Below are 144,179 nucleotides of genomic sequence, written 5' to 3' on the forward strand. Positions count from 1 at the left end.
TGTTACATACAGGTGTCATGTTAGTGTTTTAGTGAAAGTCCTAGATACCAAATTGGCAAAGGTAATTCATTAAATCTGTTAATTCATCAATAGCAAAGTATATTTGAAAAGAGTAAATATTATTATTACTAATAGACTGAATGAAAGCATTTAATATGTGTGAAATAGCTGCAAGATGGGATGCCGTAAATAGAAAAACTTTACACCAGGTTACCAAGTAAACTATTTTACTAAAAATTGGATAATAATGAAATTATTTGAAGAATAACGTGTATTCAAACACCTTTTAACAAAAATGGTCTCTTAAACACTTTTGAACACGACCCTTTTTTTTGTGTTTTTTTCCTCTCCACTTTCAAAAACTCATAACTGTTCTATTTATCCATCAACGTAGCTGTCTGAGGGCTTGTTTTTTTGTGGGACAAATTGTATTTTTTAATGATACTATTTAATAGACCATATAATGTACTAAAATAGACATGATATCTTTATTCTATTAGTCAGTACGACGATACAATATTTATATAGATTTCCTTTTGCTGTACTATATTAAGAATTAAATATTAGAGATGAGCGAGCGTACTCGTCCAAGCTTGATGCTCGTTCGAGCATTAGGGTACTCGAGATGCTCGTTACTCGAGACAAGCACCATGCGGTGTTCGAGTCACTTCCATTTTCTTCCCAGAACAGTTTACGTCGTTTTCTGGCCAATAGAAACACAGGAAAGGCATTACAACTTCCTCCTGTGAAGTTCCAGCCCTATCCCACCCCCCTGCAGTGAGTGGCTGGGGAGATCAGGTGACACCCGAGTATATAAACTGGGGCCGGTCGCGGCTCGCCACAGATGCATGCTGAGAGACATTAGGGAAAATGCCGTCCTGCTGTAGCTGCTATAGGGAGAGTGTTAGGCTGTTATCTTCATCTTCAAGAACCCCAACGGTCCTTCTTAGGGCCACATCTGACCGTGTGCAGTACTGTTGAGGCTGCTTTTAGCAGTTTTGCACATTTTTTTTTTGTATATCGGGCGTGCAGACCATAGCGTCCTCAGTCTGCAGTCATTTTACTGAGTATAGGGGCAGTACTGGTGAGGCAGGGACAGTGGTACAAGGAAAGAGATATACTGGCTATATAGGCAGTGGGCTTTTTCAAAAAAATTGGAAAAAAAATCTTTGGGCTGCCTGTGACCGTGTTCAGCTTACTGCGTGTGTGCTGGGGGTAGTAGTTCCTCATTATTACCCAGCTAAGCCTGTGACCGTCTACAGTTTACTGCGCATCTGCTGGGGGTAGTAGTCGCTCATTATTACCCAGTCTTGCGCATAATTTTTTCTGGCTGCACTGTGCTTTCAATAACCACAGTCATCCTCCAACAGGAAAATCCATATACAGGCTATACAGGCAATCGGCTTTTTCCCAAAAATTGGGGAAAAAAATACTATATTTGGGCTGCCTGTGACCATCTTCAGTTTACTGCGTGTCTGCTGGGGGTAGTAGTCGCTCATTATTACCCAGCTAAGCCTGTGACCGTCTACAGTTTACTGCGTGTCTGCTGAGGGTAGTAGTCGCTCATTATTACCCAGCCTTGCGCATAATTTTTTCTGGCTGCACTGTGCTTTCAATAACCACAGTCATCCTCCAACAGGGAAATCCATATACAGGCTATATAGGCAGTGGGCTTTTTCCCAAAAATTGGGAAAAAATACTATATTTGGGCTGCCTGTGACCGTCTTCAGTTTACTGCGTGTCTGCTGGGGGTAGTAGTCGCTCATTATTACCCAGCTAAGCCTGTGACCGTCTACAGTTTACTGCGTGTCTGCTGGAGGTAGTAGTCGCTCATTATTACCCAGCCTTGCACATAATTTTTTCTGGCTGCACTGTGCTTTCAATAACCACAGTCATCCTCCAACAGGGAAATCCATATACAGGCTATATAGGCAGTGGGCTTTTTCCCAAAAATTGGGAAAAAATACTATATTTGGGCTGCCTGTGACCGTCTTCAGTTTCCTGCGTGTGTGCTGGGGGTAGTAGTCGCTCATTATTACCCAGCTAAGCCTGTGACCGTCTACAGTTTACTGCGTGTCTGCTAGGGGTAGTAGTCGCTCATTAACACCCAGCCTTGCGCATAATTTTTTCTGGCTGCACTGTGCTTTCAATAACCACAGTCATCTTCCAACAGGGAAATCCATATGCAGGCTATATAGGCAGTGGGCTTTTTCCCAAAAATTGGAAAAAAATACTATATTTGGGCTGCCTGTGACCGTCTTCAGTTTACTGTGTGTCTGCTGTGGGTAGTAGTCGCTCATTATTACCTAGCCAAGCCTGTGACCATGTACAGTTTACTGCGTGTCTGCTGGGGGTAGTAGTCACTTATTATTACCCAGCTAAGCGTTACAGCAGGCTTGCGCATAATTGTTTCCTGGCTCTGCTGTGTCCGTTACATGATCGCTGTCATCCCGCCAGAGGGAAAGAGTATATATATATACGCTGCATACGGTGTCTGTCTGGTTTTTCACCTCACCATTTTAAAAAATTGAAGCAAAATACTTAAGGCCTACCACTGGCATTTGGCCACTTGACTGGTTCTTCGCTGTGAATTACAGTAGCTCAGTCATACGCACCTAGGTCTGACTACAGGCTTGCTCATAATTGTTTCCTGGCTCTGCTGTGTCCGTTACATGATCGCCGTCATCCCGCCCGAGGGAAAGAGAATACATATATACGCTGCATACGGTGTCTGTCTGGTTTTTCACCTCACCATTTTAAAAAATTGAAGCAAAATATTTAAGGCCTACCACTGGCCTTTGGCCACTTGACTGGTTCTGCCCTGTGAATTCCAGTAGCTCAGTCATACGCACCTAGGTCTGACTACAGGCTTGCACATAATTGTTTCCTGCCTCTGCTGTGTCCGTTACATGATCGCCGTTATCCCGCCCGAGGGGAAAGAGAATACATATATACGCTGCATACGGTGTCTGTCTGGTTTTTCACCTCACCATTTTAAAAAAGTGAAGCAAAATACTTAAGGCCTACCACTGGCCTTTGGCCACTTGACTGGTTCTGCCCTGTGAATTCCAGTAGCTTAGTCATTCTCACCTAGATCTGACTACAGGCTTGCGCATAATTGTTTCCTGGCTCTGCTTTGCGTTCCGTAAGCGAAGTCAGCCTCCAACCACAGGCCAATAAGTGGCACATTTAATTACAGCGTTCTGTTTCTGCTAATCTCGTAATACACCATGCTGAGGGGTAGGGGTAGGCCTAGAGGACGTGGACGTGGATGCGGGTGAGGACGCGGAGGCCCAAGTCAGGGTGTGGGCACAGGCCTAGCTCCTGGTCCAGGTGTATCGCAGCCGACTGCTGCGGGATTAGGAGAGAGGCAAGTTTCTGGTGTCCCCAGATTCATCTCACAATTAATGGGTCCACGCGGTAGACCTTTATTAGATACTGAGCAGTGTGAGCAGGTCCTGTCGTGGATGGCAGAAAGTGCATCCAGCAAACTATCCACCGTCACCACCCAGTCTTCTACGCCGTCCACTGCTGCATCCCTGAATCCTCTCGCTGCTGCTCCCCCCTTCTCCTAGCCTCCTCCCTCCCAGCAAATGACACATTCAGAAGAGCAGGCAGGCTCCCAGGAACTGTTCTCGGGTCCCGGCCTTGAGTGCGAAAAAATGGATCCTGTATCACCTGAGGAGTTTCTCATGACCAATGCCCAACCTTTGGAAAGTTCCCGGAATCCGGGCGAGGAGACTGGGGACTTCCGGCAACTGTCTCAAGAGCTGTCAGTGGGTGAGGAGGACGATGACGATAAGACACAGTTGTCTATCAGTCAGGTAGTAGTAAGGGCAGTAAGTCCGAGGGAGGAGCGCACAGAGGATTCGGAGGAAGAGCAGCTGGACGATGAGGTGACTGACCCCACCTGGTTTGCTAAGCCTACTGAGGACAGGTCTTCAGAGGGGGAGGCAAGTGCAGCAGCAGGGCAGGTTGGAAGAGGCAGTGCGGTGGCCAGGGGTAGAGGCAGGGCCAGACCGAATAATCCACCAACTGTTTCCCAAAGCGCTCCCTCGCGCCATGCCACCCTGCAGAGGCCAAGGTGCTCAAAGGTGTGGCAGTTTTTCACTGAGAGTGCAGACGACCGACGAACTGTGGTGTGCAAGGTTTGTCGCACCAAGATCAGCCGGGGAGCCACCACCACCAGCCTCACCACCACCAGCATGCGCAGGCATATGATGGCCAAGCACCCCACAAGGTGGGACGAAGGCCGTTCACCGCCTCCGGTTTGCACCACTGCCTCTCCCCCTGTGCCCCAACCTGCCACTGAGATCCAACACCCCTTTCAGGACACAGGCACGGCCGTCTCCTGGCCTGCACCCACACCCTCACCTCCGCTGTCCTCGGCCCCATCCAGCAATGTCTCTCAGCGCAGCGTCCAGCCGTCGCTAGCGCAACTGTTTGAGCGCAAGCGCAAGTACACCGCCATGCACCCGCACGCTCAAGCGTTAAACGTGCACATAGCCAAATTGATCAGCCTGGAGATGCTGCCGTATAGGCTTGTGGAAACGGAGGCTTTCAAAAACATGATGGCGGCGGCCCCGCGCTACTCGGTTCCTAGTCGCCACTACTTTTCCCGATGTGCCGTCCCAGCCCTGCACGACCGTGTCTCCCGCAACATTGTACGCGCCCTCACCAACGCGGTTACTGGCAAGGTCCACTTAACAACGGACACGTGGACAAACACAGGCGGGCAGGGCCACTATATCTCCCTGACGGCACATTGGGTGAATTTAGTGGAGGCTGGGACCGAGTCAGAGCCTGGGACTGCTCACATCCTACCCACCCCCAGAATTGCGGGCCCCAGCTCGCTGCTGGTATCTGCAGCGTTTTGTATGCTTCCTCCACTAAACCACCCTCCTCCTCCTCCTCCTACGCAACCTCTGTCTCGCAATCAAGATGTGTCAGCAGCAGCACGTCGCCAGAAATCGGTGTCGCGCGGCGTGGCAGCACAGCGGTGGGCAAGCGTCAGCAGGCCGTGCTGAAACTACTCAGCTTAGGAGAGAAGAGGCACATGGCCTACGAACTGCTGCAGGGTCTGACAGAGCAGACCGACCGCTGGCTTTCGCCGCTGAGCCTCCAACCGGGCATGGTCGTGTGTGACAACGGTCGTAACCTGGTGGCGGCTCTGCAGCTCGGCAGCCTCACGCACGTGCCATGCCTGGCCCACGTCTTTAATTTGGTGGTTCAGCGGTTTCGGAAAAGCTACCCACGCTTGTCAGACCTGCTCGGAAAGGTGCGCCGGCTCAGCGCACAATTCCGCAAATCCAACACGGACGCTGCCACCCTGCGGACCCTGCAACATCGGTTTAATCTGCCAGTGCACTGACTGCTGTGCGACGTGCCCACACGGTGGAACTCTACGCTCCACATGTTGGCCAGGCTCTATGAGCAGCGTAGAGCTATAGTGGAATACCAACTCCAACATGGGCGGCGTTGTGGGAGTCAGCCTCCTCAATTCTTTACAGAAGAGTGGGCCTGGTTGGCAGACATCTGCCAGGTCCTTGGAAACTTTAAGGAGTCTACCCAGATGGTGAGCGGCGATGCTGCAATCATTAACGTCACCATTCCTCTGCTATGCCTCTTGAGAAGTTCCCTGCAAAGCATAGAGGCAGACGCTTTGCGCTCGGAAACGGAGGCGGGGGAAGACAGTATGTCGCTGGATAGTCAGAGCACCCTCATGTCTATATCTCAGCGCGTTTTGGAGGAGGAAGAGGAGGTGGAGGGGGAGGAGCCTGAGGAGGAGCAGGGGGAAGAGACAGCCGGGCTCACTGCTAAGGGTACCCATGCTGCTTGCCTGTCATCCTTTCAGCGTGTATGGCCTGAGGAGGAGGAGGAGGAGGAGGATCCTGAAAGTGGTCTTCCTAGTGAGGACAGCCATGTGTTGCGTACAGGTACACTGGCACACATGGCTGACTTCATGTTAGGATGCCTTTCTGCGTTAGACGCATTCTGGCCACTACGGATTACTGGGTGTACACACTGCTCGACCCACGGTATTAGGAGAACCTTTCCACTCTCATACCCGAAGAGGAAAGGGATTCGAGAGTGATGCTATACCACAGGACCCTGGCGGACAAACTGATAGTAAAATTCCCATCCGACAGCGCTAGTGGCAGAAGGCGCAGTTCCGAGGGCCAGGTAGCAGGGGAGGCGCGGAGATCAGCCAGCATGTACAGAGCAGGCAGGGGAACACTCTCCAAGGCCTTTGCCAGCTTTATGGCTCCCCAGCAAGACTGTGTCACTGCTCCCCAGTCAAGGCTGAGTCGGCGGGAGCACTGTAAAAGGATGGTGAGGGAGTACGTAGCCGATTGCATGACCGTCCTCCGTGACGCCTCTGCTCCGTAAACTACTGGGTGTCGAAGCTGGACACGTGGCCTGAACTCGCGCTGTATGCCCTGGAGGTGCTTGCTTGCCCTGCGGCTAGCGTCTTGTCAGAGAGGGTGTTTAGTGCGGCTGGGAGAATCATCACGGATAAGCGTACCCGCCTGTCAACTGACAGTGCCGACAGGCTTACACTCATAAAGATGAACAAAGCCTGGATTTCCCCAGACTTCTCTTCTCCACCAGCGGACAGCAGCGATACCTAAACAATACGTAGGCTGCACCCGCGGATGGAAGCATCGTTCTCTATCACCATAAAAAACGGGGACCTTTTAGCTTCATCAATCTGTGTATTATTTTCATCCTCCTCCTCCTGCTCCTCCTCCAGAAACCTCACGTAATCACGTCGAACGGGCAATTTTTCTTAGGCCCACAAGGCTCAGTCATATTACTTTTGTAAACAATGTTTATACGTTTCAATTCTCATTAAAGCGTTGAAACTTGCACCTGAACCAATTTTTATTTTAACTGGGCTGCCTTCAGGCCTAGTTACAAATTAAGCCAGAGTAACCAAAGCGATTAATTGGTTTCACCTGCCCTTTTGGTTGGGCATGGGCAATTTTTCTGAGGTACATTAGTACTGTTGGTACACCAATTTTTTTGGGCCCTTGCCTACAGTGTAATTCTAGTAATTTTTATGGGCTTCGCCTGCACTCATGGTACAGCAAGGTGTATGGGTTTGCCTACACTTTTGCTACATAAATGTAACTGGGGCCTTGTCTATACTGCAACTACTGAAATGTGAAAGAGACTGTTATCTCCCTAAACTGCTGCAACGGGAATGTTACTGTGGCCTGTATTGACTGCTACTACTACTGAAATGGAACTAATACTGTGCTCCCCCTATACTGCTGCTTCGGAATTGTTACTGGGGCCTGTCTTGACTGCTACTATTACTGAAATGGAACTAAGACTGTGCTCCCCCTATACTGCTGCTAGTGATATGTTACTGGGGCCTGTCTAGACTGCTACTACTACTGAAATGGAACTAATACTGTGCTCCCCCTATACTGCTGCTAGTGATATGTTACTGGGGCCTGTCTAGACTGCTACTACTACTGAAATGGAACTAATACTCTGCTCTCCCTATACTGCTGCTTTGGAATTGTTACTGGGGCCTGTCTTGACTGCTACTATTACTGAAATGGGCGGTTGGGCAGCATGTTACCCAGGAGAAGTGGCAGCGGAGTGTCATGCAGGCAGTGATTGTGCTTTGTTGGAGGTAGTGTGGTGCTTAGCTAACGTATGCCTTGCTAATGAGGGTTTTTCAGAAGTAAAAATTGTTGGGGGGGGGGGGGCCCACTCTTGCCGCTATTGTGGCTTAATAGTGGGACCTGGGAACTTGAGATGCAGCCCAACATGTAGCCCCTCGCCTGCCCTATCCGTTTCTGTGTCGTTCCCATCACTTTCTTGAATTTCCCAGATTTTCACAAATGAAAACCTTAGTGGAGCATAGGTCCCATACAAAAATGCTCGGGTCGCCCATTGACTTCAATGGGGTTCGTTACTCGAAATGAACCCTCGAGCATCGCGGGAAGTTCGACTCGAGTAACGAGCACCCGAGCATTTTGGTGCTCGCGCATCTCTATTAAATATCTTTGGAAAAAAATTAAGTTATTTTCTGCCACCATCTTCTGACAGCCACAACTTTTGTTTTTATTTTTTCATTAACATAGCTGTGTGAGGGCTCATTCTTTGCAGGACATCCTGTAGTTTGGTACTATTTTGGAGTATACATAGCTTTTTGATCGCTTTTTGGTAAATGTTTTCTAGGGGACAAGGTGACCAAAAAAAAGTGCAGTTGTAATATTGTGCAATTTTTTAATGACGACGTTCACCATGTGGAATAAATAATGCATTACTTTGATAGATCGGACTTCTATGGATGCAGCAATAACAAATGTGTTTTTGTTTATTTTATTTCGATTTTTTTATTAAAAATATGGGTAAAGAGTGTCTTTTAACTTTTGTTATTATTATTATTATTTTTTTTTTTAATAATTACTAAAACTTTTTAAAATTGATTTGACATTTTTCATTTAGTCACCACAGGGGATTTTAATGTGTGATCATTTGATAGCTGCTGCAGTATGATGTAACAGGTGTGGCTTGATAGGCAATATGCAGTGGCAACCCTGGGGGCTTTCAGAAGTCCCCCTGGCTGTATAGCAATTGAATGGTACCCCAGAAACTCTGATTAGGATATTAAAATGCTGCTTTTACAACTGATGGCAGCATTTAAAGGGTTAACAGCTATGATCGGCACTGGTCACAGCTGTTACTGACGAGTCTTACCTGTGAGAAACATCCAGCATCCGCATTGCATGCACAGGATGGAACTGTTCAAATGTATATCCTGGAGCATTAAGCATTAATCTCCAATACACAGTTTTTCCAATGTGCAGTAAAGTTTTGTACGTACTGTACATTTGTACTTATTGATAGATAGCAACCAGAACATTTAGGAATAGTCTATATCCACAAAGTGGTAGGCCATCTCAGTACCTTTGATTGAAGATGGTCTTTCAAGGGTCACCCACTGGGTGGGCTATTGGGGTGTTTGAGGGTCAAAGTTACTCACCAAGGTTCTTTTTCTGAAGCTTTCTTGGTTAATTTCTTCAGTCTCTCAACTGTTATCACACTCAAATAGGTCCTGGATGCTGATCTCTGAATCTTGAACAATACGTATGCATGGTACATGGAGATGCAGCTTTAAGGCCCATTTAGACACAATGATTATCGCTCAAAATTCGCCCAACAGCCATTGGTGCTGGGCCCCTAGCTGAACAATAGAGCTAATTACAGAGCTCAGACCTCCTGTTGAGTAATGCAACAGCTCCCAGAAGCTCATTTGCATGCAAATGAAGCTAATAAAGTACTAATAGCAATTAGTGCCTATTAGTACTTTTTTTCAAAGGGTCGCTGATCTTTCAATCTTTTGAAAGATATTTGTGTGTGTAAATGGGCCTTTAGTCTGCTCGCAGCACTCCTCTTGGCAGTACCAACTGCTTTTATCAGCTCATGTCTTTCCTGCTCACTCGCGTGTTCACTGCTGCAGCTATCACTGACTGAGTCTCTCTTCTTCCTGCACAGCGGAGGAACTAGGACCTCTTATCTATACCCAGCCCTACTGCCAATCAGCTCCTCAGGTCCTATCAGTCCATAGCAACAAAAATTAGAGTGAAAAAAGTCATGTGACCTCTTTCTTTTACCTATTTAGTGGCTGGGTAAAAACTTGAAAAAAAAAACATTACGTCTCCAAAATGCATGTGATGTGCAAATGTCCTAGATTGCATATCTTTAGGAACAGAATAACTACAAATCACTATAAGAAAAGCTCTTTCATCTGGTAGACATATTATAGTGAATACTTCTTTCTAAACATGGAAAATAACACCTTCCAACTATAAACAGATTTCTTTCACAATGCAATTTCATTACAATGCACTACAGAAAATGGCAATTATGTGTGTGTGGCATTGCAGAGGTGATGGAGGATTTCCAGTAACCTTTGCAAAAGGCATCGTTCTCTATACATCAGTTATGTAGATAGATAGATAGATAGATAGATAGATAGATAGATAGATAGATAGATAGATAGATAGATAGATAGATATGAGATAGATAGATAGAACATTCTATAATGACAAACATGGTTTGATACAGCCATAACCCCCAATAACAGTGAAAAAGATTCAAGATTTTTTTTAAAGAAATACACATGCTTTATCCTTTTCCATCATCGCTGAATTCTTTTGCTGGATGTTTTCTATTCGAAATTGCAACCAATCAATCTCAAATTCTCTCTAAGGCCTTAGTCAGACGGGCGTTTTTCCGCGCGATTTGCGGATCGCATGATGGATGCGCATCCGCAAATCGCGTGACCGATGCCCGAAAATCGCCCGAAAATCTGCTCCTAGCTGCGTTTCATTAGAAACGGGCTGGAGCTGTCCAGCGCATTGCATTCAATGGAGCCGGCAATACAGCCGACTCCACTGAAAGCAATGCGCTGCGGGCGAGTGTGGGATGAATTGTCGGGAAGGGCTTAAATATATAAGCCCTTCCCTGTAATTCATCCAGAAAAGTGTTAAAATAAAAAATATATACATACTCACCTGCTCCCGGCAGCCGGAGTTCCGCGCAGCCGGCCTGCAGTGAGTGTGAAGGGGGTGTGAGTCAGACCTGCCCCCTGATTGGCTCAGCGCTGATACAGCTGTTACAGCTGTGGCAGAGAAGAATGATTTGTCTTCTATATGTTCTCAATGGGGTCGGCGCTGCTGCCGCCGGCCCCATTGAGCGCATATAGAGAAGAGAACAGGAATCGCAGATCGCAGATAGGTGCAATCTGCGATTTCTGTTCTATAATTTATCGGACGAGCGCATAAAAAGCGCTCATGTGTCCGATACCATTGCAAAGCAATGGTTTTAAAAAATCGCCGGACGCATGCGCATGTGCAAATCGCGCGCAAAAAAACGCCCGTCTGACTAAGGCCTAAAGCTGCTAATGCTTGTCATAAGCCTTATAAAAGGTGCTGAGATGGATTCAATGGTCTCCTAAAGTGTACTATTCTGACAATAACAGCAGCACTGCATTAGCAGGTGGCTATTGATGCAATTATCTAATATAATTTTATAGGTTTACAAAGGGTGATGCATACCGTATGAATGAGTTGTAGTTCTTTCTAAACAATGTGCATTACCCAGGAAACATAAAAGGACTGACTTAACTTGTGAGTTGTAGATGTCAAGATTGATTTGCTTAAGCAATGATTCCTTTCCCGTGAAGTCATGCACATAGCTATATGGGTCTTTAAATTACACTGTGCATATTCGCATTATACCTCACTAAGCTCAGATATTTTATCCAGGCTTGAAGGTAAAGTCAAGATGCAAAGGGCATTAGTCCAGGTGCAGACTGCAAGTTGGCCTAAAGCTTTGCAAAAGATAGTATAAATATGATTTACACACATCACGCATAAATATAAATAAGTTTATGTACTGGTACTTTTTATGTTGCTTAAGTGAACCTTTGAAGATACTCTCCTCCTTGATCTATCATCTGGGGTTGAGAGAAATGACTACACCATGGGTTGTAGTGTTGCAGACAAAATCATATGGCTCCCTGTTAGTATGGTGCATGAATTATATTCAAATACAGTCATGAAAAACCCAAGTACACCCTCTTTAAATTCTATGGTTTTACATATCATAGAATTGTAGAGTTGGAAGGGACCTCCAGGGTCATCTGATCCAGCCCCCTGCTCAATGCAGGATTCACTAAATCATCCTAGACAAATGTTTTCCAGCCTCTGTTTGAAGGCTTCCATTGAAGGAGAACGCACCACCTCCTGTGGCAACCTGTTCTACTCATTGATCATCCTCACTGTCCAATATCTAATTTGTGTCTTCCCCCCTTTCACTTTCATCCTATTGCTTCTAGTCTTTCCTTGTACAAATGAGTATAGGGCTGATCCCTCTGCACTGTGACAGCCCTTCAGATATTTGTATATATTTTTTTTTAAGTCTCCTCTCAGCCTTCTTTTTTGCAAGCTAAACATTCACAGGTCCTTTAACAGTTTCTCAAAGGACATAGTTTGCAGACTGCTCACCATCTTGGTAACTCTTATCTAAACTTGCTCCAGTTTGTTGGTGTCTTTTTTAAATTTGGGTGCCCAGAACTTGACACAGTATTCCAGATGAATTCTGACCAAGAAAGAGTTGAGGTGGATAATTACCTCACATGATCTAGACTCTATGCTTCTCTTAATACAGCCCAGAAATGTGTTTGCCTTTTTTGCTGCTGCATCACACTGTTGGCTCATGTTCAGTCTGTTATCTATTATTACACCTAAGTCTTTTTCACATGTGCTGCTCTTTTGCTCAATTCTTCCCATTCTAATACCTAGGGGTGATCACCTCAATCCTGCCTTTGCTGTAGAGTGGCGCATAGACCACACTGCTGATGTGTTGATTTGGGGGGCTATCGAATACGACAGTCGGTCAAACCATCCATAATATTGTCACACTTCCGTGGCTGCCAGGTTGCCATATTTATGTATGGGACCATCTGGGACACCAATTTCAGTACCACATAAGTTTGCACAATCTACGGTTGCAGCACATGTGAACCAATATGCCGCAGGATATCTTACGGAACCTGTATGCCTCTATGCCCATCTGTATCACATCTTACATCCAAGCTAGAGGCAGTACAACAGGGTACTAGAGCCTTTGCTCAAGTGTTCAGTTTTCAGCAATAAATTACCCTTTAGCTCTGATATTGTAATCACTTACTTATACCAACATTACAATCACACATAGAAAGTTTCATTCGATTCCCACAACTCCATCTAGCTGCTTGATTTTTTCCAATGAGTATATATATATATATATATATATATATATATATATATATATAAAAGCACTTTTTGACATGTTTTCTTTATTAATAGAAATTCTGAACATTCTTACATTTTGTGGCAAAAGCACATGTGACGATGTGGCCTAGTTTATTGGAATTTCACCACAAGAGAAATAACACATTTCATGTCATATGTTGGTCTGGGACTGCTAATGAAAAAATGTTGTGTAATACAAACGTAAATTACACCAGTCCCATGTTTTAGAACATGTGCACTTTAAAGGGAATGTATAATTAGAAATTGGCATATTATTTCAATTAATTTTAATTCTAAACATAATTTACAAAAATGTTGGTGGTTGTGGTTTTCATTATTTGTTATGTGAAATAATGAGATACTATATTTTCAGATTATAGGACAGATCCATAAAGGCATAAAAAGGAGAAAAATATTTTACTGCATACATCCTATGGGTAATATTCTGTTAATATGGTACAGTGATGTATGAAAGTGAGAATACCTCATTACCGTGCCTGCCACTGAGTCCCCTCATTGACAGTAGTAGTGTCTCATCATTATCTCGTCCCTCTTTCACCTTACCAGCAGCAGTTAGGGCCTGTTCACAGTTAGGTCCCTGTCCAGGGGTGCCATTTAGATTTGTTTTTAAAATCCTGAAAACAACACTCTTGGATGCAACCGGAATGGAAACAACCTCAGTCTTTAATAATGACTGCTGAAATAGACGCTAAAAGGTATCTATTCCCATTAATTTCTGGCATTTTAAGCATTTTATGCATGGTGGATTATGTTATTCTTTCTGACCCAAAATGCTAGAAATGAATGAACTCCTGCTCAAATAGATCTTTGAGATTCCGGTCACTGCTTTTGATACCCAGACAATCTCAATTATGATGCAGTTCTTTGGCTAGAAGCAACAACCTGCTGAGTCATTAAGAGACTTTACACTTAGTTTACAGAAAGCACATACCATCCAGCAAATACATCAAAATATTGTTTCAAACGCAGACAGAACTCTGAGGAACCAAAGAAAAGTAAGAAATGAAAAAATGAGCAATGCGTGATTGTTCTCAGTGCGAGAAACCAAGTAATCTTGTAGATATGATACCTTTCAATGGCTAACAAAAATACATGATGTTACAGCAAGCTTTTGGGGATATTTCGCCCCCTTCATCAGGCTAATGAATGAAACTAGTTTGGATGGCACATAATTATAACATATAGGTGCACAGGAGAGGGGAACACATTCCTCTTGATCTAAATAAATGTTCACACACAGACATTTGAGACTGTTTTGCACTCAAAAATTAAAAAAAAACAGACAAAATGAGTTGAGACATAAATCATAAATCAGTCCACTGAGCTCAGGACAGTTTTATATATCAAAACATCCTAAGCAAAATGGTGAATCCATTCCTATACTTTATCTTAGCGTAAATATAATAATTTGAAAAATGAGGAACTTTAGATTATTTTTTTCTACTTTTTGTACATATTACCTCTAATAAAACAAAAAAAATGGAGAAAAAAAAATCCAGGGGAAAAGGTATTGTTTTAAAACAGCCCTATATATAACAAACAATGCAGCAAAAAGTATTTTGGCAGTCCAAGAAAAAGAAATAGGGTCATAAAAAACCATCACATGCATAAAATTACTGAACAGTGTTTGGTCCTTTAGGACCAAAACACTATGGTCTTTAAGTTGTTAAACCTTTATGAGCCATAGTTTAAGAAGGGAAGAATCCCTGTTTATGTAGAGCTCCAGGTTCTGGTAGCATTTATTAATCAATGGAGTGCTGAATTGTGGTAGGAGGGCAAAGGGATATTGCACAGATAGAGCAGGAGTAGGCCTGATGATAATGAAACTTGAAAGTGAGTCACAATATTAATTGACAGACCTCATTCCAAACACCGGTCCCTTTTGCACCAACCAAAAAACGTGTAATAGAGTGCCTGTGTCTGCATCAAATCTCCAACAAATTGGGGAGATTTTGAGAAGTTTGGAGGGGACCCTGTACTATACAATCCGCCTCTTAAATCCTTCTAGACAAAGAGGATTTAACCAAGAGAGTAAAAATAGGAGTTCTTTGTTCAGGTGTGAAGGCTATATTAAGGTTCCTTTCCTAGCTGACTAGATAATTTGGTGAAGACATATTGGAAGGGACAATTATTATAATGTATACAGATAAGATTGTGTTGTAGGAAGTGGAGAATACGTATAAGAGTAAGGAGTCTGTACAGTGGCCAAGAGATAGCTGCTGAACTTGCCAGTCTTCCACATAGCAAGGGTCAGACTCTTTGATTAGAAGGAATATGGATTTCCAGCTGTTAATTATTGAGAAATGGAATGCCATAAATTTAGAGGCTTTACCCCATTTCTAAAATTAAATTCTCCTTAGACCTAGAGGGAAAGGTGATTTGCCCAGAATAGAACGGGGTACAAAGAAAAGGCCAATCGGTAAATATCAGGTGGGGAGAATAATGTAGAATCAACTCTAACAGTGGGGCCAATAGTGGAATGTCAGCAAGAAAAAGGGCAAGCTTGCTCTAAGAGGCAGCTAATGGAAAAGAGAATGTTGACTGCTCTATCTGAACCCAAGGCTATAGCTCACAGTGAAGGCCATCATTCTGGCCAAATAAGACACTGTATAGTAAACGAGAAAATCAGGTCACCCCATGCCTTTAAAATCTTTTATACAAGACAATGCGGGGTCTAAGCAATACATGCAGGTTTACTAGTCCAGATAAATTTCAGGAGCAAGGGGGATAAGGAAGAGAAGAATAGCCATGAGGCATGTATAGGGATGACAAAAACAATAAGTGGGTGAAATATTCATCTTGAATATAGCTATATCCCCTAACCAGATGAATCTGATTTTTGTTCAGATATTTATTTAAATATATCTAACCTTATGTATATATCTACATATTTGCATACTTTTTTCAGTTGTCCAGGTCACATTTTATTATACACAGCCAAGTGATAAGTTAGACAACTAGAATCCAAGTACATTTACAATACATTTTGGCCATACATCAAATGCTATCCTAGTAGCGTAGCTCTGTTACTGTTTAATGAGACTGAATGCTAGCTATTTTACTTCTGTCTTTTGGCAAAACACAATTATTTGCTGTTTAAATAGTTTACCAGTGGTTTTCTTAAAAGTCTTTTGGCTCTTTTTGAAGGAATCTTGACTTTAACAGCCACTTTCCCCCGTGTACCTTATGTTTCATGCCTTGTAGACAAGTATTAACAAGTCAGAGTTTCCTCCAGCATACACTTCTACCAAAAAACATTGGCTTTTGGCATATGTAAATGACCAGAAAAATGTACAATACTCATATAGAGTCATAAAAATATTATCCTTTCTGAATTAATATGTAAGTTAGTGTATAAAATTTGCAAGCAAGATACAGTAAGTCTTTCTGGTTTTCTAAGCATTTGAGAACGATGGGTTAAAATAAAAAGACCTTTATGATTTAGCCCAGGCTCACGAGTATAAGTCTACCACGTATTACGTGCGCATTATTCGTGCGTGTGATACATGGTAATTCACAGACAATCAAATACTTTATCTTATGCTGTTTCGCTCACATTTGTGTGTATGTATTACATAATACGCAAGCGCGAAGAGGAACGTATCATGTTTAGAGATGAGCGAGTATATTCGCTAAGGCACATTACTCAAGCGAGTAGTGCCTTAGTCGAGTATCTCCCTGCTCGTCTCTAAAGATTCGGGGGCCAGCGGTGACAGGTGAGTTGCGGTGGGGAGCGGGGAGGGGGGGAGAGAGGGAGAGAGAGATCTCCCCTCCTCCCCTCCATTCCTCCCCGTTCTCACCCGCTGCTCCCCGCCCCCCGCCAGCCCCCGAATCTTTAGAGACGAGCGGGGAGATACTCGGCTAAGGCACTACTCGCTCGAGTAATGTGCCTTAGCGTGTATACTCGCTCATCTCTAATCATGTTCTATTTTGCCAAGTATTACGTGCGAGAGAGCCCATTGTTCTCTATGGGCACAAATTCAACACTGCCCATATGGCTCTTTTGCTGCTAGAACTTTTTAAGATTTGTATTTACTCTTTTTAGATTTTTGCACATACAATCAGAATAGATACTCGGACACAAATTCCTTTTGGAAGAGCAACATATGTTACTATAAAGGCTTCCTTCACATGTTGCATATTTGCTACATTCTGTCCGCAGATGAAAACCCATCACGAATACGCCGCAGATCTCTATTCGCCAAATATGCACCTAAATTGTGAGGATTTTGCTATGGTTTTGCCGTGAATTTGAATCCTTGCATGTTAAAGGTTGAAATCTACATCGTACATCTGCAACATAAAAAAGCATGCTAAGGATTTAGAATTCGATGTGGAAATTCTCTGCTCATTGTGAAAGAGACTTTTTAAATCTCCTCCACTTGGCTTCAATTTCCACAGCAAATGATGCAGCATTTATAGCTTCTGCAAAGGTGGCTATAAAGAGATCTTGTGTTTGTAGAGGTCAGGAGATCTCTGTGTTAATTAGGCCTCTTTAACACTACACTTTCACATGCATTTTTAATGTCAAAGCAAATGCATAAACTGTAGAGATGAGCGAACACCAAAATGTTCGGGTGTTCGTTATTCGTAACGAACTTCCCGTGATGCTCGAGGGTTCGTTTCGAACAACGAACCCCATTGAAGTCAATGGGCGACCAGAACATTTTTGTATTTCGCCGATGCTCGCTAAGGTTTTCATGTGTGAAAATCTGGGCAATTCAGGAAAGTGATGGGAATGACACAGTGACGGATAGGGCAGGCGAGGGGCTACATGTTGGGCTGCATCTCAAGTTCCCAGGTCCCACTATTAAGCCACAATACCGGCAAGAGTGGGCCCCCCCCCTCCCAACAACTTTTACTTCTGAAAAGCCCTCATTAGCATGGCATACCTTTGCTAAGCACCACACTACCTCCAACAAAGCACAATCACTGCCTGCATGACACTCCACTGACACTTCTCCTGGGTTACATGCTGCCCAACCGCCCCCCCTCCCCCCCACAGCGCACACCAAAGTGTCCCTGCGCAGCCTTCAGCTGCCCTCATGCCACACCACGCTCATGTCTATTTAGAATTGCGTCTGCCATGACGAGGGACCGCAGGCACACACTGCAGAGGTTGGCACGGCTAGGCAGCGACCCTCTTTAAAAGTGGCGGAGCGATAGCCCACAATGCTGTACAGAAGCAATGAGAAATAGAATCCTGTGCCACCGCCATCAGGAGCTGCACACGTGGGCATAGCAATGGGGAACCTATGTGCCACACACTATTCATTCTGTCAAGGTGTCTGCATGCCCCAGTCAGACCGGGCTTTTTAATTCATAGACACAGGCAGGTACAACTCCCTATTGTGAAGTCCCTGTCGACCCACAGCATGGGTGGCTCCCTGGAACCCACTGGCGGTACACAGAAATATCCCATTGCATTGCCCAACACAGCTGAGGTAGTAATGTCGTGCTTAATGCAGGTGGGCTTCGGCCCACACTGCATGCCCCAGTCTGACTGGGGTTCTTTATAAGTGTACAGATGTAGTAAAAACTCCGTGTGCACCTACAGCATGGGTGGGTGCCAGGAAGCCACCGGCGGTACATAGAAATATCCCATTGCATTGCCCAACACAGCTGAGGTAGTAATGTTGTGCTTAACCCTTTCCAATCCAATTTGTATATGGTTTTCCTAGGGGGCTTACTCTTTTTCTGCTGTTATACAACGGCGCTATATGCTGGCTAAAGCCAGTACTGCATGAGCTGACACGTAGGATAGGCTCCGACAGCAGAGAGGCTGGCAATATACAGTAAGAGAACCCCGACGGACGTCTACCAACAACGGAGCTGTACAGCCTTAAACCCTAATGTCTTCACAGGTCACACAGTGGACTGGAAAGGGTTAATGCAGGTGGGCTTCGGCCCACACTGCATGCCCCAGTCAGACTGGGGTTCTTTACAAGTGGACACATGTAGGTTTAACTCCCTGTGGACCCACTGCCTGGGTGGGTGCCAGGAAGCCACCGGCGGTACATAGAAATATCCCATTGCATTGCCCAACACAGCTGAGGTAGTAATGTCGTGCGTAATACAGGTGGGCTTCGGCCCACACTGCATGCCCCAGTCAGACGGGTTCTTTAGAAGTGTACAGAAGTATTAAAAACTCAGTGTGCACCTACAGCATGGGTGGCTCCCTGGAACCCACCGGCGGTACACAAAAATATCCCATTGCATTGCCCAACACAGCTGAGGTAGTAATGTCGTGCGTAATGCAGGTGGGCTTCGGCCCACACTGCATGCCCCAGTCAGACTGGGGTTCTTTACAAGTGGACACATGTAGGTTTAACTCCCTGTGGACCCACTGCCTGGGTGGGTGCCAGGAAGCCACCGGCGGTACATAGAAATATCCCATTGCATTGCCCAACACAGCTGAGGTAGTAATGTCGTGCGTAATACAGGTGGGCTTCGGCCCACACTGCATGCCCCAGTCAGACGGGTTCTTTAGAAGTGTACAGAAGTATTAAAAACTCAGTGTGCACCTACAGCATGGGTGGCTCCCTGGAACCCACCGGCGGTACACAAAAATATCCCATTGCATTGCCCAACACAGCTGAGGTAGTAATGTCGTGCGTAATGCAGGTGGGCTTCGGCCCACACTGCATGCCCCAGTCAGACTGGGGTTCTTTACAAGTGGACACATGTAGGTTTAACTCCCTGTGGACCCACTGCCTGGGTGGGTGCCAGGAAGCCACCGGCGGTACATAGAAATATCCCATTGCATTGCCCAACACAGCTGAGGTAGTAATGTCGTGCGTAATACAGGTGGGCTTCGGCCCACACTGCATGCCCCAGTCAGACGGGTTCTTTAGAAGTGTACAGAAGTATTAAAAACTCAGTGTGCACCTACAGCATGGGTGGCTCCCTGGAACCCACCGGCGGTACACAAAAATATCCCATTGCATTGCCCAACACAGCTGAGGTAACGTCAGCTGTAATGCAGGTGGGCTAAAAATTAATTTGATTACACTGTAGGCGAGGGCCCACAAAAATTGCTGTATCAACAGTACTAATGTACATCCCAAAAATTGGCCATGGCCAGCCAAGAGGGCAGGTGAAACCCATTAATCGCTTTGGTTAATGTGGCTTAAGTGGTAACTAGGCCTGGAGGCAGCCCAGTGTAACGAAAAATTGGTTCAAGTTAAAGTTCCAATGCTTTTAAGCGCATTGAAACTTATAAAAATTGTTCAGAAAAATTATTTGAGTGAGCCTTGTGGCCCTAAGAAAAATTGCCCGTTCAGCGTGATTACGTGAGGTTTCAGGAGGAGGAGCAGGAGGAGGAGGAGGAGGAATATTAGACACAGATTGATGAAGCAGAAATGTCCCCGTTTTGGATGGTGAGAGAGAACGTAGCTTCCATCCGCGGGTGCAGCCTACGTATTGCTTACGTATCGCTGCTGTCCGCTGGTGGAGAACAGAAGTCTGGCGAAATCCAGCCTTTGTTCATCTTGATGAGTGTTAGCCTGTCGGCACTGTCGGTTGACAAGCGGCTACGCTTATCTGTGATGATTCCCCCAGCCGCACTAAACACCCTCTCCGACAACACGCTAGCCGCAGGACAAGCAAGCACCTCAAGGGCATACAGGGCTAGTTCAGGCCACGTGTCCAGCTTCGACACCCAGTAGTTGTAGGGGGCAGAGGCGTCACCAAGGATGGTCGTGCGATCCGCTACGTACTCCCTCACCATCCTTTTGCAGTGCTCCCGCCGACTCAGCCGTGACTGGGGAGCGGTGACACAGTCTTGGTGGGGAGCCATAAAGCTGGCCAGGCCCTTAAAGACTGTTGCACTGCCTGGGATGTACATGCTGCTCGATCTACGCACATCCCCTGCAACATGGCCCTCGGAACTGCGCCTTCTGCCACTAGCGCTGTCGGCTGGGAATTTTACCATCAGCTTGTCCGCAAGGGTCCTGTGGTATAGCAACACTCTCGAACCCCTTTCCTCTTCGGGAATGAGAGTGGGCAGGTTCTCCTTATACCGTGGATCGAGCAGTGTGTACACCCAGTAATCCGTAGTGGCCAGAATGCGTGCAACGCGAGGGTCACGAGAAAGGCATCCTAACATGAAGTCAGCCATGTGTGCCAGGGTACCTGTACGCAACACATGGCTGTCTTCACTAGGAAGATCACTTTCAGGATCCTCCTCCTCCTCCTCCTCCTCAGGCCATACACGCTGAAAGGATGACAGGCAATCAGCCGGTGTACCGTCAGCAGCGGGCCAAGCTGTCTCTTCCCCCTCCTCCTCATGCTCCTCCTCCTCCTCCTGTACGCGCTGAGAAATAGACAGGAGGGTGCCCTGACTATCCAGCGGCATACTGTCTTCCCCCGCCCCCGTTTCCGAGCGCAAAGCAGCTGCCTTTATGGTTTGCAGGGAATTTCTCAAGATGCATAGCAGAGGAATGGTGACGCTAATGATTGTAGCATCGCCGCTCACCACCTGGGTAGACTCCTCAAAATTACCAAGGACATGGCAGATGTCTGCCAACCAGGCCCACTCTTCTGAAAGGAATTGAGGAGGCTGACTCCCACTGCGCCGCCCATGTTGGAGTTGGTATTCGACTATAGCTCTCCGTTGTTCATAGAGCCTGGCCAACATGTGGAGCGTAGAGTTCCACCGTGTGGGCACGTCGCACAGCAGTCGGTGCACTGGCAGCTTAAAGTGATGTTGCAGGGTGCGCAGGGTGGCAGCGTCCGTGTGGGACTTGCGGAAATGTGCGCAGAGCCGGCGCGCCTTTACGAGCAGGTCTGACAAGCGTGGGTAGCTTTTCAGAAACCGCTGAACCACCAAATTAAAGACGTGGGCCAGGCATGGCACGTGCGTGAGGCTGCCAAGCTGCAGAGCCGCCACCAGGTTACGGCCGTTGTCACACACGACCATGCCCGGTTGGAGGCTCAGCGGCGCAAGCCAGCGGTCGGTCTGCTGTGTCAGACCCTGCAGCAGTTCGTGGGCCGTGTGCCTCTTATCGCCTAAGCTGAGTAGTTTCAGCACGGCCTGCTGACGCTTGCCCACCGCTGTGCTGCCACACCGCGCGACACCGACTGCTGGCGACATGCTGCTGCTAACACATCTTGATTGTGAGACAGAGGAGGAGGAGGAGGAGGAGGGTGCTTTAGTGGAGGAAGCATACACCTCCGCAGATACCAGCACCGAGCTGGGGCCCGCAATTCTGGGGGTGGGTAGGACGTGAGCGGTCCCAGGCTCTGACTCTGTCCCAGCCTCCACTAAATTCACCCAATGTGCCGTCAGGGAGATGTAGTGGCCCTGCCCGCCTGTGCTTGTCCACGTGTCCGTAGTTAAGTGGACCGTGGCAGTAACCGCGTTGGTGAGGGCGCGCACAATGTTGCGGGAGACGTGGTCGTGCAGGGCTGGGACGGCACATCGGGAAAAGTAGTGGCGACTGGGAACTGAGTAGCGCGGGGCCGCCGCCTCCATGATACTTTTGAAGGACTCCGTTTCCACAACCCTATACGGCAGCATCTCAAGGCTGATGAATTTTGCGATGCGGACGGTTAACGTTTGAGCGTGCGGGTGCGTGGCGGCGTACTTGCGCTTGCGCTCGAACACTTGCGCAAGCGACGGCTGAACGGTGCGCTGAACTACACTGCTGGATGGGGCCGAGGACAGCGGAGATGAGGGTGTGGGTGCAGGCCATGAGGCGGTAGTGCCTGTGTCCTGAGAGGGGGGTTGCATCTCAGTGGCAGGTTGGGGCACAGGGGGAGAGGCAGGGGTGCAAACCGGAGACGGTGAACGGCCTTTGTCCCACCTTGCGGGGTGCTTGGCCATCATATGTCTGCGCATGGTGGTGGTGGTGAGGCTGTTGGTGTTGGCTCCCCGGCTGAGCTTTGCGCGACAAAGGTTGCACACCACTGTTCGTCGGTCGTCAGGCGTCTCTGTGAAAAACTGCCAGACCTTAGAGCACCTCGGCCTACGCAGGGTGGCATGGCGCGAGGGGGCGCTTTGGGAAACACTTGGTGGATTATTCGGTCTGGCCCTGCCTCTACCCCTGGCCACCGCACTGCCTCTTGCAACCTGCCCTGCTGATGCCCTTGACTCCCCCTCTGAAGACCTGTCCTCCTGAGTAAGCGTTGCACACCAGGTGGGGTCAGTCACCTCATCGTCCTGCTGCTCTTCCTCCGAATCCTCTGTGCGCTGCTCCCTGGGACTTACTGCCCTTACTACTACCTCACTGCAAGACAACTGTGTCTGATCGTCATCGTCCTCCTCACCCACAGAAAGTTGTTGAGACAGTTGGCGGAAGTCCCCAGCCTCTTCCCCCGGACCCCGGGAACTTTCGAATGGTTGGGCATCAGTGACGATAAACTCCTCTGGTGGGAGAGGAACCGCTGCTGCCCAATCTAAGCAGGGGCCCGAGAACAGTTCCTGGGAGTGTTCCCGCTCCTGAGCAGGTGTCATTGTAGTGGACTGAGGAGGCTGGGAGGAAGGAGGAGCAGCAGACAGAGGATTCGGATTGGCAGCAGTGGACGGCGCAGAACTGCGGGTAGACGATAGGTTGCTCGAAGCACTTTCTGCCATCCAGGACAGGACCTGCTCACACTGCTCATTTTCTAATAACCGTCTCCCGCGTGGACCCATTAATTGGGCGATGAATGTGGGGACGCCAGAAACGTGCCTCTCTCCTAATCGCGCAGCAGACAGCTGCGACACACCTGGATCAGGAGCTTGGCCTGTGCCCACACCCTCACTTGGCCCTCCGCGTCCTCGGCCACGTCCACGTCCACGTCCTCTAGGCTTACCCCTACCCCTCAGCATGCTGTATTACCAGTGATTAGATTTCCCAGGCAGGAAATAAATTGGCGCAAGACTGCAGGCCAAATATAATTTTTGCCCTTTTTGGAAAACGAAAGGCCCCACTGCCTCTAGTGAATGAATTATCTAAGTTTAATAACTGTGCTGTGTCCCTGCTTATGTGTCACAGAACGTGAGGGTAGCAGAGTTATTATAACTCTTGGAGAGCAGGTATTTTTTTTTCCCAATTAAGGAAAGCAAATGGCGAACCCAGCAGTAAAGCGTAGCTGGCTGCGTATGATTTAGCAATGTTTTTCACGCAGCTCACACGTCTACACAGGCGTAAGGACGGACACAGGCTGGACAAATAGATTTCTTTTCAGTTTTTTCCCACCAACAGGCAGCACTGCGTATATTCAATGAACCTGCGAAGTTTAATAACTGCGCTGTGTCCCTGCTTATGTGTCACAGAACGTGAGGGTAGCAGAGTTATTATAACTCTTGGAGAGCAGGTATTTTTTTTCCCAATTAAGGAAAGCAAATGGCGAACCCAGCAGTAAAGCGTAGCTGGCTGCGTATGATTTAGCAATGTTTTTCACGCAGCTCACACGTCTACACAGGCGTAAGGACGGACACAGGCTGGACAAATAGATTTCTTTTCAGTTTTTTCCCACCAACAGGCAGCACTGCGTATATTCAATGAACCTGCGAAGTTTAATAACTGCGCTGTGTCCCTGCTTATGTGTCACAGAACGTGAGGGTAGCAGAGTTATTATAACTCTTGGAGAGCAGGTATTTTTTTCCCCAATTAAGGAAAGCAAATGGCGAACCCAGCAGTAAAGCGTAGCTGGCTGCGTATGATTTAGCAATGTTTTTCACGCAGCTCACACGTCTCCACAGGCGTAAGGACGGACACAGGCTGGACAAATAGATTTGTTTTCAGTTTTTTCCCACCAACAGGCAGCACTGCGTATATTCAATGAACCTGCGAAGTTTAATAACTGCGCTGTGTCCCTGCTTATGTGTCACAGAACGTGAGGGTAGCAGAGTTATTATAACTCTTGGAGAGCAGGTATTTTTTTCCCCAATTAAGGAAAGCAAATGGCGAACCCAGCAGTAAAGCGTAGCTGGCTGCGTATGATTTAGCAATGTTTTTCACGCAGCTCACACGTCTACACAGGCGTAAGGACGGACACAGGCTGGACAAATAGATTTCTTTTCAGTTTTTTCCCACCAACAGGCAGCACTGCGTATATTCAATGAACCTGCGAAGTTTAATAACTGCGCTGTGTCCCTGCTTATGTGTCACAGAACGTGAGGGTAGCAGAGTTATTATAACTCTTGGAGAGCAGGTATTTTTTTTCCCAATTAAGGAAAGCAAATGGCGAACCCAGCAGTAAAGCGTAGCTGGCTGCGTATGATTTAGCAATGTTTTTCACGCAGCTCACACGTCTACACAGGCGTAAGGACGGACACAGGCTGGACAAATAGATTTGTTTTCAGTTTTTTCCCACCAACAGGCAGCACTGCGTATATTCAATGAACCTGCGAAGTTTAATAACTGCGCTGTGTCCCTGCTTATGTGTCACAGAACGTGAGGGTAGCAGAGTTATTATAACTCTTGGAGAGCAGGTATTTTTTTCCCCAATTAAGGAAAGCAAATGGCGAACCCAGCAGTAAAGCGTAGCTGGCTGCGTATGATTTAGCAATGTTTTTCACGCAGCTCACACGTCTACACAGGCGTAAGGACGGACACAGGCTGGACAAATAGATTTCTTTTCAGTTTTTTCCCACCAACAGGCAGCACTGCGTATATTCAATGAACCTGCGAAGTTTAATAACTGCGCTGTGTCCCTGCTTATGTGTCACAGAACGTGAGGGTAGCAGAGTTATTATAACTCTTGGAGAGCAGGTATTTTTTTTCCCAATTAAGGAAAGCAAATGGCGAACCCAGCAGTAAAGCGTAGCTGGCTGCGTATGATTTAGCAATGTTTTTCACGCAGCTCACACGTCTCCACAGGCGTAAGGACGGACACAGGCTGGACAAATAGATTTGTTTTCAGTTTTTTCCCACCAACAGGCAGCACTGCGTATATTCAATGAACCTGCGAAGTTTAATAACTGCGCTGTGTCCCTGCTTATGTGTCACAGAACGTGAGGGTAGCAGAGTTATTATAACTCTTGGAGAGCAGGTATTTTTTTCCCCAATTAAGGAAAGCAAATGGCGAACCCAGCAGTAAAGCGTAGCTGGCTGCGTATGATTTAGCAATGTTTTTCACGCAGCTCACACGTCTCCACAGGCGTAAGGACGGACACAGGCTGGACAAATAGATTTCTTTTCAGTTTTTTCCCACCAACAGGCAGCACTGCGTATATTCTATGAATAATAACTGTGTTGTGGCCCTGCCTATACAATTCTTTCCCTGCAGTATCAATGGAGGGTGCAATGCTCTGCAGAGGCGATTTTGAGAAGCCCAAAAAAAATGCAGCACAGCCAACAGCAGCCTGGACAGTACTGCACACGGATAAATATGGCCCTAGAAAGGACCGTTGAGGTTCTTGAAGGCTACACTCACTCCTAACACTCTCCCTGCCTATGCAGCACTTCTGTCCCTAATGCCAGGTGCAACGGTCTGCAGAGGCGATTTTGAGAAAGAAAAAAAAATCCCACTGCTAACAGCAGCCAACACACAGCTATCAGTGGCCCTAATAAGGACCTTTGGGGGGTCTTGAAGCCTACACTAACTACCAATTCTTTCCCTACAGCAGCTCCGGTACAAACAGCACTGTCCCTCATCTAACTCACACCGCATCTGAGGCGAGCCGCGGGAGGGGCCGACTTTTATATTAGGCGAACACCTGATCTCGCCAGCCACTCACAGCAGGGGGGTGGTATAGGGCTTAAACGTTGCAGGGGGAAGTTGTAATGCCTTCCCTGTCTTTCAATTGGCCAGAAAAGCGCGCTAACGTCTCAGGGAAGGAAGTGAAAGTAACCAGAACACCGCATGGTGTTCGTCACGAATAACGAACATCCCGAACACCCTAATATTCGCACGAATATCAAGCTCGGACGAACGCGTTCGCTCATCTCTAATAAACTGCAAAAAACATGCAAATATTATTGCATGAATATCTGTAACTGAAAATCTCTTCCATACATCTGAGCAACATTATTTTTATAGTATGAGTCTGGGTTCATTTACAGAGATTTCAGCGACAAATTTGTGTCCCCAATGTGCGCAAATATCCTTAGCTCCCCTCCAAAGCGCCAAACAGGGGAATTGAAGGAGACAGCACTTTCTGGTCTTGTGAAGTCATCTGGGGTAACATATAATCCTTCTCAGATAGTTAGCAGCTCTGAACAGGAGTTATGAGTCATGGAATCATGAGTTACATAAACCTTCTCAGAGTTACTTAGGGTGGTTTCACATCTGTGTCTGTCCCTCGGACTTTGTTTTTCATTTTTTTAAAATAAAAAAACTGAAGCAAACTGGACCCATAGAGAGCAATAACATTTTTTGTTCTCAGTTTGAGTTCAGTTTGACACAGTTCCATTCACTTTTAGTTTTTCTGAATGAAAAAAAGCATAGCTTGCAGCATTATTGTTGCCTCCCCCAAAAAAACAGAAAGCACCTTTCCTTTTTGTTTTTTGCATAAAAGTCAATGACAGATGGAAGCAAACTGAAGGGCTGCTGTCTGCCTTCAGTCTTGAAGGGATCCTTTTATCAGTACACTGCAAAAAAAAAACAATAGGTGACCTCAAAGGGACAGAGGGGGGGGGGGGGGGGGGAGAGAAAAAAGAAGAGAAGCCCAGGGAAGAGGAAAGGGAGGGAGAAGTTCAACAACCACCCACTATCCAGGAGCGTGTATTATGTGCATTATGTAGTGTATTGTGCCTGTTTGGAGAAAGGACTCTGGCAGACCTCCCAGAGTGAAACTTGTAGAGTGTGCAATGACCTGTATATCCAGTAAGCATAAGTTCTGCTTTAGTTTGTAATTAGTCCATATTCAGTTTAGCGCATGAACCTTGGTAATTTTTTGCACTATTCAAACTCCGCGCTATAGCGTGCGAGTTGGAAAAAAAAGGTGGAAGATAGGTACTGCCCTATCTTTCTCGCATGTAGTATAAGCTATGTGCGAGAAAGATAGGGCAAATCCTACCTTTTTTCGCCTGTACTATTAATCCCAATAGTGGAAATGAAACAATCGAAATCCCATTGTGCTGCCATGATTTTCATAGCTGCACAACGGAACAAAATCACGCTCATCTGTTTAAGCCCCTATACACAGTCTTTGTGATTTTTCTTCTCCCTTCAGACCACCATTTGTGTTTTCCTCCAATCTACAGTCTTTGTGATCTGTTTCTTAGGAAAACCTGGATGGATGCCCTCCCACACACTCCGATGCTCTGTATAAATCCTCTTCATCCTTTCTGTTGCTATCTCTTAAAACACTGAGAGAAGGAAATGGGAGAGTTGAGAAAGCCATTACAACCAGGACAAGTGTGCTGTCATATCTGTAGAGAAACACGAAAACATGAAATAGGGGCTAGGTACCATAACATCAACTGTTGGAAAAAGCAATGAAGGAAAATGGAGCAATAACAATGTCTGGGGAAAGAGGAACTGTCCAGTGCCTCTCCACCCCTTACATGCTCATCAGGACTCTAAAGAATAATACCCAGGATAAACTCAAAAATTTATTCCACAAATGCCTGCTCAGTATAGTTTATACTGAGTATAGTGTTGAGTATAGTATGATATTCAGAATTCTCATCACACTATATCTGTAGCTAGTGTAGACCAGATTTTAGCATTGTTAGCATGTAGCACATGGGCTTGAGCTGGCAATGCTGTAAAAAACTTGAATTTATCCCTTGTGTTATCCTCAGTAGTCCTGATTGGCATGTAGGCAGCAGTAGAGAGGTACTGGAGAGTTCTACCTCTCCTTCCATAGATGTAAGTGCTCCATTTTCCTTCTTTTGCGTTTTTCAGCATTTGAGGTTATCGTAATTAGCATCTATTCCTTGCTTTTCTTGTTTCTTTGATGTTTGAATGCTGTGGTAATCCATTTGGAAAGTGGCTGCTCTACCATGCTGCTAGCCCTACTAGGGAGGTTTATGCTTTTGTTTCCAGTCATGTGGAATTATTTGAAGGTTGTTTTGGATTCACTGTGTCATCCACCGAAGCCACAAACCCAGTGGGTCTATTTTTAGATTATTAATCCAATATTTATTTGGCATTGTATTGGATTTTTATACACATATATATATATATCTGTCAGATCTATGTCAAAAGTAGCAGCACAATAAGCTATGTGAAGGAGTTACACAGACTCTACAACATCAAAATGACGATGCTATGCAATTTTGAATGAAGACAATCTAATCAATCAATTAAATATTTGAAGAATAATAACAAAAATCTATGCAAATTTGGCCATGTCCTTTAAAGAAATTTGTTATAGTGATGTCTATTCTTTAAACACAGTTCATGATGTGTGTTCCATTTTTTTTCTCAACATACTGCAATTAGGCTCAATTCCTATGATATATAGTAAATATAATTTTCCTGAAAAAATATATACTGAACTGTATGTACAAAATTTCTACATCTGTATGACAATAAAGTTGTACAGCATACGTCTGTCACTGACTTTCATTGTACCATAGTATTGTCCTATTTGTGAAGGGCGCTGCTACGATGCACTCAACAAATGTCACCAAAACGTCACACCAAGACATTACAATGTCCATAATGGAAAAACTTACACACATATAATATCACCAAAACAAGGGAAACACAAAAGAGAGAATGTTCTTTCTAACCAACTATGGCTTGGTTGACCCTAACTAAATGCAAGCCAATTGTCCAGATAAGGACGGCCTCCTATTTCAAACCTAGGGGATCCAGCCTGGTCCTAGATGTAGAATAGGGAATGATACATAGTAAATGGTGATGCTAACAGGGCTAGGAAAAGGCACATATCTGACAGGAGTTCACACACCAAACACCTCAGACAGGAGAGAACAGGGTCACGATACAGGCATCCTGTAAACCTTCAGACGAAGATGGATTCAGGTTTCCACCAACAGATGGAGTGGATGGAAACATCCATCAACAGACAGAGTGGATTCAGGCGTTCACCAACAGATGGAGCAGATTCAGGCACCCTCCAATGAATGGAGGGGATTCAGGCATCCATCAATGGACAGAGGGGATTCAGACATCCATAAATGGATGGATGTGATTCAGGCATCCACCCACCAACAGACGGAAAGTTGACTGGACTTGACTCAGATGTCCTCCCACCAATGGATGAGTGGAACAAATAAGACTCAGATGTCCAACAACCATTCAGATGGGTGGCACAAATAAATAGGACTTTGGGGAAGACAGGACTCATGTCAAACATGGATAACACCAGACAAACAGACAAAAGGTCTATGCAGCATACATGCACACAGAGGAATAAACAGTACCCATGTGAAAGTTGGACCATAATAAATACACATTGGTTATCACTGATTAGCCAGCTAGGAGAAAAACGTCCCAGTTGACCGATCAGTCCACACACTACATGAGATATTGAAACAGGAAAGAGAAGAAGGGAATATTAAACACTGAGGGATTCCAGACAGATGACTCCCAAGGGAGCCTCTACAGTGACAGGAAAGAGGAATTCAACAGCACACAAGGTACAGTCATGTAGATCAGGCTGATGTAGAGACGTCACCCCAGTTCCATTTCCTGATTGCAGCTTGCATGATGCAACAAGTACATTATTGATAGCCTGACAAGCAAGAAACAGTATCTAGATCATTGTTTCCCAAACTCAGTCCTCAGGGACCCCCAGCAGGTCATGTTTTCAGGATATTCTATAGTAAGTACACCTGTGGCAATGTCTGAGGCACTGACAATAATTACATCACCTGTGCAATACTAAGAAAATCCAGAAAACATGACCTGTTGGTGGTCCCTGAGGACTGGAGTTTGGGAAACACTGATCCAGATGGTAACCTGCCAGATGCATGTCAGGTGCACAGTTATGGCATAGGTATGCCTCATAGAAACTTATGAATACATTACGGCATACATTTGGATGCTTTTTATTTGTCTACAGAAAACAAATATTATTATGCGCTTCAAAATGTGATTTGAATAGAGCCTCAATATGTTAGTAAACTGTATATGTATATTTAAACATTAATAAAACATTACCAAAACAGAGTTACATGTTAGTGCTAATTGTTGACTAGTACAATATGTACACCCTTCTACAATGCAGATTTTATTATATTAAAATATATATTATATTTTGGTATTTTCTGGTGTCCAGATTGATTTTCTTTATGTTCTTTATTAAACAATTAACATTTTCAACATTGCAAAGTACATCATCCAGCAAAATCACAGTATTGCATTGAAAGTAAAATCAAAATGTTCTCAAAGAGAGGATTAACTATATGAGATCCAGATGTTGCATTCATCCTATGGTGTTCCAAAGGCCCTTCTGGTCCATAAGAGGAGACCAGTATTATACATCAATTCTGATAGCTACAGATTTTGCAATGGAGCCAGAGAACTTCGAGTTATGCCTCCGCTGTCACATGCTTTGAATAAAAGGCTTTTGTGAAACATTAACATTGTAAAAAAAAAAGGTTTTATTGCTAACAAATGGAGTAGTCCACACAGCAGATTACTTGCCATTATGCAAGGTTGTTCCTTAACAATTATTATGACATAATGTTCTTGGCAAAGAAGAAATCAGAAATGCATCAGATGGATAAACAAATAACCAGCTATTCATTATTATATCAAATATGGAAATGCACAATATAAAACATGGCATTCAAAGTATTACCAAAGGGACCCTAAAGTCTTTATATAGGCTTAAAATATAGAATGACTTCCTAGCAAGATGATTTTAATTAAAACACAACTTGTGTCAAGTTCTAAAAAGGCTAAAATCGCATGAACTAGTTCAGTATTACTTTTCAATGAGAAGTTCCAATACCTGAGTACATCTGTGGGCTTGACATACAATTATGGTTATGAAAGTAACAGAACAAAGAGGTCTGAGTAGATTAAGATTACATGTAAGAAAAAAAAAGAAAACTAGAATGTGAATTAAAACTATACATATAGTTGGAATTTATAGCCCAGAATATTAGCATTATCTGCTTTTTTTTAAACATGCTACACTACAACATATGTATCCATGCTGAAATGTTACATAAATAATGGTCTAGTGAACATGGTCTATAGTGTCTCATATTTATATAGGAACTGACATTTTTGTACAGAGAAATTCTGTATGAAAACTAATGCAGGCAAGATCTGGAGGCGGTACCCATTACAACCAATCAGGTGTCAGCTTTTATTTTGTCTGTAAATCAAAGCAGATATCCGATTGGTTGCAGTGGGCAATACCTTCACTTTTTGTCTGCACTAGTTTTCTTACATGATGCCCAGTGTGGCTTCCATTTGTGTGCAATCACTTATACCATAGCCTTACATTATTACCAATACTTTGTGTCTTCTCTATACTGCCTTTTTGTGCATCTTACAAAGTGTTATTCTGATGGAATATATGTTTGAAGTGTTTGCAGATGCTGCCTGCTGCATATATTAGACTACTTTCAGTAACTTAAAAAAATGTTTTGTACTCCATACTAGACCACCATTAATATGCTATATATATTTACATTTAATATTCAGCATTATCTCCCATCAAGGGATAGTTTTTAGTATTTTTATCTTTTTTTTTCAAGTTTTGCTATACATTTATTAAAATATTGCTTCAGCTAAAATTATGTTTTTGCCTTATTTCCTAGATCTTTAGACTTGAATCACATGCATTTAACCTGGTACGATTTCTTAGGATTCATGTCTCAGTATTTATACATTTTATTAAAATTTCTTTAACCTGAATGCATTGTAATGAATCATCAGCTTGGCAACCACTGCTTTAACAAAAGCTTCCTTTTTATAGCTCAATATCTGAAGCCATGCGGAGACAGTTGTGGAGCTCCTGAGGGAAGTCAGCTCGGGTGATATTGTTTCCGTCCAAGCGCAGATGTTTAATTCGAGAGTAATCCAGTGGTCCAATAATCTTACAAAAGCTGCTCACATCAAATTCTGCAACATAAGAAATTGCATCAGATGCATCACAGTAATTTATCAATAACTACTGTAGTTGTCTAGCAACATTTCAAGTGAATTCGTCCTTTTGTGCTAAGTGTTTATAGCTTAATCACTATTGGATGCCCCTCAATTCAGAGAACCTGATGAGGTCTAATAAACCGGTTGCTGTTCTATAACAAACATCAAACATTTGTGTCTTTCAGGTATAGACTTTGTTTCCTATTCATACACTTTGGAACCTGTCAGTTGGGGAGGTAGAATGTAAAAGTTTACCGGTATATCTTAGAACTTTCTATTTAGTTTGAACAGTCACACTAATTCTTAATGTACTTTAAGGAACATCTCATATGCAGAATATTTATCTCCAACGTTTCTACTTGTACTTGAGTTTGTAGCATTACTGTTCTGACATATTTAGAACAATAGGGTTGTTAGGGGTAATAGTTCTGCATTTTGTGAACAGGGTGATAAAAACATAAATAGTATTACCCAAAGGCAGAAGGGGTCATAGAATTTGGGGACTAGGTGAAAACGAGGCCACAACAAGCCACTCTGTGTTGGCCAAGGTTGTTAGATACAAGGTGAACAAAATCCTATTTATGCCATTGACGCTACCTTGACTTTTATCTCTTGGATGCAACTTATGTTATTCATTTGTTCACACGTTCAACTAATCATAGCACAGAATTAGGCAATTAAAGTAGAAACTAGAGAAGCCAGTAGGCAAGATAAATACAAAATGAACATTTCAGAAAGTAAGATTTACCTGTTAGAACAGATCATTGCATATGACAATCTAATACTGAAATATTGATTTTCCATTTACGATACCTAAATTATTTTCTGAAATAATTTGGCATTATTCGACCCTATTATATTTTAAAAGGGCTGAATGAAGTTTCCTTCCCTTGACAGCCATCAGAATACAAGACTAGAGTACATGATGTGAGTTTTATTTTGTTATTTTACTTCATTGTTGCATTCTTTTTGCATATGTAAGATACTAATAGTAAAGGTTATTTATACATGATGGACCCTGTGATAAATATATGCAAAATAAAATGTTAATGTATTAGCTAGTGCACAGTACTTTTAGGCATTTTTGGTACTTGTGATAAAAGTGAAAAGGCGCCATACACAACTGCACAAATGTAATTCCTTAAGTCTGAGAAGGGTACCCCATGAATGGTTCAGTCTTGGACTAGAAACAAAAATCATTTGCTTTTCTGTTGACCGCTTGTTCAAACATGCACAATCTACAATCTCAACAGTTTACTGCTATATTTAAAAAGAAATCTTATTTTTACAAATTGGATAGTAAAGTTGGTTTACGAGGGAGAAGGTAGTAGATTTGGGTAATTTTTGGCAAAAAGGGCTAAAATAGCTGAACACATTTAGAGGTTAAATTCTAATATACTTGGTATTAAAATGTAGTCCATGCGCTCCATGTAAGTTGTCCCATACATATAGAAAGGATATGCTCTATAGTAACATAGTAACATAGTATGTAAGGCTGAATAAAGACATTGTCCATCTAGTCCAGCTTGTCTATCCTACTTTGTTGATCCAGAGGAAGGCAAAAAACCCCAAGGCCAGAAACCAATTAGCCCTTTTGGGGAAAAAATTCCTTCCCGACTCCCTAATGGCAATCAGACTGCTACATGCAACCATAGAGATTGCATCCACCCAACTTATATTATCAGGAAGTCTGGGCTCTAGCTATAATATGTTTTAACTTTTTACAAACAAAATGTAAAACATTCAAACCCATTGAATAAACTTGATGTAAAAGCAGAGCATCAGAACATTTATGAACAAGTACTATAAGAAAAAGTCTTCACAAAACTAAATTGAATGTTGTAATATTGACAAACTTTCCAAGGAACATCTACTTCTATATCATAGAAGTCACATGTTTTCAAGTCAAACCTTTGCCTACATTCATCTTAATATGAACTACAAACATCAACTCACTCTGAATCTTGTTGACTTGCAGGTAGAGGTTTTCCAGGCCTTCATTCACAGCTGGAATTTTTTCAAGTAAATTAAAAGAGAGGTCCAGCTCAACAAGGGATGAGACATTAAAGGCACTGCCAGGTACCCCAGAATCTTTCAGATCGTTGTGGGACAGGCGGAGATACTGGAGAGCTTTGAAATTTTGAAAGTATGCCTCTGGGATATTGCCAATCTTATTGTTGTCAAAATAAAGGAAACCTATACTTGGTGGAAGTCCAGTAGGTAGCTTTGTCATCTCATTATAGCTTAGGTCGAGGTACAACAGTGATTTAGCACCTTTAAATGCACCAGAGATGGAATCCTCTTTCAGAGCATTGTGCTCCAAGTGTACAATAGTAAGATTCTCCAAACCTTCTAAAATGTTAGATGCAATCTTGGCGATTTTATTGTTGGTTGCATACAAGTCAGTCATTGTCTTTGGCAGTGGTCCCACAAGCTCAGTAAGGTTGTTATAACTTATGTACAATTTCTGTAGCTCCTTCAACTTGGAAAATGCACCTTTCTTAATGTTAGCATTGCTTAAGTGATTATGGTCTAATACAAGCCATTTCAGATCAGTGACATTTTTGAATGTGTCATCATCTATACCCTCAATCATGTTGTTTTGCAAATACAAGTACTGAATTCCAGTAGGAATTATTGGCATTTGTTTTAATTTAAGGTTATCACAATACATAGCTGAAGGATAATTATATGGACAATTGCATTCCGGTGCACAATTAGGACCAGAGGGTCCAAGTGCTAAATTTGAGGGGTAATCATCTGGTACACCATAGTCATAATCATACTGGGGGTATACACTGCCAATAATTAGCAGTACAAGTAAGGGAATTATTTGCAGATGCATATCTATAATTTACTGTATTGTACCTGAAAGAAGAGAAAGGAAAGAAATGATTAACTGAATTATTCTATTATATTAATCACTTTCACATAAGATGATGACTCAATGTTGTTCTATTCCATTATTTATTTTTTCCTCAATATGCAGAATATTTATTTGCATTCAATTATCTCTTCTACAATTAAATATTTAATGGAATTTCTTTGCAAAAGACATCATAAGTTAGAAAAGACACATTTGGACATTGTTATGTACTTGTACATAGTGTTATGCAGTTGATGTGTCCTAACAATAAAGATCATGCAGATACAGATATGGCATATGTTATTAAACAGCTATTGCCCACTCTATATACAAGACACACATTGAAAAATAAGGGAATCCCTATAGATATCCTAGCAACATCAAACTGGAGGGTCTGATAGCTAAGTACCCATCCCAAGTCTCCATAGGCAGACTATAAGAATGGTGCCATTGAACATGTCAACTGTTCCTTCTCAATCAAATAGGTAAAGTAGGCATTCAGTTTCAAAGAGTATGCTTACTAAAAGGTCATCATTGTAACATGCTTGGCTATATGTAATATACTATTAATAGGGTATCTAACAGGTGTAAATTAAAATGATCTGTCCCATCCCATTTATCTTAAATGTGGTTTAGAATAAACAATCCAATTGATGATTGCTGATCTCACACACAAGAAGAACACATTAAAATCATGTGTCTTAATTGTCTTCCATGCCATTTCAGGCTTGATGTATTTTCCTATATTTGACATATATTGCAGGAATACAGATTCATAACATTAATATTAGAGCACTAGAACAATACTTATTCATTTGTTTCCACATGAACACTAAACGTTGTCTTCCAATGGATAAATATCCAATGGTGTTGATTAAAAAAAGCCAATTCAGGTAGAGGAACTTAATTGAGGCAGCAGGAAGCTAAAACGTCCCACCTTGTAGGCGGGGTATAAATGGATTTAATTACAGATGTTGGTGCTCCAAGCATTTAGGTGACATTTTCTTTAGCCAGGAGAAGAACGAGAGGTGATATACCTCTGTATATTGTATCAGTTTAAAAATGCCAAATTTTTTATTCTCATTGTATTCGTTATTGATGATTTTATATTGCTGCATGGTATTTTCCAGCCGCAATATGCGCATACTTTTGTTACTCATCATATGAAGAAATTTCATAAAAGCTTGCATGAGTGGGCATAGCAATGATCCTAATAGATGTACTAATTGGTGTACTCTTGCAAACTCATGTGATTGCAGTCAGTCAGCATCTCCATGGAGCATTTGGCTGCATTCACACAATACTCTCTGGTGCAGTTTTTGCAAAACAAGGATTGAATCCATAAAAAGAAGAGAACAAGTGTTTCTTTTATACTTATACAGTTTTTCACATCCACACATGGTTTTGCCTAAAGAGAGTATTTAAGATCATCACTGCAGTGTCTGAGCGTTGAAATGGAAAATATTTTCAAATGTTCAGTTCGAAGGCACAATAATATACTATTAGGCTTCTCAAACCTATCATGCTTATAACTGTAGCCCCTTACAAAGCCATTTATTCAGGTCTTTGATGCTGTGCAAACCGAAAATCTGACTTGTGAAAAGTAAAGTCAAATGAAACTTCTTCAGAAATACAATTCAACTTGTATCATTTGCATTTCATTAATGTATTTCTGCTTATTTGAATACATTACTTCCAAAGCTTCTTACCTTACTGTTCACATTCAATGATTGAGTAATTGAAGCAACAGTAACAACCAAAGACTACAGTCAACAATCTCTCAACAATACATTCCAGTAACGTATTCAGCAGGAAATCATTGAGGATGATTGCTAATTTCATACATTATAGATGCATTCCAGATGAAATATAACTTATTCATTTTTTAAGAAAAGAAAGAAAGCTACTGAAATGGGTTCTGCTGTCTGCTTGTGTCCGGTATATTTGACATAAAATGTAAAAGCAAACTGAAAAGAAATGCAAAGTCAATGTCTGAGTTCAATACGATGCTATAACAAGCAGTATAGCAAACACATAAATTGTGATCTGTATCTATTAAACTTACACAGATGTTAACAGAAAGAAATACTTCAGCAAGGGGATAAGATTATAATGTATTTGCATAAAATAGATCCCATTATGCTAAATGTTGTGTAATGTATAGTAGATAGAGTGGTTAAAGTTAAAAGAAAATTGAACTAAGTATTGTACAAATCAGTTTTGGCAGAGTCCTTCTAAACATAATAGTGAACATCACCTACCTCTTTCTTTGATGCTGCTCTCTTTAATTCCCCACGCAGATTAAAAAAGAGACTGAATCAAATATCATGTGCTGTAAACAGTGTCAGGAGAGAACTGCCTGCCAGAACCACTGTAATACAGAGCTGCAAAAAGAAAAGAGGGAAGAAAAAAAAAAAGAAACAGTCACACTGCTCTTATGTCATCATGGTGTGCTTGTGGTGTGGCATGTGAAATTATTGCTTTCTGAGCAAGTACAGGTGGAAGGCTATCAAAGCACAGCCCATAAGTAGTAACTGAGAAAGAAAAAACTCAACACAGACAATTTGTTTTAACTTTTATAATTTATATTTGCTCTTTGGAAGCAGATTAAGCTACAACGGAAAAAAGTCTACAGAACATTACCACAATTTCCAGCTCTGGAACACAAAGTCGGTTTGGTCAAACATTTGTATTTGATTTCATAGATATATTTCAGATTGTTGTCTCACAAGAAATGTTATGCTCTGTACTCATAATTTAAACAATACCGTACTTTAGTGCAGTGGGTGCAGAATAGCTTTACCAATACTAATCTAATGCAGTTTAAACTTAGTCCAATCATGTAGTGTTTGTGTAGTGAGTAATTGATGTCTCTGTAAGTGTGATCCTTACTAAAGGTTTATGAAACAGCAAAATAACCAGTTGGGTTAAATATTCTTGTATTTGCAGTAAGTTGCTCATGTCCAGGGGTAAACCTTGGTAAGTCAAAAGAGCCATTGTTTTCTAAAGAATGCAAAAGAAAGCACTATACCCTGGATCGGTCATATACAAAGCAAGATAATATGTGGCCGTTTATGAAAATGGACTGCTTCCTATAGAAATAACCATTATTGTAGATGTTTTGTGTTCAAATGTTCAGTAAAGAAAGAACAATGGGGAGCATAGTGGCTCAGTGGTGTTCATTGTTGCCTTTTGGTACTGAGGTCTTTTGTTCAAATCCAGGGCAGCCTCTATAGTATATGGACTTTGTATGATTTTCCCTTCTTTGTGTTGAATTTCTCAAGGTACCTTAGTTTTCTTCCACACTTCCAAAGCAGTGTTATGCAGTCCTAAGCTCTCACTCACTCACAACCTGAAAGTTGCAGGTTCAATCCCTGCATGGTTCAGGTAGCCAGCTCAAGGTTGACTCAGCAAAATGGGTACCCAGCTTGCTGGGGGTAAAGATGACTGGGGAAGACAATGGCAAACCACCCTGCCAAAATGTCACAATGTGACGTCACCCTAGGAGTCGGTCACGACTCAGTGCTTGCACCAATGTGACGTCACCCTAGGAGTCAGTCACGACTCGGTGCTTGCACCAGGGGACTTTACCTTATTTTTAGGTTGACAACATATTGTGTTTGTATTGGATCAAGTTATAGCTTCACTTTCTCCTGGTTAACATACAGGGAGTGTACAAAAGTCTAGAAACATCACAACCTTACACAATGATCGTCTGTCTCTGTCACTCAACACACATTTCCATCCACACTGGTGTTTGCCGGATGCATTTTTTTCCAGTCTTACTGTATGTGGTCATAATCTTAGATAGTGTGCCTTGTGATACAAAAAAAAAAAAACTTACGCTACCTTTCTTACAGAAGCACCCACCCTATGGGCCCCAACAATTGTGTCTCATGTTAGAATTCCGTCAGCTCTCCAATGATTCCCCCACAACTGCGCAGAACGACAAATGACATTTACCACATGTTGACGCTGTATTGCATCACACAACAACTACAGCACCGCCTAATAACTCAACTGTAGTACACATGTGTGGATCCCGGATCCTTAGGAGGGATTTTTATCATTAGCACTGAGCTGCCCTTTTGATACAGGTAAAATTTACTAGTAGTCTTGTGAAATAAGATTTATAATCCCATGTAAATTAAGGCTGCTTCGTACAATGTTTCCATATTTTTGTCCACCCCCTGTAGGTGAGACCTTGAGTTGAGTGTGTTATTTACAAGAGTGGGAATAGAAGATAATAACAGAATAAAAGCAGCAGAACAAAAAGCCACTTGGAAAGCCAATTCTGTCTTGCTCATCCTTTTTGTCAGTGACCCTGCTTCATTTCTGAGGGATTGTTCACCTGATCTTCAGAAAGAAACTGTGCTAGTATTTCGCCTGAGTTCCAGAATACTAACGGCGAAATTAATGTTTCTTTTAGATTGTAAGGTCATGTGATGAAGGAATAATAGACCAATTTCCACCATGTTCAATGTTTACAATAAAGAGGCCTTAAAAAGAATCCAATACAATAAATATTGAATAAAAAAGTTAGAATTATTGCCAATTAACTTTACATCTTTAATAGGCGCTAAAAAAAAAAATCACACATTGCGAGTAGAAAAGAATCATGTGACCAGGTGCATTTGCATTCACGTGTCCTATCTTTTACAGATGCAATTTTTTAGCGCTTCTAAAAAACATACATGTGACCATTTTTATTGGAAAGCATTGGTTCTAATAGGAGCGATTTTTTAGCGCGCCTATACAAAAAATTCGCTGGTCTGACCGCGACCACACAGTCAAAGATTTCAAAGTGATCACTTTATAATAAGTAAAGGTTTCTAATGAGAGCTAAAATATTAAGGAGCTTAATTTTTAAGACTAATGAATACACTCTAGTGAATGCACTTTATACGTTTAGTTGTACATGTGTGCCTCATCTTTAAATTGTCTTTTCCAAAAGTCTGACTTCAATCAGTTCTGTGCTGACTGTAGTGCTTTCCATGGAATCTTTTCAAGAATGTACGGCTGTGATGTGGAGATGATTTCCAGCTCAGATAACGCTCCTGACCCCTTCACTCTTTGTTGGATCCAAGTGCTAAACACTAACATGTGAAAAATGATCTGTCACATCACCTACTATATGGGAGTAAAAACTGTCACCTCAGGCGATACGTTTATCTATAACTGTGCAAACTAATTAGTTAAGAGGGCAATTAAATAGTTGACAAAACAATTGAAAATTACTGATACACGCTAAATAACTATGGCTTAATGTTTTACCTTGCAATTAACACTTGCTATTCAGATCAGTGTCCAAACTAAAATGTCCAGGAGAAGGAGGACAAATAGTTTTTGATTTGACTCAGCAAACAGCAGCTGTATGCTATTGTAGGAATTATACTGGAGGGTTTCTGGTAAGCACTGACTTTACAAGCTGATACTTGTCACACCTTCATAGCATATCATGTTATTATTGCATTTTGCAGTACAAATCAAACACTATATATATATATATATATATATATATATATATACATTCCAATTCTATCCGTTCAGTCATGTCTGACTCTTGGATACTCTGTAGGCCAGGCCTCTCCATGCTTCATTATTCTCTGCAGCTGCTTTCAGTTGCTTGATGTCCATTCCTGTGTCCTTCCTGATGGTGTCCAGCCATCGTGTCTTTTGTCTTCCCTGCTCCTTTAACCACTGACCATTCCAAGTAGCATCTCTTTTATTCAAGCAAATTTGCCCTCATTATGAGTCTTAAGCAAGATAGTCTCTGTCTCGTTGCGTCACCCTACCTGTCTAGGGGATTCATAGAAGTTTTCTACAACACCACAGCTTGAAAGCATCATTTTTTCTTGTATCTGCTATCTTCACTGTCCACATCTCACAGCCATGTGGTGCAATCAGGAAGGCTGTGGCTGTAATTAACCTTCATTTGATTGTGACTGAGACATCCTTGCACTTCCATATTGGGTCCATGCTCACCATGGCTGTACACCCCAGTGGTAATCAACTCTTTATCTCACTTGTTGAGCTGCCATTATGATCGACGAGGGAGCCAAGTAATACAAAACTATTAACTACTTCGATTTCCTCATTGTTGACCTGTACGTGGACATTCTTGTTGGCAGTAGTCATGATATATTTATTTATTTTACCATAATATTCTCAAATAAGGTCAACCTAGACAATTTCGGGAGAGAGGTTGAACCAGTTATTCTCACTCTGTAGGAAACGTTGTGAGAAGGAGCGGAGTCACTTTTTGTCATACTTACTGTGTGGCAACAGAGTCTTACCTTTGTGACTTGTGATAAATGATAAGACAAGGAGGCAGATTTACTTAACATTGATTTTATGAGCAAGAGTTAAAATCCACCTCAGGGTCTGGCAGCCTGATGGAGAGTCTAAACCCAAAATGTTGCATATGGCTACGACGTGAGGTGCTAGACCTAGATGCTGTGGGATTGGGCAACACTTGCCTGAGAGAGCGAACTTGAGAAAGGGAGATACTGATGCTAGATACCTGGTGGATATAAGACCATGGTGTAAGACTTTGTGAGGCAGCATAGTCTTGGCTGAGATCTCTGTATTCAGTGTTCTACTTTTTTGGTTATTTTACAATGTTATAGGCGCACTCTGGGTTTTTTTTTATTTTGGGGAAATCTAGTCACAATATCGGTGACCTCTGCTGTGAAGAATCCAGTTTTGCAGCTCTTCCGTACTGTGTATTTTGCACTTTTTCTTTTAAGCTTCAGGTTACATGATCATTACTTGAACTTTTGTTTTGTATCTCGTAGTTAATGGGTCAGCTTTATGCTAACTGTCATAAAGAAAAAACTGTCTTTTTTGTCCATAGTAACCAATCACAGAACAGCTTTCATTTTGAAGACCAAAATATAAAATGAAAGCTGATCTGTGATTAAATATTATGGGCAAGAAAGACAGTTCTTCTTTAAAACAGTTGACATAAAGTAGGTCAATTAACAGCGGCACATGGAGTGCTGGTCATGTGACCTGGAGGCCAGAAGACAAGCATAAAATACACAGCCTGAAGGGGATGAGCTATACAATTGGAGTCTTCACAGCAGAGGTCACTGATATTGTGATGGATTGTTCCAAAATAGAAAATGGAGTGCTACTGTATGATGTTGTTCTACATTATGTTTACTGAAAAGCCAAAATTGTTATACCTCATTTGAGTCTTGAAACCAATATGCATATTTTGTCTCTTAAATGGACAGAAACTAAAAAGCTCTGTGTGCCCTTGTATCTGTACTTGTGTTCATTAATACTGAGCTGCTTGGATTTCATGTGACCTGTGATTGTCTATTTTTAAAGGGGAACCTCATAAGGGAAGATGCCACCAATGTTAGACCCTCAATGCTGGCTCCTCTGCCCAACTGACCAATATGAAATACACTGCAAAGGCAGAGTTACACTGGTGGTCTACCTGTGATTATTTAGAGCAGCGTTTCTGAACTGCAGTCCTCAAGTACCCCAAACAGGTTATTTCAGGATATCTGATAGAGAGAACACCTGATTACTGACCATGATTGTGCAATACTAAGGTTGTATTCCCACGCAGCAAAAATTGCTTGTGGCTGAGACTCCACCTAGCCGCAGCCAATGGGTGCACGATCTTGCCAATAAAGTCAAGCATTTTTCGCTGCGTGGAGATGCAGCCAAATAATTCCTTAAATCATTACAAGCTGTGGTTAGTTGGGGATTAAAGTTAAAACATTGATCTAGTGCAGCAAAAGTAATATACCCTGAAATCATAGTTGTTGCAGCATTTGCAATGTATTTCCACACAGTAAATATTTGAGCAATTTTATGCCTCAGTTGGCTGAACTATATTTTCCAAAGCTTTAGAGCTTAATGGATTACTTGCAATAGTAAGTTTTTGAAAGTGAAATAACTTAGTATTTCGCTAAAACAAAAACTGTACTAGAATTAATCAAAGAAAATCATTTATCAAGAATAAGTTAAAAGCAGATGGAAAAGAAGGAGAATCCCCAATAATGGATGAGTATCATGTAGTTGGGGCTCCCTGGGGATGGAGGGAAAGAAGAATCTCCCCAATGGTGTAAACTAGTCCTTGGTGGGGAAATTCAAATTTAGCTAACCGAGGTGAACACCACACCTGTAAGGGTGGGCATGTTAATAGTGGAAGTGTCAAAGATAAAAATTTACTGGAGGTAGGGCACAAACTGCTAGTATATAAAAAAAATCCAAATCCAAAGGATTATTATTATAGATGAGCGAGTATACTCGCTAAAGGCAATTGCTTGAGCGAGCATTGCCTTTAGCGAGTATCTCCCCCGCTCGAGACTGCAGGTTCGGGTGCCGGCACAGGGGAGTGGTGAGTAGCGGCTGTCAGCAGGAGGGAGCGGGGGGAGAGAGGGAGAGAGAGATCTTCCCTCCGTTCCGCCCCGCTCTCCCCCCGCAGCTCCGTGCCCGCTGACGACACCCGAACCTGCAGTCTCGAGCGGGGGAGATACTCGCTAAAGGCAATGCTCGCTCGAGCCATTGCCTTTAGCAAGTATACTCGCTCATCTCTAATTATTATGTGACTTCTTTGTTAATTGGTAGTACCGGCATAAGACACATATTTCAAGGCATTAATGCCTCTTCTTTATTAGTGATGGGGACACATTTTGCCAGCAGTGGCTGCTGCAAAGGATTGGTGGCCGGTGATGCCCAGCAGGTAGATTGATGGATGCAGAAGTCAGGCTGTCCTGGTGCGTTGGTCATGTGGAGGTTCTTTCGTCAGAGCTCCACAGATTGTGGGTGGAGGGTGGAGGGAGGGTGGCTGTGATCTCCCCTACTCATAATTCACAGTGTTACTATCAAACTGGGAGACTAATTTTAGCTTTCCCCAACTTACGCCATACACATACAGTGAAAGCCAGAAAGTATTGTATGAAGCTGGCTATATTATACAGCTGAGACCTGCCTGCAGAAAGGAATTTAAGAGATAACTCCAATTCAAGCTGTTCAACCAATTAGTTACCATGGTCAATATTGATTGCATCATCTATGTGGTTAGGTAGAAGGAGGTCACTCAACTGAACCTCTGCAATGCGCTCATGGAGTGCCAAGCAGTTGTCATAGCAACCAGAGGCCTAGTGAAATCCTCCAGACCTGTCAAAGTAGTACACCTATTACACCTTTACTCTGGCAGTGTGTAATAGGATAACAGTACAGGCACAATACCATATTACAACATACTGTATATGTGACTAAGCAATTGCATGGTTAATTCTTCTTGTGGGACTAAAAAAAATGCATAACAAACTTTAGGAATACATATGATAGGTGATAAAAGTCTCATTGGTGAGACCCCCACCGAACCCAAAAAAAAAGATCTCATGTCCCATTGTTCTCCTTACTGCAGGCTTCCTGCACCCCATGCAGTGAGGAAGAGACTGAATAGAATGGCATTGTAGAATAAGCAGTGCCTTTCCATTCATTTCAATGCTACTCCCAGAGATAGTAAATACAAACGCCGAACCTTTTCTGGTAATGCCACTGAAGATTAATAGAGTTGCACCATTTATGCTTGACTGCTGCTCCATTCAATTTCCATCTCACTGTGAGGGATGCAGTGAGCCTGCAGTGAGGAGGAGAGGGAGATATGTGACCACTATTTTCAGAAAGGGGGCAATAAATCTGGAATACACTTATATTCTTTACAAAAATGTCATTAAAAATCTTAGGCTGCAGGCAATGTCAAGATAGTTTACGTTCCTTTTGAATGTATGTGTTGTATGTGGGAATCCATACATAATCTAAATATCATTAAACGCGTTGTACATGTTACAACACATAGAATATGCTTTTGAAATCTCATCACTGTTAACCAAGACCTTGCTCACATCAGTGTTGGATATTCTGTTCAGAGCATCTCTGTCTAATTTCTATAAAATAGAGGACAAAACAGATCTGCATGCGGTACTATTTTATCCTGTAAAACGCTGGATGCTCAAATGGAAACCAAATGGATCCCATTAAAATCAATGAGGTGCTTTAAGCACAATTCGGTTCTTGCTCCATAACGGAGCAAGAAAATGGAAACCAAAATACCGATGCAAATCAAGCCTCACTAATGCAGTCTCCAGTTCTGTATCCTCCTGATTTGCTGAAGCCATGTTCTGTTGTCCCCGATGACCATTCCCATCCTGGCTGCTTATCTATAAGACTGCTGACTATAGAGGTGCATGTGACCATAGACGTCACTCCAGCTCCTTAATAGCAATACATGGTGCGCCAGCACAGTGGAGGATGCTATATGTGGATGCAATAAATATTGCATTCACATATAGCTCTTGGTTTTTTTTGCAGTTGCTCTATGCATTGCATGATCTGATCTTTGGTTGAATTTAATAGGACGCTCATTCCTAAGAAGACTGTCAAGTTTCTTGAATGTTTTCCACTTGTGAATAATCTTTCTCACTGTAGAATAATGGACTCCAAAATGTTTGGAAATGGTCTTGTAACCCATTAATGACCAGCAACAGTTGTTTCTTTAAGATCATTTGCTGTTCCAGACCAGCAAATGGACAAAACGTCTGCTTCTATAGAGGTGGTTATCCTTGCTGACAATAATTAGTTAAGGTTATTTGATTAGCAAGACCTGGCTGCTACTAACCGTCTTAATTCCTATGGAAGCAGCAAGGGTGTACTTGATATTTCCCACACTGCTTCTGGATTTTAGACTAATTTTTGTTAAATGATTTGTCATGCAGTGTTCTTCTGAGGTTGTATCTACCTAACTCAAGACCTTCTAAAGGCCAGATATTTTTTTTGCTATGCCCTGATAGATAAAACCATATAATTCAACATAGTAACATGGTATGTTAGGCTGAAGGAAGACAATGTCCATCTAGTTCAGCCCGTTTCAACCCGCCCTTGTTAGTCCAGAGGAAGGCAAAAAACCACCAACAAGGCAGAAGCCAATTTATCTCATTTGGAGGAAAGAATACCTTCCCGACTCCATAACGGCAGTCATAATAATCCCTGTTTCAACGTTTGAGTTCCTACCCTCTCCAAGACCCAGATCAGCAACCCTGCTGGTCACTGGTGTAACTATAGAGGGTGCAGGGGAGGCAGTTGCACCCGGGCCCAGGAGCCTTAGGGGCCCATAAGGCCTCTCTTCTTTTTATAGGGAGCCCAGTACTATGAGTAAAGCATTATAGTTGGGGGCCCTGTTACAGGTTTTGCATTGGGGCCCAGAAGCTTCAAGTTACACTTCTGCCGCTGGTTATCTAGTGCCTATATTCTGCAATATCATAGCGCTCTAATCTAGTGATTTTGCCATCACATGTCCTCAGGCAGAGAGTTCAAAGAGTATAAAACACTCCAATTTTAAAGCAGCGCATATGATATTTTCAATGATAGTGCAAACTGTATGTATTTAGCAAAAAACATGCATTTTTGTGGAAAATAGCATGGCAAATTAACTTTACAAAAATACGGCATCACACAAGTTATAAGATTCAACATGATTCAGCTTTCTGACATTTTAATGCACTTTACAAATAATTCCATATTTAAACCAAACATGTTCTAGTCCAAATATTGTATGTACTGCAGCTCACATATGTCTGACAGATGAGAGTATCTGCAATTTACTGTAACTTCATAAGACATTAATAAACACTTCAAACCAGTAAAACATCCAGGCAGTCCATGGATTTCGTATGCACTTCTTTTTCCGATCCAAGTCTACATGTGGTTCTTCAAAGCAGTGGTCCAGCACATTTTTTATTTTGCATAGTAAAATTATTTCTGACTTAATTTAATACACACTCCTATTGGAGTTTTAGATGAGAAGCCAAATACATGCCTACTAGATTACAGTATTTAAGTGAAACCAAGAGATAGCAAGATTACATGCTTAGTACACTATGGAAAAGTACCTTCCAGGTCTGCTTTGGAAAATAAATTGTTTGGTTTTAATATTACAGATATATAACGGATATATGCATGAGTAGAATATCAGTGGTTTTCTGTTGCATTTTTTTATATTGATTTAAAAAAAAAAATAAGACAATGCAACATCAATAGGACATAAACGGAGGAGAACACGCTAGGAGATGAGTGGCATAAAGACAGTTCATAAGGGTTGTGTTGTCGTTCATCAGTGAACATCTTATCCAGTTAGTATGCTAAGAGATACAGTAACATTCCAGCCTCTTCTAAAAGGAAATTTGTCCCCAGGACAGTTTCTCTGCATTTATTACATTTATGAAATGCTTTAAAAATGACGAATTATTGGGTGCAAATGCATACAATAAGTAGCCTCCCAAAAGCCAAGTGAGCTTGGAAATAGCTTACCTACATGCCCCTCCCACCTCTGAAAGGGGTCACATGGCACATTTCTTTGATGCCCTGATGGGCTTGCACTCCCAACTTCAGGTTTAATAGGACAATGTATTCTAAGGCCGGATTCAAACAAGCGTAAGCAGATTTTTGCAGAATGGGTGTTGCGTATTTGCATGCACACCGGCGTATTTTACTGTACTTTTTGTACGTGCAAGCCATGTGCAATTACTCGTACAAAAAAACATGTACTAATTAGAGATGAGCGAGCATACTCGCTAAGGGCAATTACTCGATCGAGCATTGTCCTTAGCGAGTACCTGCCCGTTCGGAAGAAAAGGTTCGGCTGCCGGCGCGGGTGAGCGGTGAGTTGCGGCAGTGAGCAGGGGGGAGCGGGGGGGAGAGAGGGAGAGAGAGATCTCCCCTCCATCCCCCCCCCCCCCCGTTCTCCCCCGCCGCCGGCAGCCGAACCTTTTCTTCCGAGCGGGCAGGTACTCGCTAAGGGCAATGCTCGATCGAGTAATTGCCCTTAGCGAGTGTGCTCGCTTATCTCTAGTACTAATGCTCTCAACCATCGAAATGGCCAATAGTTTAATGAGTTTTTTAAAATGTGTTCTTTCTTTTCACCAATGTGCAGAAAAATAGAGCATAGAGCAAACACATTCCGGCCTAACAGATTATCATAACACTTTGGTTTTCAGGAAAGAAATATGAAAAAATTCTGTTTAATTTGTTATTTTTAAGCAAAAATGTCATCCATGATTTACCAGCACGTACATATTCCTCAGTTAGCAAAATGCTACTTACATTACAATTAAACAATCCCCGTGTTTCATGGAAAGTAGACTACATTCATGATAATACATGATAGACATCACCAGCAACCCTCTCTTAATTGGAGAAGCCATATTTTCATGAAATACAGGCACAAAATATACTTTGGCAGAGATCCCAGTATTTGCATTTTTTACTAGTTGCTAGGGCTGAAAATTGATTAAAAAAAACAAAGAAACAAAAAAACGAAGACTTTATTTGATAGAATAATAGCCGTCACGTTTACTTGTAGTTTCCGATCTGAATTGCAGAGCGTTCATAAACACATCTGAATGTTGCTGGTTGGATTTCCCAGTACTGGACAGGATTGCTGAAGAGGCTGATTCCAGTATATGAAGCCTTCTTTGTATTGTATCCAACAGGACAAAAGTCATTTGTTGAAACAGCAGCAATTTTGTTATTGTGAAGATAGACAACCTGCAAAATGCCATTATAGCTAATGTTAGTAAAGTTATTAATAGAGATGAGCGAGCGTACTCGTTAAGGCAAAATCCTCGAGTGAGTATTGCCATTTTCAAGTACATGCCCGCTCGTGAGAAAAGATTCGGGGGCCGGCAGGGGTGAGCGGTGAGTTGTGGGAATGAGCATGGGGGAGCGGGGGGAGAGGGAGAGAGAGAGATCTCCCCCCGTTCCTCCCCGCTCTCCCCCGCCACCCCCCGCCGGCCCCCAAATTTTTTGGCACGAGCGGGCATGTACTCAAAAATGGCAATACTCGCTCCAGTATTTTGCCTTATCGAGTACGCTCGCTCATCTCTAGTTATTTAGAATCAGAAGAATTTTTTACTGTACAACATTACAGAAAAAATAAACTAATGAATAATAATAGTGACCACTGAAAAAATGACTACATATAATAAATAAATATAAATATCTAGTATAGTATAATATGCATGTGGGAATAATTTGAGGACATAAAAATGGCCGTTATGGGGCATTGTAATCCCTTGCATTTACCCTAGAGCAATATAGACCAATATATATGATGGACAATAGTTTGCCTATGGGACATAGGCTACAGTCTGTGGTAAAACATAAGCCTTATAACAGGCTGGGGGGAAAGCACCGGGAGTCTGATGACCCTCTATTTTCTTGCCCTAACCCAGGATTGATTGTGCTTGTTGAAATGCTGCTGGTAAAATATATAGCAAAATCAAAGATAATGAAATTCCATAATAGACATAGTGAGGGCCCCTGCAATACAGAGATAAATACAGATGATAGCGGGAAATGTTTTACTTCTATTTCAAACTTTATTTACTATTTTAAGTATCATAATCATAATCAACATACCCACATGGGCATATGTATCAAGCTTGACAAAGGCCCCATGGAGGGGTGTAAAGTTGCTTCTGTTCATATGGGTGAATAGTTTCCCTTTTTTCTAAATCTGCTGGAGTACTGTCTATTTTTTTATTTGGTCTAAAGGATGCTGAATTTGGCTTGGGTTCATTGCAGTGTCCCAGTCTACTTTGATGCTCCCTATCATTGCAGTATCCCAGTCTACTTTGATGCTCCTTATCATTGCAGTGTCCCAGTCTACTTTGATGTTCCTTATCATTGCAGTGTCCCAGTCTACTTTGATGCTCCTTGTCATTGCAGTGTCCCAGTCTACTTTGATGCTCCTTATCATTGCAGTGCCCCAGTCTACTTTGATGCTCCTTATCATTGCAGTGTCCCAGTCTACTTTGATGCTCCTTATCATTGCAGTGTCCCAGTCTACTTTGATGCTCCCTATCATTGCAGTGTCCCAGTCTACTTTGATGCTCCTTATCATTGCAGTATCCCAGTCCACTTTGATGCTCCTTGTCATTGCAGTGTCCCAGTCTACTTTGATGCTCCTTATCATTGCAGTGCCCCAGTCTACTTTGATGCTCCTTATCATTGCAGTGTCCCAGTCTACTTTGATTCTCCCTATCATTGCAGTGTCCCAGTCTACTTCGATGCTCCCTATAATTGCAGTGCCCCAGTCTACTTTGATGCTCCTTATCATTGCAGTGCCCCAGTCTACTTTGATACTCCTTATCATTGCAGTGTCCCAGTCTACTTTGATGCTCCTTATCATTGCAGTGCCCCAGTCTACTTTGATACTCCTTATCATTGCAGTGTCCCAGTCTACTTTGATGCTCCTTATCATTGCAGTGTCCCAGTCTACTTTGATGCTGCTTATCATTACTGTGCTACTGATTACATTATTTATAACTGATATTTTACCTGGATGTACTTATGTTCATTGAGTCCAGCAGGCACTTGAGTAAGGTTGTTATGGTCCAAGTGGAGCTCTCTTAAATGAGGCACATTGGCAATGGATCCATTTTCAACATTAATTATGTTATTATAGCCCAAACCTAATCTGCAGAAATAATTAAAAATGTTTAAATAGACAAAAATAATAAAATAAAAATATTTGTAGTACAGAAATGGATTCACACAGTGTTTCTAGTGGTTGTCATAATTAATTGTCAGCAGGTTTCTCAACTGACACACCTCTAATATGGTACATTAATTTCCGAAACTGTCCCATTTATCTAAATAGGCTTTGGAGAAATCCATATTTATACTGCAGAAACAACTCCATGTTTTGCTACAGAAACGTCTGCAACGCATTTTCCAATTGTGAACAAAACCTTAAAGAGAGCCTGTGAGCTGTCTGGGAATGTCTATCTACATAATTTCATTCTCTATAATATTCTTAAGCAACCTTTCTCATAACCTTGTGTTGTGCAGATCCTCTGTTATTCCTCTTAAAAATTTATAGATAAATTGAAAACTGGGTGTTATCATTCATCTTATCAAAGAAGTGCCACTGTAAGCACTGATTGGACAATGTATGCAGAGAAACACCCACAGCTAGTAACACCCACTTGTCAATTTATTCATAAATTTGGAGAGATAACAGAGGAACAGCACAATGTAGAGCTCTTAGAAAAGATGCTCCAAAATGGTTTATTTTTTTAGGGAATATGATCAAACTACTAATGACGAACTGTCCGTCTGTGCGTGAGTGAGCAGGTTTGTGAGTGACTTACATGTTCCGCCCCTGATCACATGACAGTGATATCATCAAAGCCCCTTTATCACCAGTGAGGGAGTTACTTGCTCCACCCCTGATCCCATGACAGTGATCAGATCATCACCGGTCCTGTACGCAGCGGGCTGCTGTCCGGCTAGGTGTTCGTTAGTATTCCATAGCAACTGAGGCCGCAGGGGCTTTGTAGTCCATCTGTAATCTGCACAAGGATGCAGGACCTTTGATGATGTCATCATCATGTGATAAGGGGCGGAGTATGTAACTCCCTCACTGGTGATGAAGGACCTTTGATGACATCACCATCATGGGATCAGGGGCGGAGCATGACAGTGATGTCATCACAGGTCCTTCATCTCCAGTGCTGTACTGATTCTGATCCCTGTCGTATGGGATGAACAATGTATGTAGCAGAACTGTGTGTGACTGCATGTAGCCGACATAGTTTTTCCTTACTCAGATTATTAGGTAGGGACTACAGTATCACCAGAAGAAAAAAACATGAAGAAACTGTGGACAAACATTTCAACAACAAAGAATGGTGAAAGATTTCAGGTCTGAAGTCTGCAGAAATGTAAATGAAGTTCTTAAGTTTTAGGACCCTTTTATACAGGATGACCTGTTGGATGCAGATGCCTGACAAGTTGTCCAACCAATGATCATTCTGGTGCTTTTACATAGAAATGATCATTTGTAGAAAATGGAGACCGAGTGAGCCAGGGATCCAGCAACATCCACGTTCAGCGGCCATGACAGCGTTCAGTTGTCATGGCAGCCTTGGACTTAACTCTATGACTGGACAACACACTTCATGAATAATCATTAGTGGTCTTTGTTGGTCTGGCATAGTGGGACACTATTGAGTTCAAGCTCCCTAACACATGTCCACTCAGTTCTATAGAATAGGCTGCCCTGTCAACAATACATTCTGCTCCAAAGACGTCTTCCAAATATTTCTTTTTCTACCGTTACATTTCAGCAGCTTGCAATTACATAACTCCCCATATCAGATGCTATGCCTACACACATTTTATGTAAAAGTTTAGAAATACTGCACTGATTGCCCACACTGTAATTTCTCACGGACATGCATAACAAAGCCTTTATTCTTATTACAGGAGAGGTAATTGCTCTCTATTTCATTTTGTTTAATTAAAGACAGGATCTTAAGCTTTTCTGATTACTGTAATCCAATACAATAAAACAAAAGTCAGTGCAATGGATGGCAGTAAAGGGGTCACTCTTAAACACATTTCTTATTGCCGCAATGGCTCCACTTCCCATAGTTCTACTGAATGGATCTTAAATCATCATTGGGTTCTATCAAAATAGAGGTTCAATGCATATGAACTACAGAAAGTTCAAATATTGTGATAGCTGCATCATGGCTTTAAAATCTGGTAAACATCCTGATTACAGATGAGCGAGTACACTCGCTAAAGGCAATTGCTTGAGCAAGCATTGCCTTTAGCGAGTATCTCCCCCGCTCAAGACTGCAGGTTCGGGTGCCGGCGCGGGGGAGCGGTGAGTAGCGGCTGTCAGCAGGAGGGAGCGGGGGGAGAGAGGGAGAGAGAGATCTCCCCTCCGTTCCGCCCCGCTCTCCCCCGCAGCTCCGTGCCCGCTTCCAGCACCCGAACCTGCAGTCTCGAGCGGGGGAGATACTCGCTAAAGGCAATGCGCGCTCGAGCAATTGTCTTTAGCGAGTATACTCGCTCATCTATAATCCTGATATGTTTTCTAATTTGAAAACACAATATAATGCCTTCACCTATATCTCCTTAATATATGATATTTTACATTATAGGTGAAAAAAAACACTTTATTATGTTCTATGACATTTTACTGGCATTTGTATCTTTCTCAAAGTATGCAATATATTTTAAGTGCCTCTTAAGCTTCAAGAAAAGAGCCACTACATATTTATGCAGGTCTGGAATGTGTTATCTGAGAACATATATGTGTTTTGACCGTGCACTGTATGTTAGTACTTGTTATCCAATAACTGCTGCCCCTAGGTTATGCACGTGTTTCAACATAGCTATTTTAATCATTTCAAATTGATGTCAAATGAGTTAATAGACCACCAAAAACACATTTTATGTTTATCATAAGAAATTCAATTCTTAGAAGTATTTTGGCTTAAGCAAGCATTTCTGAAAAGAAAAGTTCTGAATTAGTATGGGACTGCAGTATGCTAATATGTACAGTTGCAATCAAAATTCTTCAACCCCCATTGCAAATTAAGTTTATTTGACAAACTTAAAAACTTTCCGCTCTTTGAAAAAAAGACAAATCAAGCAAGAACAATTTAAATTGCTCAACTAATAGAAGTAGCTTCCCCAAATTCAACACACAATGCCACTTTTATTGACTACTGAAGGTTTAGAATTATTCAACCCCTCATGAATAGAGCTCCTCATAAGAGTGCGCATTGCAAATCAGATGCTGTCTCAAGCACACCTGATGCAACAAATTAAGGGCTTCATTAGTTGTATCAGTTGTGCTTGAGATAAAACACATCATGTATCTGAACTGACTAAGGCTTTATTGACTGTCATGTTTGATGGTATGTTAAGGCCCATTTACACAGGACGAATGTCGAGCATACGGTGCCCGACACTCGTCCCTGTGTCTCCTTGCTCTCGTGTTCCTGCACGGGAGCTAGCAGAGCCAGCTGGGTCACGGAGCGGCCAGCAGGGGGACAGGGCAATGCTGCATATAAAATGAGTGATGAAGCTCATCGTGCAGTTTAAACAGCGGCCGTTCAGTAGCGAAATGGAATGTAGTGACTTTTTTAAAATTCACATATTTTTATTAAATTTTCTTCGTTCGAAGATGTTTAAACAAGCAATACAAAAACACCCAAACATATCCCCATAAGTCTCTCTTGTACTGCATAAATAAGTTCACTGTGGTCTTTTTTCTATTCTTTCGTCGTGTGAGTTCTGAATGTACTGACTTTACCTTATCGAAAAATAATTCTCAGAAACTCTTTCAGAAAAGATCAGGAAGTAGAGATAATAACTAGGCCCTTGCAAGAAATGTCTGTTTTAGCTAGATTTGTAGTAAGAACTAGGATCTGAAAATGGAGGTTTATATTGAGAAGTTAGAGCAAAAACTATAGGTTCGAATCTGAAAATAATGGAGAGTACCTTTACTATCCTTTGTTTTCCTATAAAATGTTTATGTTTATGTTTTAGATCATGGTTGTCAACTCACATTATATTATGCTTTCTTTTATATAACATCCAACAGAGTTCTGCAATTTTCTTCTTGTATTCCTTTTAAAACCAATAAAAGGTATTGGCACAAAAAAGAAAAAATGGTGGAATGTCCAATTAATGTAGAAATCTTTTTCTGAGTTTTAAAATAATTATGTTAAAATGCTTTATGTTTGTAAAGTATATCTTTTGAATGAAAAAAAAATAAAAGTAATTGGCGGATTATGGCCTTGAAAAAATAAATGTGATAAAAATAAGAAAATCTATAAACAGAATTATGTTACAAAAGGCCATACTTGATGAATCACTAAAAAAACACCACTAAACTACATTTGCAAAGCTTTTAATTGCATTACAGAGGTTGTGCCAAGTTATAAAGTTATCCCCTGCCTGCCTGGGATCTTACAGCATGACATCATTAGTCCCCAACATCCCCCATCCCTGCCCCTCTGTTCCTGTACTCAGAGTAGAGTGAGTGCCGGGAGGAGGGGTGATAGCAGCATGCCTTTAGCCTGGTGTAAGATCAAGGGCGGGCAAAACAGCCAATGGCGTTCAGTGTGTGTCTACTGATGAATTTAACCCCTACTATTGTTAGAGTGTCTGATGATGAATTTAACCCCTACTAGTGTGAGAGTGTCTACTGATGAATTTAACCCCTACCATTGTGAGTGTGCCTACTGCTAAATGTAACCCCTATTACTGCCTGGAGTTTTAGGAGCAGGGCCAGGCAGTTATAAGCTGTATATTAAAGTAGATATTTTCTATCACTGGCCAAAAAGGCAATATTTACTATTTGGGAACCCTAAAAAATATTTTAGGCGCCCAAAATACTCGCACCTGACAAAAATAGTACATGCGACTGCAAAGCTCACAGCTAAGGTCTGTGCTGCATGAAAAGATCAGACCACACCTATCTTTGGTGCGAGCTGCGAAGGAGTTTCCACAGACTCCTATGGGAGCTGGATAACGCACAGCTAATTAAGCTCGAGACTTAATAGCTGGAAATCACCCGTTCACACAATTTTTAGTGCAGTATAACCGTGATCTTTCTATGCACCTATATTGCATTAAAACCACGCTTGTCTGAACGAGCCCTAATAGACATTCAGCCATAGGAGGTCTGGAGACCTTTGAAAGGTCTTCGTTTGTCATGGCAGCCCATCAACAATCTGATTGTGTTCATGAGTGCTCAGGGACAGAGGGAGCCCCCTCTCTCTGTCAAATCACCTATATTAGTGCATGCATAAAAGATTCAACCATCTCAATACTACAACATGTACAACGTGCTAAGAACGATAACTGTGACCATTGATACAAATTAACGGAAAAATTAACAGTGTCCAAGCATGCACATATCATGCAAAGCTGAATATAAGAAAAAAAAAGGACTAAAAGAGGTTTGTAACAATACTTACCATCCTATCATAGTGCAAACATCACGAAACCTACACACAAACAGCCACATTCCATACCTTCATGTGAACATGCATATATGGGCAAAAACACATAGGCGCATGCACCAATACGCTTGTCACTACGTAGCATTTCAGCGCATGAACCAAGTTATTTTTAACTATTCAAATTCTTCACTAGTGCATGCGAGTGTAAACAAGAAAAAGCGGGAAGATGGGTCCTGCCATATTTTTCTCGCACGTAGTATTAACTACATGAGAATGCCAATAGTGGAAACTAAACCATCGAAATCAATTATTTCATTTCATCCCATTATGCAGTTATGATTTTCACAGTCACACAACAGCCTAAAACATGCCCATCTGTTTAAGCCCTCATTGAAATAGCCCCTTGTAAATTTAGCATGTTGTAACCTCAACATGGTATACGTCAAACAACAAAAGTGAAAGAAAATCCAACACATACGTGCCGCCGATCGTCAAAAAATATACCACGAAATTACACAAAAAAAATTGAGCTGTACAGAAGATTCAAACCTAAAACCTTTTGTGTGATAGTGCCATCACTTAACCACTATTACATACCAATTTTAATTCAATATTGTGCAAAGGCAATGCAAATCCTACTGCTAAGATTTAGACCTGAGTTCCACTTTCTCACCAAAGGAATGGCAGCATCCAGGGCGTGGTATAATATAATAATTTATTCCTCCAAAGTCCTGCTACGTTGGAACACAGGTACATTGGGGTCTCTGGAGGCTCTGACCCCGAAATTGTGGCGTGCAACCTATGGACTTAATAGTCATCTTTGTACTGGCTTAAAAATCCTGAAGTGTGCTGTGAGTCACATTCAGAGTGAAGTTGCGAGATTTAGACCTGATACATTGTCAAGTCCAAAGCGTTTATTAACAATATTCATAATAGTGAGACCCAGCGGTCATACACCACCATTATCAAGTGACATCCAGCACCTCTACAAAAAAAGGATGTCAAGTAAGTAATATCATATCAAGAGAGCAATATCCAAGTAGTACACAGGCGCAAGCATCACTTGAGCATTCCTATCAATAGTATTTCTCAAAAACATCTCCAAAATCTTTTCTTGCAATGGACACATCAATAGCTCCTATTGCTGCCCTGATCCATTCTCATCTTGATAACTGCAATTCACTACTAATGCTTTCACATGGGAGCAGTCATCACTCAGTAAATGGAGGCAGAACTCCGTATTGCGCCACTTCCCTGTTGGGGCCCATTTAGACACAACGATTATTGCTCAAAAGCCGTCTGACATTGTGCAGTTTTCATTATGCCGTCATTCCTCATTGTCTTTCAGCGTGCTGAAAGATGACGATGACCCTTATCAGGGATTCACAGCGGGATACAGCTGATACTATTGTTTCAGCTGTATCCCGCTCCCTAATAACAGGCTGGGTATAAGAGAACAGAGCGGTCCAGCTCTGAACTCCATACCCGGCATGGAGCGCTCGGCTTTATAACAGCCGGGCGCTCCATGCAGAAAACATCTGGATGCAGAAGACAATGGTGACAACCCGCTTGTCTTCTGCATCCTCTGCACGGAGCGCCTGGCTGTTATACAGCCGAGTGCTCCGTGCAGAAAACAGCTGGATGCAGAAAGCAAGCGGGGACACCCCCCTTGTCTTCTGCATCCTCCGCTCCCAGCGCTCGGCTGTATAACAGCCAGGCGCTCGGAGTGGGGATCAGCTGGATGCAGAAAGCAAGCGGGGACACCCCGCTTGTCTTCTGCATCCTCTGCACGGAGCGCCTGGCTGTTATACAGCCGAGTGCTCCGTGCAGAAAACAGCTGGATGCAGAAAGCAAGCGGGAACACACCGCTTGTCTTCTGCATTCTCTGCTCCAAATGCTCGGCTGTATAACAGCCAGGCGCTCGGAGTGGGGATCAGCTGGATGCAGAAAGCAAGCGGGGACACCCCGCTTGTCTTCTGCATCCTCTGCACGGAGCGCCTGGCTGTTATACAGCCGAGTGCTCCGTGCAGAAAACAGCTGGATGCAGAAAGCAAGCGGGGACACCCCCCTTGTCTTCTGCATCCTCCGCTTCCAGCGCTCGGCTGTAAAACAGCCAGGCGCTCGGAGCGGGGAACAGCTGGATGCAGAAAGCAAGCGGGAACACACCGCTTGTCTTCTGCATTCTCTGCTCCGAATGCTCGGCTGTATAACAGCCAGGCGCTCGGAGTGGGGATCAGCTGGATGCAGAAAGCAAGCGGGGACACCCCGCTTGTCTTCTGCATCCTCTGCTCCGAGTGCTTGGCTGTATAACAGCAAGGCGCTCAGAGTGAGTAACAGCTGGATGCAGAAAGCAGGAGGGGACACCCTGCTTGTCTTCTGCATCCTCCGCTCCAAGCACTCAGCTGTATAACAGCCGGGAGCTCGGAGCGGAGAATAGCTGGATGCAGAAGACAAGGGGGGTCACCCCGCTTGTCTTCTGCATCCTCCGCTGGCAGCGCAAGGGGTTCACTTATCTTGAGCGATTGTCTTGCACTGTAAATAACACAACGATTATCGCTCAAAAGTCGCTTGAGCGACCTCTTTTGAGTGATATTCGTTGTGTCTAAGTGGGCCTTTACTCTTTTTACAAATTTTTGAATAAGTCAACAGCTCTCCCTTTTACAGTAGTGTGTCTCTGCGTAGTCAGATACTGTAAGCAGGGTCAGGGTTTTTTACACCTTGTGTGCTTCCCCTGCTGAGTTGTCTGTAGCAAGCCTCCAGTGTCCACAGTTGCAAGAAAAAGTAAGTGAACTTCGGAATCACCCGATTTCTCCATTGATTAATAAAATAAATGTGGTTTGGTTGTTATGTAAGTCACAAGGTTATATAAACACAATCTAACTAAACTAACAACACACAAACAGCTGTACCACTCATGTCTTTTATTGAGCACATTGAGAAAATATCCACAGTGCAGAGAGAAAAAGTAAGTGAACCCTTGAATTGAATAACCTCTAGGTTCCTATTTAGCAGCAATCATCTCTATGAAATGTAACCTGTAGATGGACAATAAGATTTGCACAATGTTAATGACAAACGTCCGCCATGTTCCCCTGCAAATGTTTGAGTTCATCAATATTTCTGCGATGCTCTGAGAGCACAGTCCTCTTCAGGTCCACCATAGCTTCTCCACAGGGTTTAGGTCAGATCTTTGACTTTCCCATTCCAAAATACAAACCTTTTTAAATCATTCTTTAGTTGATTTACTGGTGTGCTTTGGGTCATTGTCTTCTTGTATCACCCAACATCTTTTCAGCTTGAGGTCAAGGAATGCTGCCCTTACATTCTCCTGTAACATGTTATGAATGGTACAATTGTTTGTGTGCAATTAGTTTAGCTATAATTGTCTACAATTGTGACTTAGACAATAATCAGACACACTTTTCTTATTAATCAATGCAGATATTCAGGTAATGCCAAAGGGTTCACTTACTTTTTCTTGCATCTGTATATCTATGTCTACTGCCACCCCTGTTGGTGATACCAGTCACTGCCATATTTGGCTTCATCTGCAGTTAAGTAAAAGCTCATTACATGTTTGAGGGTATAAAAATGTACAGAATGATGTCAGGGCACTCATGAAACCTTTACACTAAAGGCACTTTTACATGGCACAATTACTGTTCTGGTTGTTCAGGTTCCTGCGCTCCCGCAGGGTTTCGAACGATAGTCATCCTGTGTAAATGCATGCAGAAAATAAACGACTGGACGAGAATCAGCCTGTCATTTAGTTTTAAGCAGCTTAAAATCCCGAACAACCATCATTTAGTGTAAACAGCAGTTGTTCAATACTGAAAGGCCGCAGCTTACAGTGAATAGAGAGGGGCGGGGGAGAGCAGGGGGAGAACTCTCCTCCAGCCGCCCCATCTCCCTGCTGGCCGTGCTGTCAGCGATCCAGCGATACTCGCTCCTGTGTAACAGCACGGGTGCGAGGATATATGGGGACTAGTGTCAGTCATTGTTTGCCCAACATTCCTTTCATGTAAAAGGGCCTTAAAGGGGTTGTCCCGCAACAGCAAGTGGGGTTACACATTTCTGTATGGCCAAATTAATGCACTTTGTAATATACATCATGCATTAAATATTGTCCATACAGAAGTTATATACTTACCCCCTCCGGCGTTGGCGTCCCCGTCTCCATGGCTCCGACTAAAGCCTTCTCCTGCCGCGATTAGACGCGCTTGCGCTGTCTTCCCTCTTCTGTCCGGCTCCGGCGTGCTCGCGCTGCACAGGTCTTCTGCGCATGCGCTGTCTTCCCTCTTCTGTCCGGCTCCGGCGTGCTCGCGCTGCACAGGTCTTCTGCGCATGCGCAGAAGACCTGTGCGGCGCGAGCACGCCAGAGCGAGACAGAAGAGGGAAGACAGCGCATGCGCGTCTAATCGCGGCAGGAGAAGGCTTTAGTCGGAGCCATGGAGACGGGGACGCCAACGTCGGAGGGGGTAAGTATATAACTTCTGTATGGCCAATATTTAATGCACGATGTATATTACAAAGTGCATTAATATGGCCATACAGAAGTGTGTAACCCCACTTGCTGTTGCGGGACAACCCCTTTAAGTCGACCGATGTGATAAAACAGCCTGGGGCAATGCTTTTATAAATTGTGTGGAACTCATGCAACTTGTTAAATTTATGTAACACCTCCTATGAAAGCCAAAAGTAAGAAGACTGCTAAGGACCTTTCACACAGGACTGAATAGGTTGCAAGACACACTGAAAGCCACAGTAAATTCTGCACCACAACCCGCAGACTACCTGCTGATTTTGATGCTTAATTTAAAATGACTTGAAACTTTCCTGCAATTCTGCATCAGAATCCGCAGTTAGACTTGTGAGTCTTGGTGTGGAATTCGTTACTGTGCATTTCCTGTGTCACCTGGTGTATCATATGATCCCTTCTAGGCAGTAGGCAGAGTTAGTGCATTGTCTGTGGGTTCAAATCAAATTACCCCTAAAGTATGGAGAAAGAAATTATTGGCTGATGGGAAAGAGACACAGTCAATGGGGCACATTTATAAATTTGCAACTTTTCCCGCTATTGTGCTGGCCTTGCCTCTTTTCCAAAAAGTGGAGGTGGAGGGGCTTGTTAGGAGAGGATGTGGCTGCCCTGGACCAACAGTTTTATGTATAATTTCTGGCATAAATTATGCCAGAAGTGTATGCTAGGTTGGACCTGGCATACATTTCTGAGAAGGCGCACAGAGGAGCGGGGGATACATCTAACACATGCGCCTCTTTATGAATTAAACGCATCGTGAGCTGGAGAAAATTCTACTAAGCCCGACATAGGCTTTGGGTGGCTTTATACAGGAAGCATATTTAAGTGCACATTTGTGCGATGGGCGTTACATTTTTGCGCACATCTGTGCTGAAAAGGAGGTAAGTATGACTTATTCTTGTATTTTTTACCATTCCAATCCATGAGATTTTTTTAGTCCCATAAAACCTCTTTCATTTTGGCAGTGTGCATTAATTCCATAAGTACATGGTTTATTTTGAGTTTAAGAATGTGACAATTTTTGGGTGATTTGCACTTCTGCTTTCAAAAGTCATAACTTTTGTATTTATCCATCGACATAGCCATATGAGGGCCTGTTTTTTTGCGCAATAAACTGAAGTTTTTATTGCACAATAAAACCCCTCTTTTTTTTTTTTTTTAGAAATGATTACTTCATTCAAAGTCCCAAAACTTTTTTGTTTTTCCATAGATGGAGCACTATGAGGGCTTGTTTGTTGTGTGATGAGCTGGAGTTTTTATTGGTACTATATTGGGGTACAAATGTTTTTTTAATCACTACTAATGCGTTTTTTTGGAGACAAAAGGAACAAAGTAAGCATTTTGCCTTTGTTTTTTAGTTTTTTTTAATGTTTTTTTATGTGCAGAATAAACAGTATGTTCAATTTATTGTACAGGTCATTGCAGACACTGCTTTTAACTACAACTTTTTAAAGAGGGGAAAGTGGGCAAAAAGTGCTTTTATTTACTACTATTTTTTTTTCACTACTTTAGTTTTTTAATGTCCCTGTAGGGGACTTGAACCCATAATAACATTATTGTATGATAACAGATTGCAGTACGTCTGTACTGCAATGTATCCAGGCAATGGCTGACCATTGGCCCTCCACGAAGACTTCACAGAAGGAGTTCTCACCGATCCCTGCTGGTGCTTTGTAAATATAAGGTCGGTTCCAGGTGGCCGTAGGTGCAACTAAGCTTGTACAGAGCGTAGTTGCGCCTCAATTAGGGTTTTGTTTGCCAGCCATTCAAACTCTGTACCATATGGCAGGAGCGTTAAAAAATAGTGGTAGGATAGGTGCTCCGCTATCTTTCCTGCACGTAGTCCTAACTTTTCTTGCCCATACACTTAATGGCCAAGAATCCCTAAAGTGAAAATGAAACCACTGAAATCCATTGAAATCGTTGGTTTTGTTTTGTCCTGTTATGAGGCGTAACTGCTAAACTCCCTCCCTCTTCTCTCCTCCGGCTGATTGCAATGGGAGGGGGCAAGATTGGGGTGGGGCTAAGTGCCGCCCCATCCCACCTCCTCTCATTGCTGGCTGCGGACAAGCTTAGCTCTGCACCCTTCCATTGCAAGCAGCCGGAGAAGAGAAGAGGGAGGGAGTTTAGCAGTTACGCTGCTAACCTCCCTCCCGCCTCCCTTCTCCAGCCGCTGTCATTGGCTCCCATAGGAGCCCATGCAGCGGCCACGGTATTCCGGCCCAAAAGAGAGTTCTAGGACTATCTTTTGGGCCCGACACAAAAATGCCTGGGGATATATATTTGCTGGCCAGGTGCTTTTATGTTGTGGGAATACGGCCATGTGATCTGATGCATTGGAATCTAATGCATCAGATCACAGCGTATATCGACCGACCGTGAAAATGGCGGGCCGATATATGGTCATGTGAAAGAGCCATAAGGCACATGTTTAAAGCTCCTGCAATCTAGCATAAGCTGGTTGGGTGCTCATCTGTCGGAGGCAGTCAGGGACCGCAAGGAGAAATTAGAAGCAGTTTATAATTGCTACTATCTTCTTCTTTTTTCCAATCTACATAGCACTCAAGCATCATGTGATCACCAGCGACCCGTAGCATGACAGACCTCCTGGGTGTCAGCAGACCCAGCTCAGCTCTGCTGGTGACTAATGTCAAAATAGGGGAATGTTTTCACTCGTAACTGGGGTTCCTATGGATGTCCCAGTTAGTGGAGAACTGTGAACTAAGAAAAAAAAAGACAATGTGAATGTCCCCCAGAGGTTTTATATGCCTTCATGGGGGACATATATGTTAAATAAATATATGCAATAATAAATATTTACAAAAATAAAATACAAATATATTAAAAAGATAAAAAACAACCACCGACGCCAAACTCAAGCGCTACCATAGCCACCCTGTAATCTTGAGACAATGCAAGTTCTAAATCAAAGCATTAAGAATAAAATGAGGAACCCACAACTATACTTTATTTTAGTGCTAATTAGAGATGAGCGAGCACCAAAATGCTCGGGTGCTCGTTACTTGAGTCGAACTTTCAGTGATGCTCGAGAGTTCGTTTCGAGTAACGAACCCCATTGAAGTCAATGGGTGACTCGAGCATTTTTGTATATCGCCGATGCTCGCTAAGGTTTTCATTTGTGAAAATCTGCAAAACACAAGAAAGTGATGGAAACGACACAGAAACGAATAGGGCAGGCGAGGAGCTACATTTTGGGCTGTATCTCAAGTTCCCAGGTCCCACTATTAAGCCACAATAGCGGCAAGAGTGAGACCCCCCCCCCCCTGCACTGTCAGCATAACGATCGTTCTCCTCTGCCACAGCTGTAACAGCTGTGGCAGAGAAGAACGATGTTAGCCCATTGAATTCAATGGAGCCGTCAATACAGCCGACTCCATTGAAAGCAATGGGCTGCCGGCGATCGCGGGATGAATTGTCGGGAAAGGGTTAAATATATAAGCCCTTCCCTGCAATTCATCCAGAAATGTGTAAAAATAAAAAATATATATATACTCACCTGGTGCCGGCAGACGGAGTTCAGCGCGGCAGGCTGCAGTTCTCCTGAACTGCTCTGAACAGCTGTGAGTAGTATTCAGCAGCCGGGGATTTAAAATCCCCGCCTGCTGAATAAGATGCCTCTGATTGGTCACAGCCTGACCAATCAGAGGCCAGCCCTCACTCACACCCATTCATTCATTCTATTTTTTTCCTTTAGCTATCAAAATTATTTTTGCTGCGTTTTCTTTTCCATGACATATAGGGATAAAAAAAAAAAAAATTTTTTAACATTCATAGTTATTTTTTTAATTATAGTTATGCCAAAATAAAGTATTAGAATGGGTTCCTCATTTTGTTACGGACATTTTGATATATAATATGCATGGTTTTGGATTACAGGGCGCATACGGCGACGTTTTTCGTTGGCGTCAATTTTGGGTTATTTTCATTGTTATGTATATATTGTTGTTTTTTTTCTTTAATTTTGTTCTACTTATGTATGTAATTATGTTTTTTACTATCAATGTTGCCCATGATGTCATGTAAGACCTCTGAGGGACATTCACGTGTTTTTTGCTTTTTTTTGTTTGACATTTTTCCACTGTAGCTGACAATAGTCACCAGCAAATGTGGTCAGGGTCTACTACGACCCTGCATCTCTGCTTTAGCAGGGAATCCTGGTGGTCACATGACCACTGGGCTCCCGTAGTGGAAGTTATACTTCCGCTTTCACTGTTTAGTACATAGCGCTCATTGAGCAATGTGTACTAAACAAAGGAGGAGGCAGAAAGGCTTAAAGGGGTTGTCCCGCGCCGAAACGTTTTTTTTTTTTTTTCAATAGCCCCCCCGTTCGGCGCGAGACAAACCCGATGCAGGGATAAAAAAGAAAAACCGGGTAGTACTTACCCGAATCCCCGCGCTCCGGTGACTTCTTACTTACCTTGTGAAGATGGCCACCGGGATCTTCACCCTCGGTGGACCGCAGGTCTTCTGTGCGTTCCATTGCCGATTCCAGCCTCCTGATTGGCTGGAATCGGCACACGTGACGGGGCGGAGCTACGAGGAGCAGCTCTCCAGCACAAGCGCCCCATTCAACACAGAGAAGACCGGACTGCGCAAGCGCGTCTAATCGGGAGATTAGACGCTGAAAATTAGACGGCACCATGGAGACGGGGACGCTAGCAACGGAACAGGTAAGTTAATAACTTCTGTATGGCTCATAATTAATGCACAATGTACATTACAAAGTGCATTAATATGGCCATACAGAAGTGTATACCCCCACTTGCTTTCGCGGGACAACCCCTTTAAAACCCACTTCTCCCTCCTCCTCCTCCTGGTTATCAGCTGTGACTAAACGCTGACAACCCATCCTGCTTCTGATTGATTACAGAGCCAGGAGGCTTTAATGCCCATCATAATTTTACATACGGCTGGGCTTTTAGCCTGGGACAAGGCACCGTAAATTTACAGCGCCTGGTCCTTAACACTTTGGTCATTTAAAGGGTTAAATGAGGTCTTGGAACTTAAAAGTTTCTTAAGTTTGTGACTGCATATATATTTCCCTTATTTATAAAAAACTTTTACAGCAAAAAAACTAGGTTTATTGTCTGCAACAACAAATAAGAATAAAGCTTTCATTTTTTTTAAACTGCTCTGGAAGAGCTGTATTGTGATTGGTTGCTATGGGCAAGGTTTTTTGTAAATGTGATGGATAAGTCGTTCCATGTGATCATACTGATATAATGATGATCCATGCAAAAATCCAATTAATAAAAGGAATTTTCATATTCACATATGACTATATGGAAAGCAAAATGGATGAATACTACGAATGAAATTGGTAAAAGTTCATTGAGTCAGTATCATAATGATTTCAATGATGAAACAGTAGTGGTTTTATATGTAACCTGTCAGCTCAAACACACAGGAGCAGCAGATTGATATATAGTTTTATGAGAAAAGATGCAGTATCACTTGTATTATATTCATTTACAGTTCTACTTATTGGACAATTTGAGGTCCAATGGGCGGACCGATCAGTGATTGACAGCTATTTCTTTATGCACAGTCATACACAGAGAGCTGTCAATCACTGATCGGACCGCCCATTGAACCTCTTAACTCAGAATGTAAATGAATAAACTACAAGTTATACTGAATCTTTGCCCATAAAACTATATATCAATCTGCTCAGCTCCTCCGGTTCAATAACAGATTGCAGTTTGGACAGCGAGTTCAAGGTAGCATATTACCTTTAAGCTACTATGACTTTTTCCTCATCTATTTTGCAGTTTGTTTTTATTCATTCATTACATAAATGAGTACTTAAAAAGCCTGTTTTTTTTTTTAATTTGCAAAGCACCAATACCAACCAGACTGCTGCTCATTTTTAATAGCTTCTAATAAAGTACTTACATAAGCATATGATGCAATCATTATCACCTTATTATGATCTTATTAATGCGTCTAGAATAGAGATGAGCGAGCATACTCGCTAAGGACAATTGCTCGATCGAGCATTGTCCTTAGCGAGTATCTCCCCGCTCGGCAGAGAAGGTTCGGCTACCGGCGCGGGTGACAGGTGAGTTGCGGCCATGAGCAGGGGGGAGCAGGGGGGGGGGGGAAGAGGGAGAGAGAGATCTCCCCTCCGTTCCTCCCCGCTGTCCCCCGCCGCCAGCAGCCGAATCTGTGCTCCCGAGCCGGCAGGTACTCGCTAAGGGCAATGCTCGATCGAGCAATTGCCCTTAGCAAGTATGCTCGCTAATCTCTAATCTAGAACCATTAACACATAACTATTCATATAATCCGTAGTATGCAAATGACAGCACCAAATTGTATTAAATATAAATGAGAAATGTTCTAAAGTAATTTTTGTGGTACATTACCAAATTCCTCTACTGCTAATTATCCGGATACCATTTTCGAAATTTAATTTTATGTTTAGGATCAATTTGGCTGAATAGAACGGAATATAAAGAAGTAACGAACCTTAGGACTTGGTCACTTTAATGTAGCAGATCCTGGAGCCTATATCAGTAGCTATAAATGACATGTGGACATGAATGCTACAAGACAGACACGGAAAAATACAGAACAACGGATTTCTAAGTAAAATGTAGCCACGTGTGGAAGGCTCATATAGAATTATACTGCATTTGTTTTTGCCAGCACATTGTTTTCACCATTCCATCAATGGAATTTTGAAAGTTGGTTGTGGTTGTACATCTTTCCCATTTTTATCTTTGCAGTACAATAACCTCAAAAGTTTCATAAACTGCAAAACAGAGTTAATTGCACTGCAAACTTTGCAGCTTTTTAGCATATGTGTGCCATTATAGCACATGAATTTTTAAAGGGCATTAAAACCTTAAATAGAGGTAGCCTGGGAATAACACTCTGTAAGTGCAATGAATTGGGTTTATATAAGGAGGCAACCTTCATTTCCTAAATACTTACTTAGCAAGATTGTTTAATCCATTAAGACTGTCAGAATCAACTTTGGCAATTTTGTTCCCATCAAGATGAAGCTCAGTAAGAGAAGATGGCAAACCTAGGAAAAAAGAACAAATTTATAAAAATCACTGGGTATCCATTGTGCACGTAAAAGTCCAGCACTCTTTGCAAGTTTGAAAAAGATACATTTGTAAAGATAGTTTAATTTGCTGTTTAACTAATTAAACTACACGATTTTCCACTGATCCTTGATAGAGTAGTCAATGAAGTATGGTCAGCAGCATTCACCACACCCGATATAATCGGTAGGAGTATTGGGAATGTATCAAGTTGGTGCAAGCCTCTGGGAACCAAATCCCAAGTTCCAAACGTAATCCCAATAGTAACCTGTGAAGGCAGTACTCCATACAGTGGAATAATGTAGTAAGCAGACCTTTATTTCAGCCCATAGCATGAGCCCAGCAGCGACGTTTCGACCCTGAGGGTCTTTGTCAATCTATGGGCTGAAATAAATGTCTGCTGACTACATTGTTCCACTGTATGGAGTACTGCCTTCACAGATTACTATTGGGATCCTTGATAGAGTGTTGGACTTTTACTTGCTCTTTCAGACAGCTGTGCATGCAGGGTAGAATATTAGCAGTCATGGTGAACTGATAAATTTTTATCACTTTTTGCAAATCTAGTTTAACATTTGAGTAAGTTTTAGAATTAGTAAAAGTAAAGCGAAACACTTGATTCTCCTTCTAAAAAGTACTAACTGGCATGTTTAAAGGCCCTCTTTATATATATAAAGTAGAGAAGCTGCTATGTAATTTTGAGTGAACCAAAGTAGTCGAACCCTGTTTTAGGTCAAATTGTGCTAAGGTTTACAAATAGAGATGAGCGAACGTACTCGTCCGAGCTTGATACTCGTTCGAGTATTAGCGTGTTCGAGATGCTCGTTACTAGAGGCGAGCACCACGCGATGTTCGAGTTACTTTCACTTTCATCTCTGAGACGTTAGCGCGCTTTTCTGGCCAATAGAAAGACAGGGAAGGCATTACAACTTCCCCCTGCGACGTTCAAGCCCTATACCACCCCCCTGCAGTGAGTGGCTGGCGAGATCAGGTGTCACCCGAGTATATAAATCGGCCCCTCCCGCGGCTCGCCACAGATGCATTCTGACAAAGATCAGGGAAAGTGCTGCTGGTGCCGGAGCTGCTATAGGGAGAGCGTTAGGAGTGATTTTAGGCTTCAAGAACCCCAACGGTCCTTATTAGGGCCACATCTGACCGTGTGCAGTACTGGTGAGGCTGCTTTTTGCAGTGTTGCACAATTTTTTTTTTTGTATATCGGCCGTGCAGAGCATTGCGTCCGCAGTCTGCAGTCATTGTACAGAGTATAGGGCCAGTACTGGTGAGGCAGGGAAAGAGATATTCAGGCTATATAGGCAGTGGTCTTTTTCCAAAAAATTGGGGGAAAATACTATATTTGGGCTGCCTGTGACCGTCTTCAGTTTACTGCGTGTCTGCTGGGGGTAGTAGTCCTAATTAATACGCAGCTAAGCGTTACAGCAGGCTTGCGCAAAATTGTTTCCTGGATCTGCTGTCTCTGTTACATCAGCGCCGTCATCCCGCCAGAGGGAAACAGTATACATAATATTATACGCTGCCTACAGTATCTATCTGCTGGGGGTAGTAGTCCTAATTAATACGCAGCTAAGCGTTACAGCAGCCTTGCGCAAATTTGTTTCCTGGATCTGTTGTCTCTGTTACATCAGCGCCGTCATCCCGCCAGAGGGAAACAGTATACATAATATTATACACTGCCTACAGTATCTATCTGCTGGGGGTACTAGTCCTAATTAATACGCAGCTAAGCGTTACAGCAGACTTGCGCAAAATTGTTTCCTGGATCTGCTGTCTCTGTTACATCAGCGCCGTCATCCCGCCAGAGGGAAACAGTATACATAATATTCTACGCTGCCTACAGTATCTATCTGCTGGGGGTAGTAGTCCTAATTAATACGCAGCTAAGCGTTACAGCAGCCTCGCGCAAAATTGTTTCCTGGATCTGCTGTCTCTGTTACATCAGCGCCGTCATCCCGCCAGAGGGAAACAGTATACATAATATTCTACGCTGCCTACAGTATCTATCTGCTGGGGGTAGTAGTCCTAATTAATACGCAGCTAAGCGTTACAGCAGCCTTGCGCAAAATTGTTTCCTGGATCTGCTGTGCATTCCGTAAGGGAAGTCAGCCTCCAACCACAGGCCAATAAGCGGCACATTTAATTACAGCGTTCTGTTTCTGCACTACTGGTAATACAGCATGCTTAGGGGTAGGGGTAGGCCTAGAGGACGTGGACGCGGGCGAGGACGCGGAGGCCCAAGTCAGGGTGTGGGCACAGGCCGAGCTCCTGATCCAGGTGTATCGCAGCCGACTGCTGCGGGATTAGGAGAGAGGCACGTTTCTGGCGTCCCCACATTCATCTCACAATTAATGGGTCCACGCGGTAGACCTTTATTAGAAAATGAGCAGTGTGAGCAGGTCCTGTCGTGGAGGGCAGAAAGTGCATCCAGCAATCTATCGACCACCCAGAATTCAGCGCCGTCCACTGCTGCAACTCTGAATCCTCTGGCTGCTGCTCCTCCTTCCTCCCAGCCTCCTCACTCCATTACAATGACACATTCTGAGGAGCAGGCAGACTCCCAGGAACTGTTCCCGGGCCCCTGCCCAGAATGGCCAGCAATGGTTCCTCTCCCACCGGAGGAGTTTGTCGTGACCGATGCCCAACCTTTGGAAAGTTCCCGGGGTCCGGGGGATGAAGCTGGGGACTTCCGGCAACTGTCTCAAGAGCTTTCAGTGGGTGAGGAGGACGATGAGACACAGTTGTCTATCACTCAGGTAGTAGTAATTGGAGTAAGTCCGAGGGAGGAGTGCACAGAGGATTCAGGGGAAGAGCAGCAGGACGATGAGGTGACTGACCCCACCTGGTTTGCTACGCCTACTGAGGACAGGTCTTCAGAGGGGGAGGCAAGTGCAGCAGCAGGGCAGGTTGGAAGAGGCAGTGCGGTGGCCAGGGGTAGAGGCAGGGCGCTTTGTTTCCCAAAGCGCCCCCTCGCGCCATGCCACCCTGCAGAGGCCGAGGTGCTCAAAGGTCTGGCAGTTTTTCACTGAGAGTGCAGACGACCGACGAACAGTGGTGTGCAACCTTTGTCGCGCCAAGATCAGCCGGGGAGCCACCACCACCAGCCTCACCACCACAAGCATGCGGAGACATATGATGGCCAAGCACCCCACAAGGTGGGACGAAGGCCATTCACCGCCTCCGGTTTGCACCGCTGCCTCTCCCCCTGTGCCCCAACCTGCCACTGAGATCCAACCCCCCTCTCAGGACACAGGCACTACCGTCTCCTGGCCTGCACCCACACCCTCACCTCCGCTGTGCTCGCCCCATCCACCAATGTCTCTCAGCGCACCGTCCAGCCGTCGCTAGCGCAAGTGTTGGAGCGCAAGTGCAAGTACGCCACCACGCACCCGCACGCTCAAGCGTTAAACGTGCACATAGCCAAATTCATCAGCCTGGAGATGCTGCCGTATAGGGTTGTGGAAACAGAGGCTTTCAAAGGTATGATGGCGGCGGCAGCGCGCTACTCAGTTCCCAGTCGCCACTACTTTTCCCGATGTGCCGTCCCAGCCCTGCACGACCACGTCTCCCACAACATTGTACGCACCCTCACCAACGCGGTTACTGGCAAGGTCCACTTAACAACGGACACGTGGACAAGCACAGGCGGGCAGGGCCACTATATCTCCCTGACGGCACATTGGGTGAATTTAGTGGAGGCTGGGACAGAGTCAGAGCCTGGGACCGCTCACGTCCTACCCACCCCCAGAATTGCGGGCCCCAGCTCGGTGGTGGTATTTGCGGCGGTGTATGCTTCCTCCACTAAACCACCCTCCTCCTCCTCCTCCTCCTACGCAACCTCTGTCTCGCAATCAAGATGTGTCAGCAGCAGCACGTCGCCAGCAGTCGGTGTCGCGCGTCGTGGCAGCACAGCGGTGGGCAAGCGTCAGCAGGCCGTGCTGAAACTACTCAGCTTAGGAGATAAGAGGCACACGGCCCACGAACTGCTGCAGGGTCTGACAGAGCAGACCGACCGCTGGCTTGTGCCGCTGAGCCTCCAACCAGGCATGGTCGTGTGTGACAACGGCCGTAACCTGGTGGCGGCTCTGCAGCTCGGCAGCCTCACGCACGTGCCATGCCTGGCCCACGTCTTTAATTTGGTGGTTCAGCGCTTTCTGAAAAGCTACCCACACTTGTCAGACCTGCTCGTAAAGGTGCGCCGGCTCTGCGCACATTTCCGCAAGTCCCACACGGACGCTGCCACCCTGCGCACCCTGCAACATCGGTTTCATCTGCCAGTGTGCGACGTGACCACACGGTGGAACTCTACGCTCCACATGTTGGCCAGGCTCTATGAGCAGCGTAGAGCTATAGTGGAATACCAACTCCAACATGGGCGGCGCAGTGGAAGTCAGCCTCCTCAATTCTTTACAGAAGAGTGGGCCTGGTTGGCAGACATCTGCCAGGTCCTTGGAAACTTTGAGGAGTCTACCCAGATGGTGAGCGGCGATGCTGCAATCATTAGCGTCACCATTCCTCTGCTATGCCTCTTGAGAAGTTCCCTGCAAAGCATAAAGGCAGACGCTTTGCGCTCGGAAACAGAGGCGGGGGAAGACAGTATGTCGCTGGATAGTCAGAGCACCCTCCTGTCTATATCTCAGCGCATTGAGGAGGAGGAGGAGCATAAGGAGGATGAGGAGGAGGGGGAAGAGACAGCTTGGCCCACTGCTGAGGGTACCCATGCTGCTTGCCTGTCATCCTTTCAGCGTGTATGGCCTGAGGAGGAGGAGGAGGAGGATCCTGAAAGTGATCTTCCTAGTGAGGACAGCCATGTGTTGCGTACAGGTACCCTGGCACACATGGCTGACTTCATGTTAGGATGCCTTTCTCGTGACCCTCGCGTTACACGCATTCTGGCCACTATGGATTACTGGGTGTACACACTGCTCGACCCACGGTATAAGGAGAACCTTTCCACTCTCATACCCGAAGAGGAAAGAGGTTCGAGAGTGATGCTGTACCACAGGACCCTGGCCGACAAACTGATGGTAAAATTCCCATCCGACAGCGCTAGTGGCCGAAGGCGCAGTTCCGAGGGCCAGGTAGCAGGGGAGGCGCGGAGATCAGGCAGCATGTACAGCACAGGCAGGGGAACACTCTCTAAGGCCTTTGACAGCTTTCTGGCTCCCCAGCAAGACTGTGTCACCGCTCCCCAGTCAAGGCTGAGTCGGCAGGAGCACTGTAAAAGGATGGTAAGGGAGTACGTAGCCGATCGCACGACCGTCCTCCGTGACGCCTCTGCCCCCTACAACTACTGGGTGTCGAAGCTGGACACGTGGCCTGAACTCGCGCTGTATGCCCTGGAGGTGCTTGCTTGTCCTGCGGCTAGCGTCTTGTCAGAGAGGGTGTTTAGTGCGGCTGGGGGAATCATCACAGATAAGCGTACCCGCCTGTCAACCGACAGTACCGACAGGCTACCACTCATCAAGATGAACAAAGCCTGGATTTCCCCAGACTTCTCTTCTCCACCAGCGGAAAGCAGCGATACCTAAACAATACGTAGGCTGCACCCGCGGATGGAAGCATTGTTCTCTATCACCATCAAAAACGTGGACCTTTTAGCTTCATCAATCTGTATGTAATATTCATCCTCCTCCTCCTGCTCCTCCTCCTGAAACCTGACGTAATCACGCCGAAAGGGCAATTTTTCTTAGGCCCACAAGGCTCAGTCATATAATTTTTGTAAACTATTTTTATACGTTTCAATGCTCATTAAAGCGTTGAAACTTGCACCTGAACCAATTTTTATTTTAACTGGGCTGCCTCCAGGCCTAGTTACAAATTAAGCCACATTAACCAAAGCGATTAATGGGTTTCACCTGCCCTCTTGGTTGGGCATGGGCAATTTTTCTGAGGTACATTAGTACTGTTGGTACACCAATTTTTGGGGGCCCTCGCCTACAGTGTAATCCAATTAATTTTTTGCCCACCTGCATTAAAGCTGATGTTACATCAGCTGTGATGGGCACTGCAATGGGATACATTTATGTACAGCCGGTGGGTTCCTGGCACCCACCCATGCTGTCGGTCCACACGGAGTTGTAACTGCATGTGTCCACTTCTAAAGAACCCCAGTCTGACTGGGGCATGCAGTGTGGGCCGAAGCCCACCTGCATTAAACATGACATTACCTCAGCTGTGCTGGGCAATGCAATGGGATATATTTATGTACCGCCGGTGGGTTCCAGGGAGCCACCCATGCTGTCGGTCCACACGGAGTTGTAACTGCATGTGTCCACTTCTAAAGAACCCCAGTCTGACTGGGGCATGCAGTGTGGGCCGAAGCCCACCTGCATTAAACATGACATTACCTCAGCTGTGATGGGCAATGCAATGGGATATATTTATGTACCGCCGGTGGCTTTCTGGCACCCACCCATGCTGTCGGTCCACAGGGACTTCACAATAGGGAGTTGTACCTGCCTGTGTCTATGAATTAAAAACCCCGGTAAGGTTGGGGCATGCAGTGTGGGCCGAAGCCCACCTGCATTTAATCGGACGTTACCTCAGCTGTGATGGGCACTGCAATGGGATACATTTATGTACAGCCGGTGGGTTCCAGGGAGCCACCCATGCTGTGGGTGCACACGGAATTCCCATTGCGGAGTTGTACCTGCCTGTGACTATTTATAAAAAAACGCGGTATGACTGGGGCATGCAGACACCTTGACAGAATGAATAGTGTGTGGCACATAGGTTCCCCATTGCTATGCCCACGTGTGCAGCTCCTGATGGAGGTGGCACAGGATTATATTTCTCATTGCTTCTGTACAGCATTGTGGGCTATCGCCCCGCCCCTTTTAAAGAGGGTCGCTGCCTAGCCGTGCCAAACCTCTGCAGTGTGTGCCTGCGGTTCCTCCTCATGGCAGACGCACTTATAAATAGACATGAGGGTGGTGTGGCCATGAGGCCAGCGTGTGGCATGAGTGCAGCTGAAGGCTGCTCAGGGACACTTTGGTGTGCGCTGTGGACACTGCGTCATGCGGGGGGGGGGGGGGGGGGGTTGGTCAGCATGTAACCGAGGAGAAGTGGTAGCGGAGTGTCATGCAGGCAGTGATTGTGCTTTGTTGGAGGTAGTGTGGTGCTTAGCTAAGGTATGTATTGCTAATGAGGGCTTTTCAGAAGTAAAAGTTGTTGGGAGGGGGGTGGGCCCACTCTTGCCGCTATTGTGGCTTAATAGTGGGACCTGGGAACTTGAGATGCAGCCCAACATGTAGCCCCTCGCCTGCCCTATCCGTTGCTGTGTCGTTCCCATCACTTTCTTGAATTGCCCAGGTTTTCACAAATGGAAACCTTAGCGAGCATCGGCGATATACAAAAATGCTCGAGTCGCCCATTGACTTCAATGGGGTTCGTTACTCGAAACGAACCCTCGAGCATCGCGAAAATGTTGTCCCGAGTAACGAGCACCCGAGCATTTTGGTGCTCGCTCATCTCTATTTACAAAGCCAAACCTTAGGCGGTTCGACTTGGCTGAACTCATTAAAAGAAGAAGGCAGTGGTTGTGACAGTGGTCCTGTGGCTCAGTGGCTGGAACTGTTACCCTGCCGTACTGTGGTCATAGGTTCAAGTCTGACCACGGACAACATTTGCAAGGATTTTTAAGTTCTCACTATGTTTGCATGGGTTTCTAGGATCTCAGATCACCAGATCACCAGCGCTCTTGCTCTTTGCTGCCCGACGGGCATGCTTGTACTTTTAAGGGGCTATGTAGAGAGGTTTTTCTAATTCTTTCCCTACTGATCATGGAGCATTTCTGGTCACATCTGGCACCTTCCACTTAAGGAATGTGCCTAAATTTTCTGTCTTCTCAGTCCTGCTTAAAGGTGGGTTCACACATAGCAAAGTTGCACAGATCTTCAGCTGCTGATTTCACATGAAAATTCTGCAGCCATGTACAGAACAGTGGCAGTGAATGGGCTTAACAACCCCTGTTCACTTACAGCGGAACAATTTTGCTGAAGAATATAGAAATTATGTGGATTTTGAAATCTGCAGCTGGCTCTATTTGGTGCGGAAATGCCACAGACTGCCTCTATTGAATTCATTCAATACAAAGAAATGAGTGAATTACTCTGTGAATTCCACATCAAAATCTGCATGTGCTATTCATTTGTTCTGGTTTCTGACTCTGGCTCTTCCTTTCTTCTCTGCCTCCTCCACTCCTGATTTCAGCTTGTCATCCACCTGACTGTTGCATGCCCCGACTCCTGGCCTGTTTTTACCATGCTGAACATACTCTCTGTGCCCTAATCCCTGGACTGTTCTTTATTCTGAAGTTACGCTACCTGTCCCAACCTGGATTGCTCTGACTACATTTCTGTTCATACGCTCAGGTACCGCACTCTGGTCTATTGCAGTGTCATCTGCCACATAAGTGGGACCACTTCCAGTATAATGGCTTGCAGGCTCTGAAATAAAGCTCATATCCCAATTAGTGCAGTAAAATAGTTCCTCGTGTGCTGTCTATGGATTTGGCCAAAGCTAAGCCAGTATGTGGTACAGCAGGTCCACATCTGCTGATCTTGACACAATGTACATATATTATCCAAAAAGTTACATGAACGCATATATAATACTATTCATTGAGCTGTTAAAGGGGTTGCCATTGTGTGACTATTAATATGAATGTCATAGGGGAAGAGTATCACAATTTGTATATAATTAATCCCCCTTATTAATCTTTGTATGAAGAAAAAACCTTAGACAGCTAAAATCGCAATATTTAGGATAGATCTACAAGGATAAAATCAACAAAATCCCTTTGTTACAAATATAAGATGGGCCACAGAAAAGCAGCCCACCTTTGATCCCCGCTCCACACTCTTTGGGGGAGATAATAGCCCCTTGTATCTTGTCTAGCAAAGTTGTGACCCCTTGTGTGGTAGTACCAGTATCTACCACTGTATAGTTACTGTATGGTGGTAATATATGTCTTTCTATAGGGTTTTTTATTCAGTAGCAGTATGGTAATATTAGGCCGGCTTCACACGAGCGTGACGGGCTCCGCCACGTAATATTCCGCAGTGAAGCCCGTCACGGCGCCCCCCAGAGACCCCATACTTACCAGCGGAAGATAGCGTGAAGACGCTTCCCCGCCCACCGCCGTCGCGTCATGTGACACGCCCACCGCGTCACATGACGCGGCCGGCCATGTCACGTGACGCGCCGGCCGCGTCATATGACGCGCGGCGGTAGGCGGGGAAGCGTTTTTTCACGCTATCTTCCGCTGGTTGCAGCGGGAGATAGCGTGAACGGACGGCTTCCATTGACTGCAATGGAAGCCGTCAGCGCGTACACCCGCGGCAAATAGAACATGCTGCGGGTGAGGACGGGAGATTTCACGGTGCGAAATTCCGCGGTGGAATTCCGCACCGTGAGCATTGTGCTATTAGGTTCAATAGAACCTAATAGCAGGGGGCAATGCAGCGGATTTTTGCCGCGAATTTACGCGGCGTAAATCCGTTCGTGGGAAGGAAGTCAGTCACTATGGAGTAGTATTGGTAATGCCATGATGGTATTAATCGGGCTGTGTATAGGGGTAAAATTGGTGTTTGTATAATATGTTTTATTTAGTAGCAATATGTAGATAATATTTATTTACTGTATAGTGGTAATATTTGCTTCTGGCACAATGGCAGCAATGTTATATAGTAACTATATATGGGTTTTTTGGGGGGGGAGGGGGGGTGTTGCAACATCTGCCTTGGGGCTTATGTCCCTGAACTTTTAAAACCCTAGCAATGCCTCTGAAATGCAGTGTCAGTCAACGTGTTGCAACATGCCCAGAAGTGCATGGAAGTCAGCGGAGCCCCCTTCCACCATCTGTTGTAACATGTCAGTAATTCAATAAAGCTCTGGAAAAAGCAATCCACTTCCTGTTGCAGTATTGTCAAAGGCAGACTACTTTTCTGTGGCCCACTCTGTATTTTAACCACCTATAGATGGAAGGTGAGTAAGTTTGTCTTGACTTGGCAGAATTCCTTATTTCTAAAATATATTGGATTCCATATTTTATCCACACATTCCTTCCACTTGTTCCAGGCAGGATTTTTGAATACACATGAGGCCCAAAAATATTGAAATTGTATCTATGAATCTACCCTTCCCGCCATAAGGGTATGTCATGGGAGGCGGGTACTTCCCACAAAATGACGTACCCTTACGTCATGGGGATAGCGCGACATCATAGCAGATCTCGCGCTATCCCACAGCGGGAGCCGGCTGTCACTCATAGCTGGCATCCCGCCTCAACAGCGGGGGGCATCGGAGATGCACCCCCCCCCCCGATGTTAACCCCTTCCCTGCCGCAATCTAAGTAGATCGCGGCAGGGAAAGGGTTCACAAAGGGAGCGCGCTCCCACTGTGTCTCCAGCCGGCTCTCGCATTGTTATTGCAAGAGCCCGGCTGGTTGCTATGGCAACAGGACGCCGGATACCGGAATCCTGTACTGCCATAGCCTATGATCGCTATAGTAAGCGATAAGGCATGGCAGGGAAGAAACCCTGCCATGCCTTATCGCAGCGATCTGAAGTGCTACAGTAAAAGTCCCTCAGAGGGACACCAATGTTGTAAAAAAAAAGAGAAAAATAAAGTTCAAAAAATAAAAATGTAAAAAAAATGTTAAAAAAGCCTTTTTTTATGTTTTTTCTCATATTAGCATTAAAAAATTTAAAAAATTAAAAAACCCACATATTTGGTATCGACACATCTGTAACGACACGTACAATACAATGAACATGTTTTTTATCCTGCACTGCAAAAAGCGTAAAAAAAATGCTAAAAAACTGAGGCAAAATGCAAATTTTTAGCATTTTGCCCCCCATAAAACGCAATAAAAGTGATTTAAAAAAGTATGTACCCCAATATGGTACCAATAAAAACTACAGCTCGTCTTGCAAAAAATAAGCCCTCACAGAGCTCTGTACATGGAAAAACAAAAAAAGTTATAGGACTTTGAATGCAGTGAGTTTAGAAAAAAATAATAATTTCCAAAAAAAGGGTTTTTATTGTGGAAAAGTGGAAAAACCTAAAAAAAAAATTTGAATTTTGGTATCGTTGTAACCGTACCGGCCCGCACAAAAAAATGTGTTGGATCATTTATGCTGCATAATTAACGCTTAAAAAAAAAACTATGGCAGAATTGATGCGTTTTCTCTCCCTATGATCATAAAAAAGAATAATAAAAGTTTTACAATGTAGTCTATGTACCCAAAAATGGTACCAATAAAAACTACAATTTGCCACGCAAAAAACAAGCCCTTATACGGCCGCGTCGACGGAAAAATAAAAAAGTTATGGCTTTTGAAAAATGGTGAAGAAAAAATACCAAAAATCGCTTGGTCCTTAACGCCAAAATAGGCCATGTCATTAAGGGGTTAAACTCACAAATTCCCCTTCTCCATCTACCCATGGGATCTGGCCTTTCCAAGTATCACTTTGTACAAATCTGTACCACCTTACATGGTCTTCTTTATCTGCTTAAATAGATGAACCAACCCTGAATAGTTCTGTCTGATTCTATGCAATTAATTAACCCTTTGCAATCCAATTTTGGATTCAGGGTTTCCTAGGGGGCTTTCTCTTTCTGCCATTATACAATGGCGCCAGCTGCTGGCTAGAGCCAGTACTGTGGTATTGGACATGCTGGAGAGGCCCCTAACAACAGAGCGGCCAGTAATCTACCGTAATAATACCCTGCTGGACGTCTTCTGACATTGGAGCTGTACGGCCTTCAATCAGAATGTCTTTAGACGTCAGACAGTGGATTAGAAAGAGTTAAAGATATTTTGATATACTGAAGAATTATATTTCTACAGACAAATATGTTCCCTCTGATGACTTCCTTTTTTTTTACATCCAGTCTTCTTTTAAGTCTCATATCTTCCAGGTCTCAATCATGGCTTGATGGAAATATGGAGATCTCATACAGTAACAGTATGCACATTTGCAATCCTATGAGCACCTGAAATGCATAATTCACATTTACCAAACATCACTAGAACTATTTATAAATCCAAATATTTAAATAATTAGCTTGGTAGGAGATTCAATGTTTCCAAACTCTGGGTTATTACCCAGAAACTAGAAAATTATTAAAATCAGCTCTACTTCCTTTAGTTTCAATCCTCATATACTTATTCTCTCATCTATATTTAAGACATGGGTTATATATCCAATATTAAGAATTTATGAATTTTGAAGTCATATCAAGCTGATCCACTTTAGTAAACAGATTCCCCCTTATGAAGTAACTGCACAGAGCTTCTAAAATGTCATATGTATATATAAACTATTTTGTGTATATTTTTCCCAATTTGTTATATATATATATATATATATATATATATATATATATATATATATATATATATATATATATATATATATTACCTTTATTTATATTGTGCCATAATATTCCACTACACTTTACAAATTGGGGAAACATAGATTCAATAGGTCATAACAACCAGTTATAAACCACTGCACATCTTGAATAACAGGGGTGAGAGCCCTGCTTGCAAGAGCTTACAGACTAAAAGGAAGTATACACATAGGATAATTACATACATAAAGCTGTGTGTATGTATCACCAGCCATGTTTGTGAATGAGCAGATGAGGTGTGATGTGGTATGTGGGGGATGGAGTGGGAAGAAGGGGCTCAGGTTTCCAAGAGGGGGTGTAGAGGCAGGGTAGGTGGACAAATTTTCAGATAAGGGAATGTGGTAGGTCTCCCTAAAAAGATGTGTTTTTAGGACCCACCTAAATCTGTGTGCATTGGGAATTAACCTGATTGTCTGAAGTGGTACATTCCAGAGAACTGGTGCGGCTTGGGAAAAATCTTGGTGGCGGGAGTGGGAGATTCGTTTTACAGAGGAATTTAGTCTAAGGTCATTATCAGAGCAGAGAGCATGGGTAGGGCAGTAGACAGAAATGAGGGAGGAGATATAGAGTGGCACAGTACTGTGGAGGGCCTTATGGATGAGAGTAATGGATTAAAACTGTATTTGACAGTCAATCAGTGCAGTGACTGGCACAGGGAGGAAGCATCGGTATAGCGACTTGACAAAAAAATGAGCCTGGCTGCTGCATTCAAGAAAGATTAGAGAAGAGAGAGTTTAGTGATGGGAAGACTAATCAATAGCAAGTTGCAGTAATCAAGCCGAGGGTGGATACAGACAACAGTAAAAGTTTTTGCTGTTTCTGCATTGAGGAAAGGGTGAATTTGGGAGATTTTTTCAAAGCACAGGTGGCATGAGCGAGCAAGAGGCTAAATATGGGTAGTAAAGCAAAGGTCAGAATCGAATATGACTCCAAGACAGCAGGCGTGGTGCTAAGTATGTATGGTGGTACCACAGACTGAGGGTGGCTTCAGACGAGCGTGTATTTTGTGTGTGCATACGCACACACAAAGACACGTGTCTATTAGCCCCAATGCATTCCTTATGGTGTGTGCACATGTCCATGCTTTACAGGCGTGTGCCTGCAAAGATAGGACATGCGTGCACCATAGGGGATGCACGCATTGATTTCAATGGAGCCGTGGCTGCTGCTGGCCACTCCATTGAAAACAATGGTCTGCCAGTACCCCTGCATTGTTTTTCAGGGAAGGGCTTTACATTTAAGCCCTTACCTGAAAAACAAAATTGTTGGTGTAAAAAAAAAAAAAAAAAATCAATAAACTTACCCTACTCCACTGCTGTGTCCCCCGCGGGGATAAAGAACACATCTACCGCATGCGGCAGATGTTTCCTTTATCCCCGCTAGTAAAAAGAATTCCCTGCTGCTACATCTGCCACATCTGTGACAGATGCAGCAGAGAAATTCTTCAATTCTCTACTGCAGCTATTGCACACGACAGCTGCGGTAGAGGATTCTGCTGCTGGCATCCGGTCAATTGCTTTCAAGGAAGGGCTTTAAATATAAGCCCTTCCCTGAAAATCCTGTAAAAGTCTTGTAAAAAACAAAAAAATAGATACTCACCTTGCTTCAGCTGCCGGGGCTCAGCCGCGTCTTCTCCTTGTTGTCCCCTGCACTGTGGTGCTGATCTATCAGCAGGTGAAGATTTAAAATCCCCGCCTGTTGAAAGAGCTGCATGTGATTGGCTGAGGTGCTCAGCCAATCACAGGCAGCTCTCGCCCCTCATTCATTCGGCGAGAGCTGCCTGTGATTGGCTGGAGAAGACGCGGCTGAGCCCCGGCAGCTGAGGCAAGGTGAGTATCTATTTTTTCCTGAGGAACTGCAACAGCAAAGGGAAGAGGAAAAGAATTAGAGCTGGCAAATGATACACTGAAAAGGTGGGCAAAAAGATAAGATGAAAACCATGAAAGCACAGTATACATAAGACCAAAGAGTAGAGCTTATTGAGGAGAATTTCGGGTTTTACGATATCGAACACCGCAGAGAGATCCAAGAGGATAGTAGACAGGGGTCGCCATTTGATTTGGCTGTCAGAAGATGGCTTTAATAAGGGCAAATTGGAGAACAAAAAACAGACTGTAAGGTATCAGTGAGTCATCTGAGTGATAGCTAATTGGACGAGAGTAGGCCAGGTGTTCCAGGAATTAGAGATGAAGGGCAGATTAGAGACGGTTTGGTAGGTGGCAGCACATGTCAAGTCAAGAGACAGTTTCTTTAGTAATGGGGATATGAGAGCATGTTTAAAGGAGGAGGGAAAGAAACCAGAAGAAAGTTGAATATTGTTGTAAGGCGACCGAGGACAGCTGTGGAGATGCACTTAAGGAGGTGAGAGGAAATAGGGTCACTATTGCAAGTATTAGGGCGAGAAGAAGAGAGTAGCCTGGAGACTTCTTCTATTGTTGGTTCAAGTGCTGAGCATGAATTAGAGGGGTTACAGGACAGAAGGGGAGCAAAGCTAATTGAGGACCTGAGGAGTTATGTTCTGCCGAAAGTTGTCAATTTTTTCTTTGAAATAAGCCACCAGATTTTCAGCACTGATATCTGTCATAGGGGGCTGTATTTCAGGGCTGAGGAGGGAGTGAAAAGTATCACGTTTCGCTTGCTGAAGGGCAAAGTTCCATGTTCTGAGCATGAATTTGTTGTGGTGGAAATCTGCAGACATTTGTGATTTTCTCCACATGCGTTTGACACATCTTCAGAAGGTGTAAAAGGTATCATATCCACAGGATTTCGTGGTTTCTCTTGCTGGGAACAATCACATTTTGACACATCTAGAACACTAATGAAGGAAACATGTTTGAGGCATCAGCCAGGGTTGCTATGGTCTGCATCAGAAGAGTGGGAGCATGGGGGCACTGCCTTATCTAGTACAGTTTTACGAGTTTTATTGTAATGCTCAGCAGCTCGGTCAGAACAAGAGAAGGAAGAGATCAGAGACAGTGATGACTGAAGGGGGTTTGAAAATGACTCAGTATAAACAGCCTGCAGATTTCTGCGTTAGGTGGTAAGTAGGAGTGTCCTTAGAGAGATAAGAATACTTGACAGTAAAGGAGAGGAAGTTGTGATCAGAGAGAGGGAAAAAGGAGTTTGCAAAGTCAGAAACAGAACAAAGACAGAGGAAAACTAAATCAAGTGTATTGCCATCTTTGTGTGTGGTGGAAGCTGTAAACTGTGAGAGGCCTGGGGAGGAAGCTAGTAATAGGAGCTGAGAGGCAGACGGGGATATTGGGTTATCTATAGGGATGTTAAAGTCACCCAGGATGAGAGTTGGAAGAATGCCTACTCATCCAACACATTTGTTCTCAGATCTGGGGGTATGGGAGAAGTGTAGCCTATCATAAGATAAGATAAGCAGTGTCAGACCCTTGAATCCATGTCTCTGTGAGAGCTAGGAGCTTGAGAGAATTTTTAATGAAGTCATCATGAATGTTGGGGCATTTATTGCAAGCTGACTGACAGTTTCAGAGTTCACATTTAAAGGAGACAGAAGAGAGTGTACAGTGAATATTGATAAGAAGTTAAAGCTAGGGGAAGCAGAAGGTGGGCAGAGGTTACGAGAGATGTCCCCCCCACAGCTAGTAGTAGGAGGACAGATGATTGAGAGATTTGCACAAGCAACTTTTATGTTTAACAGTGGAGTTAGATGGTTTGAGGCGGTTTAGGAAAGTGATGTTTGCCTGTGAACTGTGCTAGGGCGAGGCAAGGAGAGAGGGGCTGATGTGGATTGAATGCACAAAAGGTGGACATTGGTTGTTAGTTGTGAGGCAGAGAGCTAACAGGAAAACAGTAGCTATAGTAACAGTAAAGTTGTGGAAATACAATTTAGTAAAAAAGTGTAAGTAGCATACCTGTCTCCTGCCCTGTCTAACTGCCATGGTATAACTGCCAGGACACTTAGCCAACAAATGGCTTGTGCCAGGTCACCAACAAAAGGGACACTCTGTGTGCTTAGATCTAAGCTAATTACTTTAATTAAGCAATTAACTCTTAACGTAACAACTCTAAGCACAGGAAGGGTGGCTTCACATCTGCGTCAGGGGTTCCAGTATCCTGTTTCGTTCGGGGAGCAGGAAAGGGGAATTCCCTGGCCAAATGGTTCCATCCAATGATGGAACCGAACAGCAATGAATGACCCCATTGACTATAATGGGGTCCGTTCGGTTTCTGCCAGCTGCCCAGCTTTTTGCCAGAAGAAAAAGCGCTGCATGCAGCTATATTTCTTCCAGTATTTTGTGCTGGATTTGCAATGGAACCTCCGAGGTTTCAATGCAGATGTAAAACCACCCGAAGAAAAACAAACAGACATCCAGGTCTGTATGTATTATAAATCTAATGGGGATCAAACAGTTAGACAAGGATTTACAGATAGCATCAGGTCAAAAGGAAACAACAAGTAGATGTATGAATATACCATAAAGTTAAACTTTGCAGCAGTGAAAATGAAGATTCAGCATGGATAGAGTTAATGCAGTGCACAGGGAAAGCTGGAGCATACCTGTATAAGAGGGAGAAAGATGGATAGATGTTAACTATGCCATGGTATAACTGCCCAGACACTTAGCCAAAAATGACACTTATATATGATCATATAATATCTTATATATAATCATTGTATGGAGCAAATCAATATCACTGCAATGGTGTTATACACCTGAGCTGATACATGACCTATTCACTGATTGGACTATAAGAATAGTCCAAAAATATACAAGACCTATTCACTGATTGGACTATAAGTTCAATCAGTGCACAATGCTATACAACTTCTGCTTGACTATAAGTCCAATCAATGAATAGGTCTTGTATATTTTTGGACTATTCTTGCCCCAGTGAAATTTGAACTGATACATGAGATAAGCTCAGCTATTAAACTCTTGCTTTGGGGCAACTTAGGTTTTATATCTTCTACTAGCTGATCAGACAGCATTGGTTGCTAGTACAACCAATAATCATAATGGCTGAAGCTAAGCTTTTATGTATATCATGATGACTTTTTGGACCCCTTTGTGATCCAGAATAGACAGCCGCTTGAGAGTAGTTCCTCCTCTGTTGCACTAGTATTTCGTTATATAGAAATTACCACTGTATACTAACTGAAGATGAGATTCATCTTTGGAGAATCTTTGTTTGTTAGAGAATTGCAAAATATCCCAATCCCATAATATACTGTTATCTGATTTGTGAGACATGAACAATTACGACTACTTGCCTAAAGCACCATAAAGTTACTTATGTTGCTGTTAGGGCAGGTGACAAGGAGCCGAGTGATGTATTTTTCATACTCACCCGCTTCCTCATTCCCACGGGCATATTTGGGATTTCAACCGCAGTTCAGTAGCGGTGAGCGATTCCAGCGACCTGATTGGTTGTTGGGGACACCCCCCCCCCTCCACTTTGGAGATGTGCACGAGTGGCCGGCCTGTTAAATAAGCAGCAGCAGGGCCGTAGGAGGGTCAGCAACTAAGCCTAAAGCCTAAACCCTAACTCTAAACCCTAACCCTAAACCTAACCCTAACCCTAAACCTAACCCTAAACCCTAACCCTAAACCTAACCCTAAACCTAAACCCTAAACCTAACCCTAAACCCTAACCCCCCCGCTGGTTTCGTGAAGTAGCACTCGTGCACATCTCCAAAGGGGGGTGTGTCCCCAACAACCAATCAGGTCGCTGGAATCGCTCACCGCTACTGAAGTGCGGCTGAAGTGCGGCTGAAGTACCAAATATGCTTCCCGCGGTGTAAAGTCTGCTCGATGGTCGAAAATCTTACTCTTTTCAGAGTCCCATGCACAAGCTCTCCTATACAAGTCTATGGAAGAGCGCATGCCCAGGACTCTGAAAAGAGTAGGATTTTCGTCCGGTGCGCTGACTTTACAGATAGGCACCGCGGGACCCAGGAAGCAGATTAGTATGAAAAATACATCACCCGGCTACTTGTCACCTGCCCCAACAGCAAAATAAGTTGTTTTATGGTACTTTAGACAGATAACAGGTTCCCTTTGAGGTATCAGCATTCTGTGTATGTAAAGAAGAGTTGGCAGCACATAACAGCATCTCTCTTCTCTCCTTTCAGACAGTAGAGAATGCAGAGAAAATTAGACTAATGGAGTAGGGGACCGGTAATTGGGAAAAAGATTTACAACTTTCATTGTAAGAATAGATATGATATTGAATACTTGCATATAAAAGAAGACTGAAGTATTATAGAGGTGATAGCTGCACTGGCTAACCAGAAAAATTCTATTTGCTGTATGTTACTATAAGAAAAGAAAACTGTTATTTTAACCCTTTGCAATCCAATTTTGGATTCAGGGTTTTCTAGGGGGCTTTCTCTTTCTGCCATTATACAATGGCGCTATCTGCTGGCTAGAGCCAGTACTGTGGTATGGGACATGCTGGAGAGGCCCCCGGCAACAGAGCGGCCAGTAATATACAGTAAGAATACCCTGCCAGACGTCTTCCAACATTGGAGCTGTACAGCCTCCAATCAGAATGTCTTCAGACATCAGACAGTGGATTGGAAAGGGTTAAAGGTATTTGTTGAATTTTGTATTTTATGTTTCTATCTGTGTTGCATTACTTCAGGATTATATGTAAAAAGTAGTTAAATTAACAATCCTCAGAAGATACCAAAACTCTCATGACACAAATTAGTGTAACACACTGATCAACAATAGATATCTGTAAAAGGCTTGATTTGCCATGTTGGATATTCTCATTTGTTAGCTAGTGCAGTTGTTGGAAAGTCAAAGATACCAAACAACAGATGTGCATCCCATAAATAGAAGCCCAGACCAAGCCACAGATCAAAGCGAAGATCAATGGCATTGTTGTTCAGAGCAAACTTTGACTACTAACTATTAATGACAAGTTGTTCAGAAAACTCTATATAGCCAGCTTTTATATGTTTTGAACTATTTTCCAAGACAACTTCGGGCAAAGACTTACTTGCCTAAAATTGATCTTCTTTCTCGGAGATTAAAAATGGGCTTGGTCTCTTTCAGACTGTCATAGCAGCCCTGTGAGCTGCACACTTATAAACAGCCAGATGTCTGAATAATCCCTAAACCTGTAATCTGTTTGCTGCAGAGGAGATGCTTAGTACAGGGAGGGCCATGGAATAGCCCATCTCCAACAATGCTTCGATAGGAAGAAGGAGCAAGTGGATTGTTTTTCCCAAAGCTTTACTAATTTACCTACATGTTACAACAGATGTTAGAAGTGGTCCCCATTCACTTTTATGAACCTAATAGCATGCCGCAACACGTTAGCTGATGCTGCCTGCAGCTCTTCAACGGTGATGCTGCAGAAAGTGTTATTGATGTTTTCCTTGAGTTCATCCAGGGTATGCAGATTGTTGGCATACACTTTGTGCTTTAAATTTCCCCACAGATAAAAGTTGCATGTGGACAAGTCCAGGGAACGTGGTGACCATAACCCCTTGCTCACAGTTCGCTCCTTCGTAAACAGTTCATGAGCCCATGCCAGGAGGTTTGGCATTTTTCCCCATTGCGGAAAAATCAGTACATTCTTTCTTCTGGTGTAAACCTGTTTAAACATATCCAGATAAACCATAGTATTCACAGTTGATTTAAAGAAAATTAGGCCCACTATTCATATTCCTGACACTGCACACAAAATTCCGATTTTCTGGTTAGGAAGTGGTGGAGCCTTTCAGTAGACCAGTACCTCATATTCTGTGAATTCACATGACCTGATAAAAGAAACCATGCTTCATCCATTATAAAGAACAGCAATGGGTCCAAGAGTCCTCAAGGAATCAGAGTCAGCAACCATAGACAATAATTTGTGCATTTAACTTTGTCGAGTTCTTTCAGTTCCTGCAGATTTTATTTGGTATGATTTCAAGTTGAGAGATTTCAGCACTCGTGGACACGTTGTTCATGAAAGACCAAGTTGCTGCGACAGTCTTTGAGTTGATTTTTGAGGGCTATTTGCAGTCTGCTGGTGGATGTCATGGATGACTTTGGATGTCCTGATTGACAGAGTCCTTGGTTTCTTTATGTTTCCTATAGACCCGATTTGGCACCATTTCTGAACCATGTTCTAAATCCTAAGTTTAGCAGTTGGTTTTGTACGTGGGGACTTGTCAGCAAAGGACTCTTTCCTTTCCTTAATTGATCCCCTTTGCACCTGGTCTTCAACAATAAATATTCACTGTTGTAGGAAGAAAACTGGGGCACAGATTTATGAAAGCTGTCTAAAAGAAAATTTGTTTGTTGCTCATAGCACCAATCACAGTGCAGCTTTCATTTGTTATAATGCTGAGGTAAAGTGAAAGGCTACGGCCTCCTCCAAAGAGTGTGGTGAAGGGATCGGAAATGGGCTACTTTTCCATAGCCCACCCTGTATTTAGATTTGTACTAATGTGTGCTAGGCAGACAGATCTCTAGTAGTCACAAGCATCACATACAGAGCAACTATAACAATGCAAACAATGTAACAGATGTAGAGTTACTCCCCGTTCTCAGTTTTTGTCAACTTTATATTCTCCTATCCCTACCACACAAAAAAATAAAAAAATATATATATATGTGTCATAAGGGAAAAGGGTATACCTAAAAAGAACCTGTCAGCCCACGTATGCTGCCCTCTTTGAGAATACAGTAAAGTAGTGACAGAAATGCTGATTTCAGTGGTCTAGCACTTCTGGCTAATTCCTTGGCTGCCATTACTGTGTGGCAGGAGTCTGATGTATTCATGACTTGCAGGCTCCACCCGTCCACCCACAGCTAAAAGCTTTTGCACAGTAATGGGGATAATACTGTCAATCAGTGGCGGGTGTGTGGGATCTCTTGAATACATCAGATCAGACTCTTGTTTTACAGCGCTGGAAAGGAATAATCTGTTAGTTTTACATGATACACATATTCACCCATAAGTGACTGACCACTAAAATTGGTGGGTCTGCCACTACTTTGTACTGCCCTCAGAGAGGGCAGCTTAAACAGACTGACAGATTCTCTTTAAAGCTAAGATGAGGACCTTTGATCTCAGGGCTCACTGCTATTGTATGTCGGACAAACGGAGCAACAAAGAGAAGGCTGTAATATAGAAATTTTTGTAAGACACATTCAGTTTTTTGCATTTTTCCTTAAACTGATCAAAACTATTTGAAATTGAATGATCAAAAATGATGCATTTTTCTATCAAGTTGAGTTGTTCCATAAATATGAACAAGATCTACTGATGGATCTGTGATAATTAGTTAGAAAATAATCTTTAACTTTTGCCTATATAGTAGCCACTGTGATAGCTAGCAAAAGTGTAATTTTTTAAATTTACCTAAAATGATGTTTTTGTGCTGAAAATCACTCTAAGGTGCTGGCCACTAGGTGTCTCCCTTCCTTTTAGTTTGCTGTCCATTGCCCGTTGTCAAGGGTTATTATTTCTGTTATGAGAGACAGCAAGACAGAAGAACATAAAGTAAAGGAGAGGGATGAGTCATCCTACTCATTGAAGTGTATAGAGAGGAGAGGGGGAAGAGGAGGAGAGAAGCAGAGATTCATACTGACATCTTGTTAAGGCCCATTTACACTGGACAAAAGTCGAGCAAACGATGCCCGACACTTGTCCCTGTGTGTACTCTCTCCTGTTCTGTTACACAGGAGTGAGTATTGCTGGCTCGCTCAGCAGGGGGGCTGGAGGAGATTTCGCTCCTTGCTCTGTCCCGCCCCTCTCTATTCACTTTAACAGTGGCCATTCAGTTGCTGGCTGCTGTTTACACTGAACGATCAGCGTTCAGGACTTTAAGCTGTATAAAATCCTGAATGATGATCGCTCAGTGTGAACAGCAGCTGTTCAGTACTGAACAGCCACTGTTAAAGTTAATGGAGAGGGGCGGAGGAGAGCGGGGAGAGAAATCTCCTCCAGCCGCCCTGGCCCCCTGCTGGCCGCTCTGTGAGTGAGCCAGCAATACTTGCTCCTATGTAACAGCACAGGATCGAGTACACACAGGGACAAGTGTCGGGCATCGTTTGCCCGACATTCGTCCAGTGTAAATGGCCCTTTAGACTTAATAGTGAATCGTTTACTGTTATTTACTCATACCTCTACTCTACAGTACTTGTCTACTGCTCCCTTCCCCACCCGATGATGCTTTTTCCTGTGTGTGATACAGATAGCTACCAAGCAGAAGTTGTATAGCAGTGTGCAGTGTATGGAATACAGCATAACGGGAGACTCCTCCTTCCAACTCACAGAGAACTGAAAATCAGAGCTACAGCCTGCATAGGAGAAAACTGATGATAGGTGCAGGATACAAGTCATATAATCACCAGAAACAGTCCTCATGTACACACATGAATCCTATTCTGAAAAGTTAGATGCCTTTAAAAAATGATGTGTGATTTCATTGTCTGGTTACATTGTTTCCACCTATGTTTATGGAAACAGCCTTTTTACATACAGTAAACCAAATAAACAAATCAGCAATCCAAACTGTTAGGAGTAAATCCAAACATGACTACATTAACTAATCCTTCTAAGCTTTTGTTTTTACATAGTACTTCCTCAAGTAGCAAAACAAATGTATCCTGTGACAACTATTGGAAAGACTTAAAAAAAAAGAGAAAAAGAAAAGAAATACTGAGAAAAAAATCTAGAAGATCAGTAATACATAAATAAGTTCGTATATATAAAAAGAAGCTGCTTGAAAGTAGTGACCCACATTCTACAGTATGTTGAAGACAGGAGTGTCTGTACAGTACTCACAGGTAGAGTAAAAATAAAATGGAGACCCCCTCACATAAAGTCCAAAGAAGCAACTTGCTCTGGCATAGGTAGATAGCAGTACAATGCATGTACTGTAACACAAGTAGAGACTAGCACAATGCATGTAGTAAAGGTAAAGAACAGTGTAATACATGCAGTACAGGTAGATACAAGTGCACTACATGTGGCAGAAGTAGATACCAGTACTGTACATGGAACAATGCTGTAATTCAGAGAGGCACTGCTAGACAGTAAATCAGTTTTTGGCTTTTTACTGTAGCCAATTACAGGTCTTTAGCAGTGAAATGTGTACTCAGATCAGCAGTGCCTATTACATTGTAAGTGATGAAACGTTTTTATGGCCCAGGCCATTTTAAATTGAAAGTATTATAATCAAGTGGATCACTATATATTTAACTTTAAAAAAGGATTTAAAAAGAAAGAACCTATAGTTATTTTTTGATGCAAGCATCATTACAACATCTATTGCTTATTATAGTTACTGTTTTCACTGTTCCAAAAACTTGGAAGATTCTGCACAACAGTTGAAAATGTTTCTATGTTTATTTTAGAAATAGACATTTCTCAAAGTGCTGTTTTTAAAGGGGTTACACAACATTAAAAAAACAAGCCTGTTTCTTGCAAAAGCCACTCTACACTCTCCATAGGTCATGACGAGGCATTGTAGATCAGCCCCATCAGCTTTATAGGGGATAACATTATGATCGGATTACAGAGTTTAAGCACTTTGGCTATCTTCAGTGCTGTCATTGAAGGTACTGGAGCAGTAGTGCGGGTGTGCCTGTGCAATCCCATTCACTCGGGGATCGATCAGACCCCCATTCTTGGATTAGGTTGTTGGTCCTGACGGTTAGACCCCCACTGATCATAAAGTTTTTGCCTATCCTGTGGACAGAGGTAAACTTTATAAATTGACACAACCCATTTAATAGAGCTGCGCTGTAATACCAGACACAACTCATGGACAACTGTGCGACTGTTTTTTTTCCAATCCTGTACAACCTCCTAAATAACCTGGTTTGAGACACGATAAAAAACAAGTCATAAAGCATGTCTTACCTTTAGGAACACTTGTAATATTAGTGTCTGCAATTCGGAGGTAGGACAGCTTCTTCATTCCCTGGAAAGCTCCTTTCTCAAGCCCAGAACTTTCAATGGGATTTGTGCCCAGCTCTGCAAAATTAACATAAGGCATAAATCTTAAAAGGCACTATACAGTGTAACATTCTAAAATATATTTATTCTAGTATTTCTAACATTTGTAGGTTTATTACATTCCTAAATATTAAGTGCAAAACACATAAGGCTAAATTGAAAAACTTGACAATTAATACAACTCTTTACTTCTGTTGATCTCTTTACAACCTCCCACGTGACCCACATTGTTCTGAAGAGCAACTCTCACAGGTGTAATATGAGCATTCAATAGATACTGACAATTAATGTAACATTTTATAACAATAAAGGTAGACAAATTAGATTATTATCCTCTAAGTTTAGTAGATCAAAGTGATAGTTCACTTTAATTAAAGAGGCAACAAGGGCCGTGCTTTAATGCTTATGGTCATATAGGTAAAAATTAACAATTGAGTCATTAAAAGTAGTCATTAAACAGAAAAATAAGTTCTTTAGTTCCTTATGCTGTGATAGTTGAGAATGCTTATATGGTGATCTGTTAATGTTTGCTTCCTGATCCTTCTTGCTGGCAACATATCTGTGTTGTAAACATACTAATACACTAGTGCTAGCTACATATACTAAAATATTTGTTGTAATATTAAACAACTGTAAGCCTGTGTTGAGTCAAAAATAAAACATAAGGTACTTTTACATGGGCCGATAGTCACCCAAATAATTGCTCAAATGAACGATTATGGGCGACTGTTGGACCGTGTACACTAGTCATTTCATTTCAGCTCCCTGAAACAACTATTGAGCGGCAATCTATGAACAACTCCTGTTTACTCTTAATGGAGGGAGGCAGCGGGAAGAGATCTCTGGCTGCTCCTTCTCCATTATCTGAGAGACTATTGCTCCTGTGTAAAAGCACAGGAGAGGTAGTCATTGCAATGGCTGTTAGGCACTTTTGCACCCAACAATCAGACTGTGTAAAAGTACCTTTATACACAAAGATCTATGTAAAATAATGGTAGTGATTTCAAATGCTAGAGAGGAAGCCCACTAGTGGTTGGTGTTCTCCCCATTTTCATAGGTCGTGAAAACCTACAGTGAGATTTAGTCTCTATGTGTGCTACAATTTTAGCAAAAAAAGGTATTAGTAGAGATGAGCGAGCACCCAAATGCTCGGTTCCGCGTTATTCGAGTCGAGCTTTTCGTAAAATTTAAGAGCTCTACTCGAGTAACGAACCCCATTGACTACAATGGGAGACTCAATCTTTTTTTTTTTTCTCGGTTCTCTCTCTCTCTCTCTCTCTCTAGCACCATCGAGTACACTAATACTCGAACGAGCATCAAGCTCAGCAGAGTATGTTCGCTCAACTCTAGGTATTAGACTTTGAGGGATTGTCTAAATAAAAAATAATTGGTGGCTGTGAAGGGGGGGAATGACATTATAAAAAATTAAAAAGTTAATACCTCTCTGCTCATCTGTTGCTCCCCTGCTGATCCTTTGAGCCAATCTCTGTTTACCTTGGCTGCAGCAGTAATATGGTCATTTACCCATGTGATCTCTGCAGCCAATGTGAGGACCTGAAATGGACTAATAAGGGATGTTCCATAAACAGACCTGGGCCTCTCCATTACTAGCCTATGTGACTTGTATATAATGGTTGCCAACCATCCAGAAATACCTGGACAGTATGTAAAAATACGGGACTTTTTTCAGTTAGCATGAAAAATATTGGATGCATCCGTGATATTTTTGAGGCCGGTGGTACTTCAGTAGGTTATTATGACTGCAATTGTCATTATTTTACAGCTCATAGTAAATACTGGTAACAAGTTCATACCAGTATCTGACCTATAGACAAGTAGAGCTTATAATCTTTATTAGTATGGTTTTTCAATTTGTTCATAAAAATTGTCGGCTGTCTGTGATTTTTGGATAAGTTGTTCAGGAAAACCAAAAATTCAGCGTGGCAACCCTGCTTTATATGGCACGTCACTGGGGGCCAGAAGAATCAGTGATGTCATAGGTCATGTGACGTCACTCTAGCATCACAGTAACTTATTTAATAAATTATTGTTTGAGGTGAGGAGTTAATTATAAAATAAAATAATAAACCAGAAGACTCTTTGCGACTCCGATGGTTAAAGGGGTTGTCCCGCGCCGAAACGGGTTTTTTTTTTTTTCAACCCCCACCCCCCGTTCGGCGCGAGACAACCCCGATGCAGGGACGTACAGACAGCTTACCGGAGCGCTTACCTTAATCCCCGCGCTCCGGTGACTTCTATACTTACCTGTGAAGATGGCCGCCGGGAACCTCTTCCTCCGTGGACCGCAGCTCTTCTGTGCGGTCCACTGCCGATTCCAGCCTCCTGATTGGCTGGAATCGGCACGTGACGGGGCGGAGCTACACGGAGCCGCTCTCTGGCACGAGCGGCTCCATAGAAGACTGCTGAAGACCCGGACTGCGCAAGCGCGGCTAATTTGGCCATCGGAGGCCAAAAATTAGTCGGCACCATGGAGACGAGGACGCTAGCAACGGAGCAGGTAAGTAAAAAACTTTTTATAACTTCTGTATGGCTCATAATTAATGCACAATGTATATTACAAAGTGCATTATTATGGCCATACAGAAGTGTATAGACCCACTTGCTGCCTCGGGACAACCCCTTTAAGAGTGTGGTGTTATTGAGCAACATCTGAAAGCACCCTTATTTTGGAAGATCAATCTTTAAGCATATCCTTCACAAGACGCACTTTGACTAGCAGTTGCCAGTCTGGTCGGCTTGTATGATTGTAGATTTCCTTCCATCAGTACCTGTTTAGCTCTGCTACATCATCTGTGCTACCATACCCAGGGTTTCAGATGAGTAGGGGTTAATTCTGCTCATTACTCACAGTTACTCAGCTGTATACCCTTTACTAATCTTCCTGGCTATATAACTTTGCTGCTCCAGACCTCTGGTGCTTTTTAGTGTTGCTGCTAGTCATTGTGCTCTGATGTGATTTACTCTAATTGTCTTCCTTAACCAACGCGTTTTGGACTCTGATTTTGGATTTCTGCCTGCTATGCTTAGTTCTCCTCTGAGTTTTGACACTTCTTTGTGCCTGATTTTATCTCCTGCATACCCTTGGCTTTGGTGTTTGCTCTGATTAGTCAGTACTGACTTGTTCTCTGGCACCCGCCTGGTCTTCCCATCTGTTTTAGGCTTGGCGGTTGTTCTGTGGATGTAGCCAGGGGGCTTCTTGCAGCCAAATCCAACCCCCCATGAGGAGGTCAAGGGAGAAGACCAGAAGCCCCAAAGACTTTACTAAACAGAGTGACTAGTCAGACCACTGCGAACTTTTTAGGTGTATAGGCTTGCTACAATATTCTTTCTCATGGTGGACGGACCTTGTGTACGGAAGACTACCTCAAGTGCTCTTCTAAATGTTTAATGGAAGATGGGATGCAGAAGCAACAACTTATATATATATATTTAAAATAATTGTAAAACATCTTAAGGAACAGCAACTGATATTGTAACAAGTTTATAACTTACCAACAACAATCATGTTATTCAGTCCATCAAATACAGACTTCTTCACTTTGGTTATCAGGTTTTCATGGACACGCAGCTCTTGTAGTGACTTTGGCATATTGGTAGGGAGTTCTTTTAAGTTATTTTTTGATAAGTAGAGTCGTTCCAGCTTTGTGAGAGATGCAAAAGCTCCAGGACTGATGGATTTAATTTTATTGTTAACCAATATTAATGCCTGCAAGTAAATTTGATAATACTGTTACTATACAATAAATGTGGCAAACCAATTCTATCATGATCATGCTGACAAACTAAAAGATATAAAAAAAACCTTGCAGAGAGCACATTTTCTTTCGATTAAAGGGGTATTTCCATCTTGGCTTTTCATGGCCAAGATGAGAAAACCATGAAGCTCAGTTTTGACCATCTTTTGAAAAGAGCCGAGCGCTTAGTGAGCACAGCATGCTACGCCGTTCCTGTGCTCACATTCACTTCAATGAGAGCACAGCGCAAAGCACCCAGATCTTTCTGTAGGCTCCAGCCATGCTCTAACATAACATATAAGTATATACTCACCTCTCCCTGTTCTCACTGTGTCCCACACTATTCCTCTGGGTCTTCCCTCTTACATCTCGTTTACAGGCTGCCCTAGCCCGTTTACCGGACATCACAGGCGCTGCAGCCAATAATAGAGTTCAATGCTTGATCGCTGAGATTTTATTAGCTGCAGTGCCTGTGATGTCCTGTGAACAGGGTGGCACTCTTGATAAACACAGGGTTAAAAGACTGGACAAGGGAAATAGTAGGAGTGGGGAGAGGGGAGTATAAGCCTATTTGCTATGTTAGAGCATGGGGAGCTGGATTTACAGAAATTCTACAGCTCGGAAAAGTCCCTTTAAGAGTAAACAGGCAGTTGTTCATAGATGCATGACTGCCTGTTTAAGAGGGCCAATAGTTGCTCGGTTTTCAGGTAAGTTAAAAGCCAAGCAGCTTCAACAAGTGAGCAATTCTTGCTCACTTGCCCTGCTGGGCTCATGTTTACATGGGATGACAGCTGCCCATAATCACTTAGTTGGGCGACTATTGGTCTGTGTAGAAATACCCTAAGCTGGCAGTTCTGCCTCACTGACAGATCTTCTATTGAGACTTAGACTGCAGTGACTATGTACACTGATATGGAAAAGCTGCAGATGTCAAATGGTGCCATTTATTTTTTACATAAGTTCTTTTGCAAACATGTCTGTCAGTAATACATGCATTTAAGTAACAAAATTGCCCCCAAAAGGTATCCATAGCTTTTAAACCGGTAATCCATAACATTTTATCATTAAGGACCCCCTATAAATGTTTCCCTCCTTGGTGAACCCCCACAACTATAAAAGTTGTTCCTGTTGAAGAACCAAGCATACCTTAGATCCACCAATTATAACTTACTAATAATGTACAGGAATTGTTATCAAAGTCTCATTTATATGTATAGGAAAATAAGACATTGACTGAGAAAGAAAAATAATGGTTAAAACAAGTGCTAACGGCAAATCCACAGGAGTAAGACAGTTGCATTGTCAGAGTGCTGTCACCCATGCCGGTTTATTCAATTTTTTAATGCCGTTTTTGAGGCCAAAATGAAGTATGGATCATAAGAGTTCAGAATATATAAAGGACAGATACTATTTCTTTTTAATTTTTTAAATAAAATTCCTGGTTTTGGCTTCCAAAACTGGATAAAATAAAAACACAAACAAAATCTGCATGGGTTACGACATTCTAAGGCCCAATGTCCACGTGTGGATTTTATTTATTAAAACCGCACATGGCCCCCGTATGGGAGATCCGTGCGTCTTGCTGCCTATAGGGATGAATTAGCATCCGTAGGCCAGCTAAAAGCATGCAGATGTGATTTCTTCCCGGCGTGCGGGACGCACACACAGGAAGAAATCGCAGCATGCTCCATTTTGCTGCGGCTCTCCTGCATGGATGGCTCCCGCGGCTTCCATTGAAGTCAATGGAAGCCGTCTGTATCCGCGCACAGCCACTGCTATTTTTGTGCTGTGCCGCGGATACGCGGGAGAGCAAGAGATTTTTTTTTTCAAAAAGTGTGTACGGCGCATGCGTGCGGCACACTGCCAGCGTGCGGAGCACATCCGCTGGGTAGAAAAAAAGAAGATCCAGCCACGACGGAGGAGAGACCAGCAACATCCGGAGAGGTAAGAAAATGCCTTTTCCCTCTCTACGGCTGTGGGCACACATGGATTCCACTGCTGGATTCAGCAGTGGAATCTGTGCATGCAAGTGGACATGAGGCCTAATGGCTCCCACACAATTCCGTTTTTTTAACGCTGTGTTTTTTAAACGCAAATGTCAATGGGACTCTCTAATGTTAAAGACGCTTTGTAAGTTTGTGCTTTGCGATTTCTGTGCGATGCGTTTTTAATAGTGATGAGCAAACATACTCGTTTAGGGCGATTTCGCAATCGAGCATCGCTTTTTTTAAATAACTGCCTATTCGGACGAGAAGATTCGGGGGGCGCCGGGGGTGAGCGGGGGGTTGCAGAGGAGAGTGGGGGGGGGGGGGAGAGAGAGAGAGCTCCCCCCTGTTCCCCACTGCTACCCCCCCCCCCCCCCGCTCCACCACGCCACGCCCCGCCCCACGGCGCCCCCGAATCTTTTCACCCGAGTAGGCAGTTACTCAAAAAAAAGCGATGCTCGATTGCGAAATCGCCCTAAACGAGTATGTTCGCTCATCACTAGTTTTTAACATTAGAAAGTCCCATTGACATTTGCGTTAAAAAAAACACAGAGTTAACGCAGCCTTAAAAAAACGCTAGTGTGTGGGAGCCCTTAGGCAACTGATTAGTTATACTAAGGATCTTCTGCACAGATGCACATGGCTGTTGCTCTGGATATCTCACAAAAATGTTTTATTTTTACAAATACTCCTTAGCTTTTCTAGCACTATTACCTCAACTCAGTTAAATTACTTTTTATGTATACTTTGGATGTTGAATGTTCTCAATATTATATATCAGAAAATGTGGAATTATATTCTATATAAGATGTCCAATAGTAATATTATAGTTTACATGACTATTGCAATATATGCTCTTTTTGGCTGAAAATGTTCATATTCTGAAACTTTTGCGTTTAAGAGCTAACAGATGTTTCCTATAACCACCACTAACAGAGCCAGTCTTATAATATCCTTTTTGGCCTGTATTTTGAACATTACTGGGCTTGGTATCAACTTTTGGAGATGACCTCTAAGAGTTATTTGAAACAAATATTAAGCTAAGCATGGACTTCTACATGCTTTACAATATTTAAAGATATCCTGTCACCAGACTGGTCACATTATAGTCAGTTATAGTTGCAAGAAAAACTAAGTGAACCCTTTGAAATTAGCTGGATTTCGGCATCGAACGCAACTAATAATTCACAAATAGTTGTACCATTTATGTATCTTTTATTGAGCATATTGAATAAAGGGAAAAAAGCAAAATGTGCACATATGCATTAGACTGAAGTTGATGAAGATGGACGATTTCAACCAAAATGATTTGTCAGGTGAAATTTTACAATGAACGATTGTTTTAGCTGACAAATGTCATACATCTTGAAAGAAATGGACCATGTTGAAACCTTTGTTCAATGGTAGGATGAATGATTTTTCATTAAAAAAATAATGTTCTGAGAAAGATGTTTTGTCTGCCGCCCCATGTCATTAAACCCTTAGTGACCAAGCCTGTTTGCGCCTTAACTACCAGGCCAAATTTTGGAAATCTGACATGTGTCACTTTAACATAGAAAAACTCCGTAAAGGTTTTGCATATCCCAGTGATTCTGATATTGTTTTTTCACCACATATTGTTCTTCATTTTGGGTGTAAAAATAGACCGATAGAACTTCATTAAAACACTATTCATTAAAAGTGTTACAATTGTCAAAGTTTTGAAAAAAATCATCATTTTTTCACAATTTCAACTGCAATACCTTAAATGTGTGCAAACATAATATAGAAATTTTTGATAAGATATATATTCCACATGCTTACTTTATTCTGGACGCACATTGAAAAAACTTTAGTTTTTTATAACCATTTAGGAGACGACAGCATGGAGCTGCCATGTTTTTACGTCCTCAGGGATTAAAGCCCAGCAGGCAAGGACGTAAAAAGGTAAAGGGGTGGTCACTAAGGGTTTAAATATGTATCACCAGTTTAAAACAACTGGCATGGCCAATATGGACTAAAACATGTATGGCTTAATCTGCATAATGAGCGTTCACCAGATGATTGTTCATTAAAAAAGCAACCTACTTCTATCTGATATGTGTACCCAGCAATCGCCATTGCCAAATGTTCCTTGCAGCTGCAAATAAGATTTGCACTCTGCTGAGGGGGAATTTGGAAGCCTTGCCCCCTGGGAAATGTGTTTCAGTTCATCAATATTACTGGGATACCCTGAGTGCACAGTCCTCTTCAGGTCATGTTACAGCATCTCAATAGGATTAACATCAGGACTTCGAGCATTCCAAAAAAAACACAAAACTTTTTTTCAACCATTCTTTAGTTGATTTACTTATGTGCATGAGTCATTATCTTGCTGTGTTGCCCAATGTCTCTCCAGCTTGAGGTCATGGACTGTTATGCTTACATTTTCCTGTAAAATCCTGTAAATTTTCCTGTATAATCTTTCTTCATAGGGGTTGTCCAGTTACCAGACAACATCCCTTTAATAAGGACTCCTGTAGCAAAATAACATACTGAGGAGTACTTACCTCTCCACTGCTGCCTGTAGAAGTGGAGAAGTAAGTACTCCTCAGTTTATTTTATGACAGGGGGCCCTATTAAAGGGATGCTGTCTAGTAATCAGGCAAGTCCTTTAAAGGGAAAAGCACCTATGAACCCCACATTTCCAATCTCATCTCCTTCTATGAAACATCTCTTACCAATTAACACAATAGTTTACTTCCATTTTTCACTTCACTGTGGATGTATACTGAATGTGCTCAATAAAATGTATGAATGGTACAATTATTTTTGTGTTATTGATTTAGTAAAATTGTGTTTGTCTATAACTGTGACTTAAATAACAATCAAACCATGTTTTTGTAGTGGCCCGAAACATTTATTCCTGGCCCCTCCATAAATGTCATACATGTCAGGTCTATTGTGTAGATGCATTGTGCAAAATGTCCTGTCTTCTGTTATGTGTATTGCACAGGTGCGGCAAGTGAAGGGTTAATGTCTGCATGTGGCTGGGATATGTCTGCAAAAGTATCAATTTATGTCCTGTCATGTGGTATACTAGAGACTATGAGTGATTTGGGTGTGGTGAGGAGAGTCCATCACAAGGTTCATTATCTTCAAGAGAGGTAGAGAGGACTGGAGTTTCGGCCACATAGGGGTACCTTCAACCCTCATGTGGTGAAGAGTCATGGAAGAGGAATAGCAATTTCCTGAGGACCCCAGTTCCAGTAACCATTAGGGAGAGTGAGAGGAGTGAAGAAAGTGGAGACCACAGTGCAGGAGTACTTCAACAAGTGAGTGTGGAGAGGTTGCCCCTTCTTCTTTCAGGAGTGGTACCATAAAGATAACCAGAACTGTAAGGCTAATATCATCCTGAGTATACTCTTAGAGAAAGTCACCCCTTTAAGGAGTGGTAGCACACAGATAACGAGGACTGTAGGGCCCATATAATCCTGAGTTTCCTCTTTGTGAGAGTGTCTCCTTCCCAGGAGCGGTACCATACAGATATAGAGGACTGTAGGACCAACATCATTCTGAGTTCCCTACCTGGCGTCCCTTCTTCTGTCCTGTCTGCACTGGTGTGTTTTATCTGTTCAGTGTTAAGGTTTCAAGGCCCTGACCATTCCCAGGGACTGAGGTACTTAAATACTACACCGTGTGTGGACTTTCTTTATTTTCGCCAAGGTTCATTCCGGGGAGTGAGGAACTGTGGCGTCATGTGACAACCTGAGATTCCACCACATGTATATAGGCCATCCCTATCCTAGGGGTGTCCGGAAGAGGCCCAGTGATACTCAGGCCGAGGTCGCCTGTGTCCCTCTGGTTAGGAGTCTGGTAAGCGCCACTGTGACAAGTGACAACGCTACCCTCTCAGCTCCTCAGCGTAGGCCAAGTGTCCATCTCGGTTGCTGCATTTCATTAGTAATCAATTTTTTTAAACTAATAAAACATCAGACCATGCTTTATTAGTAATCAAAGAAATGCTGGCAATTTCAAAGGGTTCACTTACTTTTTCTTGCAACTGTAGCAAGGGGAAATGTACAGCTATCCCACTACCACACAATAAAAACCATAATAAGCCTTCTTTTGTATTAGGACTGCTCTTATAGAAGGACCTGGCGTCCCACATACAAAAATGCTCGAGTCCCCCATTGTAGTCAATGGGGTTGGTTACTCGAGCAGAGCTCTTGAATTTTATGAAAAGTTCGACTCGAATAACGCGGACCCGAGCATTTGGGTGCTCGCTCATCTCTAATTAATATCCACAGTTTTAAGTGTGCTCTAAAAGCACCATTTTTCAGACAGCCATATCGTATGCTGTTATATGCATAGCTTGTTTGTTTATCAAGGTGAGCGCAGATATTTCATGCTATACAGTTCACAAATTGTCTCCTGTCCTTTTATTAATATTATTTCTCTGAATTTGATCCCTTTAGTCACCCGAATCTCTCACACTGCAATGTATGTCATAACTGTGTGTAAAGAAATACTGGCTGGTGACAGACTCATTCACTTTTATGTGTACCTCCTTTTTAATAAAAAAGTTGCCTGGACCATTGTACACATAAGCATTCTAATCTTAACCTCTTGTGTCTGCCATATTTCCTCACAGTTAATGAGCTTCTGTGAGCTGGGATCACATTCCACTTGTTTGAATTGTTAATTAGTTTGTAACTCTGTAATATTTGAAAGGTAAAGCATTGTGGAATATGTTGGCGTTATAGTAACATAATGGTGATGATAATTAATAATAGCAACTTACTTTAGTCTCCTGATAAAGTAAACTTTCCTAATTGTGACAGGCTGCCTTTCTTATAGTCTTTTTTCCACAGAGGGTGGAAAAACAATATGGTAACACCGTACGAAATGCATGCCTTAAGTTACATGGGATTTTAAATCAGATTCTATTAGACATGTAGAGACCAATTTTAAGTGTAGGTAATATAAATCAGATGCTGTCGGGCAAAAGTGAACAACTGCCTGAGCAACAAAGTTCCATTAGTCAGGGGTTTGAGCTACTCAGCTACTGTTACCAGCTGGCTCCCAAAACCACCCAGAGCAAGGCAAGAGGTGAAGTAAACACAAATTCGTATGGAGAAGCTCTCAGCCAAGCAAGGGTCAAAAGGCCAGCTGAGTGCTAATGATTAGGGATGAGCGAGTATACTCGCTAAGGCACTACTCGCTCGAGTAATGTGCCTTAGCCGAGTATCTCCCTGCTCGTCCCTAAAGATTCGGGGGCCGCCGCAGCTGACAGGTGAGTTGCGGCGGGGAGCAGGGGAGAGCGGGCGGGAGAGAGGGAGATAGAGATCTCCCCTCCGTTCCTCCACGCTCTTCCCCGCAGCTCCCCGCCCCGCACCGCCCCCCGAATCTTTAGGGACGAGCAGGGAGATACTCGGCTAAAGCACATTACTCGAGCGAGTAGTGCTTTAGCGAGTATACTCGCTCATCCCTACTAATGATCAAAATCCCATAGATTTTATATAGTGTTTCCATATTTTTGTCCACCCTCTGTATTAGGTTAGTGCAGGCTGAACTCACCAGTTCCAACTGGTGGGTTGACATTCTAATGAATTGGACAGATGCAGACAAGCGCTGGATACCTCCAGAATGACTCATCCCAGGAAAAATTATCAACCAACACCATGCATATAGCATTCTTGATTCTAGAAATGATACACTATAAATGTTTTAAAAATGAGCGGATTGCAAAAGAGTATTGCAGCCCTTTCATTTAAGCGATAATTGGGGGGACCAGGTCTCATCACTTCTTACAAATCTCTATGACATGTCAGAAGACAGAAAATGTGCACAAGGTTGCAAATGCCTTGTAATGTTTAATAATGCTGGATGTTGTCCTTGAGACCATGCAAGTTGCAACTTTGTCGTAGTCTACAGGTGATAATCACACCAAGGAAAAGGATTGGGGATTTTATGTATCCCTACGGGTGGTACATTTGTTTTCTGCATTAGATTTTTCTTTTGTCATGACTTGTGACCAATATTTATATGTATACTTATTGCAGAATATGGAAAGTTTCAGAATAGCTTACATGAAGGTGTTTCAGATTCTTGAAATCATCATCCTTTATTTCAGTTATCTTGTTGTTCTGTAAGTCAAGTAAAGTTGTATCTGCGGGAATATTTTTGGGCACTTGTTCTAGACCTGAAAAAAAAATACTCATTAAAGCATATATCTAGATTGTTAAGTAAGCTCAATTCAACACATACTAAAATCTGATATTATTATTATGACTAGAGTTGAGCGAACATACTCTGCCGAGCTTGATGCTCGTTCGAGTATTAGCGTACTCGATGGTGCTTGTTACTCGAACGAGCATCAAGCCGTGTTCGACCCCGCCCCAGTTTTTGGCTCCTCCCCGCTGTGACGTGCCTGTTTTGGCCCCTCCCCGCCGTAACGCAGCGCTCGTCATTGGCAAATTTTTTGTCTGGTAGACAGGGGGGAGGATAGAGAAAGAGAGAGAGAGAGGGGGGGAGAGGGAGAGAGAGAAAGAAAAAAACCTAGGGGGGGGGGGGGAAACCTTGGCCCCCGGCGTCCCCACATACAAAAATGCTCGAGTCTCCCATTGTAGTCAATGGGGTTCGTTACTCAAGTAGAGCTCTCGAATTTTACGAAAAGCTTGACTCGAATAACGCGGACCCGAGCATTTTGGTGCTTGCTCAGCTCTATTTATGACTAGTTTGATTGAAATGACATTAAAAAATTAATCCTATTCAAAACTTGTATGGTAAATTATCTCAATATGGGACTATTTCCTACGGTATTACTAACCCATTATGCAACCTCATATAAAGCAATGGAAATGTAGAAGTACAGATTAGTTCATCAGCCTTCTCTGTCTAATATAATGGAAATACAGCATGGTTCTGCGTTTCCTGTACTGTATTGTTCTGTAGGAAATCAGTGGATTGGGAAATCAGAGACATTTTCAGAGATTTACTTATGTCTAGCACTTTATGTCTTGATGGCTATCTATCACAAACATGGGCAAAACTATAGTGGGCGCAGAGGGAACAGTTTCACTGGAGCCCTGCCGCCTTATGGAGCTGATAAAGTCCAGTACTATAAATCAAGGATTATATTTGGGAGGCCACGTTAAAGATCTTGCACTGTAGTTTCAAGATACGCCATTGATTACAAATAATAAACATATAGCTAACATTCAACCAGCAATCTGATTCTGTATTGTACATACATATTTTAGGGTATATTTATTTCCTAAAGGGAATTTGTGAGCTTGAACAGGGAACATGTTATAGAGTAGGAGGAGCTGAGCAGATTGGTATATGGGAAAAGATTTAGTATAACCTGTATTTCATTCATTAACATCTCTTTGTTTGTCTTACGAAGACAGATTGAATTCAGCAGGGCAACCAACTGATCGCCAGAGATCTGGACTGTCAAACCCCTGTTGTTCAGCTGTAATCACTAAAGGAAGCCAAACCTGGTTATTGATTTTCCCCACATTTCCACTTAATGGCCAGTTTTGAAAAACATGGATAGGTTGGGTTCATGGTGAAGCAGATTCTCAAGCATTCAAGCCATCCATGACCCCCATATCAGCTTATATGGCACATAGACAGTGCTTTTCTCAAATAATGGCTTAATAGGACAAAAATTAGATAGACATGGGCAATGTGCTCCTGTCTCCTGTCCTTAATTATCCTGCTGTTAAAATTATCCAGTTATTGTTTCTTTTCCTGTCAAGCTTTGTGTCCTACAATGATTATTCTGTCTAATAAATTAATATACAGTCGTCATTCTTATTGCTAACCTAGACTGCTAGACCATGAGCCTTGCCATCGAAAGCTGGGGAAGCTGGAGAGCAGCTATCGAGGCATAGGGGTGGTGTTAAAAAGTCACCCTCCCTTGGCCAGGGTACTAAGGTAATGGGCAGCAGCAGCAAAATAGAAGCATTTAAACCATTCTTTCAAGATAATGGCAAGATAGTGTATTATCCCTGGCACCAGTGATGATTGCATTAACATATCAGGCACTTCGGGTGCATGATCAGTTCTATCAAGGACATGAATACCAGTTATGGTGTGTTATGTTGTCTGTACCTCGGCCATTCATGACGGAGAAGCTGCTTTTTCAGGGAATTGCATGTATGTCAATTCTCTAATGTAATGTCCGTTTTGGAATGTATCTCTTTAATTGCAGGAATGTTTCTATAATTACCCATGCCTTCATGGCTTACCTGACAGCACAATACAGACTATTAATTGGCAGCCTTTTTTTGTCAAACATCACAAACATGACATAAGGCTGTGTCTGTTGATGGATCTGTAAGGCAAAATTCAAGAAATTGGACCAGCGCCCCTACAGGTTATTGTTAAGATGTCTTTATGCTTTATGGGTGCCATCCAGGTAATAACATTTCCTGTACAGTGGAACGGTCCAAACAGTATTTGTACAGTAAATGCATTATAACTGTGCAATCTTAGTACATTCCACAGTACGTTCTTGCAATGGCTTTGAGGAGTCCATATAGAGACATAGTTACTATATCCTGCGTTTGTATTCTTTTTACTGTCTACAAGGAGGATTTAAAGAGCAAAAATAAAAATCTGCAGAAGAATTCTCTTTCTCAGCTTTCTTTCCTCACTCCTTTCCAGTAAGTTGTTCACATCAGCATTTTGGACACAAAATGAATAGAGTAGGAGTTGACCATTTTATGACTTTTCTATGGAAAGTGTTTTCAAATTAAGCTTAAAAATGGTATTTGAATCCAAGGGTTCTGGAGAACAGATTTCTCATTTTCACATTGAATGCCAAAAGAACATCAGACAGTTTAAATTAAAGTTCTCAGCGGGACAGTTTTATGAAAAGCTGATATGTTGTACAGATGAAGTAATGGAAATTGAACATCTAAAGGCAAAAGTTTAACAGTTAGCCTCTATTGAACTATTATGACACATTATATTTGATCTTGCTAGTAAACTTAATTTACAGACAGGGTTTTAAAACACCCAGCAGTAAATGGGTTAATGATAACCAATTATGGTACATACCCTTCCCATTAGTTTAGAAAGTAGCCAAGTTCAAGTTATCCGATAATGGTATGCTAGCCAATACTAACAACAAAGTATTTGGGTGTTGCACAGTGGAATCTACAGATGCCACTTTCATTGTCTTCTCCTCCTGCTGTGTAATTGCCGTTTTCTTATGGAGTACATTTGAGCCTTTTTTGTACTAGTGGCAGTATTACTACTAGTAATAGTATGTAATTGATCAAGACTATTGGGGTAAGAGTAATACCATTTTCTTTTTGATGGCATGAGCTGGACCGAAAGTCAACATTTTTGACATTTCCACATATTGTACCTTATACTGGGCTTGAAATATGAAAGCAAAATAAATTAATCCCGGTTTAAGATGAAAGGAAACCTTGATGATAATGACTAGTTTTTCATGCAGGTACTTCATTAAACATGTTGTGTTAATTGTCTTTTACCCTTGGAAAACGGGATATATCTCAAAAGAAACGCGGGTCACAAATATATGGGGGAAATGGCTGAGTACACCTGGAGTGGCAAACCGGAAACCAATTGTTAACAACTAGTTTATAGCAATGTCCCAGCCTAGGAATGAGAGTTGATGATCTGCTATGGGTGGTAGTGGAGGTGCAAGCTTAATAATATGGTAAATATGTTATATGGATCACTTGCTATACTTGATCTAAGGATACAGTGTACAGACTGAAATAACTTTCATCTAATATGTTTGATGAATATAGTGTTACATGCTGATTTAACTGTTGGGAAGGTAAGAGAGGGGGTGGAGGTAAGCTCCATTCACCTTTGCACTGCTCAGTAGCCCAGGGCCATACATTTACGATTGACAGCAATGATGGCGAGGACATGAGAAAACTCTGATCTTGGCCATTCTTGTGAAGCACTCATACATTTAGTCTTGGCATCAACAAGGGAAGGGGCTGATTGTTTAAAAGGAATTGTCCCATGGAAAATAGTTAAATCCAGGCCATAATTAGAAACACTTGTTGTATTTACACTCATTAAAATAACGTGTCTATCCCTAGACATTCCAGGATTAACATAAAAAAAAGAATTCAATACGTTTTGGCTCTTGGAATTCAGTGAGGCAAAAGCATGAAGATAAGACATTTCGATAGCTAATACTTGCAATAAGATAGAAATCATCAATTCCTTAGCTGTTGCTAGGGCTAGAATGACTGTATTATGGATCCTTAAAGGAGTACGGGGCCATACTATACCCCATGTGGCACCAATTTCATATGGAAGCCTTTGGATTTCATATAATCAGTCTACCCCAGAAACAAAGTTCCTAGAGAAAAATATCTCCATATTGTGATGCCATACAGAGGCAGCACCTGAAATTGGTGATGTCAGTAAAAGCACAAATATGTGCTGGCTAATGTCCCAAGAACTTAAGATTGCCATATATTTTAGTTAAGTGTAACAGCCAACCATTTAATATGTTGCAGGAAAAAATAGTTGGACGTGTTGGATTAAATCATGCCCAATCTCTAGTTCTCAAGGGAGGTAAGCAACCATCCTAGATTCCTAGCAGCAGTTTATTCCCCTTTTCCTATTCATTGTATGGAGGATCAGGGGGAATAGCTATTGGGTAAACAGCCAAGTTTTTCCAAGTCTGTGATGGATCATTGATAATATTCCACTAGAGCATGCTAAGTGGAAAAATAGATAGCAAGTAATTAAAGATTATTGTTAATTGAATGGCAAGGAAAGATACAAGGATGTTTACATAAAAAAGGCAGATTTGGCCTTGAATGGAATTCATCTTGGATAAAAAGCAAACTGATGATTTATGTGACTACAGATCCTGGGAGGGGGTGGGGGATGAGATGATTCCAAATGTTAAAATGAAGAAACATAGAACTGGAAATAGTTCATTGAGCAGTTTAACAGTTTCCAATCCTCTTTGTTGTATCAAAGCTGCGAATGACAGCGAAACATTTTACATTCATGTGCTGAAATAGTCTATGCAATAAGATGGCTACTACTGGAAGTGTTATTTTCAAGTGTTATTATTAGGCTGGAATCACAGAAGCTCTTCATTTCAATTTAGGTTTCCATTTTTTTGCTCCATTATGAAATCCATTGTCCTTTTACTGTTTAATCCACTTGCTATTACATAACAGAGAAATATTTTTGCCTAAAATAATATTTTGGGGAAAATCCAAACCGGCATTTGTAAAATTTATGATCCAATTATTTGCGCCATGTACTAGATAATATACTAACATCCAGATGTAGTCATGCAAAGTGTTATATCTTATTGCTCAATACTAACTAGTCTTTTACCTAGTTTTATGGTCACTGGTCATGGTTTACGGCATCTCTTACCTTCTTCTGCTGGTACTAGTGGCCGCTGCCATGTCTTCCATGTTGACATGTGGATCCTTTCCCAGAGCCTTTTTTTACCCATTGAGAAGAACTACTCTAATGGGGACAGAGAGCTACTGGCAATCAAGTTGGCAGTTGAGGGTTAGAGGTATCTGCTTAAAGGAGTTGTTCATCTGGTCTTAATTTACACAAATCACATGAACCTGACTTATTGTATCTTCAAACCATACAACATCAGTATCATTGACAAACTGCTGGTCTCTGTTTTTTGCTCACTTTGATTTCAGTCTGCAATTTAGGCCTGCCATCAAGAACATTAGGAAAGTCACTCTACAATGTTCATTCAATGCCACCGATCTCTGCTCTGAGCCATGACACATTATTGATCTTGGCTGAATCATCACTGTGGTCCCAACATATTGGCAAGCCATTTTTCTTGGGAGAACCTTTATCCCATCCACCAAGTATCATTAAATTCTGTCCCGGGGTCACAACTCCAGATCAGCTGGACATTCTTGTGTGAAAAAGACAATGAATCTTATCTGTCACCAATTTTGGTGGCTTTCCATGCCCTGAGACATGCACTACTATGTGGCAGCCTGTTAGACCTGTGCTAGATACAGGCCCTCTCCCCAATGACCTGCTGGGCTCTTGCTGCCATTTCCAGTTCCAGAGTTCTCTTTGCAACATATTTCTATGCACTTAATCACTGACCTCTCTTGCCCTGCAGTTGTACTGTCATCTGGGTTGTCATGGATGGATTCTCAAAAATTGCTAATTTTGTCCCTCTGCCTGTTTTTCCTTTGGCTACTTAGCTAGCTCACCTATTTATGGAGCATAGCTTCAGAGTTCATGGACTTCTTCTGTGCACAGTCTCTGAGCATACAGTGCAATTCACCTCTTCCTTTTGAAGGTAACCATGTGGAATGCTAAGTCATTAATCTCATTTCTCTTCAGTTTACCACCCCAATCCAATGAGCAGGCAGAAAGAAAAAACCAGTAACTACAGATCTACTTACAGTATTTTGTGTCTTCCCATAAGGATGACTGCTTTGGGCAAAGTTCTGCTATAACAACCTTGCCAGCAAGTACACAAGACTCTCTTCATTCTTTACTGTCTATGGACATCATCCATGGGTTCCTCTTCCCATGACTATAGTTTCAGAGATGTCAGAAGGCAATACTACACACCAGGAGTTATTGAAAACTTGTCAGGGGGTCAGGAAGTCTTTGTCACATGCAGCCATCAGAATGAAACAAAGTGCAGACAAAAAAACAAAGACTTCTACCTAGCTTGTCTCCTGGGGACTGTGATTGGTTGTCCTCTAAAAATATTTGTCTGATGATGCCTTTCTTGTGCTTAGACATCTTGGTCTGTTCAAACTATTGAAGTAACTAAATCAGGTGGCCTTGAAACTACAATTGCCTTCCTCTTGGAGTATTTCCAACTTTTTCCATGTCTCACTTTTGAAACAAATCATCCTTATTTGTTTTTCCAAAACTTCTATCCTAACCCTTGCAGATACAGTTCCCAAGGAGGGTTCTGAACGCCAAGGGGATAAGAGTGAGACTGTTTTATCTAGTGGACTGGAAGAGTTATGGTCCTGAAAAGACATCTTGGGAGATTGCTAAAAATATTACCTACCCTCCAGAAGAAATTTCACAAGCAGTTTGGCACTACAATAAGGGGGTGAAAGGAAGGAATACTGTTATGGCCATTGGTCATGGCCAATAGCATCCCGTACCTCTTCCTGTCATTGACTGTGGCCAGCACCATGTTCCCCATGTTATCCACAGCAAATGCGGCATCTGCTGTCAGTTTCTTGGTCTCCTAGATTGCACACGTGCAGCCAGCTCCCCCTTAAATGACAGTGTAAGCACCTACTTTCCCTTCCTTGGCCAACACAGACAAGCTGCAATTTAAGGAACCCTCCTTCCCTAGCAGGTGCCTGATCCATTAGTCTGCTGGTGTGCAAAGGTGTTATAGCGTTTCTCTGCTCTCCTTGTTTTGATCGTTGTCTATTGAAGCTTTCCCAACTTCTCCTCTCCTGATCTCAGCTTGTTTATTGATCATGTTCCCTCTGTTTGCTGTCTGCCCTAACCCTTGGCCTGGTTACAAAAGTATTCTGCCTGTCCTGGCCTTTGCTCTGTTCCATGAGCACATCGCTGTCTACAACCTTCAGTACCGTTTTACTGTAAATCTGACCAAGTAGCATCAGCTATCTGTTAAATTAGACTATTTCTGGAACAACAGTGTAGGGTTCCCTGTAGTGATGCCCAGATCCTGATGGGTGGGGTTAAAGGTTGAAAACCAAGAAATGTCAGATGCAGCTCCTGGATCCAGCACTAAACTAAATTGGTTTTGAGACAGAGTGGATCTACAGGTTCAGACTAGGTGAGACTTTCTTTGACTGAAACCATATAGGGCACTCAGTTTAGCTAGTTGGCATAATACAGTTTGGCTAGTTGCCAGATTAGACCATTCTTCTAGAAGAAAGGTCATATAACTAAACTGTAAAGACTCATACATCTGCGTGTTGATCACATGACCAAGACAGCCTTTAATCCTCTGAATGCCTTACAAAAAAAACAAACTTATATCTTGGAAATCATGATGAACTCATTGAAAAATATATTAAAAACCTGTAAGCTTTTAATTAATTATGAACTAATTTCCTATTGCACAAAAACTCTTCTATAGTAAAAAAAAAGGTGAGGTTTAATATTTAAAATGTACTATAATATCAAATTTAAAAAAATCCCAACAGTTTTTTGAACATATATTTACATTCCCTAAGTGTTTGACATTTCATATAATAAATTGTAAGTTGGATAGTACTTGTATAGCGGTGATACCAGAGAGTATTCTCATACCATGGAAGAGTACAGATTACTCTTGATGACATCTTCAAGTTTCCTTATCAATTTCATATAGTAAAGAGCACAGCGTTTATAGCATGAACTCAAAAATGGCTAAAGGAGTTTCAGTAATCAAACCATCATTTTTCTATCCATGAGAATGAACTATAGTAAAAAAAAAAAAAGCCATACCAAAGGTTGACAATAGTCTTTTCAATTTGTGCAACCTCGCCTCGTATCTCACACAGTACAAAGCTAGTGGTTCTTGCCATACAGGAGTTTCATATTTTTTTTAACTATAGCAAAACTTACCAATATCAGAACACTGCACAACACGAAGGTGACATTGGCAGCGGAATGGGCATGTAGGTCCAACTCGGTCATCTATTTGGACTGTTTCTACACCAGATCCATCATCTTCCAGCATAAAATCAAACAGACCTTTTTGATAGAAGGGTTTGGAGTAGCAGACTGTGGCAAGCAAAGTGAGGATTATAACTGCTTTCATGGTTTCAGATCATCTATAACTGAACAAACTGAAGAAACCTAAAAATTAAGAAAGTTATGTAAAAAAAGAATTACATTGATATCTTCAACCAACATGCTCTTATACTCATCTATAATATGTATATAAAAGTAATAAAGGACAGTAATAAAAGACAAAGTCACAGTAAAGCATGCACAGGTAACATGCAATATTCAGTATTTAAAGTGCATGGCATTCAAATCCAACATATGCGCGTATAAATACAGATGTAGTAAACATTAACTTACTTTAAACTGACATTTAACACCACCTGCTATTGGCAATGTGAAGTCAAAGCTTGCGGCATGATATGTAAGATGCTAAATGTCAGGTTAAAGGTTGCTACATCTGTGTATATAAATCCTAAAGTTGTTATAGGAAATATGCATAAATATCTTGAGCAAATGAAAGACATCTGGAATCCATTGACGTCAGACTACAGCATGTATGAGTAGTGCTTTCTAATCTTACATAAACAGGAAGTACAATTACCACTTCCTTTCCTAGGGGCAGTTAGTCATCAAACAGCATTCATTTGCCTATGACCATAGAAGGAATTGACTTGCAAGAATCTTCATGGAGAGTAGGATGCAGCCCCAAACATAGGTTTATTTGCAGCACTGATGGAGCTTGTTAAACTATGAATACATGCAACCAAAGATTGGAATAGCAATGAATCTAATAAAAAATGTCTATACATCATATCTAATACTTAACATTTTATCTCAGTGGAAATCTGATCTTTTTTATTTCTCAAATAAGAAACATCTAAAAGTTCTTAAAAAAAAAGAAAGTTACTGAGGAAGAACAATTTAGGACCGAGCACCTGCCTTTCATAAGGGAAACCATTAAATGTATATGTTCTAAGAGTGTGATTATGTTTCGGAAAATGTTATAATAAAAACACTGAATAATCTAAAATGGGTTATCCATGCCAAATCTGTGGAGAAATGACTTTGGAAATTCCACTCTTAAAATCTAATTTCTGCATTCCTCACTTCTTACCATCAAAGCAAAGGCTACATGGTGATTTTGGCCAAGATGGGTTTCGCGCAACCAAAACTGCTGTGTAGCGCAGCGACATCGCAGTGTCATTGGACTCAATGGATTCACAGTGGAAGTCGCAGGTTGCCGCGACCATGGTGTTGCGGTTGCAGAAAAAAAATGCAACCTGCATTTGCTAATCATGGTCAAGGCAACCTGTAACTAAAATTGGGGCTGCATTGAGTTCAACTGCAGTATGATGGTATTGCGCTACAATATTGACAGGACCAGTTAGAATGTTTACAGTATTTCTTCCTCTTTACACATGTTATGTTTTTTAATGTTATCATGTTGTGGACTAGAAGTGGATATAACGGGAAACATAACCTATTACTAGAAGTATCGCTTTGCATATACTGTTTCCATGTGGGGGGCGGAGCTGAGGCATAAGGGCTACCTTATAAAATGTCTTCCCATTATATTATTATGCTACAATATTCTCTTTTTGAAATGAAGAAAAGTGCATCTATTTATAAAAATTAATTAATAAATAAACATTTTAGATTGTGTTGCTTCATATACATGCATTGTGCATCTATACAGTGTACCAGTGATGTGCAATCTGTGCCTGCCTAGCTGCTGTTACACTACAAGTCCCAATATGCTCTGAAAGCTGTACCAGTTATATGAACCTAGGCAAACATATGCAGACATTAAGCTAAGGATTTACTGTCCCGTTGTCTATTACCCATGTAGTATCCATTCATTCAGTCATACATACATATAAAGTCAGTGGTCTGACCATCCAGCTCACAATGACTGTCTGCAAATTCTTTAGTCAGAACATTACAATAGTGCCACAAATTAGATAGCAACAAAGCACCAAGCCACAGCCATCCAGAATGACACTTAGTTTAAAATTCGTATATTGTACTTAAACAATTAAGTAAGTTACAACCCATCATTACATTTAAGCATATCACTTAGCTGACAATGCAGAAATCCTAATTTGTAACATACTACACAGCTACATCGCCTGCAGAACATTAAACAGCAACATATGGACACATCTGCTAATCCTCAGTAAGTATGGTACAACTTTTAGCTATAATAAATCATAGTAATGTCAACACTTTATTAATACCCTGCCCTATACTCTACATCTCTACAGAAGTGCACTCAATGCTGCCTTGATCTGAATTCAGGATAACGCATAACCCAAAAATAGCAGAAATACAGTCACACTAAATTCTTTTAGCAGCAAGATTACAATGAGATCAGTGCAGACTTCTAGGGTTTGACATCCACTGCTTGCTAAAATGTTCCTCTTTTCAGATTAAAGAGAATATAGAATAAAATATAAACTTTCCTTTTTATCTCCAGTGTTAATATAATCCATACCTGGTTGTCCTGGGATTTGGAAGAAGAACTTTCAAAGTAGAGATGTAAATTAAATATTCAGTCCAGACAAAAGGAGCCTACAGGTGTGCAGAGGAGGAGGGGGTAGACCAAGTGCTCTGCCACTGTCACTTTGTGAAAACCCTCCTGCTCCTATTCCCAAGCACTGTTAGAGAATACAGTTTCCTTCAATGAACACAATCCAGGCTGACACCCACATTAGATCATATGGTAATGATATGTCTCCAACGTCTTTAGCCAGAACTTTATCAGCCTTTTCTTTCACATTTCATAGTCCTCTGCACACAGTATTGTAGTTTTTATAGTATTGTTTGTATCACTTCAGTCATGTAACTGACACTTTTAGGAAGGGAGATTTTTTTTTAACAGTCTGATTGGAAAAACTGAAGTGTCATAACTTTTCCTTTTTAGACTTTCCTTTATAGCAAACTACTGTATACAGTGCCTCTTTTACTAGTCAGTAGATTGAGGCAGCAATCTAGGTTATGTATTTTATGGGTTGCTTGCTATTCCACATCCTCTAATAATTTCTGTAAATATCACTTTACACATATTTTATGAATCCACTGTTAGCATAGAGCTTGGAATGGGAGGTTCATAGCTGGAAAATATATATCACATTTAGCTTCATCACTACTAGCGAATGTATTGAGGATCTAGGTCCAGGATGGCAGGCATACCAGCATGCACAAGATTATCTATCTATCCATCTATCTATCTATTCCTCTCTTGTAATATAATTTAAAGTTCACTCTTGCAAGCATATGAGACATAACATATACCTGTAAGGCAAAACTATGCATACAGTTCAGAGGCTTAGCATGTACCGCCATGCCTGCCTCTAGGCTAGCACCAGGTGCGCAGTTGTGCTTTATACAGTAGAGAATAATAGCTTTGCAGTTTGCAACAATTACGTTAATTGTGCTATCTATCTTACTGTCTAGTAAAAAGAAGAAGAATAGAATGTTCAGCTAATTGTAAAGGCTTCATGCACGAAGCAGAGCCTGTATAAAGGTGCACGAAGTGCCTAGGGCTCTGAACTACAAAGCCATTGGCACTACTTGCGCTGGTATTTGATGCCTCTTCACTAGAGTTGAGCGAACACACTCTGCCGAGCTTGATGTTCGAGTATTAGCGTACTCGATGGTGCTCGCTACTCGTACAAGCATCACGCCGTGTTCGACCCTGCCCCAGTTTTTGGCTCCTCCCCACTGGGACGTGCCTGTTTGGCCCCTCCCCACCATGACGCAGCACGTGTCATTGGCAAATTTTTGGTCTGGCATTAGAGAGAGAGAGAACAACGAACCTAGGGAAAAAACAACCTCGGCATCCGGCGTCCCACATACAAAAATGCTCGAGCCCTCATTATAGTCAATGGGGTTCATTACTTGAGTAGAGCTCTCGAATTTTACGAAAAGCTCGACTCGAATAACGCGGACCCAAGCATTTGGGTGCTCGCTCATCTCTACTCCTCACAACACCCTATTATAGACAATACCCCCCATAATTCAGTATCCCATTGAGTACACTGTTTTTTTTTTTTCCTGTTTATCCAAAAAGACCACATTTGCCACCATATTAAAACAAAGGTATTTTCTATCATCTATGAGTTCACTATTACTCAGATAGTAAGAAGTTGCATTGGTTCCATCCATGAGATCATAATAAGATTATATATGTTTTATATGATTCTGCTGGAGTATTTGCATAGAATGCCACCAAACTGCAGGCATCATGATATAGAGCAGGAGGAGCTGAGAAGATTGATATATAGTTTTGCAAGAAAACTTTATATAAAACATGTGTTTTATCCATTTATATCCCTGTTCATTACGAGTGTAGGGGTCCAGTGGGCGTTCCTAACAGTGAATTATAGATCCGCCCACTGGACCTTTAACTTTAGAATAAATAGAGATTTAAATGTATAAAATACAAGTTATGCTGATTTTTCCCCCACAAAACTATATCAATTTCTTCGCCTCCTCCAGCTCTACAACATGATGACGGCAGAATGGATTGCATGTTCAAGCTGACAGGTTCTTTTTAACTATCTCCTTTTCTCAGTGTAGACCCACTGGCAATCTGTTGTTCCCCAGCAACGGCAATCCCTTTATTAAACAGCGCTATCATTTGGGAAAATGGTATTCAACAAATTTTGTATCTTTAGTGGGTAGGAACTTTGCATTTACTTTTTCTTTCTTTGGTCTCCATTGACATAAAGTCTAAGTGTAATTCGCTTAATAACAGGCAGGCCCAACAGCTGGGAGGGCCCATCTCTAAAAAGAGGTAAAGCATGGGTACACAACCTTTTCTTGGTTAAATTATGAGAATTTCAAATTTTATCGCTTCCAAAGGCTTGCAATAAAACTTAACAAAGCATTCTAATTTGAAACATTTATGGAAAATTGACAGTATATAGATATATATATATATATATCTGAAAGATGGGAATTTTACTTCCATGACCCACGTATTAAAGAATATGGGTCCTATTCTCTCCTGTTCGAAACTCCAAAAAGGGAGAGGTTGCTGCACACAAGATCTATTTATATTCTAGTTTAAGGTAGTTTCAAAGATAGCTGAGCATTTTGCAACTCCAGTAAACTACAACAAAGACATCAGGAGCAGCCAAATCTCCACCTTGTCTATTCTCCTTTTTCGAGTACAAAACATGAGGGTAAGAGAGATTGCTATGGGGCAAAATAGAAAAGCATCGCAGGCTGCATATGCCCCCATGCCACAGCTCGTAAACCCCTGAGATAAAGTGTAGTAGCGAGGATTATGGGGATTATGGATGTATGGGCATAAAACATGTGTTGACACTATGAAGTACCATGCTTACTTGCTTGATCCCTACTATGTGCATCATCTCTTAATTTCAGTATCACATTTGGTATTTTCTTCTAGCGTGACATCCTGATATATTTTCTTCCTGTACAGTGATGTTATGTGCATGTGCCATCTTATTCCTGCCCTATCATATCATAATGTACATTATTCCTGCACTGTAATATTATTTTGTGCATTATCCCTATACTGTGACATGACTCTGTGCTATCTTTTCATGTAGTTTATGTGGCCTTTCATTTTGACAATTTTATATGTGTTATCTTTATGCTATAACATTGCTATGTGCATTAAGGTACCGTTACACAAGTAAATTATCACCCGAATTGTCATGGGAATAAGAGAATTTGGGCAATAGGCGTCCCATGTACAAGTGACCACTCACAGGGCATTGAGCGACAAATCACTCACTGATCGGAGTTGCTCGGTTTTCAGCTGAACAAAAAACCAAGTGACTATCAGACCATGTTAGCAGGCAGACATTCATCTTCAAAGAACTGCCTGTTTACTCTAAATGGAAGCGAGTGGCTGGAAGAGATCTCCAGTGCGATCTGTGTACATTAACAGATCGATTATCACTCCTGTGCAAGGGCAGATTGGGCATAGGCTCCACAGGGAAAAATCCCAGTGGGCCACTCTGGTCAGCCAAGGCTGGCATCAGCATTTGGATAGATGCTTGGACCCACTGCACTACAGTGGGCTCAGTGCTGAATTAGAATTAATGTAAGATGGAGCATCTACTGCAGATCCTGTGAGGAGGGGATGGACAACAAGGAGGGAAGAAGACAGCATAATTTCAAGGGCCAGTTCCGCAAACTTGCACACTTACTATATTATCTTCCTAGGCATAACGTACTGCCTATTTCACTATACTTAACATTTGGATGGTCCCACCTACTTATGCTGGCCCAACCTGCTAGTAATTTGGACCCATCTACAACATGATGTCACTTTGTAATTTTTTCCAGGGCCATTTTAAGTTCCCAATCTGCCCATACTCCTGTGTAAAGCACAAGAGTGATAATTATTGGGATGCACCCGATAGTCGTCCCATGTAAACCCTACTTTTATCCCTGTACCGTGAGATACACTGTGCATTATGCCCTTGCAAGGAAAGACTTGCATAACAAACTCATTGCATAGACTGGAAACTAAAATCATCACAGAAGTGGTCATGGTAGAATGGGAAGTCATTCCAAATTTTGCCTAAAACTGAACAATAAGGTTTGGAGGGCACGAAGAACAAATAAACATTTTGTAGAACATAGCAAATATATGAAAATGTACAGATAAGAGTTTGTATGCTGCACTTTAACAATATGGTCGTATAGATTTAGTGAATTAGAAGTCACGATATGTTAACATTAGGCCAAGTTAAAAAATAAACAGTTTTTTACAAGTTTTTTACTTTTATTTAATTTAAAAAAGTGTAAATAATTAGAAATTTCTATATGTCTCACCAATAAAGTAAAAAAATGGGTAGACTTAGAAATAATAATAACTCACCTTTAGAATCTATCATTCCAAAAAGCTGAAATTTTACAAAAAAAGGTCCAACACATTTCCTATCGTGAGATGGTTTAGATTTTAGGTTGATGTATTTCTAATGGTCCATTAGAACACATAATTGAAGACACTATATTTTCAAGATCACTATCAAAATGTTAATAAAATACATCAACGTTTACAGCTCTTCCATGTAGTAAGCTGTGTGGGTATCTGTATCTAAGCACATGCTCCCCATGTGTTACAGTTGTTAACATCTGGACTCAAAGCCAAGTTTTAAACAAATCACAAATGAGTACAGTATTTAGTGTTCAATAAAATAATCAGAAAGAGTCGAAAGCATATAATCCCTTCAGTCACTGTTCATATTGGCGTTGGAAGCGTTATTATTGCCATCCAAAAGATGGAACCCCAAGGGAAGCTCAAAGAACCAACTTATAAGTCAATGGGTACTGTGAGGTTCCATAATACGACTGATTCAGTCCAGCACCATGGCTTTTACTGATAATGCAGCTGTAAACATATCCTTGATTACTCTTCTTGGTGTAGTTTCATTAGCATTAGAGATGAGCAAGCATACTCGCTAAGGGCAATTACTTGATCGCACATTGCCCTTAGTGAGTACCTGCCCATTCAGAAGAAAAGGTTCGGCTGCCGGCGGCGGGCGGGGAGCGGCGGAGGAGAGCAGGGAGGAACAGAGGGGAGATCTCTTTCTCCCTCTCTCCCCCCGCTCCCCCCTGCTCACTGCCGTAACTCACCTCTCACCCAACGCCGGCTGCCGAACCTTTTCTTCCGAGCGGGCAGGTACTCGCTAAGGACAATGCTCAATCGAGTAATTGTCCTTAGCGAGTATGCTCGCTCATCTCTAATTAGCATCTATTTAATCATTTGCTTAATGCCGCCCATAAAGCACTTGTGCAAGATTATGGAGAGACAGCATGCTTTTAGTATAGGTCACTGGTACTGTAACAACTTTCTAATCATGGTAAGGTTGGGCTCACCCTATGGTAGATCGGTACAGCGTATTATGTGCACAAAACCCACGTGCGGAATACGCTATACCAGCACAATCATTTGAGGCCAGCCTGTAGAGTTATTTCTTTCTCTAAAAATTGCTTAATTTTGGAGTCATCAAAACATTATAATTTTATTATTATATTTTGATGACCCTGAAAGTGAAAATAATTCATTTTAGACATCCATATGGTTATCACTACACATGTACTTAAACCAGGAGAAGAGCCATAGGAGATGTTTTAGTTTGGCTTTGTCCCTTTCCCTTATGGTTTAAGACTGGAACCTAAATCATGAAATAAATCTACAGTAGCATTTAGGTGTTTGTGTTGTATCTACAGTACGTGTGGATGTGAAGGTTACATGACATCTGTTTACATCCTTAATAACTTACTAAAACATACAAAATTACCGTCACAAATTGCACTTGAAATAGTTAACATTCAGTGAAGCTAGATTATAATTGTGTTTTTTACTAATCATAACCAAGATAAATCCTCATAGACTTTATATAGCAAGGTTATTTATGTCTATGTACCCATAATTACAGATGATTCATGTGGTATTGCTTTGTTAAAGTCACTTTCACTTTTTCCTGGAATACTTCTAGGCCCATGCCACGTTTCATATAAGATTCCTTTTCTGCATCGGTGGAGATTTTCCACTTCTGATTTAGTGCTGAAATTTTTATTGAAATTCAGTCTGCAAAAGTACTTCCATAGCAGGTATAAAATTCCTAAGTATATTGTGCATAGTCTGTAAAAATGTAAGAAATGTATTTCTATAGCCTGCTCAGAAAGGCTATTGCTACCAGTTAATTCACACAGACCCTACTGTCTGTTAAAGGGAATTTGTCACCATCCAACCTTTCCCAGCAACCCTAGGCTGGTTAGGTCAAAAGACGCTGATTCAAAATATACAATCTTTATCTCAGTAGTCACTGGCATTCCTCCACAGTAAACATGCAATTGGTACATGAGCTCAAACACTCAGCAGTCCCCTCTTTTATATAGCAGAGTTTAGGAGTCTTGGGTATGCATTAGCATACAGCACACAAACTCGTCTTCCACGTTGACATGCATTTTGTGATATCTGAACCCGTTCACTCCAAACCACTGTAATGGCTAGATAGAAGGAAAAAAAACACTATTTCCGATTGTATAATTTTTAGGTACTCACTGTTATTCCCCATCCATACTAAGGGGTGGTTTTGACTTTTTTTTAAGCTGTAGGAGCTTGTACAGAATATTGTGGTTGTCATTATCATTATTTTGCAGTTGCAATGAGTTCTGTTATTGTTTTCATGTCAGTATTTTGAGCTGTAAATGTATATCATTTACAATATTTTGAACCAATTATGGTTTTCCTATCCGACTGTAAAAATATTAACCGTCTGTGATTTCTCTCAGAATTTACCCAAAAAAGGAAAATCCAGCAATATCCCAAAGGTACACAATTACAGTTCTGTATGCTAAATCTACTAGACTAATTCCATTTGAAGTGGTGCACAACATGCCCAACTCTACCACATTCTCAAAACACATAACTCCTCTATAAATTGTAACTCAAATTTAGGACCTAGGTCAGTGAGCGGGTCACTGGGGACAGCCAAATGGATGAATTATGTGGGACCACAACAGTCTAGCAATCATCATGGATATCTGGCTTCTAGCCGGAATTATGATGGCAAATTTAAAGAACTGGATCACAAACACCAGTGCGTACTTCTGGCCTGATGTGACCTCATGTACTATTGAGATGTCCATGGTGAGTAATTCCCTTGGTTCCCCAGTCTGTAGATTTTGAGATGGCATGTTCTTTGGCTACCCTTGTTAAAACCACAGTTCATACTTTGTAGAAACACTTTTCAATAAGGACTATAAAAATATTTGAGAATTAAAGGGGTTGTCCCGCGCCGAAACGGGTTTTTTTTTTTTAACCCCCCCCCCCCCGTTCGGCGCGAGACAACCCCGATGCAGGGACCTAAAGGAAGCTTACCGGAGCGCTTACCTTAATCCCCGCGCTCCGGTGACTTCAATACTTACCGGTGAAGATGGCCGCCGGAATCCTCTTGCTCCGTGGACCGCAGCTCTTCTGTGCGGTCCATTGCCGATTCCAGCCTCCTGATTGGCTGGAATCGGCACGTGACGGGGCGGAGCTACACGGAGCTACACGGAGCCCCATAGAAGACTGCAGAAGACCCGGACTGCGCAAGCGCGGCTAATTTGGCCATCGGAGGGCGAAAATTAGTTGGCTCCATGGAAACGAGGACGCTAACAACGGAGCAGGTAAGTAAAAAACTTTTTATAACTTCTGTATGGCTCATAATTAATGCACAATGTACATTACAAAGTGCATTATTATGGCCATACAGAAGTCTATAGACCCACTTGCTGCCGCGGGACAACCCCTTTAAGGCTTCTGTCTTGGTGCAGCAGAAATGTCCTTCTTTTTTGTGTAAGCCCTGGCAGACTGCATGCACTTCCAGGGCTGGCAATACCAGCTGCCATACTTCCTGCTATTGCTTGGGGACCATGGCACTTCACTACAGATGCCCAGCCAGCATCCACACGTACCTGCCTTTTCTTCTTCTTTGTCTGTACTGTGGATGGCCCACATGGCAAGCTGTCGGACATGTGCAGTACAGATTTTTCTTTTAAACCCCTGTTTTTGTCAATGTCAATTGCGGAAGGGCGGCTTCTATTGACTTCAATGGAGGCATTTGCGTAGAATCCGCTTAAAATAAAACATTTTGTGATTTTTCCTCCATGAGCAGAAAATCGCAATTGATTTTTGCTCATGTGCAGGAAAAAGCGTTTTTCAGTAGCATGCTATGGAAGGTATTTGCTACGGTATCTGCAGGTGGATGCCCAATGCGGATTCCACAATGCAAATATGCCCGTGTTCAGCCAGCCTAAATGAGCTGTCATTATGGGAACTGTGATACTTTGGTCATACGCTTCAGGTGGCAAAGGCTATAATTCTTTCAGCATCATCCTGCTTTTGTGACAGGGTGCATCACTCCCCCCCCATCCCGTTCTCCAGCATTCCCAGGCTGATATCAGTGTGGAGTTTACATTGTGTGAACAATGTCTTGTTCTGCTCGGTGTTCCCTTTATGTTGCAGTCACCTGGTCTGAACATGGTTGTGTTCTGTGTATGTCTGTAGATGTTGACCACACTAGGCATGAACTGTGCTATTTCAGTGTGTATGTTGTATATACCTTGTCTGGTGTTCCTGCCTGTTAGCAGCATGAAGCCTTCGCTATTAGGACGATTACTCTACTTGAAGGCAAGGTTCCCGTTTTGTGGCTTTAGTTGTCTTGTTAGAGTAGGGACTTCCGTTTGAATGCATATTCTTCCCTTTCCTGCCCTTATTTAGGTTGCGTACATGTAGGTTATGTACATAACTACTTGTACCGGTAAGTGTGTGTATTGGGATGGTGGAGTTGGTTGGCCAGTTCATCACTGCCTGAACCATGCTTGGATTGGATGCTATCCCCTTTAATCACATAGCCCAGATAATTGATTTTGCCCTGACAATGTGGCATTTAGCAGGCCTCAGTTCTAATCTGAACTTGACAAATCGAGAAAGCACAGCGTCCACAGGAGGTCTCCAAGTATATGACCATGTCATTCAGGTAAAGTATCATTGATTCAAAGTTTATAGCCATTGGCCAACATTCTGTTAGGCATTGGAGCATGATAAGGGTATTATTCAATCCAAGATCTCACAATTTTCCTCTTTCACTGTTACCTATCAATAACTTTTGGCCAACTGAAAAGTCGTAAAATATCTGGTTAGGGGCAGGGTTGTAAGTAAAGGCCCATTTACATGGGACGAATGACAGGCAAACGATGCCTGACACTCATCCCTGTGTGTACTCGCTCCTGTGCTGCTGCACAGGAGAGAGTATCGCTGGCTCTCTGACAGTGCGGCCAGCATTGGCCTGGGGCAGCAGGAGGAGATTTCACTCCTCGCTCTCCCCCTCTCCATTCACTTAACACAGCAGCCATTCAGTACTGAACAGCTGTTGTTTAAACTGAATAATCATCGTTCATTGTTTAAGCTGCATAAAATCCTGAATGATGATCGTTCAAGGTTAAGTGAATAGAGAGGGGTGGGGGAGAGCGAGGAGTGAAATCTCCTCCAGCTGCCCCAGCCCCCTGCTGAGCGAGCCAGGGATACTTGCTCCTGTGCAGCAGCTGCAGCAGCATGGGACCGAGTACACACAGGGACGAGTGTCGGGCATTGTTTGCCCAACATTCGTTCCGTGTAAATGGGCCTTTAGCCTATGATAATTCACACAAAACCACAATGCACCATCCTTCTTCTGTACTAGGGCAATGGGTGTATCCTAAAAATTGTAACTCTCCTTGACTTTCTTTCATTCTGCAACAGAGCTCCTTTTCCTCTTGTTACAAAGCATAACATATGTTTCAGTACCCCTCCTATACTGGGGGAGCATTATCCATTGGTTTAACATTTTCAATTTATTTGGTATAACCCTGCAGTTGTAAGTGAAGGGGTGTAAGTCACTGCCCAGATTTTTATATCATTTTACACAGCCTTTGCACAGAACTTGCCTTACAAGGCAGAGATGGTTAGAGAGAGGTGTTCTCTCTAATCTCAGTTTTCTTTGAGAACAGTGACAAGCTTAGCATGGTTGGATCAGCAGGATAATAGTTATATTTCTATCGTGCGTAATCGGCAGTAAAATAGAACATGCGTTTTTTACGCACATATTATACACAATGTATAAGTGCAAGTGTGAATGGATCAATGAAAATCAATGTACTTTCATTGACTCCCTTCACCGAGTATTATGCACGCATACATTACGCACGTAATACACTATTAAGGGCTCAGTCAGACAGGCGTTTTTTTCGCGCGATTTGCGCATGTGCATGCGTCCGGCGATTTTATAAAACCATTGCTTTGCAATGGTATCGGACACATGAGTGCTTTTTATGCGCTCGTCCGATAAATTATAGAACAGAAATCGCAGATCGCACCTATCTGTGATCTGCGATTCCTGTTCTCTTCTCTATATGCGCTCAATGGGGCCGGCGGCAGCAGCGCCGACCCCATTGAGAACATATAGGAGACAAATCATTCTCCTCTGCCACAGCTGTAACAGCTGTGGCAGAGAAGAATGATGTTTGCCCATTGAATTCAATGGAGCCGGCAATACAGCCGGCTCCATTGAAAGCAATGCGCTGTCGGCGAGCGCGCGATGAATTTTCGAGAAGGGCTTAAAAATATAAGCCCTTCCCTGCAATTCATCCAGAAATGTGTAAAAAAAAAAATATATATATATATACTAACCTGGTCCCGGCAGAACTGCTCTCTGTAGTATTCAGCAGCCGGGGATTTAAAATCCCCGCCTGCTGAATGAGCTGCCTCTGATTGGTCACAGCCTGACCAATCAGAGGCAGCTCTCACTCACACCCAATCATGAATTCTCTGAATGACAGCTGAGAGCTGCCCCTGATTGGTCCCTGCGCTGAGCCAATCAGAGGCAGCACTCACTTACCCATTCATGAATTCATGAATGGGTGTGAGTGAGAGCTGCCTCTGTTTGGTCAGGCTGTGACCAATCAGAGGCAGTTCATTCAGCAGGCGGGAATTTTAAATCCCCGGCTACTGAATACTACAGAGAGAGCAGTTCAGGAGAACTGCCACCGGCCATGGCTGAACTCCGTCTGCCGGGACCAGGTGAGTATATATATTTTTTTTATTTTTACACATTTCTGGATGAATTGCAGGGAAGGGCTTATATATTTAAGCCCTTCCCGAAAATTCATTGTGAGATCGCCCGCAGCGCATTGCTTTCAATGGAGCCGGCTGAATTCAATGCGCTGCACTGCTCTGGCCCGTTTCTATTGAAACGCGGCTAGGAGCAGTTTTTTCGGGCGATTTTTCGGCCCTGGTCACGCGATTTGCGGATGCACATCCGTCATGCGATCCGCAAATCGAGGGGGAAAAAACGCCCGTGTGACTAAGGCCTTAAATTATGCTCATATGAGTCTGCCCTTAGGGGCATATAGTATTGTCTAAAAGACATAGCCTTTGCTCTGTTTCCTCTACATTATGAGTGACATACAATGAGAACACTATACAGTCCATGCTGCAATATTTGGAGCAGAGGAAGCAGATCTGCATATGGCAAAAAATGCATTAGTTGATTGATTCAAAATATTATTTTTGAAACATATTTAATTTTACCAGTCTGCAATATTTGGTTTTTGAAGTCTTGGCTTGAGATCCAATGGAATATAATTAGAAATGAGCGAACGTGCTCGGCCACGCACCTTTTTCGCCCGAATACCGCGAATTCCGAGTACTTCCGTACTCGGGCGAAAAAATTCGGGGGGCGCCGTGGTGGCAAGGGGGGGTAGCAGTGGGGAGTGGGGGGGAGAGGGAGAGAGAGAGGGCTCCCCCCTGTTCCCCGCTGCTCCCCCCGGCACCGCCACCGCCACGCCTCTCCCCGCCCCCCGGCGCCCCCCGAATCTTTTCACCCGAGTACTGAAGTACTCGAAAATGGCGGTACTCGGTGCGTAAGTACTCGAAACGAGTACGTTCGCTCATCTCTAAATATAATGCATAAATTAAAGATTAAAAAAAAACTGAAAGAGACTAACTGGTGAAGCACATAATCATTTCACTTGAAATTATATACCCAAAGCCTGAGGCTGCACTACTGAGATGTTTTGACGTCATTTCCTGTTTTCTGTCAGGAGTGGTGTTCTCATGTAGACTAATACGTATTTACAAATATATTCACGCTTACAGTATGTGCCATATTCAAGCAAGGGAGGATTCTGGTGTAAATGTAGATCTTCACCTGCTGGGAATCAAAAGGGTTAAAAACTGTGTCAAATGACTGGTAAATAATAGAAAACCGCAGACATTGACATTTTTGCTGTACATGTGTCATTCAGGGTGGAACCCACAATTCAAGTGCAAACTGTAAGAATGGATCTTTAGTTCTCTCTCTCCAGACACAATTAACACCTTGAGGTTGTGGAACATTTTACTGATAACATTCCAAATGTTTGCTCATGCACAGCTTTGTTTTTTTACAAGATGTTTTGCTGACTGATACAAGTACATGTATTTCTGCTGTACATGTAAGACTACTGTACAGTGTCTAAATTATGAATAACTGCAACAATGTAATAAATATGCAGTATTGTTATTTACAACTCCTTACAGTGTCCTGAAAACATGTAGTATTTCTTGATGTCAAATCATAGCAAGATGTGTGTGAATTAGAGATGAGCGAACACCAAAATGTTCGGGTGTTCGTTATTCGTAACGAACTTCCCGTGATGCTCGAGGGTTCGTTTCGAACAACGAACCCCATTGAAGTCAATGGGCGACCAGAACATTTTTGTATTTCGCCGATGCTCGCTAAGGTTTTCATGTGTGAAAATCTGGGCAATTCAGGAAAGTGATGGGAATGACACAGTGACGGATAGGGCAGGCGAGGGGCTACATGTTGGGCTGCATCTCAAGTTCACAGGTCCCACTATTAAGCCACAATACCGGCAAGAGTGGGCCCCCCCCCCTCCCAACAACTTTTACTTCTGAAAAGCCCTCATTAGCATGGCATACCTTTGCTAAGCACCACACTAGCTACAACAAAGCACAATCACTGCCTGCATGACACTCCGCTGCCACTTCTCCTGGCTTACATGCTGACCAACCGCCCCCCCTCCCCCCCACAGCGCACACCAAAGTGCCCCTGCGCAGCCTTCAGCTGCCCTCATGCCACGCCACACTCATGTCTATTTAGAAGTGCGTCTGCCATGAGGAGGAACCGCAGGCACACACTGCAGAGGGTTGGCACGGCTAGGCAGCGACCCTCTTTAAAAGTGGCGGAGCGATAGCCCACAATGCTGTACAGAAGCAATGAGAAATAGAATCCTGTGCCACTGCCATCAGGAGCTGCACACGTGGGCATAGCAATGGGGAACCTATGTGCCACACACTATTCATTCTGTCAAGGTGTCTGCATGCCCCAGTCAGACCGGGCTTTTTAATTCATAGACACAGGCAGGTACAACTCCCTATTGTGAAGTCCCTGTCGACCCACAGCATGGGTGGCTCCCTGGAACCCACCGGCGGTACACAGAAATATCCCATTGCATTGCCCAACACAGCTGAGGTAGTAATGTCGTGCTTAATGCAGGTGGGCTTCGGCCCACACTGCATGCCCCAGTCTGACTGGGGTTCTTTATAAGTGTACAGATGTAGTAAAAACTCCGTGTGCACCTACAGCATGGGTGGGTGCCAGGAAGCCACCGGCGGTACATAGAAATATCCCATTGCATTGCCCAACACAGCTGAGGTAGTAATGTTGTGCTTAACCCTTTCCAATCCAATTTGTATATGGTTTTCCTAGGGGGCTTACTCTTTTTCTGCCGTTATACAACGGCGCTATATGCTGGCTAAAGCCAGTACTGCATGAGCTGACACGTAGGATAGGCTCCGACAGCAGAGAGGCTGGCAATATACAGTAAGAGAACCCCGACGGACGTCTACCAACAACGGAGCTGTACAGCCTTAAACCCTAATGTCTTCACAGGTCACACAGTGGACTGGAAAGGGTTAATGCAGGTGGGTTTCGGCCCACACTGCATGCCCCAGTCAGACTGGGTTTCTTTATAAGTGGAAACAGATGCATTTATAATTCCCTGTGGACCCACTGCCTGGGTGGGTGCCAGGAAGCCACCGGCGGTACATAGAAATATCCCATTGCATTGCCCAACACAGCTGAGGTAGTAATGTCGTGCGTAATACAGGTGGGCTTCGGCCCACACTGCATGCCCCAGTCAGACTGGGGTTCTTTAGAAGTGTACAGATGTATTAAAAACTCCGTGTGCACCTACAGCATGGGTGGCTCCCTGGAACCCACCGGCGGTACATAAAAATATCCCATTGCATTGCCCAACACAGCTGAGGTAGTAATGTCGTGCTTAATGCAGGTGGGCTTTGGCCCACACTGCATGCCCCAGTCAGACTGGGTTTCTTTATAAGTGGAAACAGATGCATTTATAATTCCCTGTGGACCCACTGCCTGGGTGGGTGCCAGGAAGCCACCGGCGGTACATAGAAATATCCCATTGCATTGCCCAACACAGCTGAGGTAGTAATGTCGTGCGTAATACAGGTGGGCTTCGGCCCACACTGCATGCCCCAGTCAGACTGGGGTTCTTTAGAAGTGTACAGATGTATTAAAAACTCCGTGTGCACCTACAGCATGGGTGGCTCCCTGGAACCCACCGGCGGTACATAAAAATATCCCATTGCATTGCCCAACACAGCTGAGGTAGTAATGTCGTGCTTAATGCAGGTGGGCTTTGGCCCACACTGCATGCCCCAGTCAGACTGGGGTTCTTTAGAAGTGTACAGATGTATTAAAAACTCCGTGTGCACCTACAGCATGGGTGGCTCCCTGGAACCCACCGGCGGTACATAAAAATATCCCATTGCATTGCCCAACACAGCTGAGGTTACGTCAGCTGTAATGCAGGTGGGCTAAAAATTAATTTGATTACACTGTAGGCGAGGGCCCACAAAAATTGCTGTATCAACAGTACTAATGTACATCCCAAAAATTGGCCATGGCCAGCCAAGAGGGCAGGTGAAACCCATTAATCGCTTTGGTTAATGTGGCTTAAGTGGTAACTAGGCCTGGAGGCAGCCCAGTGTAACGAAAAATTGGTTCAAGTTAAAGTTCCAATGCTTTTAAGCGCATTGAAACTTATAAAAATTGTTCTGAAAAATTATTTGACTGAGCCTTGTGGCCCTAAGAAAAATTGCCCGTTCAGCGTGATTACGTGAGGTTTCAGGAGGAGGAGCAGGAGGAGGAGGAGGAGGAATATTAGACACAGATTGATGAAGCAGAAATGTCCCCGTTTTGGATGGTGAGAGAGAACGTAGCTTCCATCCGCGGGTGCAGCCTACGTATTGCTTACGTATCGCTGCTGTCCGCTGGTGGAGAACAGAAGTCTGGGGAAATCCAGCCTTTGTTCATCTTGATGAGTGTTAGCCTGTCGGCACTGTCGGTTGACAAGCGGCTACGCTTATCGGTGATGATTCCCCCAGCCGCACTAAACACCCTCTCCGACAACACGCTAGCCGCAGGACAAGCAAGCACCTCAAGGGCATACAGGGCTAGTTCAGGCCACGTGTCCAGCTTCGACACCCAGTAGTTGTAGGGGGCAGAGGCGTCACCAAGGATGGTCGTGCGATCCGCTACGTACTCCCTCACCATCCTTTTGCAGTGCTCCCGCCGACTCAGCCGTGACTGGGGAGCGGTGACACAGTCTTGGTGGGGAGCCATAAAGCTGGCCAGGCCCTTAAAGACTGTTGCACTGCCTGGGATGTACATGCTGCTCGATCTACGCACATCCCCTGCAACATGGCCCTCGGAACTGCGCCTTCTGCCACTAGCGCTGTCGGCTGGGAATTTTACCATCAGCTTGTCCGCAAGGGTCCTGTGGTATAGCAACACTCTCGAACCCCTTTCCTCTTCGGGAATCAGAGTGGGCAGGTTCTCCTTATACCGTGGATCGAGCAGTGTGTACACCCAGTAATCCGTAGTGGCCAGAATGCGTGCAACGCGAGGGTCACGAGAAAGGCATCCTAACATGAAGTCAGCCATGTGTGCCAGGGTACCTGTACGCAACACATGGCTGTCTTCACTAGGAAGATCACTTTCAGGATCCTCCTCCTCCTCCTCCTCCTCCTCAGGCCATACACGCTGAAAGGATGACAGGCAATCAGCCGGTGTACCGTCAGCAGCGGGCCAAGCTGTCTCTTCCCCCTCCTCCTCATCCTCCTCATGCTCCTCCTCCTCCTCCTGTACGCGCTGAGAAATAGACAGGAGGGTGCCCTGACTATCCAGCGGCATACTGTCTTCCCCCGCCCCCGTTTCCGAGCGCAAAGCAGCTGCCTTTATGGTTTGCAGGGAATTTCTCAAGATGCATAGCAGAGGAATGGTGACGCTAATGATTGTAGCATCGCCGCTCACCACCTGGGTAGACTCCTCAAAATTACCAAGGACATGGCAGATGTCTGCCAACCAGGCCCACTCTTCTGAAAGGAATTGAGGAGGCTGACTCCCACTGCGCCGCCCATGTTGGAGTTGGTATTCGACTATAGCTCTACGCTGTTCATAGAGCCTGGCCAACATGTGGAGCGTAGAGTTCCACCGTGTGGGCACGTCGCACAGCAGTCGGTGCACTGGCAGCTTAAAGTGATGTTGCAGGGTGCGCAGGGTGGCAGCGTCCGTGTGGGACTTGCGGAAATGTGCGCAGAGCCGGCGCGCCTTTACGAGCAGGTCTGACAAGCGTGGGTAGCTTTTCAGAAAGCGCTGAACCACCAAATTAAAGACGTGGGCCAGGCATGGTACGTGCGTGAGGCTGCCGAGCTGCAGAGCCGCCACCAGGTTACGGCCGTTGTCACACACGACCATGCCCGGTTGGAGGCTCAGCGGCGCAAGCCAGCGGTCGGTCTGCTGTGTCAGACCCTGCAGCAGTTCGTGGGCCGTGTGCCTCTTATCGCCTAAGCTGAGTAGTTTCAGCACGGCCTGCTGACGCTTGCCCACCGCTGTGCTGCCACACCGCGCGACACCGACTGCTGGCGACATGCTGCTGCTAACACATCTTGATTGTGAGACAGAGGAGGAGGAGGAGGAGGAGGGTGCTTTAGTGGAGGAAGCATACACCTCCGCAGATACCACCACCGAGCTGGGGCCCGCAATTCTGGGGGTGGGTAGGACGTGAGCGGTCCCAGGCTCTGACTCTGTCCCAGCCTCCACTAAATTCACCCAATGTGCCGTCAGGGAGATGTAGTGGCCCTGCCCGCCTGTGCTTGTCCACGTGTCCGTAGTTAAGTGGACCGTGGCAGTAACCGCGTTGGTGAGGGCGCGCACAATGTTGCGGGAGACGTGGTCGTGCAGGGCTGGGACGGCACATCGGGAAAAGTAGTGGCGACTGGGAACTGAGTAGCGCGGGGCCGCCGCCTCCATGATACTTTTGAAGGACTCCGTTTCCACAACCCTATACGGCAGCATCTCAAGGCTGATGAATTTTGCTATGCGGACGGTTAACGTTTGAGCGTGCGGGTGCGTGGCGGCGTACTTGCGCTTGCGCTCGAACACTTGCGCAAGCGACGGCTGAACGGTGCGCTGAACTACACTGCTGGATGGGGCCGAGGACAGCGGAGATGAGGGTGTGGGTGCAGGCCATGAGGCGGTAGTGCCTGTGTCCTGAGAGGGGGGTTGCATCTCAGTGGCAGGTTGGGGCACAGGGGGAGAGGCAGGGGTGCAAACCGGAGGCGGTGAACGGCCTTTGTCCCACCTTGCGGGGTGCTTGGCCATCATATGTCTGCGCATGGTGGTGGTGGTGAGGCTGTTGGTGTTGGCTCCCCGGCTGAGCTTTGCGCGACAAAGGTTGCACACCACTGTTCGTCGGTCGTCAGGCGTCTCTGTGAAAAACTGCCAGACCTTAGAGCACCTCGGCCTCCGCAGGGTGGCATGGCGCGAGGGGGCGCTTTGGGAAACACTTGGTGGATTATTCGGTCTGGCCCTGCCTCTACCCCTGGCCCTGGCCACCGCACTGCCTCTTGCAACCTGCCCTGCTGATGCCCTTGACTCCCCCTCTGAAGACCTGTCCTCCTGAGTAAGCGTTGCACACCAGGTGGGGTCAGTCACCTCATCGTCCTGCTGCTCTTCCTCCGAATCCTCTGTGCGCTGCTCCCTCGGACTTACTGCCCTTACTACTACCTCACTGCAAGACAACTGTGTATGATCGTCATCGTCCTCCTCACCCACAGAAAGTTGTTGAGACAGTTGGCGGAAGTCCCCAGCCTCATCCCCCGGACCCCGGGAACTTTCGAATGGTTGGGCATCAGTGACTATAAACTCCTCTGGTGGGAGAGGAACCGCTGCTGCCCAATCTGAGCAGGGGCCCGAGAACAGTTCCTGGGAGTGTTCCCGCTCCTGAGCAGGTGTCATTGTAGTGGAGTGAGGAGGCTGGGAGGAAGGAGGAGCAGCAGACAGAGGATTCGGATTGGCAGCAGTGGACGGCGCAGAACTGCGGGTAGACGATAGGTTGCTCGAAGCACTTTCTGCCATCCAGGACAGGACCTGCTCACACTGCTCATTTTCTAATAACCGTCTCCCGCGTGGACCCATTAATTGGGCGATGAATGTGGGGACGCCAGAAACGTGCCTCTCTCCTAATCGCGCAGCAGACAGCTGCGACACACCTGGATCAGGAGCTTGGCCTGTGCCCACACCCTCACTTGGCCCTCCGCGTCCTCGGCCACGTCCACGTCCACGTCCTCTAGGCTTACCCCTACCCCTCAGCATGCTGTATTACCAGTGATTAGATTTCCCAGGCAGGAAATAAATTGGCGCAAGACTGCAGGCCAAATATAATTTTTGCCCTTTTTGGAAAACGAAAGGCCCCACTGCCTCTAGTGAATGAATTATCTAAGTTTAATAACTGTGCTGTGTCCCTGCTTATGTGTCACAGAACGTGAGGGTAGCAGAGTTATTATAACTCTTGGAGAGCAGGTATTTTTTTTCCCAATTAAGGAAAGCAAATGGCGAAGCCAGCAGTAAAGCGTAGCTGGGTGCGTATGATTTAGCAATGTATTTCACGCAGCTCACACGTCTCCACAGGCGTTAGGACGGACAGAGGCTGGACAAATAGATTTCTTTTCAGTTTTTTCCCACCAACAGGCAGCACTGCGTATATTCAATGAACCTGCGAAGTTTAATAACTGTGCTGTGTCCCTGCTTATGTGTCACAGAACGTGAGGGTAGCAGAGTTATTATAACTCTTGGAGAGCAGGTATTTTTTTTCCCAATTAAGGAAAGCAAATGGCGAAGCCAGCAGTAAAGCGTAGCTGGGTGCGTATGATTTAGCAATGTATTTCACGCAGCTCACACGTCTCCACAGGCGTTAGTACGGACAGAGGCTGGACAAATAGATTTCTTTTCAGTTTTTTCCCACCAACAGGCAGCACTGCGTATATTCAATGAACCTGCGAAGTTTAATAACTGTGCTGTGTCCCTGCTTATGTGTCACAGAACGTGAGGGTAGCAGAGTTATTATAACTCTTGGAGAGCAGGTATTTTTTTTCCCAATTAAGGAAAGCAAATGGCGAAGACAGCAGTAAAGCGTAGCTGGGTGCGTATGATTTAGCAATGTATTTCACGCAGCTCACACGTCTCCACAGGCGTTAGTACGGACAGAGGCTGGACAAATAGATTTCTTTTCAGTTTTTTCCCACCAACAGGCAGCACTGCGTATATTCAATGAACCTGCGAAGTTTAATAACTGTGCTGTGTCCCTGCTTATGTGTCACAGAACGTGAGGGTAGCAGAGTTATTATAACTCTTGGAGAGCAGGTATTTTTTTTCCCAATTAAGGAAAGCAAATGGCGAAGCCAGCAGTAAAGCGTAGCTGGGTGCGTATGATTTAGCAATGTATTTCACGCAGCTCACACGTCTCCACCGCCCGTAAGGACGGACACAGGCTGGACAAATAGATTTCTTTTCAGTTTTTTCCCACCAACAGGCAGCACTGCGTATATTCTATGAATAATAACTGTGTTGTGGCCCTGCCTATACAATTCTTTCCCTGCAGTATCAATGGAGGGTGGAATGCTCTGCAGAGGCGATTTTGAGAAGCCCAAAAAAAATGCAGCACAGCCAACAGCAGCCTGGACAGTACTGCACACGGATAAATATGGCCCTAGAAAGGACCGTTGAGGTTCTTGAAGGCTACACTCACTCCTAACACTCTCCCTGCCTATGCAGCACTTCTGTCCCTAATGCCAGGTGCAACGGTCTGCAGAGGCGATTTTGAGAAAAAAAAAATCCCACTGCTAACAGCAGCCAACACACAGCTATCAGTGGCCCTAATAAGGACCTTTGGGGGGTCTTGAAGCCTACACTAACTACCAATTCTTTCCCTACAGCAGCTCCGGTACAAACAGCACTGTCCCTCATCTAACTCACACCGCATCTGAGGGGAGCCGCGGGAGGGGCCGACTTTTATATTAGGCGAACACCTGATCTTCCCAGCCACTCACAGCAGGGGGGTGGTATAGGGCTTGAACGTCACAGGGGGAAGTTGTAATGCCTTCCCTGTCTTTCAATTGGCCAGAAAAGCGCGCAAACGTCTCAGGGAAGTAAGTGAAAGTAACCAGAACACCGCATGGTGTTCGTTACGAATAACGAACATCCCGAACACCCTAATATTCGCACGAATATCAAGCTCGGACGAACGCGTTCGCTCATCTCTAGTGTGAATGATACAGGAGTTTTCAATAGGTGGCCACTAGGTCATAGTTGTTGCATTGAAAAACACGAAAACTATAGTTATGTTAAGTCTACCCTTGCACATTGCATATGTTTGTTAAAGGGGTTGTCCCGAGGCAGCAAGTGGGGTTATACACTTCTGTATGGCCATAATAATGCACTTTGTAATGTACATTGTGCATTAATTATGAGCCATACAGAAGTTATAAAAAGTTTTTTACTTACCTGCTCCGTTGCTAGCGTCCTCGTCTCCTTGGTGCCGACTAATTTTTGGCCTCCGATGGCCAAATTAGCCGCGCTTGCGCAGTCCGGGTCTTCTTGCTGTCTTCTATGGAGCCGCTCGTGCCAGAGAGCGGCTCCGTGTAGCTCCGCCCCGTCACGTGCCGATTCCAGCCAATCAGGAGGCTGGAATCGGCAGTGGACCGCACAGAAGAGCTGCGGTCCACGGAGCAAGAGGTTCCCGGCGGCCATCTTCACAGGTAAGTATAGAAGTCACCGGAGCGCGGGGATCAAGGTAAGCGCTCCGGTAAGCTGTCTGTACGTCCCTGCATCGGGGTTGTCTCGCGCCGAACGGGGGGGGGGTTGAAAAAAAAAAAAACCCGTTTCGGCGCGGGACAACCCCTTTAACTGTGCAGCTACATAGGGTCCCAATAAAAGCTCACAATTCCCAGTGGATTGTTATACCTGGGGTGACACCTTGTGGTTCTCCACAATGAGCTATTGAAGAACATTTAGAGCTCTTGCACAGAAATACTCTGCTGTTTGTATCCATCCTGTGTCTGAAACAGTTATGTTGTCAGTTATTCATTCTGGAACCCCACTGTAAGCTTGTGATCAAACTAAGATTAGTGGCAGAACTACCGCCATAGCCTTCATAGTAGCTGCTAAGGGCCCCATGATATCAGCAGACCCAGACCTGGCTTTTTATTCTTAGTATTGTTGCATACTTCCTTTTTAATTTTGTAACACCTTTTGCTTGGTTTAAAAGAAATAAACCATAGCTTGTAGCTGCCCATTATCGCTGATATTACTTGGGAGATCATACCATAAGATATTTTTTACTTATATAACCAGTAAAAAAAAGGGCATACAGATGGCACTGCGGTTGAGTATATACAGGGGGTAGACAAAAATAGGGAAACATCATACTAAATGCATGTGATTTTAATTATTAGCACTGAGCTGGCCTTTTGACCCCTGCTTATTAGAGAGCTTTCCAGCCAAATTTGTGTTTACTTCACCTCTTGCACTGCTCGGGGTGGTTTTTGAAGCCAGCTGGTAACAGCAGCTGAGTGGCTCAAACCCCTGAACAATGGAGACTTGTTGCTCAGGCAGATGTTTACTTCTGCCTGACAGCATCTGTGTCCTGTTGTTTTTGTTAGCCGTTTAGTTGTTCATGACGCTCGGCGACCTTAAAGGTGAGCCCCCTCCATGTTTTTCGGTTTTGCACTGCTTCTTTCAGTTGTGTGATATCCATTCCAGTATCAGCTTTGACAGTATCAGCCATTGTGGTCTTTGGCGGCCGGGTCTTCTTTTGCCACTGATCTGTCCAAGCATTATAGATTTTTCTAGCGACTCTGCTTGCATTACATGGCCAAAATGCGTGAGCCTGAGCCGGGCCACCTTCCCCTCTGGTGATATTCTGGGTCTTATACGAAACTGTTTGTTTCTCTCGCCGTCCAGAGTATACGCAGCAGCTTTCACCAGCACCACAGCTTGAACGCATCAATCCTCCTTCTATCAACTTTTTTTCGCAGTCCAGTTTTCACATCCATACATGGCTATGGGTAAACCGTGGTTTGCACTATCCTGTGTTTAGTTGCTATACTGATATCCTTACTTTTCCAGATTTTCTCCATGTTTAGCATTGCGCTTCACTCCAATGCTATCCTACGTTTTATCTCTGGCATAGGTTCTCCAGCCTGATCAATTTTTGAGCCAAGAAAGAGGATTTTAAAATTGGTCCTATTAAAATATGATTTATAATCCCATGTAATTTAAGGCATGCATTTCGTATGGTGTTTCCATATTTTTGTCGACCCCTTGTAACTCGTAAGTAGCTAGAAATGTAATTGGGATCACCACCAACATCTAACATTCAAGAGTACAATCTGGCTGCGGGGAACGCAATGCACGCTTTCCATAGCGTTGCCATGGAAAGCACAGCCCCCCCCCCCCGTCCACGAGCAGAGAATTATAGCGATTCTCCGCTCACGGCCAGCAAATCGCAGCATGCTGCGAATTGCCGCAATTTTCCGCTGTCGGCCTATCTGTCAGATAAGCTGACAGTGGAGATCAGCCTGCGACTCCTGCTCCCAGGCAGCGGCTCCCGCGGCGGAGAGCCGCCATGGGATACCGCAACGCCCGTGGACAGGCAGCCTAAAGCTGTCTGGTGTTTCTCACTTTAGGAGGTTCTGGAGAGGGCAGAATGAAGTCACTGACCTGTAGCAGACCATGCTATTTAAAGTTCAAAATCTTATCTGTCTTCTGGCAGTTAGATTTGAGGCAAAGCTGGAAAACAGACTAATGTGTTCTTCTCTGCTTCTTTACTCACTATTTTATTGTTTTACTTACTGTATTACTAGTGAACTGTTAAAGGGGTTGTCTCGCGCCGAAACGTTTTTTTTTTTTTTCCCATAGGCCCCCCGTTCGGCGCAGGACAACCCCAATGGATGTGTTAAAAAAAAAACCATATTACTTGCCCGAATCCCCGCTCTGCGACGTCTTCCTTCTTCCTTCTTCTTCCTTCACCAAGATGGCCGCTGGGATCTTCACCCACGATGCACCGCGGGTCCTTTGCCATGGTGCACCGTGGGCTCTGTGCGGTCCATTGCCGATTCCAGCCTCCTGATTGGCTGGAATCGGCACACGTGACGGGGCGGAGCTACGATGACCAGCTCTCCGGCACGAGCGGCCCCATTCACCAGGAAGAAGACCGCACAGCGCAAGCGCGTCTAAAAGGCCAGAAGAAAGCGAAATTAGACGGATCCATGGCGACGGGGATGCTAGCAACGGAGCAGGTAAGTGAATAACTTCTGTATGGCTCATATTTAATGCACGATGTATATTACAAAGTGCATTAATATGGCCATACAGAAGTGTATAACCCCACTTGCTTTCGTGAGACAACCCCTTTAAGGTTTATGTGCTCCATATATTTATTGTTATATATACAAAAGTCATGGGATAGCAGTATGTAAATTAATTATGAAGTGGCATTACCCCAGATGACGGCTTGGAAATGCCCGCATCTGTATAGGTTGTGAGGCATTTTCTATGTGGTTGTAGGTGTGATATGGCTTAAAATCATATCCATAATCAATGTAGGATGCCCCATATGCATACCCCACAGGTTAGTGCAGCATCCTTAGCTTTCATGGGATATGGGTGCAGAAGACCCACCAGAGAGCCTCTGTTTATACCATGACATTGGACACAGTATCTCACCTGGGCTCGTAATGTTGCTAACTGTACCCTAGAGGACTGGTAACATGTGGCATTGTCCAATGAGTCACAGTATCAACTGTTTCAAGGTAATAATGGGGTTCGTGTGTGGCACAAACCCCATGAAGCCATGGATCACTGTTGTCAACAAGGCACTGTGCAGACTGATAGTGGTGCCATACTGGTGTGGGGTGTGTTCTCATGGCATGGGTTGGGTCCACTAGTCTGTCTAAATATGTCAATGACGTGTACTGACTATGTTTCACTGCATGTTGATCATTTGCAACCCTTCATGAATTCATGTATCCCTACAACGATTCCAGCAGGATAATGTACCGTGTCATTGGACCCAAGTTATCCAGTCCTGGTTTGAGGAGCATTCTGGAGAGTTCTTATGAATGGTGTGGCTTGCATGCTTGCTTGACATGAGCCCAATCGAGCACTTATGAGAAGTGGTGGAAATGTCCACTCGCACCCGAGATCCTGCACCTACAAATATACTATCCTACGAAAAGTGATTGGGCACTTGAACAAAAATCAAAAGTAGTATTTATTTAAAACCCAATTTACAATGCAGCCAAACACAGACCATTTAGGTACGGATTTGGCTACTGCGGATTTGAAGTGAAATTGCTTTGGGTATTCCATTGTGGAATGTGCGCAGCGATTTCACTAAATGTGAAGGTACTCTTAAGGTGTTTCGAAACGTGGAATAATTTTATCTAATGAACAAATCCACCACAAATTCTGAATCTCTAACATCAATGCAGATTTGCATGTTGAGTTTACACCGGATATGCCCACCACATGTGAATCCAGCCTAAGGGTTGTCCTTAGGAGGCAACATCAACCTTTTACTGATTGCTCACTGTAGAGAAAGTTTTCACCTATGCCACACAAAATAATCATGAATCCTACACTTTCAGACGGTATATACTTTACTAGTTAATGGCTAAATAGAAGAATTCTGACCAAGTGATAAACAAGGCAGTATGTTGATTTGCGTCTACTTTAGTGGTAATTTCTCATTATTTCATGTGAAGAGTGTGATATTACACAAATCTGGGCTGAGATGTAATTATAAACTTACTGTGCAGTGTAGTAACTTCACGATTTAATTGTACTTAATTTGAGTCATCCTGCTATAACACCATAGATTCTTCTTACTGTGGTTCACCTTGTCTTATTTCTGCTCAGTGTATGATGCACTTCAGTAAAGCAGATGTATGCTATCAATTTCCTTAGTTTAGTTGTGGTTATGAAACATGAGTGATATATTCTGTGGTTTATGCTGTTTTATGACATTGTGTTTATTCATCTCCACATTTTGCAATGTTTTGCCAAATCTTTTTCTTCCAAAGCAATGTTTTCTGTATTACTGCTATGTAAATGATTGCAACACAGTGTGTTTTCTGCATGTTTGTAGCCACAATTACACAACAAGTGGCATTACTCACTAACGGGATGGAGAACTAAACATAATGATGTGAAATGAAGAACTCTAATGTAAATGTTCAGCTTTATTCTCTGATTATCTATGTTAGGAATTCGACCAATTGCTAATTTTTATTTGAATAAATGTAAGATTTTTTTACTTTATGATTTAAGTGAATGGCTACAACCTCTGGATTAAGGCCCATTTACACGGAGCAATGATCTTCAAAAATCGCTAAAAAGTGATTGTTTGAGCGATAATCATTGTGTCTAAATGCGCACCCATCGTGCACTTTCCGTGCACTGCTAGCTGATCGTTAAATTCAGGCCAACCTAAAAATCGTCATTCAGCCTTATCAGGAGTTCTCCACAGGTAGAGCTGATAGCATTGTTTCCCGTCGGTGAAAAATGTAACTAAAAGCAGATAAGAGCCCTTGGGCTATTAGCTGCTTTCAGCTAAAGGCTTGATTTGCACACTGAATTGCTATTAAGTAGCTGAGTAGCTACTTAATAGTTCATGCAAAATGATCTCTCAAAGCTGTCACTCAAACTGCTGTTTGAGCGATCTTTGAGCAATCATCGCTCCGTGTAAATGGGCCTTTACCCCCTTCTGTTTCTTGTTGGACTGTTTCTCATCTGATGTTACAGCTAATCACTAGGATAAGCAATCACATTTTGATTGGTGGAGATGTGACAAAGAAGGAGCTGAGGTCACTCTTGGTGCAGGGAAGTGTTATGCAGCTTTTTTACATTACGGTTACTTTTATATGGGATGGCTGTCAGGCGCTTAAGCCATCCCAGTGATAATTGCTCCTGTCCTTTCATACAGTAGGAATAATAGCTCACTACATGAAAGCAGAGCACACCAGAGATCTCTTCTGGCCACCCACCTCCATTCAGAGTAAACAGGCAGTCATTCATAGATGAATGAATTTGCCATCACCACATCCTCAGGCAGAGAGTTCCATAGTCTCACTGCCCTTACAGGAAAGTCGCCTTTGACTCCTTTCTGAATATTGGCACCACATTGGCTATGCACTAATCCAGTGGAACACGCCCCATAACTATACAGTCCTTAAAGTGATTGTCCCTTAGAACCTAGGACCATCAGGAGCTGGCAATTTGTCTATTTTAATATTTTTAAGTTGGCCCCGCATTTCTTCTTCGGTTAGACTGGTAACATTTTAATGGGAGTTTACTAGAGATGAGCGAACGTACTCGTCCGAGCTTGATACTCGTTCGAGCATTAGCGTGTTCGAGATGCTCGTTACTCGTGACGAGTACCACGCGATCTTCGAGTTACTTTCACTTTCATCTCTGAGACGTTAGCGCGCTTTTCTGGCCAATAGAAAGACAGGGAAGGCATTACAACTTCCCCCTGCGACGTTCAAGCCCTATACCACCCCCCTGCAGTGAGTGGCTGGCAAGATCAGGTGTCACCCGAGTATATAAATCGGCCCCTCCTGCGGCTCGCCACAGATGCATTCTGACAGAGATCAGGGAAAGTGCTGCTGATTCCGGAGCTGCTATAGGGAGAGTGTTAGGATTGATTTTAGGCTTCAAGAACCCCAACGGTCCTTCTTAGGGCCACATCTGACCGTGTGCAGTACTGTTGAGGCTGCTTTTTGCAGTGTTGCACATTTTTTATTTTTTTTTGTATATCGGCCGTGCAGAGCATTGCGTCCAGAGCATTGCGTCCTGCAGTAATTTTACATAGTCCAGGGACAGTAGTGGTGGTGAGGCAGGGACAGTGAAAGACATATACAGTCTATATAGGCAGCGGGCTTTTCCAAAAAAATTTGGGAAAAAAAATCTATTTGGGCTGCCTGTGACCGTCCTGACTGTACTGCGTCTCTGCTGGGGGTAGTTGTCCTAATTCATACGCAGCCAGCTAAGTGTTACAGCAGGCTTGCGCAAAATTCTTTCCTGGCTCTACGTTGCCTCTTACATCACCGCTGTCATCCTGTCCAGAGTGAAACAGTCTGCAGTAATTTTACATAGTCCAGGGCCAGTAGTGGTGGTGAGGCAGGGACAGTGAAAGACATATACAGTCTATATAGGCAGTAGGCTTTTCCAAAAAAATTTGGAAAAAAAAAATCTATTTGGGCTGCCTGTGACCGTCCTCAGTGTACTGCGTCTCTGCTGGGGGTAGTTGTCCTAATTCATACGCAGCCAGCTAAGTGTTACAGCAGACTTGCGCAAAATTCTTTCCTGGCTCTGCGTTGCCTCTTACATCACCGCTGTCATCCTGTCCAGAGTGAAACAGTCTGCAGTAATTTTACATAGTCCAGGGCCAGTAGTGGTGGTGAGGCAGGGACAGTGAAAGACATATACAGTCTATATAGGCAGTGGGCTTTTCCAAAAAAATTTGGGAAAAAAAATCTATTTGGGCTGCCTGTGACCATCCTGACTGTACTGCGTCTCTGCTGGGGGTAGTTGTCCTAATTCATATGCAGCCAGCTAAGTGTTACAGCAGGCTTGCGCAAAATTCTTTCCTGGCTCTGCTGTGCGTTCCGTAAGCGAAGTCAGCCTCCAAGCACAGGCCAATAAGCGGCATATTTAATTACAGCGTTCTGTTTCTGCACTACTGGTAATACAGGATGCTGAGGGGTAGGGGTAGGCCTAGAGGACGTGGACGCGGGCGAGGACGCGGAGGCCCAAGTCAGGGTGTGGGCACAGGCCGAGCTCCTGATCCAGGTTTATTAGAAAATGAGCAGTGTGAGCAGGTCCTGTCGTGGATGGCAGAAAGTGCATCCAGCAATCTATCGACCTCCCAGAGTTCTGCGCCGTCCACTGCTGCAACTCTGAATCCTCTGGCTGCTGCTCCTCCTTCCTCCCAGCCTCCTCACTCTATTACAATGACACATTCTGAGGAGCAGGCAGACTCCCAGGAACTGTTTTCGGGCCCCTGCCCAGAATGGGCAGCAATGGTTCCGAATCCTCTCCCACTGGAGGAGTGTGTCGTGACCGATGCCCAACCTTTGGAAAGTTCCCGGGGTCTGGGGGATGAGGCTGGGGACTTCCGGCAACTGTCTCAAGAGCTTTCAGTGGGTGAGGAGGACGATGACGATGAGATACAGTTGTCTATCACTCAGGTAGCAGTAATTGGAGTAAGTCCGACGGAGGAGCGCACAGAGGATTCGGAGGAAAAGCAGCAGGACGATGAGGTGACTGACCCCACCTGCTTTGCTTTGCCTACTGAGGACAGGTCTTCAGAGGGGGAGGCAACT

General features: G+C 43.3%; 2 protein-coding genes across 2 annotated transcripts; both read right to left on the minus strand.

The window, feature by feature from the left end:
* Window positions 1–30,973: 30,973 nt before the first annotated feature.
* On the minus strand, window positions 30,974–38,114 carry LUM (lumican). The gene is made up of 3 exons (XM_066591509.1): window positions 37,926–38,114; window positions 34,755–35,666; window positions 30,974–32,774 (listed from the first exon to the last, which is right to left on the minus strand). The coding sequence occupies exons 2-3, from the start codon at window positions 35,641–35,643 to the stop codon at window positions 32,623–32,625; spliced, it is 1,041 nt and encodes a 346-aa protein (XP_066447606.1). The 5' UTR covers window positions 35,644–35,666; window positions 37,926–38,114; the 3' UTR covers window positions 30,974–32,622.
* A 10,583-nt stretch (window positions 38,115–48,697) lies between these two features.
* Window positions 48,698–115,555, minus strand: DCN (decorin). The gene is made up of 8 exons (XM_066591510.1): window positions 115,338–115,555; window positions 112,739–112,972; window positions 104,248–104,360; window positions 95,971–96,184; window positions 92,362–92,475; window positions 67,963–68,056; window positions 51,034–51,172; window positions 48,698–49,239 (listed from the first exon to the last, which is right to left on the minus strand). Exons 2-8 carry the CDS (start codon window positions 112,932–112,934, stop codon window positions 49,045–49,047), a joined length of 1,065 nt encoding a protein of 354 aa, XP_066447607.1. The 5' UTR covers window positions 112,935–112,972; window positions 115,338–115,555; the 3' UTR covers window positions 48,698–49,044.
* Between the last annotated feature and the right edge of the window lie 28,624 nt (window positions 115,556–144,179).

The sequence above is a fragment of the Eleutherodactylus coqui genome, chromosome 2 (genome assembly GCF_035609145.1).
Source record: "Eleutherodactylus coqui strain aEleCoq1 chromosome 2, aEleCoq1.hap1, whole genome shotgun sequence".
In the NCBI taxonomy this organism is placed as follows: Eukaryota; Metazoa; Chordata; class Amphibia; order Anura; family Eleutherodactylidae; genus Eleutherodactylus; species Eleutherodactylus coqui.

Coding starts and splice junctions, on each gene's coding strand:
- LUM (XM_066591509.1), bottom strand. CDS start 35,643: ATGCATCTGCAAATAATTCCCTTACTTGTACTGCTAATTATTGGCAGT. Junction 32,775..34,754: donor GCAAGTCAACAAGATTCAGA/GTGAGTTGATGT, acceptor CTTATGTTGCAG/AATTTGATGTGAGCAGCTTT.
- DCN (XM_066591510.1), bottom strand. CDS start 112,934: ATGAAAGCAGTTATAATCCTCACTTTGCTTGCCACAGTCTGCTACTCC. Junction 104,361..112,738: donor TGTGCAGTGTTCTGATATTG/GTAAGTTTTGCT, acceptor TTTTTTTTTCAG/GTCTAGAACAAGTGCCCAAA. Junction 68,057..92,361: donor TATTACAAGTGTTCCTAAAG/GTAAGACATGCT, acceptor CTTTTTTCCTAG/GTTTGCCATCTTCTCTTACT.